This window comes from Chiloscyllium punctatum, chromosome 34 (assembly GCF_047496795.1).
Source record: "Chiloscyllium punctatum isolate Juve2018m chromosome 34, sChiPun1.3, whole genome shotgun sequence".
Classification (NCBI taxonomy): domain Eukaryota; kingdom Metazoa; phylum Chordata; class Chondrichthyes; order Orectolobiformes; family Hemiscylliidae; genus Chiloscyllium; species Chiloscyllium punctatum.
The window spans coordinates 13,019,218-13,163,396 of record NC_092772.1 but is presented as its reverse complement, the minus strand read 5'-3'; the positions used below and the strand labels follow the sequence as shown (position 1 = coordinate 13,163,396).

Below are 144,179 nucleotides of genomic sequence, written 5' to 3'. Positions count from 1 at the left end.
GATAAATATGTGGATAGGAAAGGACTGGAAGGATATGACCCAACTGCAGGGAAATGGGGTGAGCGTGAATGGACATTTACAAGGTGGACTCGAACCCCTCTGTTAATTCAGCCCAAACACCCAGAAAAGCTCGCCTCACCTTGTAATCTGTTAAAATAAGAGCGACACAGATCTCCTACATTCCACTATTTAAACAAAAATTATGAAGTTAGTTTCTTAACTTTAATAGTGAACACTAAACAACAAGTATTCGCAAATACAAGCCCTTCTTTTCTTAGCCACTTACTATCTGACTCCAACTCTGTAAAAATATGCTGTTCCAACAACCCACATATGAAATATTAAAATCTCAAGACCCTACAGTCTCCATCTTCCCCGCTGTGTTCACTCTTCCAGCTGCTGATCTCCCTGGGTCATGTTTTTTCTGTTGCAAGTAGGTTTACATGAACATGTATCTTTGATAGAGAGTGTTTGGGATGGTCAGTTAGCACTCCTGCTCTACAGCAGTTACTCGGCTGTTGAATGGCAGCAGCTCTCCCTCCAGTGTTCAAAATGCTGGATTTATATACGCCCCATCATATAATAATTCTCATAATTTGATTGCTGTCCAGCTGTCCAAACAATAATATTCAAATTCTGTTGGTTTCTGGTATCCTAAACATTATTTAACCTCTTTGGTTGCATTTAGATGGCTGTCAAAACAGCAACCAAAACTCAGGTATCCATTTCTCAGCTCATGGTGACATGTGGAACAGTGTGACCTTTAGGTGGCATCTGTGGCTTTAATTTCTATTCAACAAAACCCGATCTGTCTTAAAGTGCCCATACATGTGTTTGGCTTCATAACATATTCCTGCTTCAGAAAGTAAAATGAACAAGCAGAATGAAAAGTTGGCTACATTTCTTTTCCTCTAATTCTTCATCCCAATTATATGAAATACAAAAGTATTAATCTCAGTTATATCATTCATATTAATTCTGCACACCAATACAACACTGGAATAAGTCAAATCTTATCTGCACTGCTTTCCTTTAAATCCGCGAAAACCCATCTGCTATCACATTGTCGGAGCCGCAGCATGTACATTTTGTGAGTTTAAAGTTGGTAAGGTAAGACTCCAATGAAATAGTCTGATATTCTGGTCTTTAAATGTTCCAAAAAATGCGAGAGATTTGTCGTTGTCCACAACCATCTCTGACAATTTGTTTGTCATATACACATTAAAATATTGTCAGGCCAGTGTGGAACATAATCATTCTTTTTCAACAATGGAGATTTTGCATTTTTTTCTGGTGGATATTGAGTTTTTTCGACAAGTAGCCAATTAGCCATTCAATTCCATCATCCTCTTTCTGTATCAATACATCTCCGACCCCTATACCCCGAGCATCAAACACAATTTTCAAAGGTTTTAAAAATATTTGGTGTAGCTAAAACTGGTGCGGTGATTAATCCTGCTTTAAAATTCTCAAATGCCTCCTGGCATTGTTCTGTCCACCACAATTCTGTGTTCTTCTTTACTAAGTCCATCAGTGGTGCCAATACGCTGCTGAAGTTTGGAACAAACTTCCGATAGAACCCAATCAGTTCCAAAAATCGAAGCACCTCTTTCTTCGAGGATGGTTGTGGAAATTCCTCAAAGCCCTTCGTTTTTGTGTTCCATGGGGTTAACCTTCGATGTCCAATGTAATGTCCCAAGAACGTCACCTCTGCCTTCGCGAATTCTGTTTTCTTTAAGTTTATTACCAAGTTTGCTTCTTGTAATCGTTCAACATGCTCTGCCAACTGTACCGTGTGAGCTTTCAATCACTTGCTAAAGGTCACTACATCATACAGGTCAACTACACAATTTGTTCATCTGACCATAACTCTGTTCCTGAGTCACTAAACCTGGCATAGTAGGGAATTCCTATCACTGGTGACAATACTAATACGTCATCCCCACAGGAAATTGTCAAAATTTCAGAGGTTTTATCTGCCACGTGCTTCATTCTTTGCTGTGCCCTTCAAGTGCTGTTTAGCGAACTCACCTACTCCATCTAATCTCTCCCTCACCTCACATACATAATCCAAGTGTGAGATCTCTGACTTCGGTCCTGTCAATTTATATTCAATTAATTCCAAAGGACCTCTCACTTCAAATATGAACTCAATGGAAGCAAACTGAGTAGATTTATTTGGGCAAATAATTTTTGTCTAATGGCAAACAATTCAATGAGACACCTTCATTCCAATCATTCCGGTAATCCTGAAAGTACACTGTTAATATGGTCTTCAGCGTCTGATGTTAACTTTCCAAGGCTCCCTGGGATTCAGGATGGGACGCCCTTGATTTAAAATGCTGTATGCCTAAACTATCCATGACTTCCTTAAACAGCTGAGCGGTAAAATGAGACCTTGGTCTGACTGAATCTCTCTGCAGAGCCCACAGTGTGTAAAGAAAGCTACCAACTCCTCCACCTCCCTTTTTATCTTAACACTCCATAATAGAATTGCTTCTGGAAATCTGGTAGACACATCCATTATGGCTAGCAAATATTAGTTTCCACTTTTATTTTAGATAGGGGAGCTACACAACTCATCATAACCTACGTGAAATGTTCTTCGAATGCAGGAATTGGTAACAAAGGTGCAGGCTTTATTACTGCCTGTGACTTACCTACCATTTAGAATGTTTGACATGTACGTCAAAAAATAATCACATCCGTGTGCATTACAGGCCACTAGAAATGCCTCTGTACCTTAACCTGATTCTTCTGTACACCTAGGTGACCCCCTGCAGTTATTTTATGTGCTACCCGTAACACTGTACGCTACCTCGGAAACAATCTGGTGCACTTCAGCCCATTTCCCTTCTGCACTAACCTATCGGGGTCTCCATTTTAATTTTAGCATTCTATCTTTAAGTTAATAACGTTCGACAATATATTCTGATTCCTTTTCTGTGTGTGTGTATGTGTATGTGTGTGTGAATGTGTGTGTATATATCTGTTATAAGTCCATGAGCCTTTCTGGACTAAACCCCTCTGCCTGATCCTCTGCCTGTTCAGGTTTTTCCTGCACCGTGACATCAAACAGGGGGTCAGTTCATCGAGCATCAACTCCTTTGTCTTTTTATTACGGTTTTCCTTCCTGCTGTAACTTATGACAGTGGAATCTTGTTACTATACAGTCTGGAAAAATACTGGGTATTTTTCTTTAAACTCCCCAATTCCCTAGTTTTCCTTTTGCCTTCTCCAACACAAGGGGTGCCACTCCCACCTTGGATCCTGTTAAATCGTTCACAAGAATGAACTATATTCCTGGAAATGACAGTTGTTACTCACTGTCACTGTTACTGCCCCAACCTTGAATTGGCATTCCATCCTGATGTTACACAAGGGAATACTTAATTTCTAACCCCATTCCACAAATTGTCACGATCTTGATTAATATGACAGAAAGAGTGAAAATACTTTCATCTCTCACTATTCGAGGCCGAGAGAAAGTGAGGGCTGCAGATGCTGGAGGTGAGAGTTGAAAAGTGTGGGGCTGGAAAAGCATAGCCAACCAGGCAGCATCTGAGGGGCAGAAGAGTTGACGTTTCAGGCATAAATTCTTCATCAGGAAAGTGGGAGGTGGGGTAAGGGAGGGGGAAGGGAGCCGAGAAATAAATAGGAGAGTGGGAGTGGAGCTGGGTGTAAGACAGCTTGGAAGGCGATAGGTAGACGCAGGTGGGGTGTGATGGTGATAGCTCGGAGAGGAGGGTGTTGTGGATAGGTGATAGGACAACTAGAACCCTCAAACTAGAACCATCATCAACGTTGACTTCACCAAATTCCAAATCTCCCCTCCACCAACCTCTCCCATATCCAACCGTTCAACCTAGCACTGCCCTCTTGAACTGCCCTAACTGGCCATCTTCCTTCCCACCTACCGACTCCACCCTCCAAACCGATATATCACTATTACTCCAACCTACATCTTCTTATCGCCTTCCCGGTGACCCTCCCACCAGCCCAGCTACTACCCTCGTATTTATCTTTCAGCCCCCTTGTCTCCGCCCCCCCCCCCCCCCCAAATTCCTGACGAGAGGTTTCTGCCTGATATTCAATTGTCTTGCTGTCTGGATGCTGCCTGATCTTTTGTGCTTTTCCAGCGTCTCTCTTCTCAACTATTAGAGACTGAGCAGATCCCACATCTCACAAAATTATAACTTCTTGTCCTTCTCCCCCGATCTTTCTAAGTAAACTTTATCTACAGAGGTGAATTCTTTCAGAGATCAGGTACCGACTCCATACCCAGCCCCTGCCTCGGCTGTGCACTCTCCTGCAGCTCCTCGGCTCTACTTGGGGTCTCCTTTACCAGTTTCACTAATGCCACTGGCTTAGCCTCTTCTACCGCATCTTTCCCCAAAGTGCCTTCCTTCAACGACCATCACAGTGTGTCCCAGCTTACTTCAATGAAAACACCTTTTCCCAGTGCCCTCCTTAAACCATCAGCACTGTCATTTTCTGTGTTCCACTCCCTTATACTGAGAACACCTGAGGCCTTTCACCTCCTTTCAACCCCTTTGGGCTTCTTTTTTCACCTGTGGTAAACTATTGTGCGCTACTGTTTGCTTTGTAATGTGTGAACTTCCCTTCTCCCAATTTCTATCCCTCATTGCATGTAAATTCTCCCGGAAGCTAAATTTCATCTCATGCACCAATGCATATTTACCTGCCATTTCTGCCGCGCTTCTCGCTTCTTGAACTTTCTGTTCGTGCACATGAATTCTTACCATCTCTGGAAGTGAGTCTTTAAACATCTCCAGCATAATAATCTCCCTTCGAGCCTCACAGGTCTTATCTATTTTTAAGTCCAGCACACAACTATCAAAATGACTGCAGTTAATTCTTTCAGACTTAACATAAGTCTGACCTGGTTCCGTCTCTATTTTTATGAACCTCTGTCTACATTCTTCTGGTACCAATTCATAGCCAATCAAAATAGCCAATTTGACACCTGCATAATCTCTTGATCCCTCATCTGACAGCGCTGTACATACCTCACCAGCTGTGCCCACCAGCTTAGTCTGAACGAGCATTCCCCACAAGTTCACTGGACACGTCATCTGCCGAGTCATTTTTTTCAAATGAAATAAAAAAAAGTTTTGACATTTTTCTCACCGAAATATGGCAAGGTACTAATATATTTGTATACATCCCGACGTTCTCCCTTCATCTCCATCCTGTTAATTCAACTTTCTTGTCTAATTCCCAACTTCTGAATCTCAAATTCTCTCTCTCTTTCTTTTTCCTCTCCTCTTTTTTTCTCTCTGTTTCCGTCTCTTTCTTTATCTTCTAACTTCAGTTGCCATATTTGCAATTTAAGTTTTTTCTAACTCGACTGCACTTATCTGTTTCTTTGATACATCAAATTGCTTGACCAAATCCATTACAATTTCAGCTTTCCTTTTGTCCCTGGTTAAACCCAATTCCAACCTATTTGCTAATTCTAAAAAATGTCCTGCTTCTGTCTTTCTAAACTTTCTTGGCAAATTTGGGAACCTCTTTAGTAATTTTAAAAGCCTTTTCCCTCACTTTTAATTTAAACAACCACCAGTAAACAAAATTAAACAGATTTTCAGACCGGTTTTATTTGAAGATCTAGGTCACTAATTGCAACGTGTTGGAATTTGCTGGGACATTTTGTACCTGAAATCTGTTCAAATCTGTCCCAGTCCATTACGGCATGGCCCCAAACTGTGGAGACATCTATGTCGAGCACTTCTGTTAATTAAAACCACAAACCCAAGAAAGCTCACCTCACCTCGTAATCTGTTAATACATGAGTGACAAAGAACTCCCAAATTCCACTAATAAAAGAAAAATAACAGTTTGTATGTATGCAAGTTAGCTCGCTGTGCTTGAAGGTTTGTTTTCTGATGATTCGACACTATGACTAGGTAACATCATCAGTGAGAGTCTCTGCTGAAGTGCTGGTGGTATGTTGCGCCTCTCTATTTATAGGTCTTGAGTTCTTAAGATGGGTGATGTCATTTCCAGTTCTTTGTTTTACAAGAGAAAGTAGATAGGATCTAAATTGATGCGTTTATTGATGGACTTCTGGTCAGAATGCCTTTCCTCTCAGAATGTCCTTGCGTGTCTTAGTATATGTGTACTTTGTCTCAGTCAAAGTGGTGCCCTTCTTTGTCTGTATGTATGGAACATAGTGATAGTGCGTCCTGTCTTTTGGTGGCTAGTTGGTGTTCGTGTATCCGCGTAACACAACAACAGGACAGTTTCAATGGTGGAACAATGATTTTATATGCACTGTTTAATCAATGTGTGTGTGCAGATAAGTAACATTTTTCATATGTGCACAACACATTCTAAATGAATAACGGAGACACAGTTAACAAAAAGTGATGCATATGATGTAAAGAATTTATAAAACATTAAAACATCATTTGATTCTCATCTAAAATGATATGTTCCCTTTCTCTCAACGATCCCTCCTTTTCTGGAATTCTCCACTCCAATCTCTCCTTCTTATCAGGATGTGTTATAAATGCTTGCTTCTGGTGTCCCAACTTATTTCAGTTAATCCCCTTTCTACCAGAATTCAATATGTTGGCCTGTTGGATATTTTCCAAAGCTAGTGTCTGTCATATTATTGGAAATAAAAATTCTGGCATCAGAGCCAGCATTTGAACACATTGCTCTGTTGTCCATGCACTATACAAAGGACCACAGCGCACAGGAATTGCCAAAACATTGAGGGATATGCATCTACTTCTTTCGATGATCTAGTTTTCTCATTTTTCACATTTCCTCATCTATGTTGTCTCGCTCTTTCTCTCTTTGTATCTAGTTAAGAAATTTACCAATTATTCTTTGCGTCTCTTCTCTCAAAGCTCCTTCTTTCGGTTTATATCTATTGCTCTCTTCTTGATGTAATGTGATTATAAATGTGCAATGTAACTTCAAAGGCATGGGGGAGGAGCTGGCCAGAGTTAATTGGAAGGGGAGCCGAGCAGGGCAGACTATGGAACAGCAAAAGCAGGAATTTCTGGGGATATTTCGGAGGATATCAGAAATTCGTCCCAAAGGAGATGAAACATACTCATGGCAGGACAAGGCAACCATGAGTAATAAGGCATCAAACCAAAAAAAGAAACATACAATGTGGTGAAGATGATTGGGAATCCAGAGAATTCATTGGCTCTGAAACTCCATAAGGCTGGCATCACTGACACAACAGAGCTCTTAATCATGGTCAGGGAGAGAAACAGAGGAAACACATTCACTTTAAACACAGAAAATGGTATTACTCAAGGAAAAAGATTCAGATGAATTAAACAATTGATTAAAAACAGTTAATTGTTTTGCAGAATGTGTCAGATTGAAAGCATGACCCGGGAAGAGACCCTCAGCAGAATGAAAGTATGAAAATGGAAGTGTTACCACATCAGAAACCAGAGTAGGTCACTGAGTACATGACTGATGGGTGAATGGGTCTCGATGTGAACTAAGGGACAGACAGCAGAATTGCATTGCAGATATTGCAGCTCAAAACTGCGTATTTATGTAGTGCTGTAGACTACAGCAGGAGAAGCAAAACAGCATTCAACCACAACCTGTAACTTTTAGCCTCGAATAATTTCCTCAGTCTGCCATTGCCATCAATACGATCTATGTTTCAGTAATGACTGTGGGTGAACATGACAGGGTCAGAACCACGTGAACCTAAACCTGATGCTCACCCATTAAAGCTACCACATTTGACCAACAGATCTGATCGAAGCTCCGCAATCCTGTCACATTCTGTCATAAATGGTGATGGATGATTAAACAAATGACTGGAGCAAAGGGCTCCACAAATATCCCCATCCTCAGTAATCGAACAGCTCTGCACATCAGTGTAAAAGACTAGGATGTGGTATCTGCACCACCCTCAGCCAGAAGTGTGGAGTTGATGATCCACCTCACCCTCGCCATGATACCCACAGAATCACAGATGCCCGTCTTCAACCAATTCAATTTGCTGTTCGTGACATGAAAAAACAGCTGAACACAGTACGTACGAAAAAGGCAATGGTCCCTGACCCCATTCCTGTAATAGGACTGAAGACTTGTGCTGCACAACAAGCCGTGTCCCTGGGGAAACTGTTTCATTCCAGCTCCAACTCTGACATCTCCCTGGTAATGTGGAAAATTACTCAACTATGTCCAGTTCCTAAGAGGATTATAATTACAATCTGACCAGTTACCTCCCCCTCAGACCCACCTCGACAGTCAAATTGGTGGGAGTTCTTTTTGACAGAGTTATCAAACAGCACAGAAATAACCTGCTCAATATGATTTCAGATAAGTCCCCATATAGAGATGGTGCTGCTGTGGAAAGGTCACTGGATTACTAATCCAGACCAGGTTAATGCTCTGGGTGTAAATTAAACACAATTGACAAAATATTAAGATGCAAAATCTGGTGTCCGTAAATAGTGACCTTCAAGCCAATGTCGATTGTTCACACCAATTTGCTTCACAAATGTCCTTTTAGAAAATGAATCTCCCGTGCTTTCCTGGTCTGGCCTAAACGTGACTGCAGACACACAGAATGTGATAAACTCTTCAATGGTCTCTGAATCCGCCAAACAAGACATTCTATTGTATGAAACTGTTCCGAGGTCTAAAGGATAAAACCGGACAGAACACCCGGCCACAGCCTCAGTATTGGAAAAACGGAATGAGGAACACAGTCCTGTTGACCCTGCAGAGACCTCCTTCCTAACATCTGAGAGCTTGTGACAACATTTACAGACTACATAGAAACATCGGGAATGGAGTAGATCATACAACACATTGAGCCTTCCCCATTCCAGTTCATGTTCAAATATGTACACACTGCACTTTTCCCACACACTGTACACATCGCTTAATGTGATTAACTGTGGGAAGCTATAAAGTAGGAAGTGCACTCGTCCCTTTGGTCTGTCGAGTTTGCTACCCAATTGAATATAATGATACCTGGCCCTTTATTTCCATATCGTTCTCCTTCTCTCCAACCATTCCTTTACTGTCTCTACGTCCGTATTTATTTTCAGTGTCTTGGCTTCCAGGTTCGAGTGCATTCCCCAGGTTCACCAGTCGCTGAGTGCAGACATTTATTGTCATCTCATTGCAGAATGGTCTGTCTGTACCTAATACTGTGGACCCTTGTTTTAGATACCACAGCCAGGGGAATTATTATCCCTGCTTCCAATCCATCTCACCCTGTCAGAGCTTGATATATCTCACTGAGATCTCCACTCATTTTCCTAAACCCCATAGAATACAGGCCCAGTCGCCCCAAACTCTGCTCCCACAACAAGCCTGTCATCACAAAGATCGGTCTGGTCATCCTTCACTGCTCTCCCTCAATGTCAGGTTTGTCCTTTATTATGTACCGAGACCAAATCTGCACAGAATACTGCACAGTGTTTGAGATAGGGTCACACCAAAGCCCTCTACAGCTGCAGTAAGACACCCTTACTCCTGGACTCAAATCCCCCTGAAATGAAGGTCAGCACATCATTGATCTTCCTATCTGATTTTTGCTCCTGCAATATTGTTTTCAGTGACTGGTGTACAGGGAGATCCAGATCCATAGCAATGTTACAGCTCCCCACTTGGTAGGTCTATGTGCTCTGGGCAGCGTGTGAATGCCATTCCCAGTATTGCCTTGTGGGTTCAGACCTCACTGCGCTGCAGGGACCTCGAAGGGCCGCGCAGAAGGAAACAACAAAAAGGCCCATACGTCGCTTTTTAGATCAACATGTTTCAAATAATCCCTTTTCAAATGAAAAGCTGCCAATCTCTTGTTCCCACTAAAGGGTACACCGTCACCTCTACCCACCTTGCTCTCCTTCTGCCACGTATTTGCCCATTCACTCCTCTTGTCTTAGTCACCTTGAAGCTTTTTTACAACCTCCTCACCCACTCGCAATCCAACATCCTTTCGTTCTCTCAGCAGGTTGGGATATATTGTATTTGATTGCCGCAACCAAATGTTTAATGGGTATTGTGAACAGATGGGACCCGAGCACCGATACCTGTGATACCTGAGCAACCTTCCTCTGTTCAAAAAATCTGGTTTTTCAATTAATTTATTTTGTGAATCTGGGTGTGACTGGCTGGGCCGGCATTTATTGCCTCTCCCTGGTTGCCCCTTGAGAAGGTGGTGGTGAGCTGCCTTGTTGAACCGCTGCAGACCACTGTGGATTCAGTGACAGCAACACCATTGAATGATAATGGGCAGGTTTGATTGTATTTTAGTGGTGATGGTCACGGTCTGGCATTTGTGTGACGTGAATATTACTTGCCATTTGTCAGCCTGGATACTGTCCAGATCTTGCTGCATTTGGACATAGACTGCTTCAGTATCTGATGAGCCACAAATGTTGCTGAATATTGTGCAATCATTGGCGAACATCCCCACTTCTGACCTTAGAATAGAGGCAAGGTCATTGCTCAAGCAGCCCTGAAGATGTATGGACCTAGGCCACTGCCCGAGGGACTCCTACAGACTTGTCCTGGAGCTGAGTTGACTGACCTTTATCAACCATGACCACCTTCCTACGTGTCAGGTATGATTCCAACCAGCGGGGAGTTTCCCTCTGATACCCATTGATTCCAGTTTTGCTAAGGCCCCTTGACACCATACTTGGTCGAAGGCAGCCTTGATTTAAAGGGCTATCGCTCTCACCCCACCTCTGTAATTCAGCTCTATTGTCCATGTTTGAACCACGGTAATGAGGTCAGGAGCTGAGTGGCCCTGGTGGAGCCCAAACTGAGCGTCATTGACCAGGGCATTGCTGGGCAGGTGCTGCTTGAAAGCACTGAGACCTTTCACCACTTTACTGATGATCGAGAGTAGACTGATGGGTTGGTAATTGGCCGGATTGGATTTGTTCTGCTCTTTATATACAGGAGACACTTGGGGTAATTTTCCACATAATCGGGGAAATGTAATTGTTGTAACGGTATTGGAACAGCTTGGTGAGGGCAGTGACAAGGTCTGGAGAACAACGTTTCAATACTATTGACAGAATGTTGTCAGAGTATGTACCCTCTAGGGTATCCAGTATCTCCAACTGAATCTAGATATCGCATGGAGTGAATCAAATTGGTTGATGACTGGTAACTGAATTGTTGAGGACCACTGGAGGAGGCTGAGGTGGATCACCACTCAGCACTTCTGACTGAAGATTGTTGCGAATGCGTGAATATTATCTTTTGCACTGAAGTGCTGGGCTTTTCCATCATTAAGGATGGGGATACTTGTGGAATCTCCTACTCCGACGACTTGTGTAATTGTCCATAACTATTCTCAACTAGAAGTGGAAGGACTGCAGAGCTTAGATCTGATCCGTTGCTTGTGGAATCACTTCGCCTGTCTGTCACTTACTGCTTGTGCTGTTTGGCACACAGGTAGTCCTGTTTGGTGACTTCATCAGGCAGACACCTCATTGTCAGGTATGCCCGGTGCTGCTCCTGCCATCCTGCACACTCCATTGAACCAATGGTGATCCTCTGGTTTGATGGTAATTGTTGTGAGGAGGATATGCCAGGCCATGAGGTTGTGCTGGAGTACAATTATGCTGCTATTGATGACCCACAACACATTATCGAAACCCAGACTTGAGCTGTTCGAAGTCTGTCCCAGTTAGCACGGGGATAGTGCCACCTAAAATGGTGGAGGTTATTCTCAATGTGCAGGTGTGACTTTATCTCCACAATGACTATGCAGTGGTCACTCTTACCCGATACTGTCATGGACAGATACTTCTGCAACTGGCAGATTAGAAAGGCTGTGGTCAAATATGGCTTTTCCCTCTTGTGGGTTCCTTCACCACCTGCCGCAGACCGAGTTGAGAAGTTATATCCTTTCGGACCCAACCAGCTCAATCAGTCATGCTGCTGCTGAACCACTCTTTTTGTGGACATTGACGTCCCTAACCCAGAGTACATTTTGTGCCTTTGTCACCCTCAGAGCTTCCTCCAAGTGTTGTTCAGCTTGGAGGAGTAATGACTCATCAGTTGGAAGAGGCTGGTGCATGGTAATCAGCAGGAGGTTTCCTTTCCCATGTGTAAACTAACGCCATGAGACTTCATGGGATACAGAGTCACTGTTGAGGACTCCCAGAGCAATTCCCTTCCAACTGTATCCCACTGTGCCACCACTTCTGCTTTGTCTGACCTGCTGGTGAGACAGGAGATATCCGGGGAAGGTGATGGGGTGTCAGGGATATAGTCATACTCACAGAATCTTACCTTAAATACAATGTCAGGCTGTTGCTCCACGTGTCTGTTTATTTCTATTCACTGTTTCTTGCCTGCTGTCCCATTCTAGAAACATGACCATATATTTGCCCCAATCCACTAAGATTTGAATTTGCAAATTAGGCTGGGAGCTTTATCAACATTTTTCTGAAAATCCACGTGTTTTACATCCATTGTTTCTCTTTCATTTGTCTCCCAGTCTGTTTCTCAAACATAATTCCCATTTCATAAATCTATGTTAGTGTTGTCTATGACCATTACTTTCAGTCCCAATGATTTCTCCCAAACCATTTATTTACTATGTTCTGTGTTCCATGTACTATTTCGTTTTCCAGACCAGACTTGGTTTTCCTGGTATTGTCAGAAAGTTCTGTAAAGACAGAACTGAAGTTGTGGATTCATTGTTTTGCCATTTCCCTGTTTCCCATTCTCCATTCTCTGGTTTCAAACTGGAAAGAAACTGCACTGTTTTTTCATACTTCTCACATTGACATAATTTGACAAGCTATAACAGTTCACTCTTATAACCTTGTGAACATTATCTTCAGAAACCCATCAATTCCTATCTTAAGCTGCTCAGCTCCACATCAGACACGCACAGGAGCATAGTCTCTGTACCAGCAGAAATACAGCACGATCTATATTAGTCCCACTTTCCAACACCAGGCACATAGCCTGGAATGTTATGAAAGTTCCAAATGCTCGTCCAAGTACTTTTAACGTTGAGAGGTTAGCCGTGATAATTCCCCACTCAGGAAGTACATTCCAGACCTCAACACCCTCTGGGTGAAAAAAAGTAATCTTTAAATCCTCTCTGAACCTCAAACCCTTCACTTTAAACGTGATGTCCCTTGTTCTTGACCCTCTGTCTAGAAGGAACAGTTGTTGTCTGTCCACCCTGTCCATGCCCCTTGTAAACTTATCCTTCTGAATCACATCCCCCTCAGCCTCTCCGTCCAAAGTAAACAACCCGAGCTTATCTCGCCTCTCCCCATAGCTGATATGCTCCATCCCAGGGAACATCCTGGTGAATCCCCTCTGCAAACCCCTCCAGAACAATCACATCCATCCTGTAATGAGGCTCCCAGAACGACATACAGTACTCCAACGTGGACTAAACCAAGCCCTGTATAGCACTTATAATCTACTCCCTGCTTAATAAACGCTACACCCAAGGTTCAATTCTCAACTAGTCTATTACCCTGTTCAGTCACATTCAGGGATGTGTGGAGAAATACCCTCTGACCTTCCTAGTGTGCTGCCAATCATTGTGTACACCCCATGTCTGGTTCCTCCTTCCAAAGTACATCACCTCATATTTATCAGGATCACATTCCATCTGCCATTAATCTGCCCATCTGATCATTCCACTTGTATTTTCCCTGTAAAATCAGAACTTCCTCCTCAATGCCAACCATTCGGCCAATCTTTGTGTCAAACACAAACTAACTTATCACAATTCCCACCCCTCCACCCACTCCCCCTCCAGATTCACATCTATACCATTTATGAATGCTACAAACAATAAGGGACACAGCACTGATCCCTGTGGTACACCAGGGAACACTGGTCTCCAGTCACACAAACAGCCTTCTCCCACCACCCTCTGTCTCCTGACACTAAGACAAATTTCGTTGTAACTTTTCAAGTTATCCTTGATACTCTGAGATTTTACTTTATGTTTTTCAGTTTCCCATTGTGGAACTTTGTCAAAGGCCTTGTTGCAAATCTAAATAAGCGACCTCCTCAAACTAATTCAATCAAATTCATTAGATGTGACTTCACTCTGATAAAGTCATGATGGTTATCCCTGATCAAACCTTGTGACTCTGATTGGAGTTCGATTTTCTCCTTCTCTATTTTCTCCAGTAGTTTCCTGAACAGTGATCTAGTACTCGCTCATCTATAGTTACCTTGGCAAATCTCTACCACCCTTACTGTGAAGTGGAATCATATTAGCTGTTCTCAAGTCCCTCTGGCACCTCCCCTGTGGTCAGATTCCAATTAAAGTTTCCTCCCTTGACTCCAACATTATCCAGACCTGTGGATCGGTCCAATTTTATACCAGACACAGCCTCACACCCCCGCTCGTATTTTACATCAATCTGTTCAAGAGCTTTCCAGTCCATCTTCTCGAATTCTGTACCTGCATCCTCCTTCTCCCAAGTAAAACAGCTGTGATGTTTACATGTAACAATCTATCAATGTTCTCCGGGTTGACACACTGATTGCCCCCCTTTGGTTTCTAATGGATACTAACTATTTGCTGATTATTCTGTTCTACTTGCCCGTGTAGAATACCGTGAGATTCTCCCTAATCTCGCCTGCTTGCCCTTCTCCATGTCTCTCTGTTATTCAGTCCCCTCTATGTTCCTAAGTTTCTAAGTTTCACTACAATCACCTCTCATCTTTTGAAATTCGAGATCACAGGCTGAGTTTCCCCATCAGACGATCTTGCCATTATATGGCTTAATCTGGAGAATACCTTTCGCAGTTCCTCTGTAGTCAGTATATTCTATCTTAGATTGGGACTCCAAACGGTACGCAATACTCTAAGTTTAGTCTCAGCAACACTGTATGCAACTGGTGCACGACATCTTCTATATTCCAATTACATTCACATGAATGTAAACCTAATTTTTAGTTTCCTATTTGCATGCGTTCTTCCCAATTCCTTTCACTTTAACTTTCCTTATGATGATAGTGGGAGAGTTCTTAATGAAAGATCCTCCTGAATATCCAACGATACGTTATCCACTAGCTCCTTGTTGCCTACGTCCACAAGAATCATCTTCCAACCATTCCAAAAAATGTTTGCCACTTATGGTTTTCATTTCATCGATGCATTATCATCCTCCCCAGTTTTCCAATTACCTTCTATATATCCAGTAACACGTTCTTTGCAATTCAGCCCAAGAGACACCCGACCGCGGAGTTAACTGATCGGTAGTTCACCACTCTCCATCTTCATCCTTTCTTAAACTGTTGGATAATATTTATAACTTTTGCCATATCCAGATTGGCTAAACATCTTTCCGGAATGTATTGGAAAATAACGTGATAATCTGCGATGCATTCAATATGCCATTTGCTGCTTCCTCTGGAATTCTTGTATGAAGTACATCTGATCTGTCAGATTTATAGATACTCAATCCAGCTTTCTTTTCAAAGATGACCTCAACACTGATAAGAATGGTCTTAGACTTTACTTACACAAGTCCCATGGTCACTTGGTATTTCTGGGAGAATTTCTGGATATTCTGCCTTGAAGATAGACCCAAAGAAATTGTTTCTTTCCCCTGTGATTTCTCTGTTCTCTACAATAAATTACCCTGTCCGCACACCTACTGTTCCACATTTGACCTTGTTTTTAGTTTTATTTCATACACTGATGTACTTTTTTTTAAAGCAGTCTTTATGTTTTTTTAGCAGTCTTTATGTTTCTCTTCAGCAGTCTTTATGGTTTTCTTTAGCAATCTTTATGTTTTTCTTTTGTTTGCATGCTGTTTCGCTTTCTGATTTCCTTCTCATTTTCTTGGTCATCCTTTACTGGGTCGACATTTCTCTGAATCCACTGGCTTACAACAACACTTGGCATTTTTCTAAGCTGCCTCCTTTGACCTAATAGGTAGTTAAAGGTGAGGCTGAAAGGGTTAGGTCGGAGAGGAGGGTGGACCAGATTGATGGGAAGGAAGATGAACACATTGGAACGTTCAAAAGGGGGAGTGTGCTGAGTTGGAATATTGGACTGGGATAAGGTGGAGTTACGGGAAATGGGGAAACTGGTGAAATCTACATTAATTCCCTGTGGTTGGAGTGTCCCAAGGCAGAAAAGGAACCTTTCTTCATCCATGCTTCGGGTGGTTAGGGTTTGGTGATGGAGGAGGCCCAGGACTCTCATGTCCTTGGCAGAGTGGAAAGGGGCGTTAAAGTGTTTAGCCACAAGGTGGTGGAGTTGGTCAATGTGGCTGTTCCAGCGATGTTCTCTGAAATGATCCACGTATGTCTCGCCAATGTAGAGAAGACCACACTGAGTTTAAAGGATGCAGTAGATGAGGTGTTCTGTCTCCCTTCATCACCTATCACTTTCAACACCACCTTCGTCTCCCTATCACATTCCTAGCTACCTGCCTCCTGCCACACCCCCGTCTCATTTATCTCTCAGCTGCCTTGACCCAGAAGCCTCATTCCTGATAAAGGGTTGTGCCCGAAACGTCAATGCTCCTGCTCCGAGTACGCTGCCTGACTGTGCTTTTCCAGCGCCACTGATCTCCAGCAGCTGCAGTGCCCACTTTCTCCTCACACCTTCAGGGCTTGTATGATTCAGATTTATAACAGTGACTTCAAATAAAACAAACACTACCGTGTACTCAAACAGCATAAAAGAAAACCAATACATTGTGTTCACAGTTCCCAAAAGGTCCTTTACAGCAAAGTTTTCAATTATCTTTTCTGATCATCCAACATCAATTTCTAAATACCCTGATCTCTAGCTCCGTGCTCGACAAAATGTTAATGCCACCATCTAACACATGCTCATGAAATCCATTTTTCCCAGCATTAGCATTCAGTTGGGTTAACACAGTTTAGATATAATGTAAACAGGACATTCTTACTGCAGTACCCACAAATGTGTATATCTCATTTTCCTGTTTTATAACATGTCCAACATTTGTATTGCAGCTTTCACTTTGATATTTCACTCCCATCAATGTTTCCTTCTGCTTGCTGTTTTTATGCTCCACCTTACAAGATTCTGTAAAATCTGAGTGACGTGGACTTTGGGGAGATTAGTCGTAGAGATCATCTTGCCACATCATTTATGATCTTCTTAAGCATCATTGTGACATTTTCTCGAGTTTTCCCGTTATCCTAGTGGAGTAGAGAAGAACAATGATCATTCAACAATGCTCTATATTTGCCCCAGCGTGCTGAGAAGCTCTAACCTGGGTGGGAACCTTACAGCAGGCTGGTAAAGCATTGCTGCTGCTGTACAGGATCTTAGTGAGTTCACATCTGGAGTAGTGTGTACAGATTTGGTCTCTTCAATGAAGAAAGGATGTTGTTATATTGGAAGCAGCTCAGAGATGATCCCCTCACCTGATGCCTGCAATGAAGGTGCTAGCTTATATTGAAAGGATGATCAGGTTGATCCAATAGCCATTGGAGTTTACAAAAATGAAAGAAGATCTTATTTCAACATAGATGACAGGAAGGAGTCAACAACTGAAGAGAATTACACAGATAGTGGGGGAATCCATTCCGTTCTCCAGCCTGATACACACGAACAACAGAAGGATATTCAGGCCTTTGACACTGTTACACCAGAATAGGACGAGGCTGTTCAGCCCCTGAAGCCGAATGTATATTTCCAGGAGGACAGGAGGAGGCCAATCAGCCCCGTGATTCTATAACACTGGCCCCAGAGTTGGCCATGCAGCACCTGTATCCTATTACACAGCAACAGGATCAGCCCATTCAGCCATCTCAAGTCCGTAACATAGGAACTGAAAGTGGTCACACAGTGACTGGAGATTTGTTACACTGGGATAACAGGAGGCCATTCAGACCCACTGAGTCTGTTGCAAGAGAATTGGATAAGGATAAAAAAAATCTGAGACTTATTTCATGAGAAAGGAGGAGGTAATTCAGACACGTGTCTGTTGTGTGGGAACAAGAGAAGATCAATCTCTCCCTTGGTCCCATCTCTGGGATACATGAGGAGACCGTTCAGTATCTTCACCTATTATGGAGAAATATGAGAAGACCCATCAGACCCTCAAAATGTTACACAGTAACGGGAAGATTCCATAATCCCCCATCCCTCTAACGCATCAACAGGAGGTGGTCATTCTGGCCTTGGAGATGACAACTTGGGAACCCCAGAAAGACTTCATCCCATTGATTTTGTACACCAGCAGGATGTTGAGTCCAGTCAGCCACACATACCGCTTATGTAGCAACTGGATCACATCTCTTAAAACCCTTTTGCCCATCAAACAGGAATTCAAAGAAAACGTAAAGGGTTTAGAAAGGGAAAAACTTATAATAACTGAATACATTAGGGAGTAAAATGTAACAATAAAGTATCGTAATTTAAGGCAAATTATTCGAATCCATTGTTGTGGACATTTGCAAACGTAAACCACAATCCATCGGAGTCAACATGGTTTTACAAAGGATAAATCATGATTGAAGTGTTTTCTTGATTTCTTTAAAGATGTGACAAACAAGGTGGATAGTGGGAATCTTGGAAATGGAATATATCTGGTCTTCGTGAAGGATTCAGATACGTCACTTCTCCAAAGAGTGAGTGGGAAGACCAGACAGCATGGGTTTAGAAATAATTTATTGGTTTGGATGGAGGATTGGATATCTAACAAAATGCAGTCAGATGAATAAACTGTGTCAATTTCTATTGGAAAATGCAATTTGTTGGGTGTCATAGATTTCAGTTCTCATGCTTCAACCATTTGGGATCGATATTATTACTCGGTTGACGGGATAGAAAATACTATAGCTACATTTTCAGATGACACTAACATTGGTGGGAAATTACTTCGGAATGATGATGCAAGAGATTTAAAAACTATATGAATAGATTGGGTGAATGGGCAAACATTTGGCAATGAAAATTAAAGTGGATAAATATGGGGTTATTCAAGTTGGCCAGCCTAATAAAAAGGCAGATGATTATCTAAATGGAGAGAAACTTCAAAGTGCTTAAGTGCAGAGGGAGCTGGGTGTCTGTTTGCATATCACAGAAAACTTGCTTGCGGGTACTTGAAGTAATGAGGAATGCAAGCATAACTTCAGCGTTTATTTATAAAAGGATAGAGTAGAAAGGTAGGGAGTGTTGGTGTAGCTATGCAAGGTATTAGTGAGGCTGCAAGTGGAGTACAGTTTGGGTGTCCTGCAGAATGAGGTATTTCCATTGGAGGCAATTCAGAAGAGCTTCATTAGATTGATTCCATATCTGAAGTGTTTGTCTTATGAAAAGAAATTGAGCAGTTTAGGCCTATACTCTCGAGTTTATAAGAATGAAAGGAGAGCAAATTGAGGTCTGTAAAATGCTAAACGTAATTGAAAGTGTAGCTGTTGAATGGATATTTTTTCATGTGGCGCAATCTACAATAAGACACTACAGTTTGAGGATCGAGAGAAAGTAGGGATGTCGAACAGAGGCCGCGATGACACCAGCCATGAACGTATTCCATGGCGGAGCAGTTTCGAAGGGTTGGATTCCTGACTGATGCTCCTTGTTCATATTCAGCTTTACGACTGTGTTACACAGTAATGGGGGAGGATTATGTATCAAACAGGAAGCAGGTACAACGGATAAAACAGTCCAAATCAGTTTGACACAACGTCACCAGTGGAGTCACACAGTGACCAGTGCTGGGTCCTCAACTATTTACAATCTATATCAATGATCAGGAGGATGGAACAGATATACAGATACTGATTTTGGTCATGTTGCTGTGATAAGCAAGAGATTAAATTATCAAGAGAGAGTGGAGGGTCTACAGATAGATACAGAGAGGAAAAGGCAATGGAGAATAATTTGGCAGCTGCAATATAACATGATATAATCTGTCATTTCATTTACAGGAATAATGGAAGGCAGTATGTTACTGAAATGGAGAGGGATTACAGGGATTAATGAGACTGTGTACTGGGGGGTTCACTCAGACCCGTTCAGACATGGGAGGTTTTGCTCCATCCCTGATCATCTGCTCCTTGGCACTCCAAGTGACCCCATTGCTCTCCGTACACATGAAATGTTTTGAAGTGTTTGGTTGGTGATGGGGGATGCTATTTTTAAACGTGTATCAAGGGATGGCCTTTATCCAAGATACATTCATTCTTTTATACATAAAGATCTGAAGACGATGGGAATGGCTGCCTGCTTGTGAATGAAGAGGCTGTGGCTGCAGTGAGGACAGCGGTATTCACCAACATGATGCACTGTGATGGGCACGCTGCAAGATTAATACAGACAGTGCTCCTTCAGTTCCTCTACCTCTCCCCATTGACATGGCTACTCCGCAGATACCATGTACACCATCGGGAATCCCATTATACTGGATACACCCGGCAGCTCCCTGCTGAGGGTGAAACAATGTATTTACCTCATCCACCATTTTTATCCTCCGTCACCGAATGGTTACATTGATGGCAACATACTGGGAGATGATGGATATGTCACCCAGTCCTGTTTGAAAGTTCCAGAACATAGAAGTTGAATGAAACTGTGACCCGAACAGCCACTGGCAGCACCATCCTCCCCCTGGTGTGAAGCTGCAGGACATGTTAAAGGAGGTGACACCGCTCTGTGACCAGCTCCTTGTTCAGTCAGTGTCCTCTCACACTCTGCTCCTGGGTTAAGTGGAGCTTGGGAAGCTGTTCCTGGAAAATCCGGGGTGGACACAGCAGATCCCTTTCCCCACACACACTGCGTGGTTTCAAAGCTTCCCCTCTCTGCAACCTCTGCTCCATTTGTTGTTCATGTTGCAGATCCAGATGTTGTAATTACAGTCCCCAGGCTCCATCCAAAGTTGGGTCACCAAATCCAAAGGTCACCCTGAATATCTGAGGCAGCTCAGAGCACAACCTCCAGCAAACCATCCCCAGCTGCTGCACTAACATTTCAATAACAGGAGTCAGTTAGAAACCCCTCGTCTATAAGTGTTGTGGACCAGATCAGATTCCCGCAAAATATAATAAGAAGGCCGCTTAGACCCAAACCTTTCCTTATTTTGAATATAGATGTGAAGTATGCTTTCCAGATATGTTGTGACTGGTCAAACCACTCGACGTTAAGCAAAACATAATCTAATTAAATGCTTTAGTTAAAATACAATCAAAGAAAAGAACATTTCCGGATGGCTTATATGTTGGAACAGTTACACAAACAATAGATTCCGTACCTTCTTGGTATACACCGCTTGGCACAACGATATATTCAAATACAGATTCTTACATGCAGTTTTCTGATCCAGGAGAAATCAACATCAACAGAGATCTCAGAGAGAAAAGCAGCTGGGGGTCCTGTATTGAAACTCTGAACATATTTGGGATCCCCAGCAACTTCTGAATGCTGCAGCTAAAAACAAAACGAGGAAACCTGGTCTGGGAGAGCTGGCCACTGCCCTTCCATTGTTATCACCATTTTAATAAAACCTAAAGGCTTTCTCAGTTATTTACTTAAACTATTTTCAGACAGAAATTCTTCACCTCTGCCTTAAAAACCTCTCGTCAAAAAAAAAACTAAGATAAAGTAATCTCAAAGTTTGGGAGAAGATTTGTAGCTCGGGTGCTCGTTGTTGTGGTTCTGTTCGCCGAGCTGGGAATTTGTGTTGCAGACGTTTCGTCCCCTGTCGAGGTGACATCCTCAGTGCTTAGGAGCCTCCTGTGAAGCGCTTCTGTGCTGTTTCCTCCGGCATTTATAGTGGCCTGTCTCTGCCGCTTCCGGTTGTCAGTTCCAGCTGTCCGCTGTAGTGGCCGGTATATTGGGTCCAGGTCGATGTGTTTGTTGATAGAGTCTGTGGATGAGTGCCATGCCTCTAGAAATTTCCTGGCAGTGCTTTGTTTGGCTTGCCCTATAATGGTAGTGTTGTCCCAGTCGAATTCATGTTGCTTCTCCTCTGTGTGTGTGGCTATCGAGGATAGCTGGTTGTGTCGTTTCGTGGCTAGTTGGTGTTCATGGATACGGATCGTTAGCTGTCTTCCTGTTTGTCCTATGTAGTGTTTTGTGCAGTCCTTGCATGGGATTCTGTACACGACATTGGTTTTGCTCATGTTGGGTATCGGGTCCTTCGTTCTGGTGAGATATTGTCTGAGAGTGGCTGTTGGTTTATGTGCTGTTATGAGTCCTAGTGGTCGCAGTAGTCTGGCTGTCAGTTCAGAAATGCTCCTGCTGTATGGTAGTGTGGCTAGTCCTTTGGGTTGCGGCATGTCCACAAGCTAGGGACACAGCCAGGCAGAACGGATTCAGGATGATCCAGGTAATGATTACAGACGCTCACAGCAGACTACACAAATACAGACAAGAAACTGCGCGTTAAAACCGTTAATTTCAAAAACCACCAATCAGGAAAGGACCTGGACCATAGAACAGGCCGTCGCCATAGGACAGAACAGGTCCACACACCGCAAAAAAAACGTCACTAAAAGAAAAACTGGTCAAACTAACACACAACGAAGAGGACACCACAATACACACCTGGGTTAAAAACCTCTCCCACCGACAGCTCACACACAAGGAAAGAACAAAACTGGCTAATGGGCTCAACTACAACCACAGGGACGCCAAGACAGCAGACTTCCTAGCAGCACTAGAATGCACACTCAGGAATAATGGACTGACAGAAGAGACACAACAGTGAGACAAAATATCGTACATCTGATAACTAGAAAAAGACAAACACAACCTCAACACCAAGGAGAGGGAAGCACTAAAATCACTAAGAAATGATAAGAACATAATCATACTACCAGCAGACAAAGGCAGAATGACGGTCATCCTGGACAAAGCAGAGTACATCCAAAAAGCACAACAACTACTTGCAGATATCAACACCTACCAAAAGCGGGAGTTTGACCCCACCCCACAGCTCACTAATAGGATAAACACACTCAGGAATCTACAAAAAAGCGGACAGATAACCAGGTCTGACCGACAAAGAATGAAACCTGAAAGCAACAACACCCCCAGATTCTATGGACTACCCAAAGTGCACAAACCAGACATCCCACTCAGACCCATAGTATCACTACCAGGGACACCATCACACAAACTGTCCAAAGAATTACAGCAGAAACTGAAACACCTGATCAGCGGATCCAGACAATCTATACAATCGACACAGGAATTCTTGGACATCATCAGAAATAGTCACATAGACAAGGAAGAAACTCTGGTCTCATTCGATGTAACGGCACTCTTCACCTCTATCGACAAAACCCCAGCCAGAGAAACAATAGCCCACCCTTCTAGACAGACATAACAGACAACAGGACGTTAAATCTATCAACAAAGACGGCATACTTAAACTACTGGACTTGTGCCTCACAACACACTTCACATTCAACAACCAGATGTACGAACAAATCAACGGAACACACATGGGCTCACTGATCTCTGGAGTCATAGCAGAAGTGGTAATGCAAAAGTTAGAACAAACAGTCTTATCGCAAATTCAACCCACACTCTGGGTCAGATACGTGGATGACACCTTTGTAATAATTAAAAACACAGAAAGAGAGAACACACACCAGATCATCAACGCCACACTCACAGGAATCCAATTCACTAGAGAGGAAGAAAAGGACAACCAACTCCCATTCCTAGACGTGATGGTACAGAGAACACCGAACGGAGAGTTCACCACAAAGGTTTACAGGAAAGCCACACACACAGACCAAGTCCTAAACTATGAAAGCAACCACCCCAACACACACAAACGAAGTTGCATCAAGACACTATTCAAAAGTGTCACAACACACTGCAGCACACCAGAACTGCAAAAAGAGGAAGAGGAACACCGATACAAGGTATTCGACAAAAACAGATACTCTCGCAATTTCATCAACAGATGCCTAAGGGAAAGACAACGGAACGAGGACATGCTGCAACCCAAAGGACTAACCATACTACCATACATCAGTAGCATTTCCGAACTGACAGCCAGACTACTGCGACCACTAGGACTCATAACAGCACACAAACCAACAGCCACTCTCAGACAATATCTCACCAGAATGAAGGACCCGATACCCAACATAAGCAAAACCAATGTAGTGTACATAATCCCATGCAAGGACTGCACAAAACATTACATAGGACAAACAGGAAGGCAGCTAACGATCCGTATCCATGAACACCAAATAACCACGAAACGACATGACCAGCTATGCTAACTAGCCACACACACAGATGAGAAGCAACATGAATTCGACTGGGACAATACTAGCATTATAGGGCAAGCCAAACAGAGAACAGTCAGGCAATTCCTAGAGGCATGGCACTCATCCACAGACTCTATCAACGAACACATCGACCGGGACCCAATAGACTGGCCACTACAGAGGACAGCTGGAACTGACAACCGGAAGCGGCAGGGACAGGCCACTATAAAAGACGGAGGAGACAGCACAGAATCGCTTCACAGGAGGCTCCCAAGCACGGAGGATGTCACCGAGACAGGGAACAAAACGATTGCAGGACAAATTCCCAGCTCGGCGAACAGAACCACAACAGAAAATAACCTTTTTACAGTGATAGTATCCTCACAACTCCATCTTTAATAAAATAATCCATCCATATACAAAGGTGGATTCATTTTAGACCTCCTAATCTTCCTCTATTGGTAGACTGGAATGAATATATATTACATTGAATCTGAGCATACAAATGTTCACAGCTAGTTTCGATTTCAGTCATTTTACTCCTGCCACAGAATGCCTTTTATCTTTTTTCGTCCAAATCTCCACAACGTGTCAAAACTTACTTTTTCTCGCCCTGTCAACTTTATAATTTCAAGTTGAATGGCAGCAATAATAAACTCAATAAATTTTTTCTCCCTAAACTTCTCCACAAACTTTAAGGGGTCACGATCAGTGATAAAGATTTGTCTCAGGTATGTTATTCGCAATGTAAATGCTGAAATGTTCTAACGCCAACACCAAGCTCAAGGCCTCCTTCCCCATTGGGGAATAAATCTGTTGATGTTTCCACTGGACACTCCAACCACACGTTACATAATGGAGCACTTCTCATCTCTCCAATAGTCCTTCTGAATGACATAGCTCCTCATGTCTCAGCATAAAAGAGTTACATACTTCTGTACCACTTAATGCTGTAATCTCTTTACCTGCTACTCCTGGCCTATGCCAGTAAACCTTACTCTCACAGGGAAATGTTTTAAGAAGACCTCACACATTCTTCTCAATCCCTCACAGAAACCAAACTTTGATTTCTGAACCCAATCATCATCATCAGCCATTTCTAATCTTGCCATTGTAACTCTCTGCCCTTCCACACGAGTTCTCACGACTGCAGGAAGTGAATTGTTGAACTTCTCCAAAATTAGAGTCTCACTCAGAGTGCCAAAGGTTTGTTCTGTTTTTAATACCCTTCCCCACCTTTCAAAATTACTTTGTTTGATTCTTTCAAACACAACGTGCGTTGAACCAGGGATGCTATTTTAGATTCCTGAAACACTGTCGGCTTCTGGCACAAGCTCATATGCACTTCAGATGGTTTTCTTCACCTCCTCCGATGGGGATGCAAATACCTATCAGCTTTGTTTGGATAAACTAAATCCACATGTTCTCTGGCCACTGCACTTGTTTAGCCACTTTCTGAAATGAAATTAAAAAGGCTCCCCCATAATTCTCATCAAATTTAGATAATGCTTGGATGTATTTAAACATATCCTGATCAGGCCTTTGGCTACCATAGGGTTGCTACGACCTCACTATCCTCTAATGGAAATCCATACAAAATGAAGAGGAATTTATAATAACTTAAGTATTGGAAAACTTAACCGAATAATGGATACAGTACGTTCTACAAATGAACTGTTCAATCTATTAACATCACCTCAACACACCCCTTGGCAAAAAGGAACATTCAGATATGCATTCTTGCATACAGTTCTCCAATCCAGGAGGAAACACCATCAAGTGAGGCTTTAGAGAGAGTAGCAGCTCGGGATAATTTACTAAAACTTCCAACCCCTTTGGGACCCCAAGCACACGGTGATTGTTACAGCTACAAGAAAAAACAAACTAGAAAGCCTGGTCTGTGTGAGCTGGCCATTGTTACTACTATTTATTAAAAACGCTAAAAGCCCCGTAAGTTATTTACTTCAGCTGTTTTCAGTCGACAGTTTGGCCTTTAAGACCTCTTACTAAAAAAGAGAAACTAACACTTTATTTAAAAAAGTGACAGCATTGTCAGGCAATTTATATGCCTTGTCCTTCACTCAGTGGGCTTCCTCGTGTTACTGATTGCAAGGTCACCTGAGAGGGACAACCACAGGTCCAGACCAAGTTACAAGGATGTATCTCATAACTTCTGAAACATGCCTGTCCATCGACCATCACATGGGAAGTGAACAACAGCTTGATACACCATTTCAGTATTTCTGAGCTACACAATGCCAGCACTCGATACACGAGGGAGCCAAAGGCCAAGGCCAAGGAAAGATACAGAGGGACAGAGAGATTCACTTTAAAGACAGAAACAGTCAGTTAATTAACTGAAAAGATGTTGTGGAAATATGTGGAAAAAGACAGGGCAGTGGGACTAACTATCGAAGTGAGATCTTCGTGATTAAAATAACAAGAATGAGAACATTGAATAAAGGCATTGTCAGATCAGCTGGAATAGTTTGTTACATCAAGTTCTAAATCTGCTTCACAGAGCACCACACAGAACATAAACTGGGACAAGATGACAGCCCAGCATGGAGAGCTGTGCAGACCATGCTCGTGTGTTGCTCAGTAAACTGCACTATCTGCCCAGCATGAGAGTATTGCAAACTTTACTATCATATGCAAACTATACTCACATCAGATTATTGCCTACAATGGGAAGGTGTGTGTGTGTGTGTGTGTGTGTGTGTGTGTGTGTGTGGTTGAATGCGAAATTCATTGTTTCATTGTTTGAGAAGGAACGCACGTGGAGGAAACTATTATAAATATGAACAACTGGCAGGCTTTTTATGAATCAACAGAGAGAGAACGAGAGAAGTTTCATGGACAGAATGAATGAGTGTTTGAGAATGTGAAAATAAAGCCATTGCCAGACACAACAGCAATATACATCGGCGTGCACATGAATGACAGATGGATGGGAGTTTGGAGTGAGGTCTAATCAGATTTGTTTCGGCAGGTCTGAAGCCAGGAGCGTCAGCAGCAGATTATTGGCTTCATTAAGCCTGTACTTCATAGCTCAAGGTTCAAACAGCAGATGGAATAAACCGGTGAGATATATTCTGGAGTGGTGAGTATTTCAAGTTAGAAATGTTCAGGGTATGGTGTCAAGAATTAGGTCATAGTCAAAGAGATGTCCCACAATTGTGACTTGTCTGCTTCAGCTGCTGCTATTGGCAAGGGCTGGGATGGAAACAGTGGAAGGAAGTGGAGTTTGTAACCAGAGCAGTAGACGGTGACCTCCATGCTCTTAACAGCAAAGGCAATGATACAATGCATTGTGGTTCTCCCCTGAAACTGAATAGATCAACATAGAGACCCGTGAGTAACACTGCCAGAACAGAGAGCGAGACAGTAATTGAACACGTTCATTAATGTAGCTAGTAGTGGTCTGTAGAGTGAATATCTGGATGGAGAGATTCAACAGGAACAATAATAGTGACAAGATGTGTAGACTATATGAAATAACAATAATACAGTCATGACTGGTTTATAAAAAACAAAATCTGGACAGTGATACTCACCAGGAACACCAACGATAGCCAGGAAGGGATAATAAAAGTATTGAATAATGAGAAGAGCGTATAAGATCTGCGATGATAATGACATCCAATCAAATGAAGAAAGATACCAAACATAATCGGATAAGCTCCTGTATATTGTTTGAATATTCCAGTCTAATGTTCTCAGATTCTGATCCATTGTTGGAACATTCCTGACTAATGTTCTCAGATTCTGATCCATTGTTGGCACATTCCAGTCTAATGTTCTCAGATTCTAATCTCTCCTCCCTCTCTCTCTGGATCTGCTGATCCCTGTCAGTGCTGTCGGTGATGGTCCCGCTCATGTTATGGAATAACACATTGAACGCAGCCCATTTATCATTAAAAGATGGAAACCCTCCACTGGGATAATAAGAATCCATGGAGATTGGCATTAATCACACTTACCGAACAAATAGGCTCAGTTAACCTGTTGAAAACAACACTTTTCCCTTACTGGTTTTGGATGGAATGGATGAGGGTTGCTGAGCGATGGATCATAAATCTTTAAATCTTTTACATCTTTTTATTAACTTGTATATGAGAGTATTAATAGGACACTGCAGGCGTCTATATATGTACCACTCTGTTTACGAAAGGAGGCAGTTATAAAATAACAGATCGACTGCATAAAAAAAATTCGGGTGGGCAAGTTTCTCGATACCTGAACACAAAGTACAGTAATGATTGACCAGAGTGTGGCCACTCCTGGTTTTAATTCCCTGTTGTCAAATCCTTTCATAACCTTGAGATTATTGACACTGCTGCTCAGGAACAGGCCGAAGCAATTCTGTCCCTATGGGCCTCTTACAGAGGGATAGGAGAAGGCCATTCAGCCCATTTTACCCTGTTACTACTTGAAAAAGTGGAAAGCTGGAATATTGGCACATTTTGCTGAAAGAATCATTCGCTGCAGCTTTATGAAGTGTTACTGAGAGGGCACCTGGAGTAAATAGTGTTGTTTGTGTTTCTGTAACTGAGAAGGAATAGATTTCCATTAGATACAGTTTACCAGTTGATCATAATCCATGGCTTGCTATGTTATTTAATGTCTCATCTCTGTTACACAGGGACAGGAGGAGGCCATGAAGCCTCTTGAGTCCATTTCAGAGGGACAAGACGGGATCATTCAGCCTGTCCAGTCTATTACAGAGGGACAGGAGGAGCCTATTCAACCTCTCGAGCCTTTTACAGAGGGGCAGGAAATGTTTATTTAACATTCAAGTCTGTTACACATAAATATTAGTTTTAAACTAGTTGTGGAATAGGAAAGAACTGATGTCAACATTAAAGTTCTATCTTTGAACAAGGCCAATTTTGAAAGTGTTAGGCGAGCCCTGTGAAAGGCTGATTGGAATACCCTATTCACAGGTAAAGGGATGGTTGGAAAATGCAAGGCCATCAAAACTTGGTTTCAGAGAGTCCAGAGCCAACGTGTTCCTATTAGTGAGATGGGCAAGGCTGGTGGGTGCAGGGAGTGCTGGTTGGCTAGATATATTGATGTTATGGTCAAGGTAAGGAAGGAGGCATATGTCCGGTAAACAGAGCTGAGATTAAGTGAATCCCGAGAGGAGTATAAGGGCAATAAGTGTATAGTCAACGGGGAATTCGGGCCAGAAAAATGTGGACATGAGATAGCTTTAGAAATAGGGTTAACGAGGCATTGAAGCAACTCTACACATCCTTTAATTACAAAATATTAACTAGGGAGAGAATAGGGCACCTTAAAGATCAGTAAGGCTACGTATGTGTGGAATCATAGGAGGTGGAAGGGATACTAAACAAGTATGTTTCCTAGTATTTAATGTAGAAGAGGTTACAAGAGTGAGAGAATGAAGAAATACATAGTGATATCTTGAAAAGTATCTATATTACAAGGAGATGTTGGACATTTTAAACATATAAAGGTGAACAAATCCCTGGGACCTGATCAGTTGTATCCCAGAATATTATGGGAAGCTCGGAAAGAATTTGCACAGCGTTTTGCTGATATATCTGTAAGATTGATTTCCACAGGTGAGGTGGAAAAAAAATTGGAGGGTTGCTAACATAGTGTCATTATTTCAGAAATTAAGGAAAACCCAGGTAACTATAGATCGGTGAGCCTGACGTCAACGGTGACTAAATTGTTGGAGGGGATTTTGAGGGAAACGATGTATATGCATTTGGAAAGACAAGGACTGAAGAGGGCTTTGTACATTGGAGATCACGTCTAACTGACTCAATGGAATTTTTTGAGGAATTGAAGAAGATGATTAATGAAGGCAGGACAGTGGATGTTGTCTTCATGGAATTCAGTAAGAAAACCAAAATGTTCTACATGGTAGACTGGTTAGCAAGGTTAGGCTGCCTGGGATCCAGGGAGAACTCGCAATTTAGGTCAAAACTTTTCTTGAATATCGGAGACAGGGTGTGACAGTTGGCATTTGTTCATTAAACTTGGAGACCTGTGACCAGTGGCGCTGCTCGCAAAGATCAATAGTGAGTCCATTGCCTTTTGTTACTTTACAAATCATTTGCACTTGAGTATATGAAGTATTGTCAGTAAGTTTGTAGATAATTCCAAATTTGGTGGTGTAGTCGACAGTGAGGACTGATCTCTCAGAATATAATAGGAACTTAGTTAGGTGAGCTGAGGAGTGGCAGATGGAGTTTATTTTAGATAAATGCGAGGTGTTGCATTTTGGCAAGAAAAGTCAGGGCCAGGCATACAGGTCGGATCCTGTCGAAAATTGCCAATCAAGGAGAACTCCATAGAAATTATAGAATCCCTACAGTTAGGAAACAGGATTTTCGGCCCATCGAGGCCACTCCGTCCCTCTAAACAGTATCCCACTGGACATACCCCAACCCTATCCCTCTCAGCCTGCATTTCCCATGGCTAATGCACCTTGCCCTCACATCCAAGTGTACTATGCACAATTTAGGATGGCCAACCTACCCTTACCTGTATATCATTATACTGTCGGAGGGAAACATAGCATCCGGAGGAAACTCACACAGACACGGGGAGGATGTGCAAGCTCCACACAGCCAGTCATTCAAGGATGGAATTAAACCCCGATCGCTGCACTGTGAGGCACCTTGTGGTGCAGGTTCTCCGTTCCTTGAAATTGCTGTCACAGGTAGACGGCGCAGTGAAGAAGGCACTCGGTGTTCTTCCCGATATTGGTGCGTGCTTTGAGTCTATGCGTTTGCATGACATGTTGCATCTGTACAGGACATTGATTTGGCCACTTTTGTAATATTGCCTTTAATTCTGGTCACCCTGCTGTCGGAGAGATGTTGTCAAACTTGAAAGGGTGCAGAAGAGATTTAAAAGAATGTTGCAGGCGTTGGAGGGTTGGAGTTACAGGGAGAGTTTGAATAGGCTGGGAGTATTTTCAAGTGTTGAGGCTGAAGGTGGACCTTAAAGAAATTTATAAAATCAGGAGGGGCATAGAAAAAGTAAACAGGCAATGTATTTTCCCAGGATAGACAATTCCAAATAAGGAAAATGAAGGCTTAAGGTGAGAGGAGAATGATTTAAAAAGGGAAATGAGGGACAACATTTTCACACAGAGACTGCTGCGTGTATGGATTGAACAGACAAAAGAGGTGGTGGGGGCAGGTACAGTTACACCATTTAAAAGGCATTTGGATGGATACATGCATGGGAAGGGTTTAGAGGGAGATGGGCCAAGTGCTGGCAAGGGAGACGAGATTAATTTAGGATATTTGGTTGGTATAGATAACCAGACCGAAGGATCTTTTTCCATGCTATACATCTCTGAGAGTCTATTGACTCTTGAGAGTTTAACACGGGAACAGGAGGGGGCTATTCAGCTTCTGAATTCTGTAAGTCAGCTGGTTTGCTCAATTACTGACAGTAAAATACAAAAATATATCATTCAGATTTTGATGGTGTTTTACAGAAACAGGAGAAAGGCCTTTAGCCAAGAAAACCTGTAATGAATGTGAAGAGGCCATTCAGTCCCTCACCTCCATTCCACAGGAGCAGCAGGTGAACACAGAGCTATTGGAGCCTGTTACTCAGGAGCAGGAAGAGGACATCTACTTACACAAAACTTCGATTAGGAGAGAGTCACTCAGCTGCTGAAGACTGGGATACAGGAACAGGAGGGAGTCACTCAACTGCTCGAGACTGGGACACAGGAACAGGAGGGAGTTACTCCACTGCTCGAGACTGGGACATAGGAACAGGAGGCGGTCATTCAACTGCTCGAGACTGGGACACAGGAACAGGAGGGAGTTACTCAGCTGCTGAAGACTGGGACACAGGATCAGGAGGGAGTCACTCAACTGCTCGAGACTGGGACACAGGAACAGGAGGGAGTCACTCAGCTGCTGAAGACTGGGACACAGGAACAGGAGACAGTTATTCAACTGCTCGAGACTGGGACACAGGAACAGGAGGGAGTTACTCAGCTGCTGAAGACTGGGACACAGGATCAGGAGACAGTCACTCAACTGCTCGAGACTGGGACACAGGAACAGGAGGCAGTCACTCAGCTGCTGAAGACTGGGACACAGGAACAGGAGGGAGTCATTCAACTGCTCGAGACTGGGACACAGGAACAGGAGGGAGTCACTCAACTGCTCGAGACTGGGACACAGGAATAGGAGGCAGTCACTCAACTGCTTGAGACTGGGACACAGGAACAGGAGGCAGTCACTCAACTGCTTGAGACTGGGACACAGGAACAGGAGGCGGTCATTCAACTACTCGAAATTTGGACACAGGGAAATCTAGAGGCTAGAGAGGCCCGAGGATCCTGTTACACAGGAACAGGAGGAGGTAACCCACTCCCCACCAGTATAGGACACTGGGAGAGAAGGGGAGTTTGCTTGGAACAAACATAAATATATGAATAAGTTGCATTCGTGGTCCACACAATCCTGCTCCAACATTCACTAAGACCATGGCTGATCTGATGGTGATTCCCTCATTCCATTTTACGGAGACTATCCTCTCTGCAGCCTCTGCTCCATTTGTTGGTCATGTTACAGACCCAGATGCTGCAACAACAGTCACCATGACTCATCCAGAGGGTCGGGTCTAACCGGATGAGTCTGGATTTGACGGGTCCAATAACAAGAATGAAAACATAAAATAAAGGTATAGCCAGATGTTTAGTTCTCTCACATTCGCAATCCAACTCACATAACCAGCCCGTCCATTGTATGTTCAGGATGGAGCACTGTGTAGATATGGCTAGCGTACTGCAGAATACAACGCAGCAATGTCCAGAATGGAACTCTGTGCAGCCCACACCAATGCTGGATCTATAATCATGGGCTAAATGTCCAACGTGGGGAGCTGTGCAGACCGCACTGGTTCATACATATATAAACCCAGGCTGTTGCATTGTTTGGTAACACTGTGTTAGATCACTGCCCAGTGTGGGGAAACATGTAACCAATGCTGAAAGTGACAGGATGTGCAGCTCCCATCCATTTACAGCTCCATATCTCCACTGTACTTTGACAAAGGTGCCATGGATGTGAAAATCACTGCGATGTAGAGATGTAAATGGAAACAGTTTAAATACCAATAGTTCCGTTTCAGGCGAGTATCACACCAGTATTTAAAGTTGAAATACCTGAGATAATATCCAATGAGGTTTCGTGAATGGTGCAAAGTAGTTAGAGGGGGATGGTAATGTTATAGTGATTGCACTATAATCAATAATGTGAATTAGAGGAACAAATATGCAGGGGGACTGGGGAGACTTGCAGGAACAATAGGGTTGTTATAATAGGTGATTTCAATTTTCCTAACATAGACTGGGGCTTCCAGATAGTTAAGAACTTAGGTGGAACGTAATTTGTTGAGTGTGTTCAGCGAAGTTTCCACAATCAATATATAGAGTATCGTACTCGGGAAGAGACAAACACGACCTACTGTTCGGAAATAGGTGAAGGAGATAAAGTGGGGGAGCATTTTGGGAAAAGTGATCAGAGTTGTATTAATTTTAAAATAGTTATGGTAGGGACAAAATTGGTCCACAGATTCAAGTTCTAAATTGGGGCAAGGCGTATGTTGTTGGAATTAGACAGTGGATTGCAGGGGATGATTGGAGTAGTTTGATTCCAGGTAAAAGGATCTCGGGCAAGTGGGAGGGCTTTAAAAGTGAGATAGCTTGAGTTCAAGGTTTCCATTTTCCTGTGTGGGTGAAGGTTATGTGAGACTGGAAGAGAGAACTCTGGATGTCAAGAGATATTGAGGCTTTGACTAGAAAAAAGGAGGCGTGGCTCATGTTCAGGCAGCTCATATCAAGGGAATCCCTGGAGGTATACAGGGGATAGAGGAGTTTACTGAAGAAGGATATCAGCAAGGCCATAAGGGGTTATCAGTTAGTCTTGGCTGAGAAGATTAGAGTGAATCCAAATTCAGTACAGTAAAGATAAAGAGCAACTAGAGAGAGAATAGGATGCTTTAAAATGCAAAACCGGCATGCATGTGTAAAACCTCAAGAGATGGGTGAAGTCCTCAATTTCCCCTCTGTGTTTATCATGAAGAAAGACATGAAGACCTGTGACCTTTGTTGGTTAGTTGTCATATCTTGGTCCTGTCCATATCACAGTAGAGTTGCTGTTGGACATATTAGAATGCACAAAGTCAGACAAATCTCTTGGTCCTGACCAGATATATCTGAGGACACTGTAAGAGGCGAGAGAAAAAGCTTAGGGACCAAGATCCCGGAAGTCTGGACGGTAGCAAATGTTGTGCCCTTATTCAAGAAGGGCTGCAAAAAAAAATCCTAGGAAATATAGACCAGTAAGCTTCACACCTGTTTTCGGTAAACCACTTGAGAAAGTTCTGAGAGATAAGATGTGCATGCATTTGGAAAGAAAGAGTTTGACTTGGAGCCGTCAGCATGGCTTTATGCCTGGCGGATCATACCTTACAAATTTTGTTAGAGATTTTTGAGGAAGTGACCAGGAAGGTCGATGAGAGCAGGGATGCATGTATATTCTATATGGATTTCAGTAAGGCCTTTGCTAAGGTTCCACATAGTAGGCCGCTCTAGAAGGTTAGATCGCATGATATCCAAGGTGAACTGGCAAATTAGACTGAGCTGCCAGTGGAAGTGGTTGAAGTGAGCACACTAACAACATTGAAAAGGCAATTGGACAAATACATAGATAGGAAAGGATTAGATGTATACAGAGCAAAGGCAGAGAAATGGCAGATTGGTAGATAAGGGGCAATTACACCATGGTTTGTTGACGGAGCACGGTGGGCATATTGGATGGGCGAGTACAGAGGGGGAACATTCCCATCCTAGAGGGTGCCACACCAACAGACCCATTGAGCATGGTCTGGGCTGACTACCAAATTCAGTGCAGTATTTGAGGTCTGAAGAAATGTCCAGCAATACAGGACAAGCATCAATAACCTTCTCCGCTCTGTCAGGATAAGGGTCACCGTATTCTGTCTGCTCCCTCACAATCACTGTATATCTGTTATGGCACCGATCCCTGAACAAGGCTCATGATCCCCCACTCTCACTACTGCATGCAACACCTTCTCTCTCTCTCTCTCTCTCTCTCTCTCTCTCTCCTTTGCAATACCTCCCACACAGTCATAGAATATACTGGAGAATGCCGATTATAGAATGTTCCAGATAATGTTCCAAATATTTCCCAGTTTCAGGAAAATGGCAGTGTCCCAGTTTGTAACACAAAAGAGTCACTTGACTCACCTTAATGATATTAAACCAAAAACAACTTCTAAACGCGCCTTGTTACAAATACAATTTCGAGCAGAGAACATTTTTACCCTCAGGCGTTATCTTGACTGTTATCTGAACTGTAACACTTTCCTTATTAAGAATGTTTCTCTTACCCTTTGTCTGTGAATGTTTCTGTCTGTAACAGTTGCACTGCCTCCCACTCAGTTGGCAGGACGGCCGGTTTGTGATGTAGAGGCAGGGCAGCAGCACAGGTTCAGTTCCTCACACTGACAGAGATTACCATGAAGGGGACACTCTCTCAGCCTCACCCCATCACCCGAGATGTGGTGATCCTCAGGACAAACCACCATGAATGGTCTCACTAATGAGAGTTTTTTGGGACTGTATTCTATCAATGTTAGCATTTTAATTTTTAAAAAAAATTTAAAAAGAGATTTTTAATATTATAATACACCAATAACAACACAACTCAAATAACTGAAAAAAATTACATCCAATTGCATGTACACACAAAACAACTTAAAACACTACACAGACAGAAGAAAAAAACAAAACTAAACAATAAATAATGAATAAATAATACAGCTCAGCATAACAAAAGGACAGCTCTCGTTCATCAAGAGCATTAACTGATACACATTTTTATGTTCATAATTCTTCCTCACTGGGAGTTCAGACATCCAACACAACAGAATATTTTTCCTAGCACAGAAAGTACGGATTGTAAGGATATATATTTTTCCCATATTCATCTGTGGAAAGTACCTTGGGCAGGCCCAGGAAAACAGAAACCAAGTCCATCTCCAATTCAGTCCCCTGGACCCACTCTACCACATCTGACACAGTGCTCCAATATAGATGAAGTCTGCAGCAGACCCACAAGCAATGAGTAAGAGTGCATGTAGTCATTCTGCATTTAGTACATGCTAAAGATCATCCCACTTTGCATTTTGAGAGACAACTTGGGGTCAGATAGACCCTACAAAGAATTTTCAACTGCATGGTATGGGTCCTATTAAAAATCAACATCTTTCGGGCTTTTTCACAAATATGTCTCCGAAGTGGCCTGAACCCCAAATCTCTCGCAGACATCACAAAGCTGCACAGTCTCGTCTGAGTGGACACTCTCCAACTAATGATAAAGGGCACTGACAGAGCGTGTATTCTAAGCAATAAGCGCCCACTTCTCTCTATCGGATCTGTAAGAGTGTGGTAAAAGTGTGTTTTTTTTTAAATCAACTCTCTGATCTGGATAAAAATACAGAAGAGGTCTCTACTAGGTAGTCCATACGTACGAGTTATTTGATCAAATGATATCATTGTTTCTCCGTCAAATAACACGTGGTGGCTCAGTGGTGAGCATTGCTGCCTCACAGCACCAGGGTTTCGGCTTTGGTTCTGGTCTTGGGTGACTGGCTGTGCGGAGTTAACATTCTCGCCGTGTCTGTGTGGGTTTCCTCCCACAGTACAAAGATGTGCAGGTTAGATGAATTGGTCATTGATAAATCACCCATAGTGTTCAGAGATGTGTAGGTTTGGGCATTAGTCAGGGTAAATATAGGATGGTAGGGGAATGGGTCTGGGTGGGTTACTCTTCAGAAGGTCGAAGTGGACTTGCAGGGCCCAAGGGCTTGTATCCACAATGCAGGGATTCTACTAATTCTAAATCACTCAAGCAAGGTACAGCCCTTCCTGCCCACAGTTTAAACCTGGAATCCATTAACCCCGGATGACAACCCAGCATACCAATTATAGGGGTAAGAAACATGGTTTTGGCTGTATTGCCCTCGATCTGACGCATTGTCATTCATGCTTTAACAATATTGATAATTATTGGGTTATGACAATACTTCATAAATGTTGTCAATTTAGGTAAGAAGAACAGCCTAATAAAGGATCACTTTATCTGATCGGATTCAATATCTCTCAGTATTGACGCTGAGTCCTCAGCAGACCAGGCACTAACATAGGATAAAAAAGAGCTTAATTGATAGCTTTTATCTGGGCGATCTACTCCCCACAATCTGTGGGGTAGTTGCAATTTGGTTAGCTTGATAAAGAGTCGCTTATGCTGCCAAATAAAAGAGCTAAACCAGCCATTATGTCCCCCAAATACCTATGGGGGAAATATCAAAGGAAGCATTCCCACGGGGTATAGTAAATGAGGAAGGACATTCTTTAATAAGAGCTATCCGACCTAGCCAAGAAATTGGAAGTGCCTCCCATCTTTGAAGGTCTTGTTTAGTCTTGTCAAACAAATGGACATAGTTCACGTTCAATTAATGATCAAAGATGGATGTAATGAATATACTGAAATAGAGAACCTCGCCCCCTCCCCCACCCCCGTGACCATTTAAAAGGAAACCAGGATTTGTCCTCATTCAGCTATTTCCCCAAGACCTCCCATAGACAGGGCCTGCAACGTTGTAAAATTAATCTTAAAGCCCGAAAAGGCGACAAGCGAATTATTGCATTGCATCATGTGAGTTGCCGAAATTGCGGGATTTGACAAAAACATAAGGCCATCTGCATACAACATAATTTTATGTGACTTTTATCCCACTTCTGGGCCAGGTATGTTGGGGTAAGATTTCCAATTGTGTAGGATGCCACCGAATCTAAGATTGTTGCAGGGATGGGGAAGAGATCAACCCTCGTGTGCCATTTCTGCGGGTTAAAGAAGAAAATAAAATCCCCACTTGTGAGGTAGATCTGCCTCCAGACATCCACCAGCTCTAGTTCGAGACACACATCCATAACTTGCTTACATTATAACGAGGGTATTGGGGGAGTTTTGGACATTCTGTCCATCGTGGGGCGATAAGACAGTCAAAATCTCCTTCTACAATAATGCGCCATGTTGCAAGATAACTGAATTTGGAAAATGCATCTACCAGGATTTTAAGAGGGTGCACCGGGTGGCAACAAACATTTAAAATACTGTATGAATTCCCGTAGTTCAAGACTTTGAGGATTATGATCCTTCCATGGGTGTTAATACAATCTAGTAATTTAAATGGAAGATTCTTCCTATCCATTATGACTTTTCCCCCACTCTTAGTATTAAAAGACGAGAAATAAACCCGACCAAACCCGCCCTGCTGTAACATCAAATGTTCCTTGTCATCAAGGTGCATCTCCTGCAATAGGACAATTCTCTCTTTTTTAAGACGAGAAAGTATATTTTTCCTCTTAACTGTCAGATGCCCCCCCCTTAATGTTCCAGGTACACCATTTAAGCACATCATTATCCATAACACACTCAGCAACATTTGAACTCTAGAGAATTTCATATCGAATTACACATCGCTGAGCATTAATGACAAAAGACTCATCGTGCCTAAAATCTGTACAAACTAAAACTACTGCAACTAACAAGCTCTCAAAACTTTCCAAAGCTAAAAACATCAAAAAGAACGAAACAAAATCCAAAGTGCCAACGACACTTGATAGGGTTTTTACCCACCCCCCCCTCACCCAATGGGGACGCTGACGGTCTAGGTCTGTGTTCTACAACACTGACAAAGGCCCACCTTTTAATTGTATAGGTCCTGCTCTTGTTTGATTTACCAAATGCAATACCTCGCATTAATCCAAACTAAACTCCATCAGCCACTCCTCAGCCCAGTGTGTGACATTACTGTCACCTCACCTTCCCCGTTTAATTTTAAATTCCCTCCCCCTCTCCAGGAGGCCTGCACACTCTGGCCTTGATTTTTACAAAGACCCTGAGCTTGGTTTGCCTTGTTTGGTGAGGGGGAGGAGGGACAGATTGCAGACACAGTCAGTGGGGTAGGGAGGCTGGACAGTAATCAGCGCCTGGTATCATTTCATGGTTTTAGGAAGAGGGCAGTCAAACGTGAGAGTTGGGTAATACTGATCGGTTTTTTGGGGCCAGAAATTATGGCCTTTTTCCGTCTCTGGTGTTCCGTAATGAAAATCTATTCGAGACCCTTCATTGTGCAGAGTGTGTCTGCAGGATTTCTTTCCCTAATATTGCAGACGACAGATAATAGCAATTAAAGCTGTTCATACTTCGATGATAAAGCACGTACACTCAACAAGGTAAAAACAATGACTGTAGATGCTGGTAACAAGATTCTGGATTCGTGGTGCTGGAAGAGCACAGCATTTCAGGCAGCATCCGAGAGGCAGTAAAATCGACGTTTCGGGCAAAAACCCTTCATCAGGAAGGGCTTTTGCCTGAAACGTCAATTTTACTGCTCTTCGGATGCTGCCTGATCTGCTGTGCTCTTCCAGCAGCACGAATCACATATCCTCAACATCCTAGAGTTGAGAAAAATATTTTGCCTTTGTTTAACAATACAAAGTGTTTTCTGTAATTCAGTAATGGTAACCTGATTATAATAAATCCCCACCGAGCTGAATGTGGGCACTAAAATATGACCCAAAATCTGGATATGGTAGTGTCGTGGGTAATGTCCCTGCCTCTGAGCCAGAGGTCTGGATTTGATTCCTGAATGTGCGTGGTGGTGTTCCAAGCTCTAGACTAGAAGTTCTGGATTCAAGTCCTGCCTGTTGTAGATGTATGTCCCAGCATGTCAGAACAGGCTGATGAACAAACACACAGGAGAATAATGTTACAGCTTTATGGGTATTGCCGAGTGGTGCTAGTGTCCCTACCTGCGGGCACAAAGGTCTGGGTGCAAATCCCACAGAAGTGTTTCATAACACACCTGAACAAACTGATTAAAATGGAATTAGAATTGTGACCTGATGGAGAAGGAAGAGGTGTCAGTATCGCATTTCAGAATTTAGGCCCAGGATGATTTGAAGCACAGACATTCGTGTTGATTGGTGTCACATTTCGCAGCAGTAAATGTTTATAAAATCAATATGGTCATGGATAGGGTGAGTAGTCAGGGTTTTTCCCCAGATTGGGGCGTCCAAAACTAGAGGGCATTGGTGGAAATTGAGAGGAAAAAGGTTTTGACATGTGCATGTGGAATGAGCTGCCACAGGAAGTGGTGGAGGCTGGTACAAATACAGCATGTAAAAGGCATCTGGATGCTGACAGACCTGCCGAGGTTTTCCAGCAATTTCTGTATTTATTGAAAAATGCATTCATTTTAACACAGGTATTCTGAATACATTAAACATTTTATTTTTTAATGACGCAGCGACATATAAACATATCTTGAAATAGACCAAGGCCATTTTCTGCTCAGGATATGGCACTGTGTGTGACAGCAGCAAAGATGCACCTACATGGAACAGGGAATGTGATGGAGACATAGTTTGGACAATGTACAAGGAGACCTCCCATGGTGCAGTTTGGGAGAGGATGACATTACTGTGTGATTCAACTCAGAGAGGGAGAAAATGTAATCAGCCTGAGAAGGAACGGCCGATTACTCTCTCTCCTTCATTGTTCCTCATCACAGCAATGTGTGCGAGCTAAAACAAAAAATCTGCAGTCATCGTTACCATTCCTATTTTTATAGAATCCCTACAATGTGCAAACAGGCCCTTCGGCCCAAAAGGTCCATACCAACCTTCCCAGGCTCACTCCCTTACATTTATCCCGACCGATGCATCTAACCTAGAAACCCCTGAACACTTCGGACAAATTATCATGACCAATCCATCTAACCAGCACAACTTTGGACTGTGGAAGGAAACTGGAGCAACCATTAGAAGGGCAGAATATGCAACCCGAGTCTGGAATTGAACGCAAGTCCCTGGTGCTGTGAGGCAGCGGTGCTAACCACTGAGACACTGTGATACCCTTGGGCGATCCCTGGCCAGAATTCATTGGAATCTCTTCACTGCCTAATGCAAAGGGAATTCAGCCAAATCGAACTGTTCCAGGATAAAATCCCATTGCTAGCAGCTTGTGTGAGTAGAATATCTTCAGAAGCAGAATAACATTTTGAACAATCCCTCAATTTTTCCTTATGTCATGAGTTACAATAATATATGGACAAAATGCGTTCAACTTGAAATTGCAGAGATTGTGTGTGTGTGTGTGTGTGTGTGTTTAGAAAGGGAAATGTCGATTCGGTATTTGCAATATCCAAACAGTTTGCCATTCATCTTTCCACCATAGTTTGAGTAATATTGCTCTGGATCATAAACGTGCTATTTTAGCAGATTAAAGAGCTTCAGGAAAGGATCCAATTACCCGCTGAAGTGTAAACCTACGTGCCCAGGCACAATGTGGACAGGTCATTCACCACTCCCATATATGAGAAGGGATCACTCAGGAGGCCAGCTGGCAGAGTCACCATCAGGTTTACAAATGACATCAGGGGTCCAATTGTGCTGTTATTGCAGGTGTTCATCACATTCAGCAATGAACCATGTTTGGACGCCTGTTTCCAGTGGAGTTCCTCTGTTTCCTGATGTAGATCAACGATTCAGACTTAATTGTAGGAGTCATGATTTAGAAGTTTGCAGAGGATGCAACAATTGGTCGTGTATTTGACTAAGATAAATAATGTCAGGGCCTGCAGAGATGTATCAATCAGGTGGAAAATAAAAACGGCGATTGGAATTGAATCCAGATCAATAAGTGGTAATGAATTTGGGGAGTTGTAACAATAACAGTGAGGATTCTGAGTGGTGAACGGAACAAACAGGAACAAAGAGATCTTGGAGTGGATATTCACTGATCACTGAAGAATTTTGGACAGGGAGCTCAGTTGGTCGAGAGTATTTTTGGATATTTCCTGAAGTTGACCTCAGACTGAGGATGATATTCGATCTTTAGCAACCGCCAGTTTAGGAAACAACTAAAAGAATGAGCACAAGTCTGGTCAATGCAATCATCAACATTTTTAAAAATTGAAAGATAAAGGATGGAGGGCTGAAGTATACCACTTTGACCATCAAGACCGCTTCATCACTCAGTAAATTTACTACTAATACATCTCCAAGTCATGCCAGTATGTGCCTTGGAGGGTAACTTGCAAATGGTAGCGCTTCAGTACATCTTCAACCTTGTCCTCATAGTCGGTACAGTTTTTGAGCATTGAATGTGCTGTCAGCACAGCCTGGATGACTTACTCCACCGCATCTTGTAGGTGGTGCACTCTACTGCAATTGTGCCTTAGCGGTGAGGGTAATAAACATTCAGGTGTTGAACGTGGTACAGTTAAGTGACTGCATTGTCGTGGAGGATGTCCCGTTCCATCAGTGGCGGTCAGGTTTCATTTCTCCTAAATATTTGCTCTGAGGGCAATTACAGGGAGGACTTCAGTTACAACGAAGCCATTGAATGTCAATAGAATATGATTAAATTCTCATTTGTCAAAGTTATCATGACTGTATTTGGTCCATGTGTGGACTAATCCGATTCCAATCGCTATCTGATTTCAAGTTCCAGTTCCCGTGCTGTAAGGGACAGCAGAGATTTACGAGAATGTTGTCAACTTTGGATAAAATGGAGCTTCGGGGAATGATTGGTCAGGCTGGGATTATTCTCGTTGAAACAAAATGGTGGGATCTTGACAGGGTAGATACAGGCAGGTGGCTTGCCCCTTGCTCTGAGGAGGGCACCAGAGGACATAATCTCAGAATGAGATATCGCCCATTTAATTCAGAAATGAAGAGTAATTTCCATACTCAGAGAATCTGTGGTTTTTGTTTGGCAATCGAAGTAGAGGCTAAGTTGTTGGGTATTTTCAAACTGTGTCAGGTACTTAATCAGAAAGATGATGAAGTTTGTCGAGGTAAGTGAGCAGAATGGAATTCAAGATTATCAGATCAACCATGAGTTCGTTGTATGGTGGGGCAGACTCGATGGGCTGAATGGCATATATCCACTTTGTTTAACATTTGGTCTAACGCCAAGTTTTATTCATAAGTTGAGAATTGAGAGTGGATGGGATGAAGTGATAGAAAAGGTTTATCAAACAGATCAGGAACGAAGCTTGTAAGCTCATGAAGAAGAAATGTGCTGTGACCTGGGGGCAACAAATAACACTCTGCACAGCACAGGTGGCTGTTTACAGAAGCTGTGATTGCTGAAGAAAATTGGTCGTCCTTGTACAGTTAGCAAGTCAGTCATCACGCTGCATGTGAAAGAATGAAAGGTTCGTTTCATTGCAGCAGTTTTCTGCGGTTCCAATTCCGACTGTCTGTTTGAAATACTGATCAGATCATTGTGTGGACTGTTAGATTAAAATAATCATGAACAATCCCACTGGATAAACTTGTGCTCCCGATAACTTGTTAGTTATTTCTCTTTCTGTCGATGTAAATTCATAGAAAGACAAGATGGAATGAGGGGCATAAAGAAAAAAATGTGTTCCTTCTCTTTACACCAATTTAATTTACAACTGAATAGAACATCTGCAATCATTCTTTATTTCAACTTTAATGTGGTATTTATTATTCGTGAACCTCCATGCAATGAAGGGCAAGAACAAAGTTCTCGATCCAGTGTATACCAGAGGTGTGAAATGCAAAGTAAAAATGCAATAGTGGTTTGTGGTATTAGTAACCAAAGTGTGACTCCAAACCGTGAATGCGGAGCAGGGTAGTATAATAACCCACCACCGTAATCTCTCGGTCTCCTCAGCACGTTTTGAAAAGGGGTGACATGTGACCTCATCAAGGTTACATGTGGTGAATGTCATGGATGAGAAATTTCTAGAGCTAAATTGAAACCAAAACATTGTGTGTCTGCTTTCACCAGAATTACAATAACAGCAAAATCCAAGAAATAGCCATGTTCGTTGGAATGAACATTTGTCATTGATTCATTCTGAATCAGAACTGTGTTAGAATGAAACAGCGAACAAGAATTTCCCGTCATATTCACACCCACATTTTGCCTTGACTTCAGTGACGTACTCTCTCACGTGAATAAGTAGATATAAAGGCGAAGTTGTGGTTCAATAGACGTTGTCATATGGCTTAAGTGAATTGGGTTAAATCGCAAGAAACGCTGTTTTGTTCGTTTCATTTTATTAATTAAACTGAAAGTCACACTGTTCATTATAATAATCGGAAGTGAATTAGATTTATCTCATTGGAACGATTAATGATATATGCAAATTTGTTCCAAATTTATTTCAGCTGAAAGAAAATACAGCTTAGAAAAAGAGACGATTAAAATCCAAAAGAAAAAGTTTTGTTGCTCGTGCTTTGGCAGAGTTCAATGATCATGAAATGGACCAAACATCATGGTGATCACATCTTTTAGCTACGTGATTAAAGCAGGAAGTCGATCTCCAAGCAACGATCACTTCCTGTTCATTATGTAATATCTTTCCTTTACAATAAAATAATTCACTGAGTTCCATTTGCAATGCTTCAGGTGGCAAATCTTTCCAAATCCAGGGTATTTGAAACAAAATCATATTCAGCTGTGCATGTTCATGAAATTTCTATACTTTTGAAGTCAACCAACTGAGACATTGTTTCCCCGCGGCTTCCAACTGACTACACCCCACCCCGACAACTTTATCTAGCCACAGGCTATTTCTATACTTGTGAAATTTATTCCTTGTATGTCACCAAATGTGCCTTTCCAAATATTTTGTAAAACAGGTTCTCGGAGTCTCAGCGATTCTGCTCTCATCATTTCTTTGTCCCTCAATGGTTTTGAACATAGAACATAGAACATAGAACATAGAACAATACAGCGCAGTACAGGCCCTTCGGCCCTCGATGTTGCGCCGATCAAAGCCCACCTAACCTACACTAACCCACTATCCTCCATATACCTATCCAATGCCCGCTTAAATACCCATAAAGAGGGAGAGTCCACTACTGCTACTGGCAGGGCATTCCATGATCTTACGACTCGCTGAGTGAAGAACCTACCCCTAACATCAGTCCTATATCTACCCCCCCTTAATTTAAAGCTATGCCCCCTTGTAATAGCTGACTCCATACGCGGAAAAAGGTTCTCACTGTCAACCCTATCTAACCCCCTAATCATCTTGTACACCTCTATCAAATCACCCCTAAACCTTCTTTTCTCCAAAGAAAACAACCCCAAGTGCCTCAGCCTTTCCTCATAGGATCTTCCTACCATACCAGGCAACATCCTGGTAAACTTCCTCTGCACCCGTTCCAGTGCCTCCACATCCTTCCTATAGTATGGCGACCAAAACTGCACACAATATTCCAGAAGCGGCCGCACCAGAGTCTTATACAACTGCAGCATGACCTCAGGACTCCGGAACTCAATTCCTCTACCAATAAAAGCCAGTACGCCATATGCCTTCTTCACTGCACTATTTACCTGGGTGGCAACTTTCAGAGATCTGTGTACATGGACACCAAGATCCCTCTGCTCTTCCACACTACCAAGTAGTCTACCATTAGCCCAGTAATCCATCTTTTTATTACTCTTACCAAAGTGAATCACTTCACACTTAGCTACATTGAACTCCATTTGCCACCTTTCTGCCCAGCTCTGCAGCTTCTCTATATCCCGCTGTAACCTGCCATATCCTTCCTCACTGTCTACAACTCCTCCGACTTTCGTATCATCCGCAAACTTGCTCACCCAACCTTCTAACCCTTCCTCCAGGTCATTTATAAAAATGACAAACAGCAATGGTCCCAAAACAGATCCTTGCGGAACACCACTAGTGACGGCACTCCAAGATGAATCTTTGCCATCAACTACTACCCTCTGTCTTCTTCCAGAGAGCCAATTCCTAATCCAAACCTCCAACTCACCCTCAATGCCATATCTCTGTATTTTCTGCAGTAGCCTACCATGGGGGACCTTATCAAACGCCTTACTAAAATCCATATATACTACATCTACCGCTTTCCCCTCATCTACCTCCTTCGTCACCTTCTCAAAGAATTCAATAAGGTTTGTGAGGCACGACCTGCCCTTCACAAAACCATGCTGACTATCCTTGATCACATCATTCTTATCCAGATGTGCATAAATCCTATCCCTTATAATTCTCTCTAAGACTTTGCCCACAACAGAAGTGAGACTCACTGGCCTATAGTTACTAGGATTATCCCTACTCCCCTTCTTGAACAAGGGAACCACGTTTGCTAGCCTCCAGTCCTCTGGCACTACTCCTGTAGACAAAGAGGACACAAAAATCAAGGCCAATGGCTCTGCAATCTCCTCCCTTGCTTCCCAGAGAATCCTAGGATAAATGCAATCAGGCCCAGGGGACTTATCTATTTTCACCCTTGCCAGAATTTCCAACACCTCTTCTCTACATATCTCAAAGCCATCCATTCTACTTATTCGTGCCTCAGTATTCATATCGACAACAATGTCCTGTTCCTGAGTGAATACTGACGAAAAGTATTCATTCAGCGCCTCCCCAATCTCTTCAGCCTCCACACGCAACTTCCCATTACTATCCTTGATTGGACCTATTCCTTCCCTAGTCATTCTTTTATTCCTAACATACCTATAGAAAGCCTTAGGGTTTTCCCTAATCCTACCAACTAAGGACCTTTCATGTCCCCTCCTTGCTGCTCTTAGCTCTCTCTTCAGGTCCTTCCGGGCTACCTTATAACTCTCAATCGCCCCTATTGAACCTTCACGCCTCATCTTTACAAAGGCCGCCCTCTTCCATTTAACAAGGGATTCCAACTCCTTATTAAACCACGGCTCCTTCACACGACCCTTTCCTCCCTGCCTGATAGGTACGTACTTATCAAGGACACTCAATAGTTGCTCCTTGAACAAGTTCCACATATCAATTACGCTCTTGCCTTGGAATCTACTTTTCCAATCCACACATCCTAAGTCATGCCTCAACGCATCATAATTTCCCTGCCCCCAGCTATAACTCTTGCCCTGTAGTACACACTTATCCCTCTCCATCACTAGAGTAAAAATCACCGAATTGTGGTCACTGTCCCCAAAGTTCTCACCTACCTCTAGTTCTAATACCTGGCCTGGTTCGTTACCCAGAACCAAATCCAGTATGGCCTCACCTCTTGTTGGCTTATCTACATATTGTGTCAGGAAACTCTCCTGCACACATTGCACAAACACTGACCCATCTAACGAACTTGAGCTATAGCTTTCCCAATCAATATCAGGAAAGTTAAAGTCTCCCATAACAATCACCCTATTACTGTCACTCTTCTCCTGAATCATCTTCGCAATCCTTTCTTCAACGATTCTAGGACTATTAGGAGGCCTGTAAAAGACTCCTAACAGGGTGACCTCACCTCTCCTATTCCTAACCTCAACCCAAACTACCTCAGATGGCAAATCTTCATCCATCTTCCTTTCCACCACTGTAATACTATCTTTGACAAGCAAAGCCACACCCCCCCCTCTTTTACCCCCACCTCTGACCCTACTAAAACATTTAAACCCTGGAACCTGCAACAGCCAATCCTGTCCCTGATCTAGCCATGTCTCCGTAATAGCCACAACATCGAAGTCCCAGGTACCAACCCACGCTGCGAGTTCACCTACCTTATTTCGTATACTTCTGGCATTAAAGTATACACACTTCAAGCCACCCTTCTGTTTACAGGCACGATCCTTTAAGATTGATACCATATTCCTACCCTCCCTACACTCCAGGTCCTGCACCCTAAAGTTACAGTCTGGGTTCCCATGCCCCTGCAGAGTTAGTTTAAACCCCCCCCAAGAGCACTAGCAAACCTCCCCCCAAGGATACTGGTGCCCCTCAGGTTCAGGTGCAGACCATCCTGTCTATAGAGGTCCCACCTTCCCCAGAAAGAACCCCAGTTATCCAAATACCGAAATCCCTCCCTCCTGCACCATCCCTGTAGCCACGCATTTAACTCTTCTCTCTCCCTATTCCTCGACTCTCTATCACGTGGCACGGGTAACAAACCAGAGACAACAACTCTGTTCGTTCTAACTCTGAGCTTCCAACCTAGCTCCCGAAAAGCCTGTCTAACATCCTCAGCACTCCTACCTATGTCATTGGTGCCAATATGGACCACGACTTCAGGCTGCTCCCCCTCCCCCTTAAGGACCCGGAAAACACAATCAGAGACATCACGTACCCTTGCACCTGGGAGGCAACATACCAAACGTGAGTCTCTCTCGTTCCCACAAAACCGCCTATCTGTGCCCCGAACTATCGAGTCCCCAATTATTATTGCTCTGCTCTTCTCCACCCTTCCCTTCTGAGTAGCGGGGACAGGCTCCGTGCCAGAGGCCTGAGCCCCGTTACTTACCCCTGGTAAGTCGTCCCCCCTACAAGTATCCAAAACGGTATACTTGTTCTTGAGGGGAACGACCACAGGGGGTCCCTGCACTGGCTGCTTCCTCCCAGTCCCCCTCACTGTCACCCATCTATCTGCCATCTTTGGAGTTACTACTTCCCTATAGCTCCGATCTATGACCCCCTCTGCCTCCCGAATGATCCGAAGTTCATCCAACTCCAGCTCCAGTTCCCTAACACGGTCTTGGAGGAGCTGGAGATGGGATTGACGTTTAGATATTTACTAACTTGAACACAAAAACACGAGTCACAAAAATACCAGACACAAAGAAAAGTCACAAAAAGCATTGGCTCGTCACAATAAGACCCTTATGTAAAATATTCTACTCAACAGTAATTCGACGACCGTGAACATCTTCATATCGTTCTTGCAAAGAACACTCTTATTATTCCTAAACTTTTATTATCGTAATTTATTTCGACATTTGTATCAGAACTAGGAAGAAAATGAGAAGAAAATGAGGAGTGAAAGTCAAAATAAATTAAACTTACAGTGTCACTTTTCAGTATTTTCTCTGAATAAGCAGATAAAGATTTTTAATGTGCGAGCTCAAAATGTTTTCACCTACAGTTGTACTAAGCCAAAATTAAGTGATTTTATTTTGCAATACTTCAGCTGGAACCCTGATTGGAAAGCGGCTCGGTATGTTGATGTTCGCATCCTGGGTCATTTGTAATAAAGCATGGTTATTGGTGTTAGTGAAATATTTTGTGCGCAATTACTGAACTCAGATGTAAGAAATCAAGTACATTTATTGAGTGGAATTGTTCACCAAATATTTACTGTGGTTCTTGTTCTCAGGAACAACAAGATACTTCCTCATGTTTTTCTCCTGACCAGGAAGACTTTGTGTGACTGTATGCGCCGTGTCGGTGAGCATTATTTTTCAATTACATTGAGATATTTTACTAATAACGGAAGGGATTAATAATCGTGTGTTAAAGGTCTTAACTAATGTCATATTTTCTTTTAAAAATTACGAGGATTCCGTTGTGCAACAATGATTTGGAGATGCCGGAGTTGGACCGGGGTGGACAAAGTTCAAAATCACACGACACCAGGTTATAGTCCAACAGGTTTGTTTGGAAGCACTAGTTTTCAAGGTGCTGCCTCTGTATCGGGTGATCTGATTCACAGACAGGGCCGAGTAAACCAATGCTTCCAAATAAACCTGATGGACTATAACCAGGTGTTGTGTGATTTTTAACTTCGTGAAACAAACTGAAAAATCACATGTGGTAAGTGAGATATATGCAAAATCGATTTTCAAAGCATTTCATCTTTACATTCCATATGACTCGGCCATTGGAAAAATAAACCGAACTCTCAGGCAGTTCATCAATTGAACATTAAGTAGAAATTTATCTTAATAAAAGACATAGCAATAATGAGATTACTTACAATATTTTATTGTACAATAAAGGTAACCTGAAGAACTGAAGGGTAATAGCAAGTGGCATTTGCTTCATTTTACTGAAGAAAAAAAATCTAAGTTTTTTTCATCTTGCTTGGACGAGAGAATAAGGATAAGTAAATGTGAGGTGTTCAAATATACAATACTGATATGCTAAATGTTTATTGAATCTTTTCTGCAGAATTAAGTTCACAGAATAAACAATATTTGGGCATTCATGATCTGATTGGAATTAAAATTCTTTTGTCCACCATATGCATAATATTTGGATGGAGCAAGGTATTTTGATTTTAAAAACAAATGAATTTCATTTTTAGATATATTAAATTTTGAAAACTACAAAGTCCTCAAACTTAAAATTTAAAGACAATGCAATGTGACACATACTTTTATTAATAACCTGCAGATAAAAGATTGCAGATTGTGAGATTACTAGAAAGAACAACAGACAGAAGCAGATCCAAAACTGGATTTAAAAGCAATGCAAACTCCACTTAGTTATATTCTAATCTCCATTCTAAGGTGCTCTGATGCATCTCTGTTAAAGATGAACTCACACCTCTGAGTCTCGTAGGAGAGAGACACGACTAGAGCTCCACAACTGCCTTTCATTATCTTCCCACCAAGGAAGGGTGGGATTATAATCGATTGTTTTTACTCAAATGCAAACGAACCAGTGTTCATTCCGATAATTGTGCTGGGAATTAATTAGACTGTTTCTGTGTAATGGACTGAGAATAAAATGGCAATTCACAATAATGTTGGAACTAATCACATATGCTCTTACTTAAAAATTAATATTATGATAATTGAGAGAAAGATAAATAGACACATCATGCACTTATTGTAAATTCATAAAAATACAACAGCTGTAAATGTTTAAAGTGTTTTTTTCTTATAATAGAAAGGTAATTAGAACATTTAGCAGTAGGACGGAATCTGAAGAAAATGTTATTCACTGTGACTATTCAGCTGCAGAGAACTTCCCCTCCTTCCACAAACGTACAATTTCCAACAATTCCGTATTCACTCTGATTGATAAAGGAAAGAGCAAACACCTGTAAAATCCTTTTTTCTTGTTTACACAAAATGTCACAAATTTGAAATTTTTTTTAGCTTTAAAGTATTTAAATCTTACTGTGAACAGAAATACAATAAATCTTGGCGTTGAAGAACAATATAATCAAACCAAATTAAAATACACATTGATATTCACAATAATTGGAAGAGTGAACACTGCAATTTATTTCCATCAGTTGATGTACTGAGCCACAATTCCAATTTCATACAACATTTGGATTAGGCAATGGTTAGTTATTAGCAATAACAAAATTATTATTATACTCTCAGTGAACTGAATATTATTGAGAATTCTCACATTGCTATTTGAATGAGCAATATGTCGAAATAAACAGTAATTATTGGTGAAATGCCATTAGATATCTCATAATTGATCAGTTTGTGATTACTTTGATTGTAGAAATGATTAGCATTCAAATATTTCCAATGAGCATTGGATGGAAAAGCAATGCTTTTTGGTGTAGACCTGAACGGTTTTGTTTATTGCAGTATAGAACATAGAACATAGAAGAATACAGCGCAGTACAGGCCCTTCGGCCCTCGATGTTGCGCCGATCAAAGCCCACCTAACCTACACTAACCCACTATCCTCCATATACCTATCCAATGCCCGCTTAAATACCCATAAAGAGGGAGAGTCCACTACTGCTACTGGCAGGGCATTCCATGAACTTACGACTCGCTGAGTGAAGAACCTACCCCTAACATCAGTCCTATATCTACCCCCCCTTAATTTAAAGCTATGCCCCCTTGTCATAGCTGACTCCATACGTGGAAAAAGGTTCTCACTGTCAACCCTATCTAACCTCCTAATCATCTTGTACACCTCTATCAAATCACCCCTAAACCTTCTTTTCTCCAATGAAAACAACCCCTAGTGCCTCAGCCTTTCCTCATAGGATCTTCCTACCATACCAGGCAACATCCTGGTAAACTTCCTCTGCACCCGTTCCAGTGCCTCCACATCCTTCCTATAGTATGGGGACCAAAACTGCACACAATATTCCAGATGCGGCCGCACCAGAGTCTTATACAACTGCAGCATGACCTCAGGACTCCGGAACTCAATTCCTCTACCAATAAAAGCCAGTACGCCATATGCCTTCTTCACTGCACTATTTACCTGGGTGGCAACTTTCAGAGATCTGTGTACATGGACACCAAGATCCCTCTGCTCTTCCACACTACCAAGTAGTCTACCATTAGCCCAGTAATCCATCTTTTTATTACTCTTACCAAAGTGAATCACTTCACACTTAGCTACATTGAACTCCATTTGCCACCTTTCTGCCCAGCTCTGCAGCTTCTCTATATCCCGCTGTAACCTGCCATATCCTTTCTCACTGTCTACAACTCCTCCGACTTTCGTACCATCCGCAAACTTGCTCACCCAACCTTCTAACCCTTCCTCCAGGTCATTTATAAAAATGACGAACAGCAATGGTCCCAAAACAGATCCTTGCGGAACACCGCTAGTGACGGCACTCCAAGATGAACCTTTGCCATCAACTACTACCCTCTGTCTTCTTCCAGAGAGCCAATTCCTAATCCAAACCTCCAACTCACCCTCAATGCCATATCTCTGTATTTTCTGCAGTAGCCTACCATGGGGGACCTTATCAAACGCCTTACTAAAATCCATATATACACCACATCTACCGCTTTCCCCTCATCTACCTCCTTAGTCACCTTCTCAAAGAATTCAATAAGGTTTGTGAGGCACGACCTGCCCTTCACAAAACCATGCTGACTATCCTTGATCACATTATTCCTATCCAAATGTTCATTAATCCTATCCCTTACAATTCTCTCTAAGACTTTGCCCACAACAGAAGTGTCGGCACTAAGAAATAATGGATTAAACTGTGAAGCGAATCTCACCTTACTGAATATTTCCAAGTTTTCTAACATGTTTCTAGTTCAATCTTCAGTATACAAAAGGGTAATTTTGGCTCAGCACATCTGTAACGGTAAACATTTCAATATATCTCCACCAAAGTTATTAATCTGACAATTCAGAACAAATATTAAAAAAAATTACCTCTGTAAATGTCATTGACTATATCTATTGATTATAGTCAAGTTCATTCTCTACTTACTTTATTCCTATTTCTGACACCAGGGATTAATATTGATTAGATTAAATGTCATATGAATGAGACATTAGTTTTCTCTCAATGATCTGTGCAGCACAGGAATAGGTCATTTGGCCCATAACGTTGTGCTGAACATAATGCAAAAGAAACTCACCGCATCTGCCGACCCTTGGTCCATATTCTCCCAAATTATCTAAATGAACATTAAAGAGCCTTAATGCACCTGCCTCCCCCACCATCTCTGGAAGTTCATTCCAGACACCTAACCCCCCCCCCCCCCCCCCGTGTAAAAAAAAATTGCTCCTTGAACTGTCTCCCCTAACCTTAAACGCAAGTCACATAGTTTTGACGTTTCAACTCTGGCAAAAACATTCAGAGTGTCAACCCTATCTATGTATCTCATGATTGTATAGACTTACATAAAGTCTTCCCCCAGCCTCTGCCACTCCACAAAAAAGCAGAATGAGTTTTTCTCGCCTCTCCAAATCCAGACAGCATCCTGATAACTGCTCTCTGTACCTTCTCCAAAGCCTCCATACCCGTCTTGTAATGTGGCGAACAGAAATGAATACAATCGTTTAAGTATGCCTTAAACAAAGTCTTATAAAATGACTTTGGTTACAACATGACTTCCTGACTCTTGTAACCAGTTCCCTGACCAATAAAGACAAGCATGCCATTTGCCTTCCTTACCACCCTATCTACTTGCATGGTCATTTTCAGGGAGCCATGGTCTTGAGCGCCAAGATCACTTTGAACAACAAAGCTGGTCAGGGTCCTGCCATTATACACTTTTCCTTAGTATGAGATCTCCCAAAGTGAAACACCTCACACTTATATGGATTAAACTTCACCTTGAATTTCTCTGCCCATATCTGCAATTTATCTTTTATCCTGCAGCATTCCTTGACAACCTTTTACATTATCCACAACTCCACTGAACTTTGTAATGCCTTCAAACCTATTAACTCACTCAATTCGATTTTAATCCATGTCACTTATATACATTTGTATCACAAACAGAAAAGTTTCAGTACAGATCCCTGTGGAAAAAAAGACGGAAAATGAAGGAAATGCAGAATTATTGAATAAATGCAGTTTTTCAATGACAGAGCAATGATGATGAATAATCTCTAAAGGTGTAATTTTTGTTTTTAAATTAACCCAATATTTTAATTCTCAGTTTACTGATCTTAATAAATACCTAGTAAAAAAAAGCTTTGAAAATATTGCATCATTTTAAGTGTTGAGTTCTAACATTAATTGTTAGTTTATTGCCATTTCAATTACCACACCATAATGCATTTTAATCTTAGTAATGAGCACCATACGATTCACATTTCAGTTTAATCCATTATTTCTTATTGCCAGTATCATGAAATATTAACTTTCTTTTCAGGTCAACAGATCTGCAATCCACCAATGGTTTCTCATCCAAAACTCAAAATAACTATCTCGTTTTCTTTCATTTGAAATCTCATATTAATGGAAGGAAGATTAATCACCCTTATCAATTAAGAAGTGGCTAACTATTTTTCACATAAATATTTCAGTTCTTTCCAACATATTGCACAATTACATTGCAATAAGGGTTTTATCATCATTCTTAAATTTGCTATCAGCCATTTTAAAACTAATTATCGCAATTTTCAAACCAGTAATTATTGTTGAAATCTAATATCTCCAACTTTAGATGAGGAATTATGGCTCAGTACATCAACTGATGCAAAACTTATTGCACTCCACAATCTCTTAATCTTACCAAAAATAATTTGAAGTGTGGAACCTTAGTTGGATTGAACTGGCTGTGAGCAAAAATTCATTCTGAAGATGGGTCACTGGACCCAAAGCATTAACTCTGATTTCTCTTCACAAATGCTGCCAGATCTGCTGAGCTATTTTCCAGCAATTTCTGATTTTGTTTCTGATTTCCAGTATCCACCGTTTTTTGCATTCTTGTCTTGATTGTTTTTCATTTCAATGCCAACATTTCTGTTTTCTGATTATTACAATAAGAGCTAACTCTTTTCATGTTAAATATCATTTCAATTTCATGTCTTTCTTCTGTACGCAAAACAGAATTAACAAATGTTTGTTCTCGCAAGGTTTGTGAAGGTTTGTAGCTCAGGTTGAGGTTTAGGGTGTAGGTTTGCTCGCTGAGCTGTAGGTTTGATATCCAGACGTTTCATTACCTGCCTAGGTAACATCATCAGTGGCGACCTCCAAAGCGAAGCGAAGCTGTTGTCTTCTGCTTTCTATTTATATCTTTCTCCTGGATGGGGTTCCTGGGTTTTGTGGTGATGTCATTTCCTGTTCGTTTTCTGCGGGGTTGATAGATGGCATCTAGATCTATGTGCTTGTTTATGGCGTTGTGGTTGGAGTGTCAGGCCTCTAGGAATTCTCTGGCATGTCTTTGCTTAGCATATCCCAGGATAGATGTGTTGTCCCAGTCGAAATGTTTTTTATTACACTGATGATGTTACCTAGGCAGGTAATGAAACGTCAGGATGTCAAACCTACAGATCAGCGAGCAAACCTACACCCAAGATGTTTGTTCTATTACAGTAAAAGTTGAATTCTTAGAAATCACAATTTTGCGAAAATGAGGGAAGTTGTCTTTCTCTAAGTAGACACATTGAATGACTAATTCTTTATTCCCAATTCATATGCATTACAAAACAGTTTAATTTTCATTTCTGTATATGAATAATTTTTTCAAACATATTGAATTATTTGACTATCATGACATTTTTATTTCATTGAGAACAATGTCGCTTCGTTCCATCATTATTAGAAATTACTAATTATTTTAATTGGTCCATTACACACTGAACTGTCTAATAAAATCCTAGTCCAATTATCACAATAAATATCTGAGCAGTTTCCCATAATCATATAATAAGTACATGATTATAGTCCTGCACATCCTGCATGGGAACATTATTGATTGCTCTGGTAATGTCTGTACTAATACACCAGGAGGCATGGGTTCAATTCCCACCTTCAACAGAGATGTGTCAAAGCACCTCTGAGAGTTGGTGAGAACATATCTAGGTTGTTTAGTGAATTGCTTTTCAATCCAACATTTCCTCAACTTGTATCTGTTGTTCATTGCTATGATCACAATATCTGCAATTTATTGGCTTTAGGTCACTAATTAAAATATAAATGGGATTATGCTGCTTCTAAATACCTCTCAACCTTGCAGTATTAAAGATTCTACAGTGTAAGTAATATTTAAATTGAGAGGGGAAAGATCTAAGAAGGATCAGACGGGCAATTTTATTCGTACAATATGTTTGGCACATATGGGTTGAGCTGTGAAAGGAAGGGGCAGCGGCTGGTACAATTACAACATCTAAAAGACTTTTGGACAGTTACATGGATAGAAACCCAGAGGGGTATGGAACAAACACAGGAAAATGGGACGAGTTTCATTTAGGAAACCTGGCCAGCATGCCAAGTTGGGCTGAATGGGCTTTTTCTGTGCTGTGTCAATCTACCATTCTACAATTCAAAGTTGACTGTGATTGGTAAAGGAGAGAACGAGCGGGTGTTAATTCTGTTCTGTGTACAGAAAAAAAAGGAATGAATTTAAATTTTGTCATGTAAAATAGTTCACTCTTATTGTGATTAAAAACACAATGAATGTGAACATTGAAGTGAAATATAATTAAATCAATTCAACTATGTTTCCATGGTTAAAGTAAAAATTGATCTTTACAATGATTGTGAGATTGTACACTGCAATATCTTCACAACAGTTCTTGCACTGAGTCATTATTGCACATTTATACCCCTTACTGAAGTGAACAATTATTAGATATTAGAATTTTGAAAATCTATCTACGCATTTAGAAGAAGGAGCAATTTAATTTTGCTATGTGACTGTGCAATGTGTAGACATGAACAGGAATTATTGCTTTGAAATGCAATTGCAGTTCCCTGAATTTCTAAGGCTGAGATTAATGCGATCATTCAAATCAGTAAAAGTCAGATACTTTCAAAATATGTTGGATGCAAAATCACTGGTTCCATTGTGGGATAGTTGACCTGAAAACAACAATATTGTTACAGTGGATTAATTTAAACAATACATTAAATTAAAATGTGGATCACGTTAGAAACACAAACAAATTATTCTGCAATTATTATAAGGCTAATGAATTCAAAATAAATGCTGTAATCTGAACAAATAAATCGATTCAATATTTTAAAAACACTTTGCTCTGATGTTGATTAGACGTCCATTATGTTCGGTAAACTGAAAACTGAAATATAGTCGCTGGATTGATGGACTGGGAACAATACATGAGCCATTCAGTAATTATTGAAAATAATTTATTTTTGATGAAAAATGCAGACAATACAATTCACAAGTTATTGTGTTTGTTCACCTGAACAAGAGATGTAGGCAACTTCATTTCTCGCAAAAAAAATACAGTAATGCATTTCATTCAATTCAATTAATTGTAGAAACATGTATTTTTAATTTATGTAATTTTATCCTGATCAATGTTCAAACATTAGTATCTGAATTAGGAAGAAAATTATAGGTAAAGGAAGTGAATATCTGAGTGACCACAAGATATAGTCAATGACCTTTGATAGAAAAAGGAATTTGCATGATTTTGTGATTATTGAACATTAATAAGTAATGTTGTAATAAAAATGAAAACAAAATCAACAGTTCCAAAGCAGCTGTTTGTTGTAACAAATTGAACATAAAAACACTTCTGCAGGGCACATGATCTGAAAAAGCAAAAAATCTCTTGACGTGATATATCAGCTAAAAGATACTTTCCTTTTTTTTAAAAAAAGGGTACAACTTTCAAGAATTCAAAAGTTATTGTGTTTGTTGACCTGAACAAGAGATGTAGGTAACTTCATTTCTCACAAAACAAAGTGGTATTGGAACTTTAAAAATTTTTTTAGCAAGAAACACAATGTAGCTTTTAGTGTGATTATTTAAATTAAAATGCATATTCGTATGGAATTGAAATATAATCAAAGCAAATGAAACAGGATTAAAATAAACATCAACACGAATTCCATTATTGAACTAAAAATCAGCTAGCATTGCACTATTACAATAAAAATCAGCATTTGCTATGATTGCAAAACTGTACAGTGCAATGTGTTTACACAAGTCGATGTATGGAAACATGATACTACACTTTGTGATGAATGTACTGGATTGAACTATTATTAAATATTGGATATAAGCAACAATTAGTCTGAAAAACAGTTAATGTCAAACATTAAATTGGTGAGAAATCTGATTTTACTGTGCAACTGTGTAAAGTGTAGACATGAACAGTAATTATTAGGGTAGAATAGCAATCTGACATGACTTAAGGTTTCATATTAATTCCATGATTACTTTGTGTTTTCACATCAAGAAGAGATAACATATTTACTATGAATGCTTGGTTGTTTCATTGGTTGGTTTGTGGATGTTTTAACCTGGATAGAATGACTACATTTTTCATTGTAAGAAATAACATATTAAACTAAAATGGGAATCTCACGATGCTTGTCACGAAGATTTAACTGAATTACCGTCTGGTTAATGGAGTGACAATGAATTTACAATTAATTTTAGTACTCTGGCAAATTAAATGATTCGATATTTTAAAATTATTTTGCTCTAATGCTGATTAGACTTTTTATTGAGATCAGAGACTTGAAGATTAAATTGCTTTTTTGGTGGACTGACAAAAAACATATTAGACATTCAGTGATTATTAATCATCATTGTTTTGTCATTCATAATTCTCAGTTATTCAAGAATTTCTTGCTTTACATTTCTTCCCAAAAAGAAAAATAATTTCATGTAATTTTTCATATCATCAATATTTACAAATTTGAGTCAGAGTTGGGAAGAGAATAAATAGATAAGGAATGTGGGTATCACAGCAAAAAATAGGCAATAGTATTTGGCGCACAATTATTTTCAAAATTTCTCTGAAAAAATGTATAATCGGTTATGCGCAAATGCTTGCAGCTACAAATACAGTGAGCCATAATTACACTTTTGCTGTGATGAATAGTCGAGAAACCTATCACAAACCTTAGTAATATTCAGGAATTTCTTCATCTCAATAAATGTCAGTATTAGCTTGCTCATCTATTAATGATGAAGGGTGATTATTGGTCAGAGAAAGATGTGTGTGAATTATAATAAGGTGCCTATTGCATATCTTTGGATGGGGTGTTATGGTGATGTTTGTTGTGGTTATTCATCCTGGGAAAAATAAGATTATTACAAAGAGATATTCAGTGAACAGTGATTAGATGACCTTGAAGACCATCGTTTGGTATTATGTGCAGTGATTAAGAGTAATTTGATTTCAGTAGCATTGGGCTACTTTGCATGATTTGGCAAATCATTAATAATCTTGTGACAAAATTTTGAGGATGATCATGAGCTGTATTCGATCCATCCAGTGGGTTGGAACAAACATCCTTCACTGTTTTCCTTCCCATGAGAGGAGTGTTATGCTCAGGAACTGGCTGGAAGCCAAGATGCCAGAAAATCTGGTTCAACCTCTCCAATACACAACTCTCAGGCTGGTTGTCACTGGATCCCCGGAACTTTTGTGACCTCTTTTCTGGAGCTGAATGATGCTGGCTCTGTTTGATTTCATTTGAGCAGGTTTCTTTTCGATCAGATTTCTGTGGCTATCGGTGAATTTCAAACATTCAATTTCGGGCCACAGGTCACTTGACCTCAGTCAATAATTAAAATAGAGTTCACTTATTGTGACAGCGATGTGATAATTAACGGTGGCGTTTTAACAAATGAAATGATTAAACATTTTCCAGCAGTTTACACAGACATTAATTAGATATTCATTAAGATATGTAAACTGAGAAGTATAATCTAGTTGCAGGATTACTGAATAGTAAGAAAGATTTAGTTACTGTGTTTTCTAGAAGGAATTGTTTAATCATTCAAATAGGTCAGCTCTTCCTGAATTCTACGTACCTTCCATTGGTTTATTTGTAGAGAACACTCATCTATGACTCATTTGATTTGTCTTTTAAACTGTGTTTCAAGATTTCAACGGGACATTGACATTGATCTGAGCTGAGAAGTAGGAGATTGAGTTCAACCTGGAAAAGTGTGAAGAGATTTATTTTCGAATTTTGAATTTGAATGCAGACTATTGAGTGAAATGTAGGATTTTTGGCAGTGTGGAGGAACAGAGGGATCTTGGAGTCCATGTCCATAGATCCCTCAAAGTTGCCACCCAAGGTGACAGGGTAGGTAAGAAGGCACATGTTGTTTTGGATTTCATTAGTGGGGGAAGCATTTAAGACCTGCGAGGTTATGATGCAGGTTTATAAAGCCCTGATTCAATCATACTTGGAATATTGTGTTCAGTTCTGGTCACCTCATTGCAAGAAGGGTGTGGAAGCGTTTGAGAGGGTGCAGAGGAGGTTTACCAGGATCCTGCCTGAAGTAGAGGGCACGTCTTCTGATGAAAGGTTGAAGGAGCTAGGGATTTTCTCATTGGAGCAAAGAAGGATGAGAGGCAACTTGACAGACTGGCTTAGATAGAGTGATGAGAGGCTTAGATCGAGTGAACAACCAGAGACTCTTTTTCCCAGGTGGAAATGACTATCATAAGAGGGCATAATTTCAAGGTGAATGGAGGCATGCTTAGTGGAGATGTCAGAGGTAGGCTCCTATTACAGAGTGATGAGTGTGCGGAATGTCCTCCCAGCAGTGGTAGTAGAGTCAGATACAGTAAGTGTATCTAAGTAACTCATGGCTACGTACATGAATGATAGCAAAATGAAGGGAATATAGGTTAGTTTGATCTTAGAAGAGGATAAAAGGTTAGCACATGGACCAAATGTGTTGTACTGTTCGATGTTCTATGTACTGAACTGAACAGTTATTACATATTAGCAACAAATAGATTTTCAAAGCTCTATTAGCGAACATTAGAATAATGATAAATCTCACCTTGCTATTTGACTGAGCTATGTGTGGACATAAACAGGAATTATTGCAGGGAAAAGTAATTAAGGTTTTCAAAATTAATAAATTTGAAGTAACTGAGGTCATTCAAATGGCGGCCTTTGTGGGGAGCCGCAGAAAATGGGGGAGATACTAATTGAGTATTTTGCATCAGTATTTAATGTGGAAAAGGATATGGAAGGGATATAGACTGTCGGGAAATAGATGGTGATATCTTGCACAATGTCCAGATTACAGAGAAGGAAACCCTGGATGTCTTGAAATGGGTAAAGGTGGATAAATCCCCAGGACCTGATCATGTATACCCAAGAACTCTGCGGGAAACTAGAGAAGTGATTGTTGGGCCTCTTGCTGAGATATTTGTATCATCGATAGTCACAGGTGAGGCGCCGAAAGACTGGACTTTGGCTAATGTGGTGCCAACGTTAGGGCAAGAAGGGCAGTAAGGACAAGCCAGGGAACAATAGACCAGTGAGCCTGACCTCGGTGGTGGGCAAGTTGTTGGAGCAAATCCTGAGAGACCGGACGTACATGTATTTGGAAAGCCAAGCACTGATTACGGATAGTCATCATGGCTTTGTGCGTGGGAAATCATATCTCACAAACTTGATTGAGTTTTTTGAGGAAGTAACAAAGAGGCTTGATTTTGGCAGAGCAGAAGATGCGATTTATATGGACTTCAGTAAGGCGTTCTTCCCATAGGAAACTAATTAGTAAGGTTAGATCTCACGGAATATGGGGAGAACTAGCCATTTGGATACAGAACTGGCTCAAAGGTAGAAGACAGAGGGTGGTGGTGGAGGGTTGTTTTTCAGACTGGATGTCTGTGACCAGTGGAGTGCCACAAGGATCGGTGATGGGTCCTCTACATTTTGACATTTATATAAATGACTTGGATGCGAGCATAAGAGGTATAGTTAGTAAGTTTGCAGATGACACCAAAATTGGAGGTGCACTGGAGAGCAAAGAGGGCTACCTCACATTACAACAGGATCTGGACCAGATGGGCCAATGGGCTGAGAAGTGACAGATGGAGTTTAATTCAGATAAATGCGAGGTGCTGCATTTTGGGAAAGCAAATCTTAGCAGGTCTTCTACATTTAATGTTAAGTTCCTAAGGTGTGCTGCTGAACAAAGAGACCTTGGAGTGCAGGTTCATAGCTCCTTGAAAGCGAAGTCGCAGGTAGATAGGATAGTGAAGAAGGCGTTTGGTATGCTTTCCTTTATTGGTCAGAGTATTGAGTACAGAAGTCAGAAGGTCATGTTTTGGGCTGTACAGGACAGTGGTTAGGCCACTGTTGGAATATTTCGTGCAATTCTGGCCTCCTACCTACCGGTAAGAAGTTGTAAAACTTGAAAGGGTTCAGAAAAGACTTACAAGGATGTTGCCAGGGTTGGAGGATTTGAGCTACAGGGAGAGGCTGAACAGTCTGGGGCTGTTTTCCCTGGAGCATTGGAGGCTGAGGCGTGACCATATAGAGATTTACAAACTTTTGAGGGGCATGGATAGGGTAATTAGGCAAAGTCTTTTCTCTGGGGTCGGGGAGTCCAGAACTAAAGATGGTAGGTTTAGGTTGAGATGGGAAGATATAAAACAGACCTACAGGGCAACTTTTTCACACAGAGGGTCGTAAGTGTATAGAATGAGCTGCCAGAGGAAGTGGTGAAGGCTGGTACAATTGCAACATTTAAGAGGCATTTGGATTGGTATATGAATAGGAAGAGTTTGGAGGGATATGGTGGGATTAGATTGTGTTGGGAAATGTGGTCGGCATGGATGGGTTGGAGTGAAGGGTCTGTTTCCATGTTGTATGCCTCTATGACTCGATGACTCTTAATAAGAAAAAAGTCAGATTTTTACGAGTGTTGTATCAGAAATCATTGATTCTTTTGTATGTGTGATGATCTGAAAGAAAATGGATTTTTATATTACTGTATTAGTACAAGGGAACACTAGATTATTTTCAAATATGAAATTCACTGTAATTGTTAGCCAGAATAAGTTAAAGCTTTGTGTAATTATTGTAATGCTGATGACTTAATAATTGTTGTTAGAATTCTGAAAAAAGAAAATGTTATACTATTTGTCCTAAGAGTCAATAAATTAAATTGATATATGAACCACAATATACCTGTTAGCAAAACTAATTTAAATTATTATGCAATTATTGTCAAGGCAATGACTTGGGAGTGTCCGGGTGACACAGTAAAAATTCATCCCGAGGAAAAAGCAGCATGGATCAGGGAGTGTGAGGCAACCATGGCTGACTCGGGAAGTCAGGGAAAGCATACAAGCAACACATCACATGGCAAAGGGCAGTGGGATGTCAGTGAAATGGGAAGCCAAAAAAGAACAATGGAGAACAATGAAGAAAAAACATAAGGAGAAAGAAGATTAAGCATGAGAGAAAGCGAGTGTGCAATATTAAAAACATGATTGCCGGAGTTTCTTTAGTTACATAAAGTTCAAAAGAGAGGCAAAAATGGACATTGTGCCGCTGGAAATTGAGGCTGGAAGAATAGTAATGGGGAACAAAGAAATGGATAAGGAACTGAATAAGTACTTTGCATCAGTCTTCATGGCGGAAGACACAAATAATATCCCAAAATTTCAGGGACAGTCGGGGTGGCGGGAGCGGGTGTGGGGCGGGTGGCGGTGGAACAGAGATGAGTGTGGAATACAAATCATGAACAGATCAGGCTTGGTCTTATTGAATGGTGGAGCAGGCTCGAGGGGCATAATGGTCACCTTCTTCTTCTTTCTCACACGATCCCAGGACTGAGAGCTTTGTTTAAAATTCATTCACTAGGTGTAGGCGCCACTGGCTAGGGCAACATTTATTACCCAGAGAGCATTTAAGAGTCACCAAGGAGAAAATGCTAAAAAATTGAAAAATTTGAAAATAGATCTATTACCTGGACAGATGGACCACGCCCCAGAAGGTGATAGCTGAAGGGATAGTGGAGGCTTTAATTGTGAGCTTTCCGGTATCACTGGAGTCAGGGACTGTCCCAGAGGACAGGAACATTGTTAATATAACCCCCAACCACAAGAAGGGATTAAGGAAAAAGAAGGGAAATAACTGGTTATTAATCCTGGCCTCAGTCATTGGTAAATTTTTGGTAATATTTTATCAGTAATATTTAACGAACTGGTTATTTCAATTATAATGCAATCTCTACAAAAAGACCAAATATTTTTTTGGCGACAACAAATTTTCAAACAACTTCTCTCAATCTATCTCTCCTTCCTTTTCATTAGACAACGTAGGGAGGCATGGAAACACTACAGTAATGTAAGCTATACGTAATACGGTGAGACAGGAAAGCTAGTATGGCTCATGTTGATTCTTGAAACCCACACAGTGAAGCAACACATTCACTGCAAATAAACATTAGACAACATTTCAACCCCACTCATACCAGCATGACAGAAATAAAATGTGGGTCGGTTGGACAGGCTGGTTTTGTTTCAGTTGGAGTGAGGGGTGACATGACTGAAGTATATAAGATCCTGAATGGTTTGATAAGGTGGATGTGGAAAGGATATTTCCTCTTGTGGGTCATTCCTGAACTAGAGGCAACTGCTTTAAAATTGGGTTCACCCTTTCAGGACAGAGATAATGACATTTGTTTCCTCTCAGAAGGCTGTGCAACTTTGGAACTCTCTGCCCCAGAAGGTGGGTTCACTGAGTATTTTTAAGACACCGGTTGATAGATTCGTGTTAAGGTGCATTGGGGCAAGATGGAATAAAAATCACGAACAGATCAGGCTTGGTCTTCTTGAATGGTGGAGCAGGCTCGAGGGGCATAATGGTCACCTTCTGCTTCTTTCTCACATGATCCCAGGACTGAGAGCTTTGTTTAAAATTCATTCACTAGGTGTAGGCGCCACTGGCTAGGGCAACATTTATTACCCAGAGAGCAGTTAAGAGTCAACAATATTGCTGTGGGTCAGGAGTCACATGTCGGCCAGACCAGGTAAGGATGGCAGATTCCTTCCCTGAAGGACATCAGTGACACAGATGGGTTTTTCCTGACAATCAAATAATAGTTTCATGGTCATCAACAGAGCCATAATTTTAGATGATTATTAAATTCAAGGTCCACATATGCTGTAATGCGATTTGAATCAGGGTCCCCAGAATATTCGCTGGGTCTCTGGATTAACAGTTCAGCAATGATAACACGAGGCTGTTACCGAGCTACAAAGGGACAGTTTTACGGGTGGAAACCAAAACCTTGATCAAACTGGATTAAATAAAGGAGTGCTGATAGAATGGAGGAGAGTTGAAAGGATTGGGGGAAGAGAATTACCAAGTTTAGGTTCAAAGCAGCTGAAACTAAAGCCACCAACAGGGAGGAGATGAAAACAAGAAACTCTCATGCAGCTGGAATTGGACAAGTGCAGCTACCTCAGGGAGGTGTGAAACTACACTGGGAGGACAGGGTGAAGGCATGGGTAGGTTTAAAAGCAGTGAACCAAATTTTGAAATCATATTTCTGAACATAATGTCGATGAGGTTAAAATGGAGGTAGATGTCTTACGTGACTTGCTATAAGGACACAGACAGTAGAATCTGAGGTGATCATGAGTGTGTGGAGGTGAATGTGGGAGACAAGCTGGGACTGTATTGGATTAGTCACTGTGAGAGGGAACAAATACTGGATGCAGGGTTTCAGCAGCTGATGGACTGATGCTCAGGTGAGCCATCGGAAACTGAGCAAGTGACCACCATCTAATAGGACAGAGAAACTGATCCATCAGCCTGAAACTGACTGACCACGTGGCTGTCAGTGACTCCAACACAAGTGAATGGAAACATTGCTCAGAGCCTGTTTCTGTAAAATTCAACACAACCAGGAAATGGAAAGTGAATAATTAGCTGAAAACAAAGCCACTGCTCTGTTAGAGTCAAAATCATTCAATGTTCAGTTATTGAATATTACTGACTCTCAGAATATTCTAACCTGCAGAATCACAGTAAAAGGGGAAAGTAAACAACATTCTTGGCAAAGACAGAATGAACCAACTACTTGTATAAAACTAGCTCAAAACAAAGGTGCTGAATCCTCCACAAACTGACAAACACAGGTATATGACAAACACACCATCAGTTCATAGATAGACAATGAAATTCTTCAGAAAAACACTTCCCTGCTTATGGTGTGTGGTAGAAACCATTCTCAGTGAGAACTGCCACTTATTTCCTTTGAAAAGAGTCTCTGTTTCCCTTCAGAAAAGCAGGTGTGTCACGCACTTACAGACTGACTTACAGACAAAGGAAACCTGATCTGAGACTCGCAGGTTAATTAAGCTATTAGTGACAGTCCATTGCACACAACAGGAGTTTACACCACAACAGATTCTAGGGAAACCAACAATGAAATGAAAAAGGTGAATTTGTCTTAATAATCATGCAGCCTCTCTCGATCAAATAATTCTAGTCAACTTCCAAACATTTTAAAACTATTAATACCAATGCATACATATTTATTTCCTTTCCTAAGTTTCCTCCAAAAAAATATATCTGACTATTCTCTTCAAAATATATTTTAAATGGTCAATTCATAATCACAATTCATTTCCAATTATTCTTAGAGCAAAACAACTTGCAAACTAAAATAGTTTTCATGTCAATAATGACACTGGAAACTTTGTTATGTAGTTTAACCATATTTCCAAATATTGTTTTGGTTCATTATTGCAGTGAAGCTAAAATTAAAGTCTATTTATTTTCTCTGATGTCCTTCCATTACTTTATTCCCTAATAACAATGTCCACGGTGTAATGGGTGACAAGCATTAAAATAAAGTTGAATTTTCAATGCAAGAACTGGTACAAATAATCACATATTATTCAGTTCATTTATTGTCGTTGATTATCAGAGTTATATTCATTGTATGATCACGTTAAATTCACTTAAATAATCACAGTACAATTCTCACCTCTATAGATATGTCAAAGTGAATGTCAAATTATTAATATTTCAAGTCAAACCAAATTCACATTATGTTCTGTTTTATTCCAGGAATGACGGAATATGTTACATTATTATGGGAAACAGGAACAAGTGAAGGTGGTGGCTCTCAGACGTGAGGCCTTAAAGCCAAAGGGCCAGGTGGTAGTTACAGTGGAGGGGGGGGGGGAAGTGGGGGGGGGGGGGGGGAGGTACCTAGTGCCCCGCTCTCCTCAGAAGGCAGAGAGGATGGTGACACTGACTGGAACGGGTTAGATGGTGAAGCGCCCACGTATGGACAGAGGGACGACAATGGGTGGGATGACCCACCACCCTATAAGACCCAGAAGGCCCTGTCTATGGCTCAGCTGTGCATCAAAGCTCAAACTTGGACAGACAGTAGGGAGCAACAAGGGGAACTGACAGAAACGAAACCTGAACCGTTTATCCAGCTGAACGACAGATGTTGGTGAATGAACACCAGCCTGATAGAGAAATGGTAATAATGGGCCTTATTGGGACAATATGGATGAATTAGTAGAGGTACACAGTCTCACCGAAGATGATGTACGGACCCTCCCTCGGGCCAAGATGCCCTGACGTGTACAGCAGAATCTGTCCCTGCAATGAGAGGGTGAGGGTGAGAGTCGGTTCCCCCAATGCACAGCCGATCAGTGGCTCTAGGCATTTACAGATATTACAGGGACACACTGGGAAGGGGACAGGCTGAATGGGCTGAAGTAACCTTGGTGACTCAGGGAGCCAAGGGTAATATCGAGGATCATACAGAGAGGAAGCCTGAGGTGTGTAAGGACCACGGGGGATTACCAAACCCCAACCTGTGATGATGAAATCGGTTTGATGTATTTAAAAGATGACATGGGACACTATTTAACTGTAATTATAAACATGGGACTCCCAGTGGGTGATAATTCTAACCACATTCTGAACTGGGCCATGAGAGCTGAGGCAAATGGAGAAACACAGGGGAATAGCTGCAGTACAGGGAGGGTAATCAGACCCACAATGTTACAAGGGAAGCAGGAAAGGGCACATAGGCAAGGAATGTAGGCACAGAGAGGGAGATAGGTGTTCATATTGTGAGTGGCCTGTGTTCATGTAGGTATATGCATAGCCCATGAATATTCATTGACGTGCTGTTAAGGGGCCAACACTTGCATGATTCTAACACCGGAGCACCTTTGCCTTTTATGCCTCACCCTAAAATTCAAATCCTCCAACCCTAACAACATCCATCTAAGTCTTTTTGGAAACCTTTCAAGTTTCACAGCACCCTTCTGATAGGAGGCAGGCCGGAATTGCACACAATATTCCAAAAGTGGCCTAACGAATGTCCTGTACAGTAACATGACCTCCCACATCCTATACTCAATGCTCACACCAATAAATGAAAACATACTGAACACCTTCTTCATCATCCTATCTGCCTGCAACTTGACTTGCAAGGACTATGAACCTGCAGTCCAAGCTCTCTTTGTTGCGCAAACGTCTTCAGGGCCTTGCCATTCAGTGTACAAGTCCTGCCCTGATTTGCTATTCCAAAATGCAGCACATCACATTTACCGAAATTAAACCTCATCTGAACAATATCTTATTGTAATCTGAGATAACCTTCTTTATTATCCACACCCCTCCAATTTTGTATGAACTGTAAACTCATTGACGATACCAAATTATTTAAATGAATGACGAAAAAAATCCAGAAATAAACATCCATTACTCTGAGTTTGAATGTGCTCTGTGTAAATCCTGCCCAATGACTCTGTACCAGAGAAAGGCTGCACCTTGCCCCCTACAAAGCTGGTGGCTCCACATGTGTCCAGAGAATTCTTGCCCCGAATAAAGATGGCGGCGCACACTCATGCCTGCAGCCACACTGAGGCAATTCCCCGTTTACTGAAAACATGTGACTGGGACGTTCAAATTTGTGTTTTCTGACGTGCACATTTTGTTTGTAAATCCTCTCCGCTCACACAGAATCTCTCTCACCTCCTGCTGTTCCACAGACAGCCTTGATGATTTTTGTGGGTACCTATTCTCTGCCTGGTTACTCGTTTGTCCTTAGTGTATTTGTACAATCACTCTGGATTCTCCTTAAGCCTATTTCCTAAAGCTATCTCATGTCCCCTTTTTGCCCTCCTGGTTTACCCAGAGTATACTCCTACTGCCCCTATACTCCTCCAGGGATTCACACAAACATAGCTCTCTGTACCTGCCATATGCCTCCTTCATTTTCTTGGCCAGGCCCACAATATCTTTCGTCAGGCAGCATTCTTTACACCTACCAGCCTTGGCCATAACAGGAACATACTGTCTGTGTACTCTCATTGTCGCAGGCCTATGGAGGCAATGGCAGATGAGGATAGAGAAGCAATCATTCTCAGTAAAGATGTAATGTTGGGAAAGATAACAGCCTAAAGATAGATGGGTATCCAGGCTCTGATGGAATGCATCCCAGGGACTAAAAGAGATGGTCGGGGTGTGGGGGGGGGGGGGGGGGGGGTGTCAGTAACGAATAGACCTCGTGATAATTCACTACCATTTGTTGGATTCTGGGATGGTTTTGACAGACTGGAAGCTGCAAATGTGGTGCCACTATTTTTCAAAAAGGACCCGTTAGCTTAACTTCTGCAGTGGGGAAAAGCTTGAATCTCTCAAGGAAGTAGTAGTGAGATATCTGGGTAGAAATTGTCTCATTGAGCAGACACAGCACGGATTCATGAAAGGCAGGTCACGTTTAACGCATTTACTGGAATTATTTGAGGATACGACGAGTGCATTGGACAAGGCGGATTCGGTGGATGTGGTGTACATGGATTTCCAGAAGGTATTCGACAAGTTGCCACACAAAAGGCTGCTGAATAAGGTAAAAATGCATGGCATTGTGGGTAATGTATTATCATTGATACTGGATCGGTTAACCAACAAAAAATAAAGCATGAGAATAAATGGGTGTTTGGATTAGTGTTGGCACTACAACTGTTTGCAATTTACACAAATGTTTTGGAGTTGAGGACCAAGTGTACGGTGTCAGAGTTCATATTTGATACAAAGATGAGGTAGAGCAATGTCTGCAGAGGCCACTGTCAGTCTGCACAGGGATACAGATAGGTTAAGTGAGTGGGTAAGGATCTGGCAGATGGAGTTCAATGTTGGGATATGTGAGGTCATCCATTTTGGTCGGACTAACAGCAAACTGATGATGAAATGGTGAAAACTTGCAGCAGGCTACTGTGCAGAGGGAGCTTGGTGTCCTTGTGCATAAATCACAGGAAGTTGGTTTGCAGGTGCAGCAGGTAATTATGGCAGTGAAGGGAATATTGTCCTTCTTTGCTAGAGGGATGGTTATGCAGCAGCTCTACAGGGTGCTGGGGAGGCCACACCTGGAGTACTGTGTACAGGTTTGGTCTCCTTACATTAGCAAGGATGTGCTGGCACTGGAGGGAGTACAGAGGAGGGTCACTAGTTTGAGTTGGAAGTTGAGGGTTGGTGTATGTGGAGAGATTACAGAACCAGTTTTCTCAATCATTGTAATTTAGAAGAATGGGAGGTTGGATAGGAAACAATAAAATTATGAAGGGAGTAGATAAGACAGAAGCAGGGAGGCTATTTCCACTGGGGGCGGGTCAAACTACAGAGCATTACCTCAAAATAAGGGGGAGCAGATTTAGGACTGAGGTCAGGAGGAGCTTCTTCAGCTAAAGGGTTGTGCATCTGTGGAATTCCCTGCCGAGTGCATCATTTGACGTTATCAACTTGAATGCCTTTAAGGCAAAATGTAGATTTGTGAACAGGAAAAGAATTAAGGGTTATGGTGAGAGAGCAGGAATGTGGAGCTGAGGCCATGAAAAGATCAGGCCTGATCTTATTGAATGGCAGAGCAGGCTTGAGGGACTAGATGAAAGTTCTTGCCTCGTGCAATCAAAATTGGCCTTTGTCCAATTCAGAACCTTAACGTTTAGATCTGGTATATTATTTTCTGTAACTATTTTAAAACTAGTAGAATTATCAGAGACTCCCAAGAGTGTGGAAGCAGGTCATTCAGCCCATCACATTGATACTGACCTGGAGAGCCTCCTAACCTCCCCCTGTAACATTGCATTTCCCAGAGCCACCCAACCTGCACATCCCTGAACATTATGGGCAATTCAGACTGGATAATCTACCAAACCAGCACATCCCTGACACTGTGGGCAATTCAACCTGGACAATCCACCCAACCTGCACATCTTTGGACTGTGGGAGGAAACCGGAGGACTCAGATGAAATCCTTGCAGAAAATCCCAATAAGGTGATTATCCCTTTCTTATTTCCCAGTTCCACCTAAATAACTTCACTGGGCGTACTCCCAGGAATATCTTCCCTAAGCAAAAACATAATGCTATCCCAAATCAAAAATGCCACTCCCCCTCCTCTCTTGTCCCCCTTCCTATTCCCCCCAAAGCATCTATACCCTGGAACATTAAGCTGCCAGTCCTATCCATCCCTAAGTGATGCCTCTGTAATTGCTATAATATCCCAGTGCCATGTTCAAAACCATACCCTGAGCTCATCTGCCTTCCCTGTCAGGCCTCTTCTATTGAAGTAAATGCAGTGCAACTGCTCAGTCCGACTTCATTCTGTGCCTTGCCCTTGCCTGCCTTGACTATTTGACTTCTGAACTGTACCAGCCTCAGACATACCTCTATTCTCACTATTTTCTTGGGTTTACACCCACTCCCTCACTGGTTTAATGCCCCCCGAGTATCACCAGCCAGTCTCCCTGCCTAGATATTAGACACCTTCAAATTCAGGTACAATCCATCCTTCTTATGCAGGTCAACTCTACTCCAGAGGAGATCACAACGACCCAAAAAACGTGAATCCTTTTCCCCTGCACCTGCTCCTTAGCCACTTATTGAGCACCTCCTCCTCCTCCTCTGTAATATGGACATTTTTCAAGATGTCACCATTTATTTCCCCACATTCTATATCTACACAGTAAACACGGATGCAAAATACTTGTTTCCTATCTCGCCCATCGCCTGCAGCTCCACACAATGGCTGCCTTGCTGATCTTTGAGGGTCTCTATTTTCTCCCTAGTTAGCCTTTTGTTCCTCATGTATTTACAAAAGCCCTTTGGATTATCCTTAACCCTATTTGCCAAAGCTATCTCATGCCCCTTTTTTGCCTCCTGATTTCCCTCTTAATTATACTCCTATTGCCTTTATACTCAAAAGTTTTTTGGATTGGAATAAATGCAAAATATAACATCCTGACAAAACAAACGAGGGTAGGACTTACACTCAATAGAAGTAGGGCCTTGAGTAGTGATATGGGAACAAAGAGACCGAGGGCTTCAGATCTTTGAAGTGTGTGTTACATGTAGACAGAGTGGTTAAGAAGGTGCTGAGCACACTTACCTTCATTGTTCAGACCTCTGAGTCCAGGAGTTGGGACGTTATGTTGAGGATGTACAGGACGTTGGGGAGGCCTCTTCTGGAATACTCTGTCCATTTCTGGTTGTGCTGTTATAGGAAGGATATTATTAAATTGGAGCAGGTTCAGAAGAGATTTACCAGCATGTTTCCATGAATGGAGGGATTGTATTCTAAGGAGAGGCTGGATAGGCTGGGAATTTTTTTCACTGGCATGCACAAGGTTGAGGGGTGACCTTATTAGAGGTTTACAAAATCAGAAAGAGTGTAGATAAGGTGAATAGCCGGGGGAGAGGGAGATTCAAAACTCGGGTGCATTCATTTTGAGAAGAAATTAGAAAGATTTCAGAAAAGACATTAGGGTTTTTTAAAAAAATTATACGTGTGGAATGAACTTCCAGAGGAAGTGGTAGCTGTGAATACAATTACAATATTTAAAAGACCTTCAGATAAGTACATAATAGGAAATATTTGGATGGATGCGGGCCAAGCGGAGGCAGGTACAATTAGTTCAGTTTGGAATTATGGTCGGCATGGACTGGTTGGACCACAGGGCCTGTTTCCTTGCTGTATACCATTAGGAGTCTAATCCTCACTAACTCTAAATTCCTCCATCCTCAACTCTCCCGATCACTGTCACCTCATCCAGCCTCACAATTCTTCCTTATTTATATAATTCCTCACCAGCCACAGAACGCTCCCTATCTCATGTCCTCCAGTTTCTCAAATCTCTGCGATAGGTGCCTTTCTTTAGTTCCAGCCTTGAGGATGCCCTCATTCCCTCCGACTGGTTGGAGGACAAACTGGTACAACCTGGTCCTCCAGTATTGCCATCTGCCCCCTATTGGCCTGCGCTGACATCAATCATCGGGGCCCATTGTGAGGTGAGTGGTGGGATCCTCCCTCTCTCTGCCCTGGGATGAGCTTCAACATTCACAGTAAATGGGGCAGTATCACAGAGCACAGGGGCTGGGGCTATTCAGCCCATTTGGGATGTACCCTCTCCCTCTGGAGATGCTGCAAATCTGTCCCAATTCCCTTCCCCTTTGCCCATAGCCCCCCAAATCTTCCCTTAAATAGTAAAATTCCAAATCTGATTATGAATAACTGCTGAGTCTGTGTCCAGCTGCCATTCAGACTGTTCCAGATACTCAGAACTTACTGAATAAAAAAAGTTCACATTCACATTATTTGCCAATTACCTGAAAATAGTTACTAAAATTGTGACATTGTTAACAATTCTCCCCTCTCCCTGCAGATTAGATATCCTAGAAACAAATTTGCACCTGGTCAAAATCACTGCTTAACCTTCTCAGCTCCAAGGACAATTATCTGTGCTTCTGCTAGCTCTCCACAAAAGAGGAACACATCTTATTTTCAGTTATTAGTGTCATAGAGATGTACAGCACAGAAACAGACCTCTGGACCAATTGGTCGATGCCAACTAGGAATCCCCAACAAATGGAGCCCCATTTGGCAGCTCTTGGTCTGTATCATTGGAAACTTTTCCTATTCATGTACCCAATCGAATGCCTTTCAAATGTTGTAATTGTATCAGCCTCCACTACTTCATCTGGCAGCTCATTCCACACATACACCACACACAGCTTGAAAACTTTGCCCCTTAGATCCGTTTTTAATCTTTGCCCTCTCAACTTTAGCCCATGTGATCTTGTTTTGAACCCACCTAACTGGGGGGAAAGACCCTGGCTGTTCACCTTATCCATGCCCTTCATGATTTTATAAATCTCCATGAAGTCACCTCTCAGTCTTTGACTCTCCAGGGAAATTAACCCTGGCCTATTCACCCTCTCCCTGTGGCCCAAATCCTCCAACCCTAGCAAAGTCTTTGTAAATCTTGTCTGAACTCTTTCAAGATTCACAACATCCTTTCCAGAACAGGGAATTTCAAACTTAAAACATAATTCCTGAAATGGCTTAATCAATGTCCTGTCCAGCCACAATTTGACGTCCCAGCTTCTGTAGTCAATGCATTGACCAATAAATATAAGCATACCAAACACCACCTTCACTAGTCTGCCTACCTGTGACTCTACTTTCAAGGAACAATGAACCTGCACTCCATGGTCTCTATGTTCAGCAACATTCCCAAGGACTGTACCACTAAGTGTACAAGTCCTGTTCTGATTTGCCTTTCCAAAATCCAACAGCTTACATTTGTCTAAATTGAACCCAGTCTGCCATTCCTCGCTCCAATGGCCCATCTGGTCAAGAGCCTGTTGCATTCTGAACTAACCTTCTTCATTGTCTACTAAACCTCCAATTTTGGTGTCTTCTGTAAACCCACTGACCATATCTCATATATTCACATCCAAGTCATTTATTTAAGGACCCAATATCCATTCCAGCAGGACAATGCTGCTCACAGGCCTCCAGTCCACAAAGAACCCTCCATCACCACCCTCTGCCTCCTACCTTCAAGCCAGTTTTGTATCCAAATAGCTAGTTCTCCCAACATTTCATGTTATCTAACCTTGCTAACCAGTCTGCTTTGTGGAACATCGTTCAGTGTCCATATAGACAACGTCCACAGTCTGCCTTCATCAATCATCTTTGTCACATCTTCAAAAAAACTCAATCAAGTTAGAGAGAGAGAATTTCCCACACACAAAGCCATGTTAACTATCCCTAATCAATCCTTGTCTTTCCAAATCCATGTAAATCCTGTCCCTCAGAATCCCTTCCAACAACTTACCTACCACTGACGTTAGGTTGACTGTTCTCTTGTTCCCTGGCCTTTCCTTACCACCTTTTTAAATAATGGCACCCATCTTCCAGCACCTCACCTGTCACAAACAATGATATAAATACCTCAGGGAGGGGCACTGCCATCACCTTCCTAGCTTTCCACAAATTTCTGGGATAACCTGATCAGGTCCCAAGGATTTATCCATTTTGCTACTGTTTAAGACATCCAGTACTTCCTCGTCTGTATTATAGACACTTTTCAAGTTATCACTATTTATTTCTCCAAACTCTCTCGAATAGAATAGCATCGTATTTCTCCCACCTCCTGTTGTTCCATAGATGGCCTTGTTGATCTTTAAGGGGTCCTATTCTCTGTCTGGTTATTATTTTATCCTTAATGTATTTGTCGAATCTCTTTGGATTCTCGTTAAACTATTTCCGAGAGATATTTCAAGTCCCCTTTTTGCTCTCCTGATTACTCTCGAGGATATTCCTGTAAAAACGTGATCCTGTACTCCCAATTCCTCCACCTCTGCCATATCTGCTCCCAGGAGAAGCAATTCCACTTCAGGACATCCCAGAAAGGTTTCCTCTTTCAAGGACCGCATTTCCCTCTTACTTGATCAACAATGCACTCCAACGCATATCCTCCACTTCCTGTACCTCCGCCTTCCCCCCCACCCCTCCAACCACAATAAGAATATAATCCCCCGGTCCTCACCTGCCACCCACTAATCTCCATTAACCTCTGCTATGTCCACTACCTACAGTCAGACTCCACCACCAGGGATATATCTCCCTCCCCAGCCCTTTCTATCTTCCGCAGAAACCATGGGATCTTTGGTGCTGATGTGCTGCCCCACGGATACCTCAGTCACTCACCCTGCCAAATGGCCTAGTGAGATTATCACTAGATGGATAACCCAGACACCCAGGTAACGTTCTGGGGCCCAGGGTTTGGATCCCGTCACGGCACACAGCGGAATGAGAATTCAATAAAAATTTGGAATTAAGAATCTATTAAAGACCATTAATCAATTGTTGATTATTGCGAAAAAAAAAACCTCATCAGATTCGCTAATATCCTTCAGGGAAGGAATCTGCCATCCCTACCTGGTCTGGCCTACATGTGACTCCAGACCCACAGCAATGTAGTGGACTCTTTACTGCCCTTTGGGCTCAGCCAGTGACACCCTCATCCTGTGAATGAATAACAAAGAAGGTCAAGTCTTGTACACAACCATACTGTTCTTACAGATAAGTGATCTCTTAATAAATTTGCTTTTCAACTCCCTGCTGACTATTGGGGAAGTGGGGGTGGGCGGTCAATAGTACCATCCCAATAAGGAGATCTTCCCTTTCTTATTTCTCAGTTCCACCTGTATAACCTGCCTGGATGTACTCCCAGGAATACCCTCTTGAAGCCCAGCTGTAATGTTATCCCTAATCAAAAATACCTCTCCCCCCTGCTCTGTTGCCCCCTTTCTATCTTTGCTATAGCATCTATACACTGGAACATTAAGCTGCTGGTCCTATCCATCATTACGTCATGCCTCTGTAATTGCTATAATATCCCAGTGCGATGTTCAAAACCATACCCTGAGCTCCTCTGCCCGACCTATCGGGCCTCCTGCGTTGAAATAAATGCAGAGTAACTGCTCATTCTGTGCCTTGCCCTTGTCTGCCTTGACTGTTTGACGTCTGAACTGTACCAGCGTCAGACTTAGCACTTCCCTCACTCTCTCTCTGTGTTTACCCACATTCCTTCACTGGTTTAATGCCTCCTGAATAGCACTAGCAACTGTTCCCTTCCAGTGCCAGTACAATCCATCCTTCTGATGGAGGTCAATTCTACTCCACAAGAGATTCCAATGATCCAATAATGTGAACTCTTCTATTCCTATGTCATTGATATCAATAAAAACAGCCTCCCCTCAAAGTGGTTATTCTCCCCTTTAAGAATATTCTGCTTCCTCTCTGAGGTATCCTTATACAAAAATTACACATTCGAATAATAAAACTTACACTCTTCAGGTCAGCATAAAAGGATTAGATGACACACTGAAGGTTTGGGGAGACCTTTTGAGAGAAGGCGATGATTCAAAGGAGAATTTTTAAGCAGCAAATGGGATTGGTCTGGAACACAATACTCACACACACAATGCGAATATCCAGATCCTGATATACCGAGTAATTCAACCAGAGTTTAGCAGAATATTTACTGAGATCACCATCTGAACGTCCACCTGTAATACAAGTTTATAAAATCTGTCACTATCAGTTCAAGTTAGAAACTCACACCATCCCCTCCTCGTGGCCCAGGATTACTGTACATATTACCTTTGAGGACATCAGGAGTCAACTCAGAGGGAAATCTGTGGGTTTCTAGGAGATTCCAACTTGAGATCTTATGTGACTGAACACATTGGAGAAAATGATCCAAGCGCCAGTGAGATATGGGGAACAAGAATTACTTTCTTTTCTTTCATTCCATGCTGCCGCTCTGCCTCATCAATAAGACATGGGTGTGAAAGGCTAATGCCTAACGATGGGCAAGTTGTCTCCATCCTGACCAATGGGTAGGAAGATCCTCTCAATCACTCCAAAGTGTATCACTAAAAAGATAGCAACTCTGCCTGCTTCCCACTGCCCAGTGCTCCCAATAAATGTTTGGAAGAATGGGAAGGGGGGATATCTCCTAGAAAAGGCATAACTGTAAAGGTCTAAGAGGATTATGAAAAGAGAGAGATGCACAGGAGAAGGGGGCAACAAGTTGCCAGATGGGGTGTAACTTGGGAAAATGGGAAGTTGCTCATTTTGGAGGAGATAATAAAAGAACAAAGTACTATTTAAATGGTGGAAACTGTAGAAAGCTGCACAACAAAGGGACCAGGGGTAATTGCTCAGGAAACACAGAAAGCTACCACACAGTTACAAGAGGGAATCAGGAAGGGGAATCGAATTTTTTTGTTTCAAAAGTTTTCAGTATTAGAGTTTGGAGTATATACCTGAGAGTACCGTGTGGCAGTGCTGGTGAGACCACCATATCTACAGTAATGAAAGCAGTTTTGGTCCCTTTAGATAAGGAAATGTGTCACTTTATTGGAGGCATTTCAGGGAAGATTCAATGAGATGATCCCTGGTTTGGAGGGATGATCTTTTAAAGAAAGGGTTAAAAGGTTGGGACTCTACTCACTGGATTTTGGAGAAAGAGAGGTGATCTCATTGAGACAGATGGGATTCTTAAGGGGTTTGACAGGATAAATACAGAGAGGATGTGTCTGAGGGTAAATACTGAGAGGGGAGTCTGAAACCAGATTCTGAGTCACGGAATCAAGGGTTCTGTTTTGGATTCAAGTTTAAGGTGACACAGACGTGGGTAAGGGGTTTCAGTAGCAATGGAGTTGGGGTGAGCAACATTTAAGAGATTGGAGTTCCCGGTGTTGTGATTGTGTGGATGTCTGATCAGAAGGTCACCTTGGGGTCAGATAGAACAGCAATATTGTGAAGAGTGTCGTTCTGCCTCAGAGTTCCCAGTGGGAGGGAGGGGCTCAGCAGAAAGGTAAAGGTAAGGCAATGGGTTTAAACGTGACAATGTTTCATTGGAGGAAATTGCAGCTAATAGAGTAGTGGGAATGTGATAAGCAGTTTGATAACTGAGTAACAGTGGAGTAATGGAGAGGGATGATGGGGAGGGAGAGCTGGGCATCGTCAGTGTACATGTCAAATCTAACACAGTGGTTTTGGATGATATCACCTCCTGGCACTATGTACGTGAGATACAGGAGAGACCAAGGATAGATCGTTGAGGGACACCAAATGCAAGGAATTCAGAAAGGAAAAGGAGAGTGGAGATGGAGCAGGATTTTCAAACAACGGTGAGGTCAAATATTAGTTTTTCACAGAATGGGAGAGAAAGACATAACCAAAAAAGACCAACAGACAGAACAAGGAACAATATCTATGAATTGGCGAGGGGGAGTGATGAGGCGGCAGCGGAGGAAAGAGAGTTGGAAAGTGAGTTTAGCGAGATTAGGGTAAAGGGTCAAGGTGAGCTCTGATAAGGCTTGACAAGAGACTGGAGAAAGATGTAGGTTTAGGACAAAAACCAGGAACACCACGTGAGGCAGTTTGGCTCAGTGGGCTAGTGGGAGGGAGAGAAGGAGCAGATCAGACTATCTCAGTCTTAGTGACAGAGAAACTCCATGTGCTCCTCACTCATTGCTGGAGGGGAGGATGGAGGAGACAGGACGATGGACAGTGTTTTACAAAGAAACAGAACCAGGGTTTTATCCAGAATATTAAAACAAATGTCTGAAGTCCTGGTTCGAATCCCATCTTGACAGATGGTGGAATCTGAATTCAAGAAAAAAAAAACGTATTAGGAATCTCCTGATCTCCATGAAACCATTGTCATTGGCGAAAAAAAATCCTGCCAACCCGACAGCGGCCCAGCCAGCAACTCACTGTATTAATCACTGCAAAGTCTCAACACAGGAATGAAACTGGATGGACCAGTTGGCAACTAACAAGGCACCAGAAATTACAATCACAGAATCAGCCCTCTCGATGGTGCAACATCCTGCAGACTAACACATGGTTTTTGGTGCCAAAATGTGGAGAACTGTCTCAGACTAGTCAAGGAACAGCCTGACATAGTCATACTCACGGAATCATCCCTTACAAACAATGACCAGAAACCACCATCACCATCCCTAGATAGAGAGTGTGGTGCTGGAAAAGCACAACAGTCAGTCAGCATCCGAGGAGCAGGAGAATCGACGTTTCGAGACTAAGCCCTTCATCACCCTGACCTGCTGTGCTTTTCCAGCACCAGACTCTTGACTCTGATCTCCAGTCTTCACTTTCTCCTGAAATCTCTGGATATGTCCTGTCCCACCGGCAGGACAGACCAGGCAGAGGTGGTGGCACAGTGGTGTACAGACAGGGAGGATTTGCCCTGGGAGTACACAGCAATGGCTCCGGAGACCAGGAAGTCTCATGGCTCCTGCTGATTACCACGTCCCGCCCTCTCTTGGCTGATCAATCACTTCTCCTTCATGTTGAACAACATTTGGAGGAAGCACTGAGGCAATAAAATGGTGTCAAACGTACTCTAGGTACAGGATTTCAATGTCCACAATCGAGACTAGCTCTGCAACAGAATTACTGACTGAGCTGGCCAGGTCCTAAAGGATATAGCTGCTCACCTGAGTCTGCAGCGGGTGGTGAGGGAACCAACAAGTGTGTAAAACATACTTGATCTCATTGTTATGAATTGACTAGCTGCAGATACATCTGGCCATGACAGTATCGGTAAGAGCGACCATCACACATTCCTTTTGGCGACACAAGACTTGCCTTAAAGTTGAGAAAAACCTCCATTGTGTTGAGTGACACTATCACCGTTCTAATTGGGACAGACTTTGAAAAGATGTAGGATCTCAAACTGGGTATCTCTGAGGCACTGTGGGACATCAACAGCAGCAGAACTGTACTCCAGCACAATCCGTAATCTCATAGGTTTGTAAATCCTGATCTCACCCATCACAATGGACAGGAAAGGAGGGCATGCCATGAGCAGCACCAGGCAGACTTAAAACTGAAGTGCCAACCTGGTGAAATTATCAAACAGTACTACCTGCATATCAAACAGCATCAGCAGCAAGCAACAGAGCTAAGTGATCCTACATCCAATGGAACAGATCGGAGCTCTGCAGTTCTGCCGCACCCAGTTGTGAACGGTGATGGACAATTAAACAACTCACTGGAGGAAGTATCACAGATATCCCCACCCTTACTGATGGAGGGGCCTCACACATCCATGCACCAGATAAGAGAACAGCATTTGCAGCAATCTTCAGCCAGAAGTGCAAAGTGGGATGATCCATCTCAGCCTTCTCCAGTGGTTTCCAACATCACAGATGCGAGTTTTAAGCCAGTTCAATTCAGTTTGAATAACATCAAGAAACGGTTAAGTCGTGCAAAGGCTCCGGGCCCTGCAAATATTCTGGCAATAATACTGATGGCTTGTGCTCCAGAACTTGCCACCCACCAAGCCAAGTACCGCTCCAGCACTGGTATCTACCGACAATGTGGAACATTGCCCAGGGATGTTCAACACAAAACACAGGGCAATCCAACCCAGCCAATTTCCCTCTTTCAGTCTCCACACTCGATCAGCAGTAAAGTGATGGAAGATGTCATCAACAGGGCTACCAAGCAGCAGCTGCTCAGCAACAGCCAGCTGAGTGACACTCATTTTAGGCACCACCAGGGCCACTCAGCTCCACATTGCGTTACTGCCCTGATTCACAATCTGGCAACTAGCTGAACCCTAGAGGTGAGGTGAGGTGAGACAGCCCAGTCCCACTCCAAGACCACTATTTCTAGCTGATTCCACCCTTGTCTCAGCTCATATACTTTCATCCACCTTGTGTTATCTCCAGACTTCATTTTCCAAATACACTCATGGCCAGCTTCACACATTGAACCTCCCTGTAATCGCAAGAAAGTCTAAATCTCTGCTTGTTGATTCATCAAAGGGCTCCTAATTTTAATCAACAGCATACAGCCATAGAGATGTACAGCAAGGAAACAGACCCTTCGGTCCAACCCGTCCATGCCGACCAGATACCCCAACCCAATTTAGTGTCACCTGCCAGCACCTGGCCAATATCCCTCAATTTAAAATTCTCAGACTTGATTTAATTACTGGCTGTGATAATCCCTAGCTCCCTGCACCACACACACTTTGAGACCTCGATAACCTACTTTCTTCGAGACTCCCAACCATTTGTTAATTCATTACTTCACCTGTGTGGCTGTTTCTACAGTTGCTGGAGCAGCATGGTCTGAAATTCGCAGCCAAAACCTCACAGGTCTGCTTTCCACCTTTAAGACATCCCTCAAAACCTGCTTTTTGGCAATGCTTTTGGTTACCTGACCTAATATCTCCATCTCTGGCCTTATATCTAAAGTTCTCAATAGTATTTTTGTGAAATTATAAGCATGATAATAAAAATAAAAACTGTTGTTGATTTGGACATTATCTTCAAATCATCACTGTTGCTGAATGAATAATCTATAATGCCACTTACCCAACCACATTGTGGGAGCACCTTCACTACACAAACTGCAGCTGTACAAGAAAGTCAAACATCACCCTCTCCATAAACAACAGGGCTTTGGAAGGAGAAACACAGTTGATGTTTCAGGGAGTGCAAAATGGATTACAGGGAATGAAAATGGTGCAGAATTTGATAGTCAGAAATAGAAGGAAAATACACTTGCTTATTGGAAAAAAATAATTCTTGACTATCAAAAACATTCAAGAAAAAAGTAATCAGATAATAGAGCAGTACATGGTCAGGGGCTGGGCCGCAGTGAAAAACTCATTAGCAAAGGGTCTATAAAAGTAATAATACAGTAGTAAACAGACCAAAACTACACCCATGGTTCGAGACTGAGGGAGCTGGATCTTGACAAAGTGGTCATGCGGGAGCCCAGAGGTGAATCAGAGCAGTCTTGGCTGCTATGATCCCAATGACTCTATACTAGAGAAAGGCTGCACATGCGCCTGGCTGCACCTTGCCCCCTACAAAGATGGCGGCAGTGCACGTGTCCAGTGAATCGTTGTCCCGAATAAAGATGGCGGCGCTCACTCAGGCCCGCAGCCGCGCTAAGGCAATTCCCCGTTTACTGTAAACACGGAACTGGGACGTTCAAATTTGTGTTTTCCGACGTGCACAATTTGTTTGTAAAACCTCTCCGCTCATAGCAACACAGTTTTTCTTCCGTTTCCCTGTTTATTTCTTTCCTTACCGTATCCTTTCTCTCCATAACTTCCCGAGCATTCATTACAGCGACTCCGCTCCGCGCGCGAGGGTGATCACATGGTTTAGTTTAGCTCCGCCCTTCATTCACTTTGATTGGTTGGAGGACCAACCTCCGGCCAGGTCATCCAGCTCCGCCCACCGTCCTTTCATTGGTCCGGTGCTGACATCAATCTCCCGGGGTCGTTTCGTTAGCTAGAGCATGCGCAGTGCGTCCTGCTTTAGCTGATATATTGGGTAATGTGATGGAAGATTCTGGATTAGTGGTGCTGGAAGAGCACAGTAGTTCAGGCAGCATTCCTGGTGAAGGGTTTTTGCCCGAAACGTCGATTTCGAAGCTACTTGGATGCTGCCTGAACTGCTGTGGTCTTCCAGCATCTGCAGTTATTGTTTTTACCGATGTGATGGGAGAGTTTACTGAAGATAAGAATTTCCTTATTGTGAGCTCTGCAGTAGATTTCCTTTATTCATGGAGGGAATTGCATTCCTACTCATGTCTGTATAGCTGTGATTGATGAATCAATGCCATCTGAACTAGAACATCTGAGATCTTTAGCACATTGTATCACGCTCTTCTTTGGAAATAAAAAAAAACATGAAATGGAGCCTCAAGGAATCGGAGTAGGCGTAGGGCATTCATTCCCTTCAGCTTGTTCCCCCATTCCATAAGATCATGGCTAGGCCAACCCAGACCTCAACACCTCTTTTATGCTTGATCTGCATAGCCCTCAACTGCTCAATATTTCAAAAATTGATCTGCCCTCTTTTAAAATAATTTGAGATAGAATCACAGATTCCCTACTATGTAGAAACAGGCCCTTCAGCCCAACAAGCCAGAACAACCATGTTACTCCGAAGAGTAACCCAACCATTGCCCTCCCACATTTAACTTTCACAAAAGTTTGGGTGAGAAAATTCTAGCCATTCACAGAGAAAAAAATCTTTACTTTTTCTAAAATGAATGTTCCCTTATGTAATGTCCCCTGGTTTGAGACTTCACTGGTGTGGTCAACATCCACCCTGTCAAGCTCCTCAGAATCTTGTTTCCATAAGATCACCTCTGCTTATCTATTCTTTACACGTCAACCCTTTTGTCCTCGAAGCAGCTAAGTTTCTTTTTTATGGTCTCCGATGTTGGTTTATCCTTTATTAAATATGGGAGCTATCATTGTATACAGCACTGCAAGTGAGGACTCGGCAACAGCCAGTGTGGTTAACCAATCTATGCTAATATATTACCCCGATACCATGACCTCCTAAATTGTGCAATTAACTTTTATGTAGCATCTTATCATTTGCATTTTTAAAATCCAAACACAGAACATCATTGGATTGCCCTTTATCAGCCCTGCTTGTTATCTCCTCAATGAACTGTTGCAAATTTGTCAAATATAGTTTCTCTTTCACAAAACCCAGTCTACCATGTTTAATGATAAGCTTTTTTAAATGTCCTGCAATTTCTTACTTTAATATTCGACTCTGTAGGTTCTTTCAGTAGATTTGCTTAGTATGATTCCCCTCTCTTAAATCCATGCAGACTCTGTCCAATCCTGTCACTATTCAGTAAGAAACTTGATTGTACTCCAATATAGTTAGTAAATGTATCTGTATTTATTTTTAAAAATCGATTACTTATAAATGCTGGATCATGTAATAATCAATGAATTTGTGACTCTGAATTTGGGTTATAATTTTTTTTTGTTAATTCCTTTTCATACTGTGTTATGCAGACAGCACCAAGTGATCACTCTTAATTGTGAGTAACTTTGAAAATAATATATTTTAAAAATGACATCTCAAAATGCTGCCTCATTATTGTGCAAGGAGGATTTTGCATTCAATAATTTGCAGATAAAATTGAACAGCTTTTTGCTGCAATTTGCCCAGACTGAAGATTACACCAAAGTGGCAACTCTGCTCTCAAATTCTTACTTGACACTGCCCAAGGCGATACTGATGGGACCTCACTTTGCCATTCTTGTTCACCAGCTTTATTTCCAGGTTTAATCCTATAATCATTCTAGAGCTTGTAGTTTTAGACAACTTCTCTTTTCGGTACATATGTAAATATCATACTGAAATGTTGCACTGAATGGTACCAAATCTGAAATTAGTCTCTAATCTGATAGTAACATGCTCTGACCCTTCGACATATGTATTGGCATAAGTCTACGCCAGTTATTTTTCTGAAGCCTGTGATTCCTGATGAAGGGCTTATGCCCGAAACATCAACTCTCCTGCTTCTCGGATGCTGCCTGACTTGCTGTGCTTTTCCAGCATGACACTTTTCGACTCTGATATCCAGCTTCTTTGGTCGTCACTTTCTCCTTTGAGTAGATTAAACCAAGAATAATTTTTGTTGATCAAAGTGCAATAGGAACCAATTCATGAAATTCAGATATCTCACATTTACCTTAACTATGTGAAGGCTAAGACATTACTAAATTATTGTCAGTAATTGAAACCGTGCTGACAAACTTGTGCAGTATCAGTGCCTCACCTTTAGAGTGTTTCCAGATATCGCGGAACTGCAGTATTTTGTGTTGCACTCAGGTATATGTTGTTTCTTTGTGAAAGATTACAAAACTAACTTGGGTGAATGATTTCTTTCACCAATGTTGGGAGAGAAAAAATGTCAGTATTTCAAGTGCTGATAAAGTAAAATAAACTGATAATCAGTAGAAAGTGTTTAAGATGGATATGGAGCAAATGCTGGCAAATGGGACTAGATTAATTTTGGATATCTGGTCAGCATGGGCAAGTTGGACTGAAGGATCTGATTTTGTGTTGTACAACTGTGACTTCATTCTCTCAATTATTCAAGAAGTTGAATACTTCGAGGAGGAAAAGGAGAATTTATGCAGAGAATGCACTTGAAATGATGATTGAGGTATATCAAACTCACATTATTTCATGACCTTTTCCTCTGGGTTCTTCAATGAACAAACTTGTTTTGTTATCTGAATAACTGTATCATGTGATTTGTTTCGCACAAAATATTTTGTTAGGATCTAGTGATCTATTAAGAAGTGTTCATTTTTTAAATTTAGGCAGCTTGATTATTAAGCAAGAAAAGGTTAGCGTTTTACTCCCACTGAATCATTGCTCGAAAAAAGGTAACAAGCTTTTTATCTGTTCTGGGCACTGAATATATGGAAGTCAATGCTGAAGGAAAAAATCCTCATCGGTAATGTTCCCACATATGTGGAGTAATTGCTTCTAGTCACTCTTCAGGCTTTTGAGGCTAGGAAAGAAATTAGTTGGCCAAAGTTAGCAACTTCATTTGGATGGACTATGCTCATTGGGGAAATTTGCAGGATCTGTAGAAGGAACACGTGTTTCAGAGTGTATGTAATAAACCTGACCGTTGTTATTTTTTTTCACAGAGCTTGGGACCCGACTGGAGCAGCAATGAAACTCATATTGTTTTTTAAATTTCCGAGCTTGCCAAATTATTGTTGGTAAATGCAGGTGACTTTATCAAAGCACATTTCACACTTCCCAGCTAGGATTTTGGTCCCAATTCTGCCAGTCCATCCATTCCTATGGATAACGGGTATTTTAAATGTGAGCACTCCATTTAACTAATTGAATAGAATACTTCAGTGGTTACGTCGTCTTGGATTCTTAATTTCAAATTACTCAAATGTGATTTTTTTTGTCCCCCCTGAATTTGCCAAGCACTGGGAAGTTCTGGAATATTCCAAATATTTACAATAAATGCATTCACACTATTGAAGGCAACCTGGCAGATTTGAATACCATTCAGGTAGTCAACAACAATACATAAAGTTACTTATGAATTGCTTACTGGACACCAACGCAAGCCAAGTACTATTGAAACCACAGATTGTCTCCCAAGGATTCCCAAAGGTAAACAGTGCATTCCAGATATGCTCACTATCACCATCTGGGAGCAGTCTCCCAAAGTGCTCCAAGAATTTAGAAAGCACACACACTGCCCTCCAAAGCTAAATCTGCTGTCACAGGCTTCACTCGTGTTGCATACAGTGGCATTTACTGTCCAGTTCTTTAACGTGACATGATTTTACAAACAATTTGTAGAAGTGAATGGAAAGTGTGATGTTTGCTTGACCTATGTATCAGACTGAAATGAACCTTTAGCAAGATGTGGGAACTTTCCCACAAACTTTGTTTAAAAAAGCAAAGAATATGCTCTGAGATTTAAATGTTCAATCAGGTTTAATAAAAATCCTTCCAAAAAAATTGAGAGTTTGACTTCAGTTCCTTTAAAGAGACATGCTCTTGGCCTTCAATTTTGTGACATGTGATCATTCTTTGGTAAAGGTGGCTGTGTACAACACTGCACGATGTTGTGCTGAAGTGCCAAATTCGGTGGATGAGATTTATTCCTGGTGTAACTCAGCTAATTTTGAGATGGAATGTTACTTTGAGTTAAATCTTGTTTTTAAACTGAGGCGTGCTTCTGTAACTCAAGTGTGGACACCATGCTCATGTTTACAATGCACTTTTGCAGATTAGTATTTTCCAATCTGTTTTATAAATAAAGTTCAAAATAAAAAGCACAACGTCGGAGAACCGCAGGTCCAGCAGCATCTCTGAGGGGAATAAAATATTGTAAGCTCCAAGTCTCATGACCTTTTGTCCGTTCAGACGAAGAGTCAATGAATTTGAAATGTAACATGTTTTTCACTTCACCAATGCCCTCAGAACTGCTGAGTTTCTCCAGCACTTTGTTTCTGGGGTTTCGATCTCCAGCACCTGCAGTTTATTGTTTTGTTACAGATCCTATGATTTGACTTGAGGAGCGAGAGGCAGCAACTGTGATCAACGAGGATATAACTCCCCAACCATGATAAAAAACACAGTTCTTTATACTTTGCAAAACACTACTGTAAATAAGAAATGCAGTTAAGCTAAGTGCATGATGGCATACCACCTGCCTTGTCTCAAACTTGCTACTCATCTTTGAGGACTACTCTGTCGGAATTGTGTTTGCTCGCTTCCTTTGAGATCACAGTCTACAAATGTCCCAGTTCCAATTCCCGGGCCAGGCCCAGTTACCACATTGCAGTGGGGTGGAGAGCTTTGTGTCAGCCTGAGGTTTTTGTTAAGAGCAACATTGCAGGTTGAAGTCGACTGTTTTGACTAATATTGCGTCATCAAACTTGGAAGAAATCCTTCCGAATGTATTGATTAACTGGACTGAGCCTGTTTACATGCAGTCCTGTTAGTAGTGCTGTAATATTCTAAAGTTAAGAATCACACAACACCAGGTTATAGTCCACCAGGTTTATTTGGAAGCACACTAGCTTTTGGAGCACCGCTCCTTCATCAGGTGATTGTGGAGGGCACAATTCTAAGGTACAGAATTTATAGCAACAATTTACAGTGTGATGTAGCTGAAATTATCCATTGAAAAATACCTTGATTGTCTGTTGAGTCTTTCATCTGTTTGAATACCATGATAGTTTCATTTCTTTCATGTGTAAATCACAAAACCTGCTTTTAAAAGTTGCATTCCTGACAGTGGCCCACCAAATCACTCATTGTATTAATCACTGCACAGTCTCAAGAAAGAAATGAAACTGGATGGACCACATTACATCTACCAATGCACTGGAAAATACAACCACACAATCAGCCCTCTTGACCCTGCAACTTCTGCCTCACTGTGGGCCAACAGCAGTAGCAGAACTGTACTCCAGCCCAATCTGAAATCTCATGGCCTGGTATATCCCCCACTCAACCATTAACATCAAGCCAGGGGAATCAACCCGAGTTCAATGGAGAGTTCCCCAGGGCATGCCAGGAGCAATACCAGGCATACCTAAAAATGTGCCAACCTGGTGAAGCTACCCAACCTGCATGCCAAACAGTGCAAGCAACTCCAAATAGAACTATGTGATCCAACAATCAATGGATCAGATCTGAGCTCTGCAGTTCTGCCACACCTAGTCAGGAATGGTGATGGACAATTAAACTCACTGCAGGAAGCATCACAGATATCCCCACCCTTACTGATGGAGGGTCTCACACATCCATGCAACAGACAAGGCAACAGCATTTGCAGCAATCTTCAGCCAGCAATGCCAAGTGGATGAGCCTTCTACATTGGTCCCTGACATCATAGATGTGAATCAAATTGGTTGAAAACTTATTTCAAATCAGATCAAGAAATGGAGAAGTAGTGTAAAGGCTGTCAGCCCTACCAACATTGTGGCAATACTGATGGTTGTGTTCCAGAAATTGCTGTCCACCAAGACAAGTACTGTTCCAGCACTGGCACCTACTGACATTGTGGAACATTTCCTAGGGATGTCCAACACAAAAACGAAGGACAGAGCCAACCCAGCCAATTCCCCTCCATCAGTCGACACTCGCTCAGCAGTGAAGTGATAGAAGGTGTCATCAACAGTGCTGTCACGCAGCTGCTCAGCAATAACCTTCTGTGACACCCAGTTGGGGTTCTGCCAGAGCCACTCAGTTCCTGAGCTTGTTACAGACTTGATTCACAAACTGATAAACAGCTGAATTCCAGAGGTGAGGTGAGGGTGACAGCCCAGTCCCACTCCAAGACCACTATTTCGACTTCAGTGATATCAACTGACCTCACCACAGTCTCAACTCATTTACTGAAACTCTCATTCATTTTGTTAACTCTAGATTTCATGACCTAAACCCACTCCTGGCCAACATCCCACAATCCCCCTCCTTATAATCTCCAGAATATTGAAAGCTCTACCGCCCAAGTGTTCACTTGTACCAGAACTTGCTGATCCATCAAAAGGCTCCCATTTATAAGCAACAGCAATTTACTTTCACACCCTTGACTTAATTCCTGGCTGCAATCATTCCTATCTTCCTGCACCACACACCCTTTCACATCTCAATAACTCATTTTAGTTTAGACTCCCAATGATGTGTTTATTTTTGAGTTCAGCTGTGTGACTGTTTCTATAGATTTCAATGGAGAGTTCCCCAGGGCATGCCAGGAGCAATACCAGGCATACCTAAAAATGTGCCAACCTGGTGAAGCTACCCAACCTGCATGCCAAACAGTGCAAGCAACTCCAAATAGAACTATGTGATCCAACAATCAATGGATCAGATCTGAGCTCTGCAGTTCTGCCACACCTAGTCAGGAATGGTGATGGACAATTAAACTCACTTCAAGGCAACACGGTCTGGAATTCCCACCCTCTAAGATCTGCTTTCTTCCTTTAAGTCATTCCTGAAAAATTGCTTATTTCACAAAGGTTTGGTCACCGGACGTAATATTCTCCATCTGTGGCCTTATGTCAAAAGTTCTAAATTTTATTGTGAAATTAAAAATGTGTTGATTTGTACAGATATCTTCTACTCTTCACTATCTCTGAGTCAGCAATCTGTAATGTCTCCTACCCAACCACGTTGTGGGAGCACCTTCACCATACCAACTGCAGCAGTACAAGGAAGTCAAACATCACCTTCTCAACAGGTAACAGAGCTTTGGCCTTGATCACTGGTATCTGTGGAAGGAGAAATACACATGATGTTTCAGGGATTGCAATATGATTTATCGGGAATGAAAATGGTGCAGAATTTGACTGTCAGAAATGGAAGAAAAATCCACTCACTTATTGGAAAAAAGAACTCTTGACTGTCAAAGATATTGTGGACAAAAATAACCTGATAATGGGGCATATGGTCAGGAGCCAGGCAGCAGTGGACAATTCATTTACAAAGAGGTCTGTGAACGTAATAGTAAAATACTACACCGAGCAAAAATACACACGAGAAACTGAGGAAGCTAGATAACAAACAAATGGACATCAAGGAGCCCAGAGGTGAATCAGAGCAACGTTCACTTTTATGGTCCCACAGTTCGAGATGTCTAGCACAGAAACAGACTCTTCGGTCCAACCCATCTATGCCAACCAGATATTCTAACCTAATCTATTCCCATTTGCCAGCACTTGGCCAACATCCCTCTGAACCCTTCCTATTCAAATGCCTTTGAAATGTTACAATTTTAGTTGCCCTTTAGGCTCCTTTTGAATCCCCCCCCCCCCCCCCCCCACCTCCCACCCTAAACCTATATCCTCTAGTTCTGGGCTCCACCAACCCTTGTCTATTTACGCTATCCATGTCCCTCACGATTTTATAAGCCTCTATAACATCACACCTCAGCCTATGACACTCCACGGAAAATTACCCCAGCCTATTATGCCTCTCTTTACAACTCAAATCCTCCAACACTGGCAACATCCTTGAAAATCAATTCTCAAACCTTTCAAGTTTCAGTACCTCCTTCTGATAGGAGGGAGACCAGAACTGCACATAATATTTCAAAAGTGACCTAACCAATGTCCTGTCCAGCTCCTTTACTCAATGCTCTGACCAATAAAGGAGCGTTGCTCCAAAAGCTAGTGTGCTTCCAATTAAACCTGGTGTTGTGTGATTTTTAACTCTGATCAATAAAGGGAAGCATACGAAATGCCTTTTTCACTGTCCTATCGACCTGCAACTCTACTTTCAAGGAACTATGAACCTGCATTCCAATGTCTCTTTGTTCAGCAAGACTCTCCAAGATCTTACAATTCAGTGTGTGAGTCCTGCTCTGATTTGCTTTTCTAAAGTGCAGCACCTCACATTTATCTAAATTAAACCCTATCTGCCACTCCCCAGCACATTGTCCCATCTGATCAATATTCCATTGTACCCTGAGACAACCTTTATCACTGTCCACAATACCTCCAATTTTGGTGTTACCTACAAACTTACCATCTGTACCACCTCTCTTCACATCGAAATCATTTAAAATGAATGACAAAACAAATCCAGAGAAAAAAAAAATCCATTTCTCTGTGTGTGAATATGCTCTGTGTAAATCCTGCCCCATGTCTCTCTACCAGAGAAGGCTGCACATGCGTCCCACTGAACTTTGCCCCCTACAAAGCTGGCGGCTGCACGTGTCCAGTGAATCATTGCCCCGAATAAAATGGTGGTGCTTACTCGAGTCAATCGCTGGATGAGGCATTTTCCCGTTTACTGCAAAAACGGGACTAAGTTTCAAATTTGTATTTTCGGATGTCTATAAACCCTCTCAAACCTATACCAACACCATTTCCCTCCCGCTTCCTGCTGTTTATTTCTATCCTCACCAACAGCTCTCCTTTCGCACATTCTGAAACGACTGTGAGGATGATCACGTGGAATAGTCTAGTCCCGCCCCTCATTCACCCTGATTGGTCGGAGGACCAACTGCCTCGCCCGGTCCTCCAGCTCGGTAACTGCCTTTCCATTGGTCCGCCGCTGACATCAATCACCCGGGGCCTATTGTTGGCTGGAGCATGCGGATTGCTTCGTGGCATGTTGCTGTTCATGAGTTACAAGAGTTAAAAATGACATCATCTCAAAACCACCTGATGAAGAAACAGCAAACCTAGTGCTTCCAAATAATCCTGTTGACCAATAATCTGGTGTTCTGTGAATTTTACTTTTGTCCATCCCAATCCAACACCAACACCTCCAAGTCACGAATGAGGGAGGGATGTATAACATAAGAACTAGGAACAGTAGAAGGCCGTCCTGCCCTTCGAGCCTGCTCTGCCATTCAATAAGATCATGGCTGATCATTTCGTGGACACAACCATTTACCCACGTTCTCACTGTGTCCATTAATTAATTACATTTTTAAAAATCTAACCTAGCTTTAAAAACATTTTCTGAACTAGCATCAACTACTTCCCTGGGCAATGAATTCCATAGAAGTCAAGGAGTTCCTTCTCAATTCAGTCTGAAATTTGCTGCCTCTAGTCTTGTGGTGATGCCCTCTTGTCCTAGCTTCACCTGCCAGTGGAAACACCTTCTCTACTTCTATTTTGTCCATTCCATTCATTATTTTATCTGTTTCCATTCTTCTGATTTCCAATGAATATAATCCCAATCTACTCAGTCTCTGTTAAGACAACCCCCTCAACTCTGGAATCAACCTAGTTAACCTCCTCTGTACCTCCTCTCGTGCCAGTACATCCTTTCTCAACTAAGGTGATAAAAACTACATGCAGTACTCCAGGTGTGGCCTCGCCAACACCCAAATACAGCTGGAACGTTACGTCTGCTTTTAAACACAATCCCTTCAGCAATGAAGAACAAAATTCCATTTGCTTTCTGAACTGATTGTTGTACCTGGTGACCAACCTTCATGCAGAAGGATGCTCAGGTCCCTCTGCAGAGCAAATTATGCAACTTTTTAACATTCAAGTTTTTTTTTAAATGTTAGTACAACCAAAGAGTATAAACTTGATATTTACAAACATTCTATTTCATTTGACAGACCATTACCTACTCACTCACTGTATCTCTGTTCCTCTGCAAAGTTTCCCAGTCCTCCGCTCACTTTGTTCCGCTAATCATCTTAGTGTCATATGCAAACTTTGACACCCTACATTTGGTTCCAACTCCAAATCATCTGTATTAATTGTAAATAATTGCAGTCCCAGTACCGATGCCGGAGGCACACTACTTATCAATGATTGCCAGCCAGAATAATACTTATTTATCCCCACACTTTGCTTCCTATTAGTCAACCAATCTTCTACCCATTACACCATGCACCCTTATATTATGCAACAGCCTATTGCACAGCATCTTGTTGATGGTCTTTTGGAAATCCAGGTACACCACATCCACTGGATCCCCACTGTCCACCTTTCTTGAAATGTCTTCATAGAATTCCAAAAGATTGGTCAAACATGACCTGCCCTTCATGAACCCAAGCTGTGTCTGTACAATGGGACAATTTCTATTGAGATTCCCTGCTATTTCTTCCTTGATAATAGACCCAAGCATCTTTCCCACTACAGAGAATAAACTAACTGGTATATGATTCCCCACTTTTTGTCCACCTCCTTTTTAAAACAGTGGCATCACCTTTGCTGTTTTCCAATCTGCTGGGACTGGCACAGATTCCAGTGAATTTTGGAAAATTACTGCCAGTGCATTTGCTATTTTTCCTGGCATCTCTTTTAGTACCCTGGGAGGCATTCCATCAGGGTCAGGAGACTTTTCTATCATTAGCTCAATTACCTCCAAACAGTCTAAAACTAGCTGTTCCGTAATAATGATAGTTTCCAAATCCTCACCTACTATTGTCTCTTTGCTAGCTACTGGAAAGATATTAGTATCCTCCACTGTGATTTCCCATAACTAAATGCTTCTACTTATTTTCCAAAGGACCAACATTTACTTTAGCCATTCTTTTCTTGTTATATATATTTATACAAACTTTTGCTCTCTGTCTTTATAGTCTGTGCTAGTTTATTTTTCTCATGTTCTATATTACTTTTCTTTATAGCTCTTTTGTGGCTTTCGGTTGACCTTTAACGTTTTCCCAGTTCTAGTTTCATGCTGTTTTTGGCCACTTTGTACACCTTCTCTTTCAATTTGATTTTCCAGAATAGCAACCCAATTCTCCAAGCATTTCACATACTCTTTCATCTTGCAACGGCACTCTCGAGCTGTTTCCCTGTTTTTCATGAGGCAGATCTCACCTTTACGAGTGGTTTCTTCAGCATTCTGGGGCTGGCTTTGCAGGACTGGGGAAGATGCCATAACCATTCCCTGGTCAGCAGTGGAGTTAGGAGTTGTATGAATCTGATAGGTTTGGACATCTCCAGCAGCACCTTGTACAACCACTTGGCTGCCCGGCACAAAGATTTGCAGTCCATCAGGGCTCTGTGCATACTGTATAATGGCTGCTCCAACCTTGGCTGTAGCTACGTTGGTCATTGTTAGTGTCTGGAGCCCTTGCACTTCATCTGTACCATTGTTGCCCAGCTGAATTGCTCCCCCCTGTGTAATAGCAATGTATTGTCCGCTGCTAGTCTGATAGATCGGTGTCTGCATCGTCGTTGTAGTAATGGTTGAGACAGTCTCTGCTTCTGATTTCTCCTCATCGATTTCTTGGCACACTGGGGGATCAGAAGAAAGTTCATTCAGGATTTTCTTGTATGAAGGCCATCTCGATAGAATTTCTCTACATTTCTGAGAGTTAGTCATTCTATCCACAGATTCCTGGGAGTCCTTATTTTCAAGTATAGTAGAAATCTGAATAGTCTGAACTTGAAGGGACTGCGTGACTGAGGAATGAGCTGCTTGGACCTGAACAGTCTTCCCATTCGGCAATTGCACTAAAGTTACTGCTGGACATGTTGTTGATTGGATCCCAGGCATGGTTACCTGCATGGTCACATTATATATTAATGATCAGGATGAAGGGACTGGGGGTATTCCAATGAAGCTTGCTGATCATACGAAGCTAGGTGGACAGGCAAGTAGTACTGAGGAAGTAGGGTGGCTGCAGAAGGATCTAGACAGTTTGGGAGAGTGGTCCAGGAAATGGCTGATGGAATTCAATGTGAGCAAACACGAGGTCTTGCACTTTGGAAAAATGAATACAAGCATGGACTACTTTCTAAACGGTGAGAAAATTCATAAAGCCAAAGTACAAAGGGATCTGGGAGTGCTAGTCGAGGATTCTGTAAAGGTAAACATGCAGGTTAAATCCGTGATTAAGAAAGCGAATGTGATGTTGTCATTTATCTCAAGAGGGTTGGAATATAAAAGCAGCGATGTGCTACTGAGACTTAAAAAAGCTCTGGTTAGGCCCCATTTGGAGTACTGTGTCCAGTTTTGATCCCCACACCTCAGGAAGGGCATACTGGCACTGGGGTGTGTCCAGCGGAGATTCACACGGATGATCCCTGGAATGGTAGGTCTAACATATGAGGATTGGCTGAGGATCCTTGGATTGTATTCATTGGAGTTTAGAAGGTTAAGGGAGATCTAATAGAAACTTACAAGATAATACATGGCTTGGAAAGAGTGAACTCTAAGAAATTGTTTCCATTAGGTGAGGAGACTAGGACCAGTGGGCACAGCCTTAGAATTATAGGGGATCAATTCAGAACAGAAATGCGGAAACATTTCTTCAGCCAGAGAGTGGGGCCTGTGGAATTCATTGCCACGGAGTGCAGTGGAGTCTGGGACGCTAAATGTCTTCAAGGCAGAGATTGATAAATTCTTGATGTGACAAGGAATTTTGGGCTACGGGGAGAATGCGGGTAAGTGAAGTTCAAATGCCCATCAGCGATGATTAAATGGCAGAGTGGACTCAATGGGCTGAATGGCCTTACTTCTACTGCCTATGTATTGTGGTCTTATGGTCTAAATTGATCACTTTCCTCAGATACCCATTGCTGAGTATGCCTTTTCATACAGTCCTTCCTTTTCACTGGAATAGACCTTTGTAAAATGTCTTTGAAAATCTTCCACTGCTCATCAACTTCCTACCATAAAATTTTTGTTTCCGGTCTACTTTATCCAGATTCTCTCTCATTCTATTTTAGTTCCCAGTGTTCAAGCACAGGACCCAGTTATTAGATTGTATCTTCACACTCTCCATATGTATTCTAATTCAACCATACGGTGATCGCTTCTTCCCAGGGGATCCCTAACTCTGAAGTCATTAATTATTCCTGCCTCATTGCACAGGGCCAGATCTTGGATAGCTTACTCCGTTGTCAGTTCCATTTCATACTGTTCAAGAAAACTATCATGGATACACTTAATGAACAGCTCAAGGCTACCTTGAAAAAGCTGGTTTGACCAATCTACATGTAGATTAAAATCACCCAGGATAACAGCTGTACCATTTTTAGAGGCATTAATTATTTATTTGTTTATTGGCCATCCCAATGTGATGTTATTATTTGGTGGCCTATACACTACGCCTATCAGTGACTTTCTTGTTAGAATTTTTACTGCAGCATTCCTGTTTCTCCTAATATATGGCAAGAACAACAACCACTTGCATTGTATGGAACTTTCACAATGGCACATCTCCTAAGATGCAATGAGGCAGGAATAATTAATGACTTCAGAGTTAGGGATCCCCTGGGAAGAAGCGATCACTGTATGGTTGAATTAGAATACATATGGATGATCAAAACATTGATTAAAGAGAATGATTTTAAAGTACATCTTAAAAGGAGGATAGAGAAGGTTAGGGAGGGTATTCCACAGACTTCTGCCCTTGACAGCTCCAACTGTGGAGTGATGCAGGTGGGGTGGGTTGGAAAGGGAATGTGCAAAAGGAAAATGGAAGAGCGCAAGCAGTGCATAAAGTTTTAAGGACAGAGGAGGTTCCAAACTCAGTCTGTCTGTCATAGAGAGTACGGCTGCCTCAAGGATTTTGAAGTACTGTAACAGATTTATGCATGTCATGACTATAGTGCTAAAAGAGATTTCTGCTGTCTTAAACATAGTGACGGATCTTATATTGTGGGCTTATGAAACATCACTGATCTCTACCAAACATGTCCGAGGTAGAGTCAGGGCAATAATAAGATGCTGCAACAGGAGGGGAACAGGTAACTCCATACAAAACCCGACTCCTTCTCACTTATTTTCACCTCCAAAACTGAGGGATTTCCAGAAAAGCACCTTTATATCCCACCAAAACATTTTACCCCACAATCGTGGCATATGGCTGTGCACAAGGAAGAGTGGAACACACCATGTTGGGACCCTGAAACACTTGGTAAAGACTAAAATCATGTGAGTATTGAGATTGTATTGTATGCGTTTTCTATTGTTTTTACTCGGTTCCTGACTTCCCTTGTTTTCCCTCATGAACCTGTTCAAAGTTGTTTTTACACACACCTACATCACCTGTGAATTGAACGCCCGCCTCTCGGTCGAGGATTTGGGATATTTTCACCGCATCACAAGCCATCGACTCCGACTTCCCTTGTCCCTAAATGTTTCTGTTGCTTAGCTGCTGAGTCGCGCCTCAATCAACACTGCAATTGGGAGGAAGGGGCGGAACTACAGGACAGAGCAGCGTCTGGACCTCCAACCAGAGTGAGTGAGGAGCGGGGACAATGCATTCTCGGGAGTGAACGCTTCAGGATTGGTCAGAAAGTAAACTGTTTTGCAGGTGTTCAAAGTTTGGGAGAAGATTTGTAGCTCGGGTGCTCGTTGTTATGGTTCTGTTCGCTGAGCTGGGAATTTGTCTTGCAAACGTTTCATTCCCTGTCTAGGTGACATCCTCAGTGCTTGGGAGCCTCCTGTGAAGCGCTTCTGTGATGTTTCCTCTGGCATTTATAGTGGCCTGTCTCTGCCGCTTCCGGTTGTCAGTTCCAGCTGTCCGCTGGAGTGACCAGTATATTGGGTCCAGGTCGATGTGTTTGTTGATAGAGTCTGTGGATGAGTGCCATGCCTCTAGGAATTCCCTGGCTGTTCTCTGTTTGGCTTGTCCTATAATAGCAGTGTTGTCCCAGTCGAACTCATGTTGCTTGTCGTCTGCGTGTGTGGCTACTAAGGATAGCTGGTCGTGTTGTTTCGTGCCTAGTCGGTGTTCATGGATACGGATCACGACATAGTGGAGCACGAAACTCCTCATAAAACAATGTGAGATTTTAAAGAAATCGTTAAGATGTAAATCTGACAATATACATATTTCCAATCGATTTACATAACTCGAGTAGCAAACTTATTTTCAAACTCCCGGAACGATTGGTAATTTACATATCTGACCGGTATGGTTAAAATGGACGAAAAAATCTATATGCATATTAACCATCTCAATGGTTGTAATTCGACAGAGCCATTATTAATGTCTAATATTTCGCCCATAATTCTGTGCAGTTATGACCATTCTCTATAAACTCATTGATAACCTCCGACGCACGCGTAGTTTGGTTTGTATGCAGAGCATGCGCAGTGTCTCATTAACCAGGACACAGCGAGTCATGGAGCAGCTTTCTCCGGATGCGACTACGATCGGCTTCAGAGAGCGGCGTGTGGGAGACTCACTGGGAGAAAGACTTCATAAGACGCGGATATAGGTGAAAAAACCCGAAAAAGACTATCCAGGCTCGGATAAGGAGATGGTGGTCTCCGTCGGGAAAGCGGCCCAGGGCCACGGCCGCCATTTGTTTTAGAGAAGAGGGAGCGAAGGCCTCAGAGCCGCCATCTTGAGAAGGTCAATGAGCAGGAGGGCGGGGCTATCGGGGTCGAGGACAATCGGAGGAAAGACCCACCTGAGATCACTTCACTAAAGACATGAATGCACACGGTGGATTTTTCTTAACATCAGCAATTGTTTAATACTCACAGGTTTTTAATTACATCTTTTTTGAAGTATTTAATTCATATCAATCATTTGCAATGGTGGGATTTGAACCTGTGTCAGCGCACATTTGCTGATTTTCTGGATAAATTGTCTCACAATAATGCCCCTCGGCTATCTCTTCGCCTGCTCACATTCTGCGCATTCGAGTGCAACATAAATCAAAACCCTTTCTTCCTGCACAATTGTTTGATCTTGCACTCTGGTGATATCACTTCGTATCTCTCCATGTGGTATCCCTCATTGTGTGGGTCTAATCGCTGCCTCTGTCAATGTCCCTCGCTCTTGCAGCTTCTCCAGATCCTGAGCAAACAGAATTCTCCACTCCAGATAGACGATGGAGACTGGGATGTTCCAGATTTCTGTTGGACTCAGTGCCATTTGACATGTGTAGCCCTCACTGCATCAGTCTAATTTCCCATTCTGTCTATCTGTCTGTAGGTACTTAGGAAGGTCCTGATCTAATAGACTTCCCAGCTGCTGGATGTCTCATCCATCCCTCATTGAAGGTGGTTTGTCAGCCAGAGAGACACAGGGCAGGGAGATCTGGAGCCTTCAATAAATCCTGCAGTGAGGTAAGATCACTCTCAGTGCACAGAGCAGAGAGCAATGAGAGGATTCCAAACATCAGCTAACAGGACATGTCAAGCTATAGTGCTGGAGGGGAGCACAGTACAGACACACCCCAGGTTCAGTCACCGCCTTTACTGCAAGTTTTCTTGTACTAAGACAACATCGGGAGTGTCACAGTTATCAATCCAAGCCTGTGCTGTCTTAATGAGCATCAATACAAAAGCGGAGAAAGCAGACCTTCCACAAGAGGGTGGGAATGTTCCGTTCTGTGTTCCCCCTCCCGCTTGTCTTGTGGATCAGTGTCTTCAATCATTCTAACGCCAAAAACAGTTCCTATCTCTGTTCTTTCCTCCCCTCTTACCAATCACTTCACACATTTGAAACCTGCTCCCATCCAGACTACCATCCATATCTCTCTAACTTACTTCAGTCTCGACAACATGCCTTGTCACGATAGTCCACTCCCCCAATAACCCAAGACTTAGGGTCTGTTTCTGTGCTGCATGACTCTCTGGCTGAAGTCATCAATGCTGACCAGGTTTCCTGAACTGAGTGTGTTGCATTTCCCTGCATTTGGACCATGGCCCTTCAAACCTTCTCCCCTCCATGTTCCTGCCCAAATGTCTTTTCCATGTTGTAATTGTTCTTGTTTCTCCCATGTGCCCCTGGCAGTCCATTCCCTATATGAACCGTCCTCTGTGGAAAATGTTGCCCCTCAGCTCCCTAAGTCAATCTTTGCTCTCGGTCACTCCTCATGCCTTACCCATTCTGCCGGGGGTACACAACCCCTCCCCGGTACAGATTTCCCTCAGGCTTACCTATCCCGCTGTGGGAAACAATACCGCTCCAGTACTGAATCTTTCGGGCCTTATCCATCCTGAAGTGGGACACAACACCTCCCTGGTACAGACTCCCCTTGGGACATACCCATCCTGCTGTGGGACACAACCCCTCCCTGGTGCAGACTGCCCTTTAGGCCTTAACCATCCTGAAGTGGGACACAATCCCTCACCGGTACAGATGGCCCTCGGGCCTTGCCCATTCTGCTGTGGGACTGAACTCCTCCCTGATAAAGTCTAATCTTGAGCCTTGCCCACCCTGCTGTTGGACACAACCCCACTTGGGTACAGTTTTCCGTCTGGCCTTACCCATCCTGCTGTGGAACACATTCCATCCCCAATACAGACTGTCCTCAGGCCTTGCCCATCTTGCTGTGGGACCGAACTCCTCCACGGTACAGTCTATTCTTGAGCCTTACCCATCCTACTTTGGGATGCATACTCTCCCCGGTACAGATTACCCTCTGGCCTGAACCATCCTGCAGTGGGACATGACCCATCCCCGATACAGACTCCTCTCGGGCCTTCCACATCCTGCTGTGGGACACAACCCTCCCAGGAACAGACTCCCCTCTGGCCTAACCCATCTTGCTGTGGGACACATCCCCTCCCCAGTACAGAGTCCCCTTGGGCCTTACCCATCCTGCTGTGGGACACAACCCCTCCCCAGTACAGAGTCCTCTCGGGCATTACCCATCCTGCTGTGGGACAGGTTGACAATTTTATTGAATAGAATCCCTCCAGTGTGGAAACAGGCCCTTGGTCCAGCAAGTCCACACTGACCCAAATACTTAGAAACAGTGATCGCTGAATTGGTTAAAAACTCTGCAGTTACATTGGGCAGTTTAAAAGTTTCGCTGTATTGGTAATATATTCCTTTTCTTCAAACAGGTAACATTTTTATTAAAGCAGCAGATGTTCATTGCGAGAGTGTCTCTGTTAAACTAAAATCTGTTCTGTTCTCTGTGTAACAGGCTGTTGTTGTGTGCGATGGACTGTCACTAACAGTGTAATTGACCCATGAGTCCTTGATCAGGTTTCCGCTGTCTGTAAATCTAGTGATCAGTGAACTATGCATCTGCTCTTCTTAGCGAAAACAAAGAATCATTTCTCAATGAAAAAACAGCACATCACAAGGCTACTTCATGGATTTTTGGCACACACCACCGACCAGTGTATCTTTTAAGTCTTTTTTTCTGAAGAATTCTGAACTCGATCTGTAACTCTGACAGTATCTGTATTGCTTGTCAGTTGGTGGAGAATTCCGCCTCTTTGTTCTGAGCAGTTGTGATGCAGGCGGTGGCTTCATTCTGTCTCTGCCAAGCTTGTTTTCTCCTTCTGCTGTGATTCTGGGAGAATCCTTTCTGCAGGTTAGAATATTCAATAAGTGAACATTGAATGATTTTGACTCTAACAGAGTAATGGCCTTGTTTTCATCTAATTATTCACTTTCCATTTCCTGGTTGTGTTGAATGTTACAGAAACAGGCTCTGAGCAATGTTTCCATTCACTTGTGTTGGAGTCACTGACAGCCACATGGTCAGTCAGTTTCAGGCTGATGGATCAGTTTCTCTGTCCTATTAGATGTTGGTCACTTGCTCAGTTTCCGATGGCTCACCTCAGTGTCAGTCCATCAGCTGCTGAAACTCTCCATCCAGCATTTGTTCCCTCTCACCATGACTAATCCAATACAGTCCCAGCTTGTCTCCCACATTCACCTCCACATCCTCATGATCACCTCAGATTCTACTGTCTGTGTCCTTACAGCGAGTCACGTAGGTCATCCACCTCCATTTCACACTGCTCTACATTACATTACATTACAAATGTAATTTCAGAATTCCATTCATTGCATTTAAATACACCCCTGATCTTGTCCTGTCCAAACATCCAGGTTCCATCAGGTAGGTGGGTGCCCGCGTGGTTGGGTTGGAGCAACAGCAGGACACGCTGAGGATCGTACAGGGGGCAAAGATGGGGTAGGATGCAGAATGTTTAAGGAGCGAGCGCTGGTGTATTGTTGGGGATAGCTTCTCAGGGGAGTAGCACAGCGGTAGCCAGGTCTATAACACCACGACTCAATGGCCTGAGTTATCGGGAGAGGTTGGACAGGCTGGGACATTTTTCTTCAGAGCATAGGAGACATAAGGGAGATCTTATAGAAATGTATATGATCATGAGAGGCATGGATAGGGTGAATGCATTCAGTCTTTTTCCCAGGGTTGAAGAATTGAGGACTAGAGGGCATCAGTTTAAGGTTAGAGGGGAAAGAATAAAAGGGAACGTTAGCAGCAACTTTCTTACACAGATGCTAATTCTCATACGGAATGAGCTGTCAGTGGAAGTGGCTGAGGCAGGTACATTAACAACATTTAAAAGGCATTTGGACAAATACATGGATAGGAAAGGATTAGAAGGATACGGGGCATGTGCAGGGAAATGGGGTTGCCATGGATGGACATTATGGTTGCCAGGGATCAGTCTGGCCCCTAGGGCCTCTCCCTGTGCTGTCGGGCTCTATGACTCTATAACTGACTCTGCTGTAGAACAAGGTCGGGCAAAATCCAAGAGAGCAAAAATAGGAGGAGAACCACTAGTTGGGTGTATAGACAGGTGTTACTGTGGCTGCGTCCGAGACTCCAGGATGGAATGTTGTATCCCTGGTGCCTGGGTCAAGGATATCTCTGAGCATTTGCTTGAAATTCTGAACTGGGAGAATGGGAGACCAGAGGTCATGGTGCACATTGCTAACAATGACACGGGTAGAAAGAGAGACGAGATCCTGAGGAGTAAGCACAGGAAGTAGGGTGACTGAAAAGCAGGACCTTGAGGGTAGTAATCACTGCGTTACCACCAGTACCATGTGCTTGTGAGACAAGGAATTGAAAGATAGCAGAGATGAATGAATGGGTGAAGAGCTGGTACAGGGGGAGAATTTCAGGATCTTGAATCATTGGGATCTCTTCTGGAGCAGGGGTGACTTGAACAAGAGGGGAACTGATATCCTCACAAGGAGGGTTGCTCCTGCTACAAGGGAAGGGTTTAGCCGAGAATGGCAACGTACTGGGAATCACATCAGCAGGGCAGCAGGTGGGGGGAAGGAAGGTCAAAAGATGTAAACGAGTCAATCAGAAAGGAAATACAGAGAAATGAACACCATAGTACGAATGGGCTGATTGTGTTAATTTCAACATAAGGCGCAACATAACTAAGGTAGATAAGCTCAGATCCGATATTGTGGGCATTCCAGAGATTTGGTTCGGAGAAGGACAGGACTGGCTGCTCAAGATTCCAAGGTTTCATTCTTTCAGACGAGATGGAAAGGAGGGTAAAAGAGGTGGAGGAGTTGCATTACCAATCGGGTGAATGTTACGTCTGCACTCAGGACATACTGGAGGGGCTCGTCCACTGAGGCAACATGGATAAGAAGGAGGCAGTTGATGGGATTATACTATAGGACCCTCAATCTGCCAACGATACCTTGAGATACAAATATCTTGGCAGATTATGGAAAGAGGCAATAACAACAGAGTTCTCAAAGTGACTTTATCTTCCCCACCATTTGCTGGCAGTACTTTAGAGCAAGAGGCTGAGACGGTGCAGAGTTTATTAAGTGTAACCAAGAGGGTTTTTTGAAATAGGAATGTAAAGGAGGGGGAGGGGCCATAGTGAACCTTATATTGCTGAAAGAGCCTGGCCAGGTGACTGACCTTTCAGTGGGAGACCATTTTGGAAACAGTGATCACAACTTAAGTTTTTTTTTTAAGGCAGCTACGAGTAAATGGGATGTTTCTAAATTGTGGGATTGAAAATGATGTCAGTATTAGGAAGGAGCTAGGCAGTGTTAATTGGGAGGAGCTGTCATCAGACAATGCCACATTGGGCACATGGGAGTTAGATAAAGGCTTGCTGATCGGAGTTCACGACCAGCATGTTCCAGTAAGGAGGAGGGATAAGGCTGGCAAAGTAAGGACCCCTTGGATAACAAGGGAGGCTGGGAATTTAGTCAAACGGGGAAAAAAACAAGCCTATGCAAGATTTGGGAAGCTAGAATTGGACATGGCATGTGAGGAATGTTTTAAAAAAAACAAAAGCCGGAAGGAACCTGAACAGGGAATGAGCAGAGCAAGGAGGAGCCATGCCCTTCACAAGTAGGGTTAAAGTGAATCCCAAATCGGTCTGGAGATAATTACCCACAAGAGGATATGAACATGGATCGTTACAGCACAGTACAGGCCTTTTGGCCCTCAATGTTGCACCGACCTTTGAAAAAATCTGATGCCTATCTAACCTACATCTTTCCAATATTACCCATATGTATGTCCAATGCCCATTTAAATGCCCTTTGATTCAGCGATTCTACTACTGTTGCCGGCAATTAAGTCACCTCTCGACCTTCTTCTCTCCAACTAAAACAGCCTCCATTCCCTCAGCCTTTCCTTGTAAGACCTTCCTTTCATACCAGGTCATATCCCAGTAAATCTCCTCTGAACTCTTTCCACAGCTTCCACATAACTAGGAAAGAGGTCGGGCCAGTCAAGACGAAAGGAAGGAACTTTTGCTTGAAGTCAATGGCAGTGGACGAGATCCTAAAGAATTACTTTGCGTCAGCATTCACCCAGGAAAAGGATATAGAGGATAATGAGATTTGTGTGGAGCATGCTAATGTGCTCGGACATTTTTGAGGTCGAGAAAGAAGCGTTAAATTTCTTGAAGAGCATGAAAGTGGATTAATCCTGAGGACCCGATGTTAGCTACCCCAGGTTATTTGAGAAAGGCAAGAGAGGAGATGTTTGGGGTCTTGGCCATGATTTTTGAGTCCTCGCTAGCCACTGGAAAGGTCGCAGAGGACTTGTGAGTAAGCTTATGGTTTTCCTCTCTTCAAGAAGGGAAACAGGGACAATCCAGGAAATTATAGCCTGGTGAGTCTCACCTCAGTGGTTGGGAAGCTTTGGACAGAATTCTTATGGATAGGATTTATGTGCATTTGGTAAAGAATGAACTAATTAGGGACAGTCAGCGCAGCGTCATGAGATGCACAGGGTTGACGGTCAAAATGTTTTACCCAGAGTTGAAAGATCTTTCCTAGAGAATGTGCATTTAAGGTGAGAGGGGGAGAGCTCAAAGCAAATGTGAGGGGTAATATGTTTTCCACAGAGAGTAGTCGGAATCTTGAACATGCTGCCAGGGATGGTATAGGACGCAGATATGAGAGGGGTGTTTAAGGGATTTTTGGGTAAGCATGTGAATATGCAAGGATATGGAACAAAGATAGGCAGAAAGGATGAGTTTAATTTGGTGTCACATTCAGCATAACATTATGGGCTGAAGGGCCCGTTCCTGTGCTGTACTCTTCTTTGTTGTGTTTCTTTTGTTACAACATGACGGTGAACCCCTCTGTTAATTAAACCAAACACCCAGAAAAGTTCACCTCACCAAATAATCTGTTAAAGACTGAGTGACAGAAAACTCACAAATTCCAGTATTTAAAGAAAATAGCATCAATTTATTTTTAACTTGAAATGTGAATATTAAACAACTATTCATAAATCTAAGCTCTCCCTTTCTCTTCACTACTTATTATCTGCCTCCAGCTCTATAACTATACGTTCTTTCAATAAGACACTTATTAAAATTACATCAATTTAATTTCAAACCCACACAGTGACTCGTGTCTTTTGTGTCTTTCTGCTTATGGCGGAGGATCTCCCTGGGTCATCGTTGTCTTCATTTACTCTGAGTATGTTTCATTTGAAAAGGTACCCTTTGATTGAGAGACTTTCCTAATTTATTGGCGAGCAAGATGTTAACTCTCCCAGAGAGCAGTTACTCTTTGACCAGTTTTTAAAATGTCAGCATTTTAATTGCCCCCATTAGATCATCTCATTGGCTTGTGGCTGGCAAAACAATTAATTCAAACTCGATTGGGTTTTGGAATCTTGAGGTATAATTTAAACTGATAAGTTAAATTTGAATTATTATCAAAACAGCAACCAACTCAGGTCTATATTTCACAGCCAAATGTTACATTTGTTTGCTTTCCCAGTACACTCTGGGATTGCTGGCCAGTCATATACACAGGTAATTGTAAGCCCTCATTTCAGCAGAGCGTTCTCTCTCTCGCTCTCTCTCTCACCTTCACCTTTATAAAACTTTGAGCATTATCTTATCAGCAAGTTCATTTATTAAAGTGACAAGCAGCAGATGGTTTACATAACCTTTTTGGCTTAATATTTCAATTTCAACATAAAACAATGGCTTGTGTTTGTGAGAGGATCATGTTGCTGTGTTCAACAGACTGTCACTAATAAGATTATGCTCCCAATAACGCAGATTTCCTTTGTCTGTAAATTCTGCACGAAGTGATTTAAACACCTGGAAAGGGGTTTGGTTTTACAGTGTGATTTCCATTAATGCACTTAGTGGTCATCAGGCAGACAGATGGACACAGATAGGTGCAAATTTGTTTTCTTCCCTGAAGGAAGCACACGCTGCCATCAGAGTGTTTGTAACAGAAGGGCACTGACTCATTCCTGGGACTGGAGGTTGTTTATAAAGTGGGACTAAATGGGTGAGTACTGCATGTGAATAAGAGGTGTTTTCATTGAACTGGATATTATGACCAAAGAGATTGGCAGGGTTGATGTTGGCAGCTGTCTCTGCTGATAGGAATCTAGAACAATGGGTCACAGTCTCAGGACTGGAGAGCAGCCTGAGTGACTGAGATAAGGAGAAATGACTTCACTCAAACACATGGGAATCTGTGATCATTTCCACCTCAAGAATGGAATCAGTGACTACATTCCAGAGAATAATTTGCAATGTTTGCGATACAAAGTGGATCAAAAGATGTTGCAGAAACTGGGTGAGTTCGGAAAAGTTAACGATGATGTTACTAAAATGAACACAAATGCTGTGGCTGCTGGAAATTTGAAACAGGCTGGCCGCAACTGTAGAGAGAGAGAAGTAGAGTTAATGTTTTACATTTGATGTAACTTTTAAGCGGAACAAAGAATGTTATTAAGCTGTGGTCAGACTGCTGGGGCCAAATGGTATCGTTCTGTCTGTGGTTGAAGTTTTTGTTGGAGAAACAATCCCCTCATTTGCTTGACTGTGGCACTGTGATTGCGCTATTGAAACAGCAAGGACTCTTTCTGGGTCTCATTGATGTCTGGATGTAAATTAGGGTCCATTGTTCATCGCTGACTCTGTAGGCAGTTCTGATGGGAATATTCAATTTAAAATGTTGATCTTGCAAAACAGGAAGATTTTCTCCCAGACAGGGACTCAGACGTCCATTACTGATCCTCACTGACCATCACAGGACTCAAACTGAGAGATTTATTTTTGTGACTGACACAGTCAGATGTGGTATACAGTAGCTCACACAGTCCTGTCCTTCCACACATCCCGGATTCTGGACTCTGAATCAGAGGATCTTGACGGAGAAATCCTTCCAACAGATGGGACAATCCAAGAGAAACCCAATATCCACATTTTCCCTCAGGGGGAGTCCCTGCAAAGTTGTCGGTCAGGATCAGAACAGATATTTCTTTAATACTTACTCAGTTACTTGCTAGGACAGAGAGATTCACTGGAGGCCCAGATTGTCAGCTTGAAGAGTAGTCACTGCTTTGATGTGGGAAATGGAAGGGTATCATTTGGATTGTTCATTTCACCCATTTGTAGAGGGGGCTATAGATTTCATTGTGAGTGGGAGCTTGAGAGAAGCAGATTTATCGTGGTTGTGGGGATGTTTATACAAACTTTCAGGAAAGGTTTAATACACCGGAGGAATGTGTCAGTGTTTACAGGGGGCTCCGAGAGGGGTGGGCAGGGGGAATGTGTCAATATTTAGAGGGGCTCCAAGGTGGGGTGGGGGGGAAATGTGTCAGTGTTTACAGGGGGCTCCGATGGGGGTGGGGGGGGAATGTGTCAGTGTTTACAGGGGGCTCCGAGAGGGGTTGGCATTGGGGAATGTGTCAGTGTTTACAAGGGTCTCCGAGAGGGGTTGGCATGGGGAATGTGTCAGTACTTAGAGGGGGCTCCGATGGGGGTGGGCAGGGGGAATGTGTCAATGTTTACAGGGGGCTCCGATAGGAGTGGGCAGCGGGAATGTGTCAGTGTTTACAGGGGTCTCCAAGGCGCTGGGTGTGAGTATACCTCTATTTACAGGTGGCTCCCGTCCCCTCACCCACCCTGAACACCGTCAAAACCCGCTACCATCAACTCCATCCGAAACCGACCCCCCCCCACCCCGACCAACGCCGTTGCCCCCAACTCCGTGCAATGCCATTCTCCCCAACCCCATCCCCCCAACCCCGTGCAACGCCGTTCCCCCCAATCCTGTGCATCACCGTTACCCCCCAACCCCAACCAACCCCTTTGCCCCAAACCCGTTGCAACAACACTGTTGCTACCAATCCCAGAGTGTCTAAGGGTATCCTCAGAGTGTGTGAGGGAGTCCCCAGAGTGTGACAGGGAGGGTCCCAGGGAGTCCCAGATTGTGTGAGAGAGTCTCATGGTGTGTAAGGGAATACCCAAGTGTAAGAGAGAATCACAGAATGTCCCAGAGTGTGTGTGCGTGAGAGAATGTCACGTGAGAGAGCGTTTGACTGAGTCAGTCCCAGGCTGTGTGCGTATATCTCCGTCACAGTGAACCCCTCACATTCACTTCATCACCGTCACACTTACACCCTCACACTCACTCCATCACTGTCCCCCTGACACCCTCACAATCAATCCATCACTGTCACCCTGACCCTCTCACACTCACTCCATCACCGTCACCCTGACCCCCACATCCACACTTCTTCACCGTTGTACTGTCCGACTCACACTCACTCCATCACACTCACACTGAACTCATAACACTCACTCCATCACCGTCACCCTGACCCCCTCACACTCACTCCATCACCGTGACCCTGACCCCCTCACACTCACTCCATCACCGTGACCCTGACCCCCTCACACTCACTCCATCACCGTGACCCTGACCCCCTCACACTCACTCCATCGCCAACAAACAGACCCACTCAACTCACTCCATCACCATCAGCCCGACATCCTCCATCGCCCTCACCCTGACGCCTCAAACTGACTTCCTCACAGTCATCCTGAACCACTCATACTCACTCCATCACCATCACCCTAACTCTTTCACCCTCACTCCATCACTGTCACCCTGACCCCCTCACACTCACTCCACCACGGTCACCATGATCCCCTCACACTCACTCCATCACTGTCACCCTTATCCCCTCAAACTAACTCCATCACTGTCACCTTGACCCTTCACACTCACACCATCACCCTCACCCTGACACTCTCACACTCACTCCATCACCATCACACTGACCCTTTCACACTCACTCCATCACCATCACACTGACCCTTTCACACTCACTCCATCACAATCACACTGACCCCCTCACACTCACTCTATCAGTGTCACCCTGACCCCCTCACACTTACGCCATCACTATCACCTTGGCCGCCTCACACTCACTCCATCACCGCCACGCTGACCCCCACATACATGCTCCATCACTGTTGCCCTGGCCCCCTCACACTCACTCTATCACCGTCACTCTGACCCTTTCACACAACTCCGACCCCTCAAACTGACTTCCGCCATGTCACCCTGACCCCCTCACACTCACTCCATCATCCTCACCCTGACCCTTTCACACTCATTCCAACACCGTCACCTCAACCCTCTCACACTCACTCCATCACCGTCAACTCAACCCTCTCACACTCACTCCATCACTGTCACCCTGACTCCCTCACTATCATTCCAAACTGGTTAATCTGACCCCCTCACACTCACTCCATCACTGTCATCCTAACCCCCTCACACTCTCTCCATCACCGTCGCCCGGACCCCATCTCACTCGCTCCATCACCCTCACCCTGACGCCCACACACTCGCTCCATCACCCTCACTCTGGCCACCTCATACTCACTCTATCACTGACCATACTCCGTGAAATTTTCCCAGATTCTCAGTTGAGGATTTTTGCTGCTGGAAGTTACCTCAGAAACCCTGTTGATTCGTAATGTGTTGAGCGAATCGCAAAACAGAAAGCGGAACACAAACAAAACTGGCATACCTAATGCAGTTTCAGACACAGCGAGCATGAATGCTAAATGCGAGACAGTCCGGGGGCATGAGCCATAAAGTCATCACACAACTAACAACAGGGCAATTCCAAAATACTCTTTCAAACATACTGGAGACTGAGTGCACCACACTTCCCAGACGATGCTGAAAAGAGAGAAAGAAAGGACATAATAAGAACGGGCCATAAAAAGTGAACAGATGCAAAGTCACATGAAAAGGGTTCCATGATCCCTCTCCGACTCGCACAGCTGCTGGGATGTGCCCGGCTACAATGTCAATTTTCGCAGCAGATAATGATAGCCCATCAATCCAGACAAATTTCAATGGTAAGCTGAGTCTATCTTCTCAGACTCTTGTCAGCTACAAATGTATCTGTGAGTGCGTGAGAATATATGTTCGCTTATGATTTGGTCAAATAGCCATGAACTGCTTGACATTAGTGCAATTTCGATTCTTGCTTTGCTGAATGATTTCACCCATTGCTCGAAACAGGACGACTTTCACGTTTACACAGAACACGAAACACACCGGACTACAGGGAAAATGCACAAAGCTGAGCAGGCCGTGTCCCAAATCATACCGTGCAGCATAGTTTCAGTCACTGTGTCTGTTTTGCAGAATTAGAGTCCCAAAGAATGCTCTCCACCCTAAAACCGGAGGTCGCATTACAATCCGAGAATGACAGATCACATTGTGAGCATGCTCTGACCTCGGGGCCGGTTCGAGATGCCACTTTCCGTGCCTTTTACCTTAACCGTGCAATCTGCTGTAGAGATGTTCACTCCTGGACATGAGCCACGTGGATACCAACTGAGTCGGAAACCTGTGTGGGAATCGATGAGAAGCGACTCAATAAATTTTGCTAAATTCCATGGTGCTTATTGGAAATGGAGTTTCTGTTCACCTCAATCTAAAAGGCTGTTTCTGAACAGAGTAACAGAAGTCAAAAGGTAATTACCTCACCCCACCCCTACTCCGGAAGAGGTGCTAACTGCCCTTGAGTGCTTTTTGTTCTCGATGTGAAGAGCTCTCACGCCTCTGAGTCACCTTCACGTCTCTGGTTGCTGAGTGAGTCACAAAGAAGGAGTTTCTCCAGAGCTGCAACTGCCTGACTTCCCCACTCGCCCTCCCCGTTTACATTTTCCTGCTCGTCAGTGATTTAAAGGAAACCAAATGGATGCAATGTCATTCTGTAGCCTCTCTGTCGATTCCTCTGTTTCAGTTCCAACGTGGCTTAGATCTCGGGGCGCACCTTAATACTAGCGACGCTATGGAAGCACAGGTCCAGAGGTTCCTCTGAGAGTGTAATTTCTTTCATTGCTGTTGCTGATTGAATGAGCCACTAACGTGCGAACTGCTCCAAAACATGATTCAGGACCTCTGGTGCCAATTCTCGCACGTTGCACAACGACAACCAGCTTCCAAATGAGGCCTTTCAGAATGGTGTACATTTGACAGACAGACAAGTTCAGGAATCCGTGGTGCGCTGTGACACCAGCGCATCAGCTTCATCCCTGTCTTTGAACCGGGCCGCCTGCGCAAGGAATACAAATGCGGTACTGCTTTTCTTGGAAGGATCAGAAGGGGGTAACTACACTCTCAAACAGAATGGCATATGATCGGAACCAGGTTGGAGAAAAACTTTACAATGCTTTGCACAGTCATTAAATGGAATTGCATTACATTTCACTACGCGAGCAGATTTGTTGAAGCAAACTCGAAGGCAGGTTTGCAGATGGGAAAGCAAGCAAGAAAGTTCCGTTCTTGTCCATGTCAAAGGCTGCAGTTGAAGAACAAAGTAGTTTCTGCCCAGTTTCGAACTGGGGACCTTTCGACTGTTAGGCGAATGTGATGACCACTACACTACAGAAACCAGTCTGAGGCATCGGCCCTGCGGCTCACTGGCTTCCAGCACTGAAAGTTGAAGCGAGTCTACATTTCACCTTCCTGTTTCCAATAGCTCGTTGTTGTCCAGCGTAATTGACATCTTGAAAACGTAAAAGAAATGACGCGTGAAATTGATGACAAAATATAGACAAGAATGTCGTCAATATTCGGACCGTAGGACGGGGTGGAATAGTCTGTTACGTACCCAGGATTTCGTACCCAATTTGTTAAAACCTCAACTTGCCTGGAATGTGAAGCAGCTTGAGCCCGCGATTTACCATGTGGGAGGCGACCAAAATCATGACAAGATGGACACTGACCCCTGTCTCCACAAAGCAACTCCCGGTTCTGCATTTTATTTGAACACGCCGCAGCCACAGAAATTTCAGTTGGGGGGACTCGGGCCTAAGCTTCTTTCGTAACTGAGTTCTGAAAGAGGAGCCTCCGGCTCCTTGGCTCCCCATCATATTCGGTTGTGGTAGTGAAATTTGCTGTGTCTGATCCGCAGGACATCCTGCAGGAATTTCAGACAGCGCCATCCTCCCTGTGACATGTACGTGCTGGATAACATTATGTTGTGTCATGTGTGCCGGCTTTGCCAATATCACCGTTGTTTAACTCCCTACATCCTGCTGGTCGAACTGTGATTCCAGTCAGAATCACAAACGTGTAACAAAACACCTTAGCTGTGCTGGCTCTCTACAGAGATAAATGTTCTGCCTGTAACTCTACACATTTTTACTTTCAACATGAACATTGAATTAGTTTTTCAACAACTCGATTGAACCTGCGGCATTGTCAATGTCAGACTCTAACCACTCCTTATTTGAAAACCTTTCTTCTCATGTACATTTTTCTTCTTTTACTAATGTCTTTAAAACTCTGCCGAATCGTTCTCGATCCTTTCAGGCGGAGGGAGCATTCCCTCTTCATTATTCCCTTTCTCTAACCCACTTGGGAAGGTTTAACAAGGCCAGCTTTGGCCTTCTGCTCTCCAAGGAGACCTGTCCCAACTTTCCAAATGACCTTTATTGTTGACATTCCTCGTACACCACACCATTCCCATCAACCTGTTCAGCGCTGTTTTCAATCATTTCACGTCCCCACTTCCTCATGTTTCACCCGCAGAACTGTGCAAACATCGAGATGGTGGATTTACTCAGAGTGGGACTCTGTGGGTGAACATCCTCTAACACTTGTTTGACTTTCACCATCTGTGGTACTGTGCCATGCCCACAACAATGACACTTCTGACCCCAAAACTCAAAGGTATTTCAAAGGGTGCAACTTAATGATTTACATCCTTTTATCAAACAGTTGATAGGACTACCGAGCAAAAGTGAAATCAAACAACCAAAGCTCGATGGTGACTTGAAGTAAGACATTCTCCCATGCCAGTATTAACACAAGCTGCTAAATTAAGATCGTGCCCGAGACACTCTTACATTGCCAACACCAAACCAGCTGAGATTCGGTCAGGTCCAACTACATCACAATTTGTTCTCAGATTTCTAAGCATCAAAGTGTTTTAAGAATATCGCCTTCTCATTCCATCTCCTTGTTCACGGGACAGTGCTGTTTATCCCTTCCGTTTGCACTAAGTTGTCTCCATTGGCAGAGTATTCAGCTATTTCCCTCCACCAGCAAGCTGTGTGAGGGGAGGCAAGCGCGGACACACTCGAAACCTCGCTCTCATCGGCACAGCCAGTTCCATCAAGTGCTGGGAATCAGCAAGTTTGATTGGGAGCTTCCTGCAAATATCATTTATCTGAGAAGCGATAAAGATGTTGAGCTGATGGGTCAGACACACGTCTACTCCGGACTCTCTACCCTCAGGTAAAGTCATGTGAGCGGATTTTTTTGCAGCCTGTTTGCTGTTCAGAATCCATCTTCACACAGCAATCCTGCAGAAAGGCTTTTGTAACACTAACATCAGCTTCTTTGCTGCAATCGGGCAGCAGTTCACATCTGAGCCTCAACTTTCCCAGATAAAGACAATCCGAGTGAAAGTCTCACTCACTGAGAGCCATCCCCGCGTGCCTGAGCTGCGGGGCTGCAGACAATCTAACGCAGAAGGATGGGTGAACAATGAGACTTTGTTTCACCATCAGCCACTCTGTCCCAGAGACTGGAAGAGGGCCAGCATCAATGTGTGGCGTCATTCACGCGCCTTCAGCCCATCGAGTCCATAGCGACTCTCTTGACGCTTGTGTATCCCTGTGCTTATTCATAGTTGGTGATGTATGTCCTAATCATGCGGAGCTATCCCTGTATCGCAATTCTGTCTCCAACAAATTGATCCAACTGTAATTCACAGATTTTAATTTCACAGGGAGAACACTGCTGTGTGAAACGGCGTGGGGAATAGCTGCAGGGCGTCATGCGCATAGAGCACTCTACAACTGATGTGTCTCACCTTCACCAGTTTATTCTTAGCTCTGGCAAGAGATTTTGCGAATCAGACCAGAGCACACCGACAGAGAACAGGTAAATAGCTTCCAGAACTTCACAAGTGTGTTTCCTCATTTGTGTAAATTTCCCGCGTGTATCGGTATGAAATATTCATTTCAGATACATTGAATGAAAGGAAGCAGAAAGTGAAACAACATTTAATGCGTAGAATGGAGATGTATTATAGAGAAACACTGGAGGGGGCAGTACACACACTGAAACAAGGAATTGTCAACGAGTAGAGGATGTTTTCAATCCATTAATTTCATGGTTATGAGTCCAATACGCTCCCGCTGGGCCGCTCTGTTAGCGCTGACCATAGCAGTTTCACACAGTGTTCAGCATTTCGTCTGGCGTGTGGCATGTACCTCAGAGGATGATTTCTAAAGGTCTTCACTATTATTGTGTGACACTCTGTGGCGCAGATGTATCCCGGCAGTGTCAATATAACCTTTGAGTATCTGCCACATTCTGTTGGTTTAACTGTGATTTCACTCAGAATCACAAAATATGTCACAGTGCAAAGTGAGGCTATGCAGCCCCCAGACATTAAGGAAATGTCTACGTCGGTCGATTGATTGACTTTATTTGATTGATTGATTGTCACGTGAACCTGAGTACAGTTAAAACTTTTGTTTGCGATTGCTTAAGGCAGATCATACGAATCAAGGACATGCAGATCATAGTATGCTAACTGCTGAGCCACAATTATCTCTCATCAACGCGTGTAATTCAACTTAAACTCCCAGCATCCTACTCCGTTGTGAACCAAGAGAGGTGGACAGCGAAACCTGGGGTCAGGCTGCGGACAGGGTAAGCCAAATACTGGTGTTTCAGATTGGAAGCATTCATTTCATAAGAGGTATTAAGCACGGGAGCTAAATGTGTTGTCGGGGCCGAGTGGGAAAGGTGCTGGGTTCGAAATCCATTGGGATTTCCCTAAGCAGTTTCGAATTCTGCCGACTACGTTTTCAATGATTTCGGAAAGGACAATTTCGCGCTCAAATTTGAAAGAAGAACAATCCCAACAAACCATGCCAGTTGTTCGATTTGATTGTGTAACCTTGAGTTCTTAATCAGAACTGTGCCACTATCAAAGTTTCTCTTCCCACGGACACTGCTGGACGCATCGACTTCCTGCAGTATTCTCTGAATGTACTGTGCAAAAATGCAACTTTACATTCGATTCCATTAATCACAGTCCTCTATGTACTGACCCTGGGCGGTGGCAAGTTTTCTTCCTGTTCATCAAAGCGTCCATCCCCGCCCCTTCCTCCCACATCAGTATAAACTGTCTCAGGAAATCTCTGGTTCACCTTCTTCGCTCCAAAGTGAAACTTACCAGCCTCTGGACTCTCTCCTCATAAAGGGAATTCTCATCCCCGGACATGGTGAAAGACAGAGGAGAGTGAAGAGATTTTGGGGAAATATTGACATTTGCCAGCGGAACAATGTTAAGGAGTAAAAACATGGAAACGAGTCTCCAGCTTTGTGCATCTTCAGAAACATTTTGGGAAGTAGAATCGGAGGGGAATGAGCAAGAGTGAACTGTCTGACAGAGCGGAAACAGTCAAGACAGCTTCCCCCTCTTTAAGGGGACGGAACATTAACTCTGGTGTTCTTGGGACACGAACTGATCTGAGACATTGAACGATTTCACGTTTTTCTATATGAGGACTCCAGGGCACTGAAAAAGCTTGGGCCAGACAAAAACTGAGTGGCTGGAACCCAGACTGTCCCAGTTGTGGGAGAGAGGCTTCCAGTGACATGGGTTCGCCTGCAGTGAATGGGATAAGACTGTTCCTATGTCTCCATAATGAGCATCCCTGGCTTTATTTTGGAAAAGTACATCTGATAGAGGACAGTTGTCATTCTGTGTAGGGCAGACTGAAGTTGAGATTCAGTAACAGTGTACTTTGGAGGATCGTGCAATGTGCTGGATTGCATGTGTCAGCGCATTAGTCTGCTGAATGAAAGATATCTTATTCAAGAGCTCCCAGGGCGACAGTGATTGCTGCCCTTAATACATCTGTTTGCTTTGCTGCACTGTTTCGATTTCTAATGATTTCAAAAAGATATTCTCCAAATGGAAACACTATCGTGTGACTAACCACAATGACATTTCCGCATTGCTGTCAAGATTAATGTCAAGAACTGTGACTTGTGGGAATCTGAAACCAAAAAGAAACTGCTGCAGAAACGAGCCAATTTGGGAGTACCTGTGGGAGAAAACACAGCGCTGATGACGTTCTGAAACATTGCCTCTTAATGTCTCTCCAGAAATGCTGCCAGCCTTGCTGAGCTTCTCTTGCAAATTCAGTTTTTCTTTTAACTGAATGCCCATTCCATCCATCAGAATGATGCAGTCAGCCTCACCATGCACTGACATTTTACACGTTTGGCAGCTGTGAAATGATTGCATTCAACAAACCCAATAATTATTTACTCTTCCTCAGCTCCACAAGGAAAGAGACCTGGGAAGTGAAATGCACAGTGTCGTCCTGGATGAGTGGTTAAGGCAAGGGAATTGAAATTCATATGGCTTTAACCATGCAGCCTCGAATCCTACTAATGGTGATGGAGAAATGCCAATAATTGCGAAGGGAAATTGCTCCCTGACTTCGATTGGAAGAGTCAGGTAAAAACAAAAATGGACAAATTGGGCATGGTGGGAATCTGCAACCCACTGCCTGTCAGGGTGCAGCAAGCAGAAATGTCTGGAGAAATTTGAGACGCATTGAGATGTGCACTTCTACCAGCAACTGCGTTTGAAGCTGTGAGCCAACTGTTGGAAAATGAGACGAGAACAGTCAGTGACTTGTGTTCCACTGGTGCAAACTTGTTTAGCTGAAGTGCATTTTCAGTGGTGCAGAAAACTTTGACATGCTGCGGTGAGTTGGTCGGAGAAACTGGCAGATGTGAAGCACGTTTAACTGGTCTCATCGTGACATCTCTCCTGCTCTCGGGGGATTTGGCTGTCTGTCCACCTGTGTGGAAGAAAATGAGGGTGGTGTCCTCAGGGGGATTACCATAAAGTGTGATTACGTCAAAGTTCAGTCCAATGATTGTGTCATTTAAGAGCACAGGGAGTATCTCATTGAAATTTACCCTGGAAACATCAGAACATGCAAGGCTAAGTGCCTCATGCTGGAAACTGGGACTAGAGTAGATGAATATCTGGTCTTCTGCACTGCAGACAGGTGGAAAGGCCTTTTCCATGCTGAAAGGAATGGAAGAAAGAACGAAATTGATGTGCAGCTAAAATGACCACAAATGAAATAATAAAAAGAGATTCATTAAGGCAACATGCAGCGCCATATTTCAATTTTCCTAGAAGTCTAGTGGTAAGGATTTATTACTCTTACTGCTGTGGCAATGGGAGATTTCCTCTGACCGGTTATCTTGTTGACAGCCTTCCCAAAGCAGGGAATGTTGTATGGTGCTGGCAATTGATGGAGTTTTGTCACAAATACAATTCAGACTAGCGTAAAACAAATAAGTGCGAATCCTGGAAATCTGAAAACAGAACAGGAATTGACAGACAAATTCAGCCGGCCTGACAACATCCGTGGAGACAAAGAGATTTAATGTTTCATATCGACAGAATGAGGTTACTTGTGCATTTTATTGTTTTAAATCCTGGGTAATTGCCAGTTTCACTTCATGAATCAGCATACATATCAGAAGCTCTATTTAACTGACAAACGTCATCTGTAAAATGAAAATGTCATATCGGCTGTAATGCTATTGCTGTTCTCCTGAGTTGGTGAAAGGCTGGCCTTACTCATTACCTTTATCTTGTCCTTTCTGTCCATGAGCAACAACGTTGAATGGAGAGCTTCTGTTTTCAGTGTCTACCTTCATATGCTTATCTATGTGTCTTCCTTTGTCTCTCTGTACCATATCACTCTCTTCTACATTCTCTCACTCTCTGTCTGTCAATATCCCTCAATTTCTATTCCTACTCTTAGAAAATTCTGAAATTCGGTGACAGTTTGAGAGTATACCTGTTTCATGGCTTTCTCTGCCTCCCCCCAGTCCGCCCTCCCTCCCCGCCGCCCTGGCCAGTGTGTAGAATTGGGCTCACAGTCTCCAGGTCATATCTCTGTCTGAGGTCAGGTGACATTTCTTCACTCAAAATATGAGCATTTACAATTGTAGTTAGAAATCATAATCGACCAGAAGAAAAGCAGTTTCACTCCAATTATAGGATTTCAATTACGTCATTGCAGTTTGCCTAAAATTAATGAATGGTATCAGCAGACAATGAGAGCTATCATCTCGCAATGGATGCGTTATTACCACAATATTTCCTGGCAAGTCTGCAGTGTCTCCTGCCTCACTTCATTATTTAAAAAAAAAAGAGTTGCTATGACGGATAGAGACTAAAAGTAGAAGAGATGGAGAAATCATTGTTGAACAGAGTAAAGAATCTCGGCGTTGAATCAGCAGGATAGACAATTGACTAATGGGTCCATAGCAGGCGGCAGGGCTTGGTATCACGAAATAACAACAGGTTGACCTCAAACACAAGAAGCATGCTGAGCCATCACTTTCGCGATATTGGATCAACAACACGGTGTTTACAAGAAGTTTATGCAATGACCTTTCAATGTACGGAACATTTCAGAGCATTTGACACCATACTCACCTGGTTATTACCAGATGCTTTAACTGACGAAGCCACAGACGGTGTTCTTCAAATCCATATGTGCATTTAATTAACTATTTGATCACAGTAACTCTGACTTCCTTTCTATAATAAAGCTGCACGATGAGAATATATATCAACCTGCGCTTATGCAGGAAAGAACAGTTCACAGATGGTCTTTCTTCACTGGAAATGCACAGAAAGAGGCAATCTCTTCTTTCTTTGCTTTCAAACTATTGCCTTCACCTCTGTAATCTGACAGGATAACGAGGATGCGTTCATCCTCTCGGGGCCGATAAAACACGTGAATACGCACAGAGGGAATCTCATACCAAAAGATCAGGGTAATTGTGGTGAATTTACCAGGAGTGGTGTGCGAGTTGGTGTTAACAGTGGGCAGTAAGGGCTAAACCATTAGCACTGACATTGAGCCTTGCACCAACAGCTCCTCACTCACTTCTTGCCTCACGTCTCCCAGTCATCATTGACTTTCAGTTTAACCTTCTCCCACTTCGAATCCTCTCACTTGTACCCAAACACATTCGGATTTCCACTTCGAAAGTGCAGCTGTTTGAAACGAATTTCTGGAGTATGCACGTCGCTCTTTGGGATCAGCTGCACTGCCAAACCATAATTACTCCAGAGATCGAGATGGTAAGTTAGATTACAGAATCCTGGATGTACTCAGCACAGAGATGCATCCATGATGTCGCTAGGGAGGGAGTTCCAACAAACGACATTGAAGGAACAGTGAGATAGTTTCAGCTGAGAAAGGCGAGATTCTTAGAGCCGATTTGCGGTGAAAGGAGTCTCGTGTATCTGCCGCAGTTATCCTTCCAGTTGGTTGCAATCAAATGCTGGATTGATTCTGGCAGATCTGCATCTGTGCTCTGTGTGGATGCAGGGAATAGTGTTCATTCAGATAAACCAAAAGAAGAGAAATAAATCTTTATTTCCTGAATGCGAATTGGATCCAGGTCTGTGCGATTCAAACTCACACCCTGAAGCAGGAACTCCACTGATGCTGACAATAACCCTTGACCTAGCCTGTCCAAACTTTTGTGCCTATTTTCTTTCTCCCCACATTTTGAAGCACCAGTCCTTGCCGTGAGTGGTGAAGGATCTAACTACTTCCTCCCAGAAACACAATTGGGCCAGAGACGCATCTATCTGCGGGCATTGCTTTGCTCCGAACAGACCGGGATTGTTATGTGGGACTGAAACCGTGTTCGATCACACACAGACGTGGTGTAACAGCTGTCAGCAGATGTGGAGAAGGTTGGGGCGGATTCAGACCCACTGGGAAATAGGCTGGATCCGGAATTCAGGGGAGCTTAGTGTCACAGACAGAACGTTGGAGAATTGGGTTGAGAAAGATATTAGCCATGATCGGACAGACAAGATGGGCTGAAAGCTCTAACTGGATGAGTGGTGCTGGAAGAGCACAGCAGTTCAGGCAGCATCCAACGAGCAGCAAAATCGACGTATCGGGCAAAAGCCCTTCATCAGGAATAAAGGCAGTGAGCCTGAAGCATGGAGAGATAAGCTAGAGGAGAGTGGGGGTGGGGAGAGAGTAGCATAGATTACAATGGGTGAGTGGGGGAGGGGATGAAGGTGATAGGTCAAGGAGGAGAGGATGGAGTGGATAGGTGGAAAAGAAGATAGGCAGGTCGGACAAGTCAAGGAGACAGTGACTGGGCTGGAAGTTTGAAACTAGGATGTGGGGGAAGGGGAAATGAGGAAGCTGTTGAAGTCCACATTGATGCCCTGGGGTTGAAGTGTTCCGAGGCGGAAGATGAGGCATTCTTCCTCCAGGCGTCTGGTGGTGAGGGAGCGGCGGTGAAGGAGGCCCAGGACCTCCATGTCCTCGGCAGAGTGGGAGGGGGAGTTGAAATGTTGGGCCACGGGGCGGTTTGGTTGATTGGTGCGGGTTTCTCGGAGATGTTCCCTAAAGTGCTCTGCTAGGAGGCGCCCAGTCTCCCCAATGTAAATTTACCTTAAATTTACCTGGACTATCTCTGACACCTCGCTCCCCTTCCTGGACCTCTCCATCTCCATTAGTGACGACCGACTTGACACTGACATTTTTTACAAACCCACTGACTCCCATAGCTACCTGGATTACACCTCTTCCCACCCTATCTCTTGCAAAAATGCCATCCCGTATTCCCAATTTCTCCGCCTCCACCGTATCTGCTCCCAGGAGGACCAGTTCCACCATAGGACACACCAGATGGCCTCCTTCTTTAGAGACCGCAATTTCCCTTCCCACGTGGTTAAAGATGCCCTCCAACGCATCTCGTCCACATCCCACACCTCCGCCTTCAGACCCCACCCCTCCAACCGTAACAAGGACAGAACGCCCCTGGTGCTCACCTTCCACCCTACAAACCTTCGCATCAACCAAATCATCCACCGACATTTCCACCACCTCCAAAAAGACCCCACCACCAGGGATATATTTCCCTCCCCACCCCTTTCCGCCTTCCGCAAAGACCGTTCCCTCCATGACTACCTGGTCAGGTCCACACCCCCCTACGACCCACCCTCCCATTCTTGCACTTTCCCCTGCCACCGCAGGTACTGTAAAACCTGTGCCCACACCTCCTCCCTCACCTCTATCCAAGGCCCTAAAGGAGCCTTCCTCATCCATCAACGTTTCACCTGCACATCCACCAATATCATTTATTGTATCCGTTGCTCCCGATGTGGTCTCCTCTACATTGGGGAGACTGGGCGCCTCCTAGCAGAGCGCTTTAGGGAACATCTCCGAGAAACCTGCACCAATCAACCAAACCGCCCCGTGGCCCAACATTTCAACTCCCCCTCCCACTCTGCCGAGGACATGGAGGTCCTGGGCCTCCTTCACCGCCGCTCCCTCACCACCAGACGCCTGGAGGAAGAATGCCTCATCTTCCGCCTCGGAACACTTCAACCCCAGGGCATCAATGTGGACTTCAACAGCTTCCTCATTTCCCCTTCCCCCACATCCTAGTTTCAAACTTCCAGCCCAGTTACTGTCTCCTTGACTTGTCTGACCTGCCTATCTTCTTTTCCACCTATCCACTCCACCCTCTCCTCCTTGACCTATCACCTTCATCTCCTCCCCCACTCACCCATTGTACTCTATGCGACTCCATCCCCACCCCCACTCTCCTCTAGCTTTTCTCTCCATGCTTCAGGCTCACTGCCTTTATTCCTGATGAAGGGCTTTTGCCCGAAACGTTGATTTCGCTGCTCGTTGGATGCTGCCTGAACTGCTGTGCTCTTCCAGCACCACTAATCCAGTATTTGATTTTCAGCATCTGCAGTCATTGTTTTTACCTTGAAAGCTCTAACTGTCCACCGATGCTTTCTGGTCCCTGACCATCCGGAATCTAAGGAAATAGAAATAGATTTATTTTTTTCAGTTCGATGTCCTCCGGTGATAACCGGGTGAGTTGAGAGATGAAACACGTCTGATGTAAGTTTAGAGACTGGGAAAATGTTTGGAGACGAAGTAATAAAAGAGAATCTGAGTATAAAGTTGGAAGTCAGGATATATTCAATAAAAAGGAAGGGTGTGTAAGGCAGAGGGAGATGGACATGGAGAAAGAAGTGTCACTGGTCTTGAAGTCGTAACGCTATTTTCCTTTCCAAGATTCTACCAGACCTGCTGAGATTTTCCTGCAATTTTTTTTGATGATACTGAAACAGAAGATGGGATTGGGTTCCTGGATCAACCATCTCTCTCTCTGTTCTGTGGGCGTTTGAATTCCCCGTTCGACCAGATCACATCTCAGCCACACGAAAGCCTCACTATCCTGCCCCACCCCAACCGCTGTTACTAACAATAAACTATTCATTACGTAAACCCACATGTGCACACAACAGCATCATTTTCTGAGTGAATTCGAAAAAGTTTAGGGAGAGTTCCATTCAGTTTCATTCAGAGCATTCTAAATGAGTTACTTTTGTTTCAGTACTATTTGACATGGAGTCGTCACTGTCAATCCCCCGAGCATGTGGCCATTCGCATTCCATGTCTCTGGATACTTTGGTTGGTGCACGGTTGGAATGGAACCTCACGTTTTGAAAGGGACATTATTTATCGTATATTCGGCTGAACTGATAAACGTGTCTCTGCCACCTCCGGTACAGTGGAAACAATTTTCACTCAGAAACCAACACATGTTCAAAAACAGTGGTAACAATTTGTAAAAAAAATCTGCAACAGCGAGCGAATGCGCTCTTGTGTGGGATTGCAACATTGCAAAATGAATGGACAGCTGTGAACCTATTAACAGATAAAATTGCCCCAACATGAAACTGCATCTGCCAAGACTTCTCCACTCACTCATACTATCGATATCTGTTTGCAAACTTGTCACATCCTTTTCACAATATGCTCACCCACCTATTGTGTATCGGCAGCATTTCACTCTGCCACTTCCTCCAAGTCATTCGGTCAGATAAAACATTAAAGCCGATGACTGACCAATCTGGATTTCACGAAAACGTGAAAAATACTCATTGATGTCGATTCGGTGATTTCTGTTAAATATACACTGTTCAGACTATGCTACTTTATTACCCAACACCGAGAACTCCTTTCTTGTGCAATGGACTTTTATATAGCCCCTAATTGATTGCTTGCTAAAATTCAAATGAACTTTACTGAGCATCGTCCTTCATCAAGTCTGCAGGTCATGATACCAAACAAATCTGTCAGATGGTCATCGTGTGATTTTCCTTTCAAAAATGATGTTGACTCAGTTTGACTGTAATCATCTCTTCTAAACTTTCTGCTTTTCTTAATTTGCAATGGTGATTCACATTTTCGAAATGACAACAAAGACATGAGAGCAGATGGAAGCAATTTAACCCATCAAGACAGCGACAAGTTTCAAAGAGATCACGGCTGATTTGGTTAATTCTCAAATCCCCTTTCGGCCTCATCTCTATGGCCCTAGATTCCCGAAGTGACCAAACGCCTGTCTTTCTCAGCCTTGCATGTATGCAACCTTGACAAGCCTCTGTTCCAAACAACTTCACAGATTTTCCACCCTCTGAAAGAGAAAATATCGTCCACACCTAAGTCTTACATAATTGACCCCTTCCGCTGTGATGAGGTCTTCTGGTGCCATATTATCCCAGGTGTATATCAGAGCAGAAACAAAACCCTCAAGGTCGGTCTGCACTGTCCAGTGCCAGCTCTGAGTATTTGCAGCATTGTCTTTTTTGATTTTGAATGAACAAATAGACCTGAATCTTCCTCAAAAACACTTCATTGGCTATAATTTCGCTGGCAGTGTAGTGGTCTAGAAAGTCGAGTGCTTGATCACAAATATATCACTATCAAACTGTTATCTCTGTTTTTCGTTCCACAATTACCGCTAGATACGTCGGTTCACTGCGGTATTCTGTGAATTTACTGCGCACAAGTGCTGCATTTCATCAAATTCCTTCAATCACAGTCCTCTGGACACTGACCCTGGTCAGTGACAACATTTCCTCCTGCTCGTCAATGTGCCAATCCCCACCGCTCCCTCCCCCATCAAGATAAATAGCTGCAGAACATCTTCGGTTAACCCTCTTTGCTCCAAAGAAAACCTCGGCAATCTCTCCTCATGCCAAGAAATTTCAGTCCTGGAGATGGTGCAAGGCAGAGGAGTGTAAAGAGGTTTTGGGAAAATATTATCAATTGGCAGGTGGAAAAAAATGTAAAAGAGGCAAACCATATAACCCAGTCTCCAGCATTGTGAATCTTCAGAAACTCTGTCAGAAGTGAAATCAAAGGAGAATGAAGAAGGGTGAACTGTCTGAATGAGCAGAGACAGTCAAGATATCTTCCCCTTCTTTAAGAGGACAAACCATTAACTTTGTTGTTCACTGGACATGAACTGATGTGACACATTGAAATAATTCTCATTCCCCCTACATGACAAATCCAAACCTCATCTAGACTCCCGGACAATGAAACAACTCAGGACCACACCAGGGACTAGGACGCTCGAAGGGATATGGTCCCAGTTGGAAGAGAGCTGGTGCCCATTGACATGGGTGTGTCTGTCGTGGATGGGATAAGACTGTTCCAATGCCTCTATAATGAATGTTCCAGACTTTATTTTGGAAAAATAAAACTGATAAGAGGACACTTCTCGGTCTGGGATGGACAGACTGAAGTCCGTCACAGCCTGCTTTAGATTTTCGGGCAAGGTTTTAGGTTGGAAGTTTCAGAGTATTAGACTGTTAAATGAAAGGCTGGTGGTTCAAGACTTCCAAAGGCGACAACAATCGTTATTGTTAAATCATCTGTTTTCTCTGCTGCAGGGTTTCATGTGGTGGCAGGAAAATGTTCCTCAAACGGAAATTTTTCATGGGAAGAACCAGAAAGAATTTTCTGCAATGTTTTAAAGGTTAATGTAAAGAACTGTGGACTCTGGGAATCTGAAACAAAATCAGAAACTGCTGACAAAACTATCTCGTTTGGCAGTGCTGGTGGGAGATTGTTGAGTTCTGATGAAGGTGTTAAATATTGTCCACGATTCTCTCTGCATGGATGCTGCCAAACCGACTGAGTCTTGTCGTGGAAGAAGTATAGAGAATCACCAGGAGACGGAGAGAGTATTTCAAGAAGTCGCTCTGTTATTTACAAACGAAAAACCGTGAGACCGAGAAAGCAGATTCTCGAATGCTCTCGAACCTCTTTGTCCATGGTTTTTTATATATTTTTTCCCATGTTTTGTCTGCTTATCAGCATGTCTAACTTTATTAATCAAGTACCTCACTCGAGCTACACAATAAAGCAGTGATGTTAGTTCCCATCATCTGTTTAATTGTTTATTCTATTTAACGTTATTCTGATGCGATGGTTAGATATTTAATGTCAGCTTTTGCAAAAATGGTCTTTCATTCCACACCCTACTTCATATTTTCCCGATGTCATATTTAGTTATTTATTGTCAATAATCTCAATCAGGCTGACTCTATTAACTATTAATTTGATACTTAATGTCATGTCCCAAATATTTATGTTCCCAATCGAGTCATAATGATACTGAAAGGAAGCCTAACTGTACTAACTAATCTAATCTCACCATCGAGACCTTTCAGCGTCATCCTTTCTTTGCTAATTGATGTGAGACAATTCCACTATTCTTATCTCATCCTGCATTCTACAGACCTCTTGCAACAGATCGCCAGCGTGGTTAATGCTTTAAACCTTCCCTTACTTTCATGCTCTTTATTTTCCATAATAACATTTTGTCATTTTGACCAATGGCAGTCATTCCTGGCACTGGATTTACTGAGGGTGAAGGGTCAGTGATCAGAGCGGACTGTCCCTGTAGTTCTGTTCCCTACTCTCCACCTCCTGCTCTGTTAGTAACCTCTCAGTCTCCTGGGAATTGCACTGTTCCCAGTTTTGCCGGATTCCAGACCTTTACCTTTGGCTGAGCAGACAGTCGATGGTCTGAGGAATATCATTCCCAAATGTCTCATGTCCAAGGTAATAACAATTAATAACGATGTCTGTGTATCCTCCTCTAATCTGTGAAAATCATTGTTGCGGACTGTAGGGACATTTCTTGACCGAAATTGAGGAGGTTTTGAACCAAATCAAACTCCTATGAGTCAAGAAGATGGTCTCGACCCCTTTTTCTTTTCCCTTGAAGGCAATGCAATTGAATTGGTGAAACTTTCAGGCTTGAACCGAAACACAATTTACTTCGCACTGTCGTTGTAACACAAACAAAAAAAAAGTGTGGACTAACCCAACTCTATTGGAAAACTTAATGAAATGAAACATCATTTAACTATGAAACAGCCAATGTTCGAACATTGTAGCTTTTCATAAACCGCACAAATCTGGTCTTCCTGCTACCGGAATGATATTGTGAAACTTGAACGGATTAGGAAAAAGTATAATGTGATGTTTGTAATTCTTAAGCTTTCAAATGGTTTTGAGGTGCGAATGTATTTTAACCTTGAAGAAATTTAATGCATTTAAACCTCCTTCCTGTCCACGATAGAAGCTGTTGGATCTGTTCCGAATTTCCAGCGGCTTCTGTAATTATTTAAGGTTTCTGACGATAGCAATCTCTCACTTTTCGAACAAAACAAAACGAACCTTATGTTGCCAACAATATTCAAATACGCAACGAGCAGCAGCAGAGAGGAAAGCTTCCGAGCAACTTTGCCCAGTTTGTCACGGCAATTGACAAGAACCATTCCCTTGAAAACCCTAAAACAACCTAACAGGTCTGTTTCCGCGCAGAATGCAACATTGGTGCTTAAGACTTTTCCTTTCAAAGCCAGTTGAGAAACCCCAACACTGCGATGGCCGTGAGTCGAACGCGGGTCAACTGCTTGGAAGGCAGCTATGGTCGCCACTACACCACCACCGCGCTAAGAGATGTGCACGCCCTTTTCCCAAACATACATAACAAGGCCATGATCATCACCAACTGCACTGGGGATGAAAGCAGAGCAAGAAATTGCTTGTAAAACGTTAACAGGTCTGAAAACACCGGATTCAGAAGCCTTCAGCTCTTAAGAACAAACACTGGATCCAAAAGGTTCACTTCCCACAAATGCTGCCGGACCTGCTGAGTTTCCCACTAATTTTTGTGCTGTCTCTCAGATCTGCAGTTCTTTTTCTGATAGAAAACAAACGTTTACTCATTGAAGGGGAAATTTGATCAGGTGGTAGTCCACTTCATCCACAGAGATAGATGGGATGGAGCATAGGATCATAAAATTCTTACAGTGCAGAAACAGGCTATTCGGCCCATCATGCATCCCACCAAGTCTCACCCTCTACGCTATTCCTGTAACCTCGCATTTCTCATTGCTAACCATGTAACCTACACTCACCTGGACCCCTACGACTATTGAGCGTTGCAAATCCACACTAACCTGCGCATTTTTGGACTGTGTGAGGAAACTGGAGCATCCGGAGGAAACTCACGCAGACACAGGGGGAATGTGCAAACCCCACACAGACAGTCTTAAATCAGAGACGGATCTGGGTAATTGGAGAGGTTTCAAGAGGGAGTGCAGACTGGCGTGTGAATGATGGGCCGAAAGCCTGTTGTCAGTGTGGTAAAAGCTTTACAGTAACATGATTCCCTACATCCAGCATTCAACACAGTTAGCATTTTTTTAATCCGTCCTGTTATTGACATTATTCTGAGTGAAATTTCGAGAGAGGCTGTTTGTGCATTCACTCAGATCTGTATTTTGCTGGGTCAGGAGCATCATACAAAATAACAACTGGAAGAGGGAGAATTGAATTCCCCCTCCCACTCTGCCGAGGACATGCAGGACCTGGAAATTCTAAATCACCACTCACTCACCGCGCGACGCCTGGAGGAAGATTGCCTGATCTTCCGCTTCAGGAACCTCCAACCTTAGGGCATCAATGTGGCCTTTACCATTTGCCTGATTTCCCCTTCCGACCACATTATCCCAGTTCCATCCTGCCAGCTTGGCATCATCCTCATGGCCTGTCCTACCTGCCAATCTTCCTTCCCACCTATCCGCTCCACCAGTCGTAGGTTTTCAGGTTAGTGTCGGTTATATGGTTAACCATGAGAAATGCGGGGTTACAGGAATAGCGTAGGGGTGAGACTTGGTGCGATGCATGATGGGCCGAATAGCCTGTTTCTGCACTCTAAGAATTTTATGATCCTATGCTCGATCCCATCTATCTCTGTGGATGAAGTGGACTATCACCTTTACCCCCACATCGATCCATCAATTGCGCACTCAGCTCATTTCTCCGCAGCACCACTCCCTCCCATTTATCTGTCCACACTGGACGCTCCCAGCCTCATTCCTGATGACGGTGTTTTGCTCGAAATATTGTCTCTCCTGCTCCTCAGATGCTTCCTGACCTGGTGTTCTTTTCCTGCATTACTCTAATCTTGACTCTGATCTCCAGCATTTGCAGTCCTCACTTTCACCTCGCATGACTGAATTCCTGCCCCTTACAGATCGAATTGGGTCTCGTGTTTTCATCATGAATTTCATTATGTTTAATATAGTTTATTTTAAAAATCACCACAATATATTGATGCTCTCATGAGCATGTAATGCATTTGGACAGAACAATGCCTCCTTTCTCTGTGAACAAAAAGAATATCAAGGAGTCGGTTTGGAGAATGTTTCCTCTCACAGAAACAGGAATAGCGAGTTGTACTTCTCTCTGAAATAAACACCGGCCATTCAGAGGAATCTGATAAGGTCATGCAACATCTGTTGAGAGAAGGGAAAGTGTGGCTCATGTGTTATGAGAGTAGGGGAATTCAGCAGAGCAGTAGAAAGTTAGGAAAGTAATAATTACTGAACAATTGGAATGGGGATAACGCTAAAGAAAGTATGAGGGGTCTGTACAACCTGTTTAACATGTTCAGTCTGTTCTCATAGTCTATCCAATCAAAACAAGATTTAGACTTCATATCCAGTTTCCTGTCCAATCCACGTATCCCGTGACTCCCTGAGAAACCAGTTATCTGTGTTTTCCAATCTGAAATGCACTCAGTGAGGGTGCATCAGCAAGCGTCAGGGAGAGAGAATATTACAGACTCAGAGGCCTTAGAGTTAATCGCGCTCTCCTCATCTCATTCCCAATAACCTCCCCCTTACCCTGAGGGTGCAGTCAATAATAACCAAAAGATCTGTAAATGGTGTAACTTTGACACTGACTTCTCTTCACAGATTTGGTCAGACCTGCTGAGCTTTTCCGCAACTCCTGAGACTGTGTTATCGTGTTTCAGATACCCAGAACGACAGGATCAATTTCTCACCATCTACCTTCTGAAGCCTGTTCAGAATTTGATGCATTCAAATGAAATTGTATTTCAATTTTCATGAATATGGACACAATTTATTCAAAAGCTCAGCATTGGAGCACATGGGTTCCAAATAGTTACCTTTGTTTTGTGGTTCATTAATGTGTTTGGCTCATTGCCACTGGGTTATCACGTATTACTCAGATATAATTGTTCTGGAGAAATTGACGATGAGTTAGCGTCTTGAACTGCTGCCATTCATTTTGTCCAGATAAACCCATAATAATGTAAGGGAGGGAGTTCCAGGATTTCCAATGAATGGCACTTGTGGAACTGAGACGTTTTTCCGACCCACGGTGGCGAGCGGCTGGATGTGGAAATTTCACCTGGTGTCCTGTGTCTCTGCTGTGCTCAGTGTTCCATGCGATAATGCCCTGATTCTGGAAGCTGCGCTGTGAGGAAATTTGGGGAATTTCGACAGTGTAATCTTGTCTGTGGTACACTCCAATGCTACTGAGTGTGGGTGGTGGAGACAGAGAATATTTGTGACTGTGGTGCTGAGCCAGCTGCACTGCAAGTTAATTCTACCTAATTATGGAGAACATACCTACTTGCCATCATCATCATCATTCCATTTCACAGTTTGATATCACTCCATTTCACTGTCACGCTCACTCTCCTGCACAGTCCCATTGTCCCATTCACTCCCTTGCACACTCCCCCACCATCACGCTCACTCTCCTGCACACTCCCATTGTCCCGTTCACTCCCTCACACACTCCCCCACCATCATGCTCACTCTCCTGCACACTCCCATTGTCCCGTTCACTCCCTCACACACTCCCCCACCATCATGCTCACTCTCCTGCACAGTCCCATTGTCCCGTTCACTCCCTCACACACTCCCCCACCATCATGCTCACTCTCCTGCACAGTCCCATTGTCCCGTTCACTCCCTCACACACTCCCCCGCTGTCACGCTCACCCTTCCGCACACTCCCATTGACCCGTTCACACCCTCGCACACTCCCTGACTGTCATGCTCACTCTCCCGCACACTCCCATTGACCCGTTCACACCCTCGCACACTCCCTGACTGTCATGCTCACTCTCCCGCACACTCCCAACGTCCTGTTCACTCCCTCGCACACTCCCCCACCATCATGCTCACTCTCCTACACACTCCCATTGTCCCATTCACTCCCTCGCACACTCCCCCCCGTCACGCTCACTCGCCCGTGCACTCCCATTGTCCTGTTCAATTCCTCGCACACTACCCCACCATCAGGCTCACTCTCCCCCACACTCCCATTGTGCCGTTCACTCCCTTGCACACTCCCCCACCGTCACGCTCCCTCTCCCGCACACTCCCATTGTGCCGTTCACTCCCTCACACACTCCCCCAAAATCACGCTCACTCACCCGCCCACTCCCATTTTCCTGTTCACTCCCCTGCACACGCCCCCACCATCACGGTCACTCTCCCGCAAACTCCCATTGTCCCATTCACTCCCTCGCATCCGCCCCCACTGTCACGCTCACTCTCCCGCACACTCCAATTGTCCCATTCACTCCCTCGCACACGCCCCCACCATCACACTCCCTCTCCCAAACACTCCCATTGTCCCATTCACGCCCTCGCACACGCCCCCACCATCACACTCCCTCTCCCAAACACTCCCATTGTCCCATTCACTCCCCTGCACACTCCCCCACCATCACATTCACTCTCCCACACACTCCCATTGTCCCATTCACTCCCTCGCACACTCCCCCACCATCACGCTCCCTCTCCCAAAAACTCCCATTGTCCATTTACTTCCCTGCACACGTCCCCACCGTCACTCTCACTTCCTCACACTCTCCCCCTCAGTCATGCTCTCTCCCCCAAACATTACCCCGCCATCATGCTCACTCCCTCGCACACTCCCCCAGCATCACACTCACATGCCCACACAGTCTCCTACCATCACACCCCTCACACACCTTAAACTGAGCTCCTGACAGTTGATCCCCTCTAAATGACCTTTAACCCCATCCCCATTCTATTCCCTGAGTAACAGACAGTATGTCCCAAACAATGTGTTCTGTTTGTGATATCTTGTTGTACCAGTCTCAGCCACAGCCTACAGTGCCACTTCACCTGTTACCCCCAGTAACGGCTGGTGTTCTCACACCTACTATGTCCCCAAGCAATGGCGTTTGGCCCAAGCTCTATATAGTTGCCCTTGCAATGGCCTGACATGCCGTCCCAATCTCTGTTCCCTAACATCGGCCTGACAACCCTCTTCTGTTCCCCCAGCACCTAAGGATTGGAGGAAGACAGTAACATTGGGAGGTTATGATTGCAAGATGGAGAGAGAGTGAATGAGATTGGGGAAGGCAAGGACAGTGGAATTGAATGGAAGGGATATATGGAGGGAGAAGGATAAAGGGAGCAAGGTGAATTCTGCTGAGAGCTAGGTTGAAGTGGGGAAAGTAAGGACAGAGGGAGTTAAATACGGCTCCTGAGCTCAGGATGCGATGCCCTCCCCTTCCCTGAGGCCCAGGACTCGGGGCTGAGTCCGTCTCTCTCCAGCTCAGCTTCTCCAACATAAAGACACACAACAACATCGGTCACTCTGCTGCTCGGCACGCTTTAATCAACATTTTTATTTCTTACAAATGGAAGTGATGGATACAGTCAGTGGGATGATGCCTTTTCGCACTGTCCCCTGAGTTGTGAGAAACATTGAAATGTTTCCCTGTAACCATCCTGTGGGATAAGGATGGACAAACCAGCGCTACCCTCAGTCTGTTACCATAGCGACAGGCTGCTCCATCACTGAAACACTGAACTGAATTGAGAAAATCCCGGATGGATTGATTAACGAGGGAATTTGATGGATGGATGGATTTGGGTGAAGGGATATTTCAGCACATTCTTCAGCTGCTGCCTGAACTTAGTATGGGTCACGGCATAAATCGCGGTGTTTGTGCAGCAACTGAGGAGCTGCAGCATGAAGCCCAATTCCTGCACAAACCAATCGAGAGACACAGACTCATACCCAACATACAACATCCGGCTCCATATAGAAAACAGCATGAACGTTGACCATAACAGGATGAAATTGGCCGAGATCACAAACAGTAAAATGATGGATTTTTTTCGGTTTCTCATTTCAGTGTCAGACTGAGTGTCCCCATTGGTGTGAGCGCGGAGTCTCCTGCGGGCTCTGCTGGTCACTAAAATGTGTCTGACGGTGAGAACATTGAGCAGCAGAATCAGGAGAAATGGGACACACGGGGTTAGAATGTGGTGGAGGAGCTCGATTGTGACCCAGACTCTGGATAATAGACCGGCGTCTGTTACATCACAAAACCAGGGGGCGTTCCACAGCCAATACCGAGCCGTGAGCATAAAATACCAGGAAATGTTCTTTAAACAGCTGAGCACAGTCACTGCTCCCAGAACCACAGCCGCCGTTTTCTCACTGCAATATTTAATTTTCAGCTTCTGGCAACAAATGGCCACAAACCGATCAAAGGTGAAAGTGACGGTGAACCAGACAGAGCTGTCAGTGGCTGCATAAAGCAGGACGGCGTGGATATTACACACAGGGACGGAGTACTCCAGGAAATAAAACTGTTGCCGATAAACAATGGGAATGTGTCTCAGGATCAGGTCGAGGATAATAACCAGGGGATCCGCCGCTGCCATGGCCCCCAGGTAACGTCTGACACATGGAGACAATCCACAATCTTTATAAAGCAGGACGTAGATGGTCACTACGTTAACTGTGAGGAAGGAAAACAAACCCATTATCCATCAGCCTGGAGGCAAAGGGACCCGTTTGATCGGGGACCAAGTGAGATTTTCAAATGTGTCCCTGTATTCAGGGATTTATGAAAATAATTGGAGCTGGAATAACAAATGGGAAGGTTTGAATTACTGACAAAAATGTGACATAAACCACAAGAAACCCTCCCTCCCCAAAACACACAGAGACACATCCATAAGGACAGATGGTTTCTCGAACATTCCCATACACTCGATGACTCGAGAGCAGACACAGGTCACTCCTTCCCAGTTCCTACTACGGAGTGTGGAAACGTTGCTGTCCTGAAGGATTCTCTCCCAGTTTCCTGAACACAAACGGAGTTTGAGAATTTCTGTACATTGGTCTAAATTGTGGTCAATCCTGTGTTGGGAAGTCATGTAAATGCAGGGAAAACGTATTCACCCCTTTAACTGCCTGAGGGGCCTTCGGAACATTGTCTCCTTCTCCCTGGAACGGGATCTCTTCCCTCGGGATCTTAGCATTTGTTCAATTCACTGACGTCCGGCCGTTCACAAACAATGTCAGGGACAGAACGTTCCGGGGAATGTCAGTTATAGAATGTTGGGGACGGAACGTTCCGGGGAATGTCAGTTATAGAATGTTGGCGACAGAACGTTCCGGGGAATGTCAGTTATAGAATGTCGGGGACAGAACGTTCCGGGGAATGTCAGTTATAGAATGTCGGGGACAGAACGTTCCGGGGAATGTCAGTTATAGAATGTCAGGGACAGAACGTTCCGGGGAATGTCAGTTATAGAATGTCGGGGACAGAACGTTCCGGGGAATGTCAGTTATAGAATGTCAGGGACAGAACGTTCCGGGGAACACCTTGATCTGTCCATCATCTTTCCCCCATCCACCCCACCAACGTGATGTACTGTGCACAGGCAACATATCCATCCAGCACGGGGCGCTGCACTAACCACATCATTGCATTATCTATAAACCTCAACCAGATAGTCTATTCACCACAGCGACCTGTGCAGTGATGAGCCGTGAATTAATCTGTGACCCAGGAGCGGTTACCCTCCCAGCAAGGAGGACTGTGTACACCACCCCAGTGCATTGATCTGTAAACCAGGAGCAGTTACCCTCCCTGCATGTAGGACTGTGTACACCACCCCAGTGCATTGATCTGTAAACCAGGAGCAGTTACCCTCCCTGCATGTAGGACTGTGTACCCCACCCCAGTGCATTAATCTGTAAGCTAAGAACAGTTACCCTCCCAGCATGTAGGACTGTGTACCCCACCCCAGTGCATTGATCTGTAACCCAGGAGCAGTTACCCTCCCAGCATGTAGGACTGTGTACCCCACCCCAGTGCATTGATCTGTAAACCAGGAGCAGTTAACCTCAGTCTGTAGAGCTGTGTACACCACCCCAGTGCATTGATCTGTAAAGCAGGAGCAGTTACCCTCCCAGCATGCAGGACTGTGTATCCCACCCCAGTACAATGCTGAGTAACACTGGGTTAGACCACTGCCCAGTGTGGGGAAACTTGCAGCCCGTGTGGAAGGGACAGGATGTGCAGCTTCCATCCATTTACAGCTCCATATCTCCATTGTGCAATGACAAGGGGGTGCTGTTGGTGTGAAACTCATTGCCAGAGAGAGATGGCGGGGGAAATCAGTTTAAATATCACCACATGGGAGTGGTTTGGGAAGTAGACAGATAGGAGGTGACTGAGAGATAGTGTTATGGAAGGATGTGTTCCCAGGTTTCAGAATGCAGAAATGTAGACACTTCGATAGCATCCTGTAACATGAGCCAGTCTTCCTAGGAAAGATGGGAAAAAGGGTTATTGGTGTGAGGTGAAATGATGGAGAGTTTTGGATGAACGTTTGTTCTATAGATTTGTAACTGGAAGTGATTTCAACAGAATCCAATACTCATTGGGCAGATTCTAACAATAATTTCTCAGTGACATTTTCATTGAGTGTGACAGAGGGATCATCTGCACGAGGCTGAGCTAGTTTCCTCGTGCTGTCGTATCGAACTCACTTCATTAACTACCCAGCCCACTCCATGGTGTCCATCACATTCAATACCAGCGCGATTCTCCCACCCATCATGGTTGGAGGTACTCACCATCGCCCATGTGACCCTGGATATTCCGTTCTCCCTTACACTGGTGCCATCTTTAAAAGGTCAATGTGCACACGGTTGAACTTTCTCAGCTTGGAGCTGCCCTGCACAGTTTACTCCGAGCGTGGCAGATAAGGGGCAATTACACTGCGGTTTGTCAACAGGGGCACAGAGGACCTGGTGGATGGTCAAGTATAGAGGGGGACCATTCTCTTCCCAGAGGGGACAACACCACCAGAACCACCGAGCATGGTCTGAACTCACCACCCAGTTCAGTGCAGTATCTGTGGACTGAAGAAATGTCCAGCAAGACAGGACAAGCATCAATAACCTTCCCTGCTCTGTAAGGATAAGGGTCACTGTGTAGCTGTTATAGCACCTATCCCCGAACAAGGCTCATGAACCACCACTCTCACTGCTGCATGCAGCACCTTCCCCCTCTCTCTCTCTTCCCTCAATTTTACACCCCCACATTAACAACACTGTAGACTGACTCCCTCCGAACTCCTCACCATGACCCCTCACCTCCACTAGCACTAACAGCAGGGCCATCCACGCCCACCCTCCCTCCCTCTCCTTCTCCCTTTCCAGGAGAAACAGCCTGGAATAGGACAGTAAGGTCCAAGCCGGGAGGTGGAGTGCCCCGTTATCTGTTCCCACACCCCGGGCCTCCCGCCATGTGGGGAGGACCCTGGTAGGAGCCGGAGAGGACGGGGACGCCTCGTGTGGAGATTCTGAAACATCCACGTCCCACTGACCGAGTAAGGAGCAATGTTCAGTGAAGGGCAATTCTCACTTTAAACCCACTGGCAGCTCGGTTTCCCCCCCGGAACAATTTAGAAGCCGTGGCACTGATGCCATCTCCCTTTTGTGTCGAGCTGGTACAAATGGAATCCCCACGGTCTCGGTGGGCAGGAGGGTGGGCTCACAGCACATCGTCACCACCACCTCCTAGGAAGGGAGCACGGAGGCTCCCTCCTACACATCCCCCTGTAAACAGCTCAGATACTGAAACCAATCTATGATAGTTCCTGCTCTCCTCACTTGTCCTGACATCTTCAATAACCTGTGCTCATATACACACAGCGCCCTCTCTTCCTGCAGCCCCTTTATGACGGCACAGCCTGTTTTCAACTGTCTCTCTTTATCTTTCTTACCAAAGTGCATCACCTCACACTGCTCTGCATTGATCCCCGTCTACCTTCCATCTAAACACGACACTAACGTGTCATTGTCTTGTTGGAGTTCCACACTGTCCTCCAATAGACTTTACAATTATTCCAGGTTTGGCGCCATCTACAAACACTGCGATTGTCATCGTGTCACAGTCCCCATGAAACAACTGAAATCCTGCCATACCCACTAGCGTGAGAGCAAGTGAAATTCCCATGTTCCCATGGACAGTTCGAATAATGACATACTGTCAATGGAGCAACAAAAATCCTGACACACACGAGACGGAGTGGTTGAAATATTGACAAACCACAGAGCAAGAGAAATCCAGATAAGTTCCACTTATCTATATTCATCAGGGTATAATGTGATGAAGTTGAAAGTATGTACTATACATTTAAGCGAGGGTGAATGCTGTTCTGAACTGAGAGCTTACAAGTATCTGTGGTATGAGAGGATGGCGCACTCAGAAACAGTATATTGTTATAGAGCTGGAGTCGGGTAATAAGTGGTTAAAAGAAAGGGAGTCTCAGAGTTGTGAACAGTTGATGTAAAATGATCACATTCGGATTTAAAAAATAAATTGATTTTTTTATTTAAACAGTGGAATTTGGGAGTTCTCTGTCACTCATACTTTAACAATTTACGAGGCGAAGTGAGCATTTCTTTACGTTTAGTCTAAATGACCAGTTGAGCTCAATGTTGTTTCCTAACAATTGATGTGTGTGTATCTGTGTGTCTCTGTGTGGGGCAGGTCTGGCAGTTTCTGTGGTGCTTAAAGTGATGCAATGCCACCCTCTGCTGGCCTCCACACGCCATTGCACAGGCACTGGCAGCGGGTGAAAACCAACAGGGAGTCATTCAGAGAGGGGGAGGGAGAGGGCAGCTGCTCACAGCACCACCAAACTGATGTCTCATCCATGTACTGATCTAAATGTCGTTTAAATGTTGTAACTGTCCCTGTTTTCACCACTTCCTCAGGAAGTTCATTCCACACCCAAGCCAGATTCTGTCTAAAATAATTACCTCTCATGACTTTTGTAAATCTTTTTCCTCGCACCTTAAACTATCCCTCAGTTTTGAATCCCCAACTCTAGGGAAAAGACATCAGCCCTCCACCTCTATGGAAAAGACATCATCGCTGTACCTCTCATTATTTTATACACCTCTGTAATGTTACCCCTTAATCTCATACTCTCCATTGTAAAAAGTCCCAGTCTATCCAGCCTCTCTTTATAGCTCACTCCCTCCATTCCCAGCAACATCCAGATTAATCTCTTCTGAACCCTCTCCAGTTTAATAATATCAAGGTCAATAATATCAAAGTGAATAGTCAAGGTATTTACTAAGGGTATGGGGAGTACAAAACTAGAGGACATAGATTGCAGGTGAGAGTGGAAACATTGAAAAGTGCCTCAAGGGGCAGTTTTTTTCACCCAGAGGGTCGTGTGCCAATGGAATGAGCGGGTAGGATGACCAACTGGACACAGTATTCCAGATGTGGTCTCACCATGTCCTGTACAACTACAATATGACGTCCCCATTCCAATACTCAAAGGTCTGACCAATGAAGACAAGTGTGTTAAACACCTTCTTAACCACACTATCTGTATGAGATGCACATTTTAAGGAATTATACCTGACAGTCTTGGTCTCTGTTCTACAATAAAGCCAAAGACCCTACTTTTAATTGTATAGGTCCTGCTCTTGATTGATTTACCAAATCCAATACATCACATTAATCCAAACTAAACTCCATTTGCCACCCCTCAGCCCAGTGTGTGATATTACTGCCTCCTCACCCTTCCCATTCAGTTTTAAAATGCCCATCCCTCTCCAGGATGCCTGCACACTCTGACCTTGATTTTCACGAAGACCCTGAGCTTGGTTTGCCTTGTGTGGTTAGGGGGAGGAGGGACAGATTGCAGACACAGTCAGTGGGGAGGAGAGGCTGGACAGCAATCAGTGGCCTGGTGTTATTTCATGGTTTTAGGACGAGGGCAGTCGTGCGTGAGAGTTGGGTAATACTGCTCGGTGCTTTGGGGGCAGAAATTACACTCTTTCTTCGTCTCTGGTTTTCAGCAAGGAAAATCTATTCGAGACCCTTCATTGTGCAGTGTGTCTGCAGGATTTCTTTCCCAAATATTGCAGACTACAGATAATAGCAATTAAATACATTCATAGTTAATTTTGATGGCACAGCACGTGCACTCAACATCCTACAGTTGAGACAAATATCTTGCATTTGTTTAACAATACAAAGTGTAGTTCAGTAATGGGAACCTGTTTATAATAAATCCATACTGAGATGAAAGCTGGCACTTTAAATGGTAGTGCAGTGGGTAGTGTCCCTGCCTTCGAGCCAGAATTATGGATTTGATTCCAGTTCCTGAGCATCTTTGGTAGAGTTTCTTGCTCTGGACGAGAAGGTCGGGATTCAAGTCCTGAATGTTGTAGAGGTATGTCACAGCGTGTCAGAACAGGCTGATGATCAAACACACAGGAGAATACTGTTACAGCTTTATGGGTAAAGCTGAGTGGTGTTAGTGTCCCTACCTCAGCGCACAGAGGTCGAGGTGTAAGTCCCACAGAAGTGTTTCATAATACATCTGAACAAACCGATTAAAATGGATTTAGAATTGTGACCTGATGGAGAAGGAGGAGGTGTCAGTATTGAATTTCAGAATTTAGGCCCAGGATGATTTAAAGCACAGCTATTCGTGTTGATTGGAGTCACATTTCGCAGTAGTAGAGGTTTATAAAATCAGAATGGTCATGGATAGAGTGAGTAGTCAGGGTTTTTCTCCGGGTTAGGGGCGTCCAAAACTGGAAGGCATTGGTGGAAAGTGAGACAGGAAATATTTTGAAGAGGTCTAAAGGACACCTTTTCACACAGAGGGTGGTGTGTGTATGTAATGAGCTGCCAGAGGAAGTGGTGGAGTCTGGTACAACTACGACATGTAAAAGGCATCTGGATGCTGACAGACCTGCTGAGCTTTCCCAGCAATTCCTGTATTTGTTGAAAAAAAATGCATTCATTTTTACACAGGTATTCTGAATACATTACACTTTTTTTTCATGACGCTGGGACATATAAACATATCTTCAAATCGACTGAGACCATTTCCTACTAAGGGTTTGGCTCTGTGTCTGACAGCAGCAATGATGCACCTACATGGATCAGGGAATGTGATGGAGACATAGTTTAGATAATTTACAAGGAGGCCTCACATGATCCAGTTTGGGAGAGCATGATATTATTGTGTGATTTAACTCAGAGAGAGAGAGAGAGAGAGAAAATGTCACCTGCCCTCGAAGGAACGGTCCATTGCATTCTCTCTCCTTCATTATTCCTCATCACAGCAATGTGTGCGAGCTAAACCAAAACCCCTACTGTCGTCGTTACTATTCTTATTTCTATAGAATCCCTGTAGTGTGAAAACAGCCCCTTTGGCCCAAAAAAACATACCAACCTTCCAAAGAGCAACCTTCCCAGGCCTGTTCTCATACAGATACCCCTGACAAGTGCACCTAACCTAGAAATCGCAGGACAATTTCAACCAATCCACCTGAACTACACAGCTTTGGATAGTGGGAGGAAACTGGACCACCCATTAAAAGCTCACACAGACAATACATAAACTCCACGCAGTCACCCGAGGCTGGAATCAAACCCAAGTCCCAGGTGTTGGGAGGGGGTAGTTGTAACCACTGAGCCATTGTGCTAACCTTTAGGTAATCCCTGACCAGAATTCATTGGAACCTCCTCACTGCCTAATGCAAAGGGGATTCAGACACATCCAACAGATCCAGGATGAAGTCCCATTGCTAGCAGCTTGTGTGAGTATAATATCTTCAGAAGCAAAATCATATTTTCGACAATGTCCCTTTTCTGTGTGTGTGTGTGTGTGTGTGTGTGTGTGTGTGTGTGTGTGTGTGTCAGTGTTTTTAGAAAGAGAGATATCGATTCTTTATTTGCAATATCCAAACACTTTGCCATTCATCTTTCCATCATATATTTAGTAGCATTGCTCTGGATCATAAACGTGCTATTTGAGCAGATTAAAGAAACGAGCCTGACTTGTTCCTAAAACTGACCGTGACCCAGTCTGAGACCAACATCATCGGCCATATCACAAACCTGGTTACATTTAACTTTTGTTATGAGCAGTGGAGGAGTGGGAGTAGAAAAGGAAACAGTGACCCCAAAAGCCAGTGAACTATGGACCAGTGAGCCTGATGTCAGTGGTGGGTAAGTTATTAGAGGGGATTCTGAGGGATAGCATTTACATACATTTGGGAAGGCAAGGGCTGATCGGGGTAGTCAATGTGTCTTTCTGCATGGGAAATCATGTCTCATTAATTTGATTGAATTTCATGAAGAGGTGAAAAAGAAGATTGATGAAGGCAATTTGGTAGATATTGTCTATATGGGCCTCAGCACGGTGTTCATAATATTCCAATTGATAGACAGATTCGTAAATTTCGGTCACATGGGATACAGAGGAAGCTAGTCACAATTGGCTTGAAGGAAGTGGGGTATTTTTCAGACTGGAGGCTTGTGAGCAGCAGTGTGCTGTATGAATCAGTACTGAATTCACAACATTTCATCATTAATGTAAAGGATTTAGATGTGAATATTGGGGCCATAGTTGATAAAATTACAGATTACATCAAAAAGGTGGTGTAGTAGATTATCTGAGAGTACAACGAGACCACAATTAGATGGGGAAAAGGGGCAAGGAGTGACAGATGAGGTTTAATTTAGATAAATACGAGGTTTTGCATTTTGGGAAGGCAATTCAGGGCAGGAATTATACACTTAATGGTAAGGTCCGGGGGAGTGTTGTGGAACAAAGGGATATAAGACTGCAGGTGCATTGTTCCTTGAAAGTGGAGACGCAGGTGGACAGTGTGGTGCAGAACACATTTGGCACATTTGCCTTAATCAGTCAGAGCATTGAGTATAGGAGTTGTGGTGGCATGTTGCATCTGTACAGGATGTTGGTTATGCCACTTTAAGAATACTGCATACAATGCAGTTGTCTGCAGAAACGATTTACACAGATGTCCCAGAACTGGAGGTTTGAGCTTCAGGGAGAGGTTGATTAGGTGGAGGTGTTTCTCTCTGGAGTGTCAGAGGCTGAAGGGTGACATTATAGAGGTTTATAAAATCATCAGGGGCATGGATATTCTGAACAGCCACGTTCTGCTCCCCAGGATAGGGGAGTCCAGAACAAGAGGGCAGAGGTTGAAGGGGAGAGGGTGAATGATTTAGGAGGGACCTGAAGATAAATGTTCCACACAGAGAGTGGTGTGTGTACAGATAGTGCTGTCAGAGGAAGTGGTCAAGATGGTTACAATTTCACATTTAAAAAGTATCTGAAGAGGAGGGATATTGGCCAAATGCTGGCAAATGGGACTGGATCAGATTTGATATCTGGTCAGAGTGAACAGATTGGACTAAAGGGTCTGTTTCCATTCTGCATGACTCTCTGATTCTATAAGAGGGATGATGAAAAATTCTGAAAGGATCTTTCAAGTCGGAATTCTCTTCACTGGAAGTTTATCATGCCTCTATGTTCACATTGATTGAAAGCTGCTTTAGTTAAATATTTGACAGAGAAGTGAGTCACGGATAATGGGACGCAGACTGGAAAGTGGGGCTGAGACCACAACCTGATCAGCCACAATCTTAGTGCCTGGTGGAGAAGGCTCAAATGACCCGCTCCTGCCCCTCAGTCCCATGTTTCTGTGTTCCATTCAGCCCCTCAAACCTGCTAGACAGAAACAGCTGGAGGCTACATACTCCTATAACCTGGTGCACAGAAACAGAGGAGAACATTCAGCCTTTCCAGACTGTCCCATGCACTTTGAGGAAAATTGGAAAATGTAATTGGAAAACCCAGGTTGGGTATGAAAGAGGCCCCTCATCTCTCTTCACAGAGCTTCCCCTCTCTGCAACTTGTGCTTCATTTGTTGGTCATGTTGTAGACCCAAATTCACTGAGAATACAGCCCCCATACCTCACCCAGAGATGGCTCACAAAATGCTCTGGTCTCCCTGACTGCAACATTCAATAACAGAACATCCATTAAAATAACACCCACTAACTTTCCAATAACAGAATGTGAGAACATCAGAAACAGGGGCAGGTCGTTCACCCCCAAGCCTGCCTTGCCCTTCACTAACATCATGACTGATCTGCTCTTCGTCTCAAATCCTCTTTCATGCCCAATTCTTTATTGCCCTCAACTCTCTAACAGAACAATATCCATCTACTTGCTCTTCAAATGTTTTCAGTCATCTAGCTCCCAGAACACTCTTGAAAGGAGAAATCCTGACATTCAATACTATCTGTTTGAAGAAAACAATTGCTGCTCCGTTATATCATGGCCTATTGATGTGAACAAAAGAGGTTGAGACAAGGGTTCAGGTAAAAACGACTGGCCCTG

At 43.3% G+C, this 144,179-nt stretch overlaps 1 protein-coding gene and 1 long non-coding RNA gene across 2 annotated transcripts; both read right to left on the bottom strand.

Annotated features, from left to right (window-relative positions):
• Positions 1–57,566: 57,566 nt before the first annotated feature.
• Positions 57,567–83,303, bottom strand: LOC140458767 (uncharacterized). Its single transcript, XR_011953670.1, has 6 exons — positions 83,168–83,303; positions 77,498–77,589; positions 76,457–76,543; positions 72,620–72,724; positions 60,234–60,361; positions 57,567–59,926 (listed from the first exon to the last, which is right to left on the bottom strand). It is a non-coding gene; the product is annotated as an uncharacterized lncRNA (long non-coding RNA).
• Positions 83,304–94,362: 11,059 nt separating this feature from the next.
• Positions 94,363–98,543, bottom strand: LOC140458989 (cyclic AMP-responsive element-binding protein 1-like). Its single transcript, XM_072553720.1, has 2 exons — positions 97,879–98,543; positions 94,363–95,117 (listed from the first exon to the last, which is right to left on the bottom strand). Exons 1-2 carry the CDS (start codon positions 97,940–97,942, stop codon positions 94,486–94,488), a joined length of 696 nt encoding a protein of 231 aa, XP_072409821.1. The 5' UTR covers positions 97,943–98,543; the 3' UTR covers positions 94,363–94,485.
• Positions 98,544–144,179: the final 45,636 nt, after the last annotated feature.

Excerpts from the sequence above, each read along its gene's own strand:
- LOC140458989 (XM_072553720.1), bottom strand. The coding sequence starts at position 97,942 with ATGGCTTGTGATGCGGTGAAAATATCCCAAATCCTCGACCGAGAGGCG. Across the intron at positions 95,118-97,878 it reads GGCGGGCGTTCAATTCACAG|TGTGCCAAGAAATCGATGAG; the intron begins GTGATGTAGGTG and ends CTGATCCCCCAG.